Source organism: Dermacentor variabilis, chromosome 11, assembly GCF_050947875.1.
Source record: "Dermacentor variabilis isolate Ectoservices chromosome 11, ASM5094787v1, whole genome shotgun sequence".
In the NCBI taxonomy this organism is placed as follows: Eukaryota; Metazoa; Arthropoda; class Arachnida; order Ixodida; family Ixodidae; genus Dermacentor; species Dermacentor variabilis.
Window position 1 is genome coordinate 36186783 of NC_134578.1, and position 144179 is coordinate 36330961.

At 47.0% G+C, this 144179-nt stretch overlaps 2 pseudogenes; both read left to right on the forward strand.

The window, feature by feature from the left end:
- Positions 1-13833: 13833 nt before the first annotated feature.
- Positions 13834-72243, forward strand: LOC142563211 (ribosome biogenesis protein NSA2 homolog; annotated as a pseudogene).
- LOC142563212 (ubiquitin-ribosomal protein eS31 fusion protein-like) lies at positions 66977-108410 on the forward strand (annotated as a pseudogene).
- The last annotated feature ends 35769 nt before the right edge of the window (positions 108411-144179 follow it).

The following is a 144179-nucleotide window of genomic DNA, read 5'->3' on the forward strand; positions in this document are numbered from 1 at the left end:
AATTATTTTATTTTACGAGCTAAAACAATGATCTGATTATTAAGAGTAATGAGGGACTTCAAGATAATTTTGATCACCTGGAGTTCTTTAACGTGCACATAAATCTAAGTACACAAGCTTTCTTGCATTTCGCCCAGTTTGAAATTCGGCAGCCACGGCTGTGATCGCAGCCGCGACTTCGAGCTTGCTTTTCGACACTCGCATAGTTTGTGTCTGCTAATGTAAGACTGTTGCTAGTCACGTGCTCTTTATCATTCTTATCTTTCATCCGCACGATTTCTATCTCGATGAATGCAGCACCTTCAGTTGTTGATAACGCTGCCGTAATTATTCACCTTGTTTTGCCCTTGATTTTTTTGCGGCATTGCACAGCTAAGGTTTTATAGAGCAAAGATGCGCCATGTTTTTTGTTTGTTTTTTGAAGGACAACTTCTAAAACCGTTAGTGTACACCGTATGCGTCAACTCTGTGTTTGAAACGAATTTGCTAGCGGGTACGAAAGCGCGGTAAAAACCACCAGTCATCTGCTGGGCTCGAAACTTACTCTGGTATTGCTTTATGTACGAGCTGTATCTCCATTTTTAAGATGAGTTGTAGATATTTAGATACACATAATATCGGACAAACTACGAACATGTGAAATTTTGACACTGTCAGCGAGCGCAGAGCCAAGATTACCGCTATCCGTCATAGCGCGCCTTTACGGCTTCTGACACAACATGGCGGCGCAACTTGACTTGTCACTGCCCTATAGACCGTTTTTTTCGTAGGCGCCGCCATAGTGTGAACGCAGTGGCGCCGCCTATGAGCAGCGCCATACTGGCTTGGGTGAAAGCGGTCTTTTGCATGGCAGGTATACGCTCGGCGGTAGGTTCTGGCGTTTGTTTTCGCGGTCGTGTGGTCTGCTTAGTATGACGTGCGCCTTCTACGTGGTAAACGGTTCCGTGAGACGTGCTGAAGTGGTTTAAGGCGTCATGGCCGGAATTTCTGCTGGCGTTCAGGTGGACGGAACACGCTGCGCGATGTGTGCGCGCATATTTGAGCCTACAATCAGCCTCGGAGATCAATTGTGTATTTCTGAATGTTCCAATCACTAATGTGACCTTATTGCAGTATTATCCTCTATTTCTAAGCTGCGGTTTAGGAGCCATGAAACATACGCGACGATCCTAACAGCGTGGGTAGCGTTCTGCTACGATAGGAGCTATGCTGTTATACTTTGACAAGCGTTCAAACTGTTCGCTGCAGGTTACATTGCGTGACTACTAGGTTGGATGGATTAGGTTTCCACCCATGAATAAAATTTTTGGCTAGTAATGGCAGCATACCTTGCAGTCTGAATTAAGCTTGTCCAGCAAAGCGACCGTTTACGAACTGCGCGAGCGTCCTAAGCAGTAGTAGGTGCTGGATTACAGATATTTTTGTTCTATATAGCACATGGTCCAAGCATACGGCATCAGCGGTTATATATGTATAAACTTTGTGCGGCGTTAGCCCGTTTTCTCTTGCTTTTTAGAGAAAGAGGATAACCGAATTTTTTTTTTTTTCGGTTGTGTTCGTTCAGTTCTCTACGACGCACTCACACGTATTACGGAAATCTTGCGCTCAAAAATAGCCATCGCATTTTTTTATGCGAACCCTCTCATATATTATGGCTGTGTACAGGCCAAAAAGGCAATGCCGAAGCACACAGCTTATATATGTATCGTGCTGGCTCACCAACCGCAGTGATCGCTGTGTTGAGCAGCGCCATGGGCCTCATGCAGCAAGGCTAGCGTAGACATATGATAATTTCAAGCATACTAGACTTGAAATGCGTGAGAACGATGCCAGTATATCAGAAATATTTGATAGCGCCTGCCGCTCAGATGTTTCGTAGTTGCCTTAGGTTGGCCGTGCACGAGCATGCGCTCTTATGTTTTATGTTTTACTCCCTACGCCAATCGATCAGACAGTGAGCTGATTTACCATTTAATGCTCGTAGTACAGAGACGCCGGTTTTCTTTGTTGAATTAAAATCGATATAAGCAAGATAGTAAACAACACATACACGCACCGCGACTGACAATGCGCGTACACCGCGGCTGATTATGCGCGTCACATTTTTGCGCCCTCCAAGACATATTTCTGCCTACAGTAGTTACCGACGCACCGAAAGGCTTCCCTGACGACCTTATATGAACGGACATGGCGTAAATTTCACAAAGTAAGACCTAAAACATCTCGAAATCGTTCCGCAGCACGCGACAGCAATACTTTCAAGCAGCGCCGCGCCGGATCGCCCAAGCCAGAGAGGAGGAAAGGCTCTCCGCGCGCCCTATCCTCCTCGCCCGATGAAACGGTCTATACGGACAAGGGTGACATCGAGGCATCCTAGGGATGCGTGGAGGCGTGGAAGGAACCCAGCGACACGCCGGGAAAGACCATCAAAGCGCCCGAAAAGTCGGGGAGATGCAGCAAAGAAAGCTTCGCTTTAAAAGCGTGCCTTCCCGTTTTCTGTCTTCTTTTTTTAATAAATAATAAACATCGCATGCGAAGTTGTTTACAGCAATAAGGCTTCCTTGCTCCATTATATGCTACCTCAGCTCTCTGACCCTTTCTTTTTGTTTTTTTCTATGGCGCCTCTTTCTCGTGTGCCGCTAAGACTGTGTGCGTGCTTTCCATGATGGAACATTCTTCGAGGAAGCTTGAGGAGCGTCATCTCGGCAGAACTTCGGAAAAGAGAGTCTTGTCCACAATATTGCTCGCGCCCACTTCAGCATTACGTACTTCTGCAGGAAGCTTGGCGCCATCATAATGGGGGCGCCACTCGCCCGTAGCGCTTAAAGAACAGGAATGAGGTGTTTCCTCTTTATTTTTATTTTTTCTTTCGCAGCGACGCCGCCTGGCACTGAGCTGCGCGACATTCCAGATATAATCCTGCACAACGCGCACGGATTATACGGAGTGGCATAACACGGGGGCCTACTTCGGTGCTTCGCTTCGCCGCGAGATTGAGACTTCGAGCTATTTGGCACCTCCTGTCTTTTTTTTTCTTTTCTTTTTGCGCTTTTAGTCATGCGGGGAAACACGGAAATGCGCGTAATCAGCCCTTTCGCTCGGAGCAACGTTCTTGAAATATTTTTTTTTCGTGAGAAAATTGCGACTAACTGAACTGTATGATACACTTTATTTAAACACAGTATACTCGCAAGCTTTCAAATTCAGGGCACGTACTTACACATCCCTAACTCGGCCGCAAAAATAGAGGACTGAAATATTTATTTATTTATTTATTTATTTATTTATTTATTTATTTTACCTCAAGCACTCCGAATAAAAAAATTACATGAGGCGTTGGTACAGTTATTTGCGGAGGAATTTCGAATCAACTTCTTTCAGCGTTGTGCACAGCATTTCCTAATCGAACTGAAGACGCATATAAAACGGACAGCTCTCGGGCGTTCTGTACGCTTTAAGTTGCCTAAAACATCGGCTAACCATTGTGTTCATCGATGGTGTATATAGCTTTATTGCGAAGCTTTGACACGCGTGCACGACCCGCCTCAGACTCGCTATCAGTAGTACTTCACGGAATTAAACTGGGCTCTCCTACACGCCGCCTTTCAAGACGTGGCGTTCCCAGCAGGCCCAACGGAGTGGTCAATAAGAAAGCTTTACGCCTCCTTATCGCCTTTCTCAGAGACACCCGTTGCCAACAACTGGACAGATGTGCTTGCGGAACAACTGCTGGCCAAGCACACCAGACTGATCGCGCCTGTCGCTAGTATATTAGCACCACTTTAGGTGTCTGTTTTACAGCGAAGCTATATATCGATAGGGTTCCAGGCATTTTCGTTCTCCGTGAACAGAACTATCATCATAAATGGCTCATACCCTCGTTAGCATTCATGCTCCCGTAAGCAAGCAAAAAATACACTGGCTCATAGCCCCATAAGGCAGAAGGCTACAAGCACTCACCAAAGTGAAGCGAACAGTGCTTAAATTCTTTCTAATCACGCATACAACATACAGAAGAGCATGCCGAAAACTGTCATCATCGATGGCTCATACCCCGGGGAGCAATGGCTCATACCCCCGTAAGCAAGCAAAAAATGCAGTGACTCATAGTCCCGTAAAGTTCATGGCTGCTCACTTTGCATGAATTAGCTGCGATTATGCTACTCCTGTTGCCATTGTTGGTGATTTTAATGTGGGTGTTTCAGTACCTAAAAGGGAGCGGCTTACGCGTTCCGTGTTGCAGACATATCCCTTGTGGTGCCACACTGATCCAGCCCAAATGACCACACAGCGGCGTAGGTGCATCGATTTGACATTACCAAAGAAATTGATTGCAGTTGCGAGTGAAATAATGACCAGTGATGAAGACAACTAATGAGTGCGCGTACCTTTCGTCACGACGAATTTTTTTATTGCTCTTTCGTCATCATTGTCGCTTTTGTCGATGATATCATTGTTCATGATGTTGTCATTGTTGTCGATGCTCTTCTTGTGGTTGTTGTTGAGTTAAGAGAAGCTTTAGCTGGGGGACTTCGTTCTACATACATAGGAAAGGAGAAATCGTTTTTCTCGACAACTAGGGCTGCAAATTTGATGTTTGTTGCAATTAGCAGAAGTGAAAATGTAGCGACTGTTGGTTGCGAATATGCGATTTAGGTCGCCACTTTTGTAGTAAGAACTGGCAAGATGAGCGCATCTTCGGAAAACGAAACCGTCATGCTTACAACTCCGTAACTCAACAGAAAAAATAGATATCATAATTATGTAAATTGCACTTAATGATACATATAAAGCAGCCAAAAATTGACATATTATACATGGCTCTAAAGTAAACAACTAACATGTGAATAGAACTAATGCGAAACTATTCTGAAACTATTGTGAAAGTCTTGTAAACGATGTAACGAACTCACGTAAGATATCAAATTACATATCAAATTTGTCCGGTTTGGATGCTCTAACGGATGCAGTTTACAAACCTTCGATATCTGTTCCTGGTGCACAGCTACGGATTTGTAAACTTCGTTCTTCTGTCTTTTTTCAAGCTTACGAATTTTTGAAAATTCCTTTTACGAAATTCAAGCCCTAAATTGAAATTCCGCTTCACACAGTCACAGAATTTAAGTGTCTGTCTCAATAGAAACTCATTGCATCACAAATTGGCCCAGTGGTTATCTCGACAAAAAATTCGTTTCTGCGTTTTACATGCATCTGAATAGGCGGCATCGCAGTTGGGCCCGAAGCATCCCCTTAGTAAAAATTGCTATGCTTGCTTACTTGAGGAACTTTCGCGACTCTCGTTGACATTTAGAAACTACCGCGTGGGCCCCGAATCAGTCCCATGAAACAGGCACTAGAGCTCGGTCTCAGTTCAGAACGTCCTCGTAGAGGTATTTCGGCGGGCCGCCTTACCAAATCCATCGCTACACACCTGCGTCGCACCCAGCGAGTGCCCGCCCTTAATCGCCCCCGTAATTATGCTAATTTCCCGTGCGCAATCGACGCTCGTATACGCAAGAGGCCACTTTCGAATAGTTTGCGTGGTCGCCCTTCCCGTATATCCGAGAGAGAGAACGAGATTGTGACGTATATAGGAAGGACTTATATACGTTACCCACTGTACGATCACGTATATCCGAAGTGCTAGAGAGAAGGTGTAGATACGTGTACGGACAGCACTTCAGTTAGAGTCGCTCGAGCAAACCAGAAGTTCTGAGAAAACACAAAAGTGCCTTCACTGCCTTCTGAGCCGATGATCGGTCGGGACGGTGCTCTAATATGGTCTGTTCACTCAGAGGACGATCATCTAGTTTCCTCAATGTGTTGGACAAAGATTGTCTTTGTGCTTGAAATTGAGGACAATGGCACAATAAGTGGTCAATGTTCTCCTCGCATCCGCAAACATCACATGCAGGAGTATTAGTCATTCCAATTAGTGCTGAGTAGGCATTCGTGAAGGCAACTGCAAGCCATAACCGGCACAGAAGAGACGCTTCATGTCGGTGTAGACCCGCTGGAGGTTTGAGTTGAAGTGACGGGTTTAGTCTTTGCAGTCTTGTGCGCCTTGTATGTGCAGTGTTCCACTCTGTCAAGGAGATCGTGCGTGCTAGAATGCCAAGTTGCCTCGCGGCGTCGGTCCTTGAGAGTGGAATGGGGACGCAGCGGTCTTCTTGGTTTGACGTCCGAGCTGCCTTATCGGCGTCATCATTTCCAATGATACCGCAATGACCTGGTATCCACTGAAAAGAGATATCATGGCCTTTTTCTATTAAGTGATGAACAAGTTCCGCGATTTCGCACGTGAGCTGATCGTGAGTTCTATGTCGGAGAAACGACTGCACACATTGCAAGGCCGGCCTTGAATCGCAGAAGACTGCCCATTTTCTAGGACTTTCAGCTAGAACGTGCTAATCCTGCAGCGGGCCGCACCTTAAGTGAACGCGCTCCTGCAAAGGCGCGTGGATTATCAATGGAGTGAGCAGATTGTAAATTCGTAGGTATTTTTAGGAAGTGCTTCTTTTTTAACGTACTGATGTCGCGGCCGTCTTGTCCTTATATACGCATACAGAAAAGGAGTTGGGGACACTGCCTTACTCCTGTGGGATGGATGGCCCTCCTGGACTGGACTGGGCTGACGGTGCACTTGCTGATTTAGACATTCCTTTGTGTCTGTCTCTGTGTGTGTGCGTAGTACTTGTTCATGTTATCTTCGCGTTTCTTTTTTGTTTTTATTCTTGCTTGAGCAACAAATTTCTGATTTTGGGATAGGTGGCTCTAAAGAGAGGTGGTTCTAGGTGGCTATGTCTTGCTTATGCAAGATGCAGTATTTGTAAATAAATAAATAAATAAATAAATAAATAAATAAAGGCCTACATCCTGGTCTTTCTACAACTAAAAAAGTTTGGCCGATGGAGGACAGATCTATTAAGATATTGATAGGGAGAAGCTTTCTTCGCGACGTGGACTTAAATTGCAATGATGTTGACAACAAGAACACCTGTAATTATTCTACAGCGGTTGTCTCTCTATCCTACCCTTATTTTTCTTAGCATTGTTTGTCACGTGGCCGTTAGCTCACTTTGCAGTCCTTTTATTAGCCTCCATTTTTCGGCCGCATATGTTGTTATCAGCAAGCAGAATCCCTACATATATTATTTTAAGTTATCAGTCACTAACCGTTCCTAACTCTGTAGTGCTTGCCCAAATGAAATTGAATTTATTTTTATTTCTCTTCAACAGCTCTTGACTATTTAAGTTCGTGGATGGAGATACACTGCCCAAGGAACAGCGTCGAAACCGAGCGCAAAGGAGGCCGGAAGTAGGAATTCGTCGTGATTGGGTGCCATAATTTGAGCATCTTTCGTAAATCATCTTATCGAAGGCGTCGTTCGCAGCGTGCTCAGTTATAAATGGAAACGCTTGTGCTATAGCCACGACGAAACGTCTCTTGAAGTTTCGAGAATTCAAAATATCCTCCCGAGGATGTGTAACCCTTTTGTTACCCGGCTTTTACGCGAACGCGCTAATGCTTCACGCCATAAGCGTTTTCACTGGACTCCCGGCAGAAGCGCGTCTTACCAAAGCAGTTTGGTAGAATGCCAAAGGGTATGTTTGTAAATAAGCCAGAGCTATGTGACAGAAAGTTCTTTGTAGCCCCTCGCACACCAATGTGTGCCGTTTATTTTTCGTCTTTTCCTTCATTATGTAGCGCTTTTTACTTGCAGTTTTTTCATGTTTGTACGTTTCCTTTAGCACTGGTCTATCACGCAGTTAAGAAACTTTTTATTTCTATAATTACTTATTCTCACTGTTATCGACAAGTTATTGCTGCATTACTATTATTTCTTGTTTGTGGTTTTTATGTTGCCATGCGAAAAGTGTTTCTGTTTCTTCTATTTTGTACTCCGGGGAGCTGGGAACTAGTCAAGCTGACTTGTCAGCTTTCTTCCCGCACTCCCTCACTTCATGAGTGTAAAAAAGATTAATATTATTATTATTATTATTATTATTATTATTATTATTATTATTATTATTATTATTATTATTATTATTATTATTATTATTAACGCGACAGCGTTAAGGAGCTCGTGTCGCAGAAAAGGCGGTGTCGTCGGTGTCGGCGTTGGCGGCGTTGGCCGTGAGCGATAAATCCCAGCAAGCACTTCGTCAATAAAAAACAACTTGCAAGATGGGCTGGGTGGGAATCGAACCAGGGTCTCCGGAGTGTGTTTTATTATTATTATTATTATTATTATTATTATTATTATTATTATTATTATTATTATTATTATCATCATCATCATCTACCTTCCTGGAGGCAACATTGTTCTTGGAAACCGGTTACTGGAGTTAAGCCCTCAGCCCTTTTAATATAGGGCGTCACGGGCGGCCAAATGCCTCTTTCGCTGGCAGATGGTAATTAGATCATTCATATTTAAAGCTGTTGGACAAAGCGACGAAGGGACTGAACTTAAGCGAGGAAATAAAGCACGACACCCAACTCGCGTTTGTTTTTTGGTTCAAGTCCGGTCCTTTCGTCGCTTTGCGCAACAGTTTTAATTATGCCCGCTGCAGCATTTTCCTTAGATCCTTCAGTTTTGTCGCCGTAAAGCTCATTATTAGTTATTTAACAGGACGCATCAAAGGGTAGAAACCTTAAGCAACTATAGACCTTCAGCTCGTGGAGAGACAGAAGCACAATTTCGGGGTATTGTTCGACTTTTCTAAATGGGAAAAAGAAGAAAAAAGTTACAAAGCCAGTAATCGTGCAAGTAATGTGGATCACATGAAAAAAAAAAGTTGTCACACACTAACAAGCGATCAATGAGCGAGATCTCTTCGTTTGTCAAGGAAACGGACGGCTGAATAATACAAATGTTCTTGTTCTTGACTACATTGTATGCCTCAGTGAGATCACGTGTGAGCTGCGCGTGATGTTTCACAATGATTGAGGTATCCTCAGAAGAAGGCGCGCGGCCACATTCACGACAACGGCTGGCAAGATGCTACGACACCACCCCCTTGAAGGAATTGGCGTGCCCACGTAGCCTCGTCTTTGCACATCGGCCATATCAGTCCTGTAGTGATCGGCCGCTCACCCCGCGACCACCTACGTTCACGGCTGACGCCATTATGAGGAACCGGCCGACGGCCTCGTCAAAGTGGATCTCAAAACAGATGCTTTATGGCCAACACGGGAGTACCTAGGTCAGGAGCGGTTCGGGCAATTAGCAAGGATACGGCCATCACTAAGCCGCACAAATTGGCACGTCCATGCCGGAGACGCGGTCAGTGCAATGATACGGTCCATACCAATTAGGGCACCTGTCAGGTGCCCTAATTATGCCCTAAGGTATGTCGACGCCGGGGACGCAGTCAGTGTAGGATCCCCATTCCCCTGTTTGTGCCCAGTGATATGTGCGTGCGTTTCCGACAAAGCTCCCTTCGGAGGGAAAGGGCAACAGATCTCCGGATTGATGGGGCCTGATGTCATCGGTCTCCTGACGCCGGATTGGGGGAAATAACTGAACAATGACCACGCAGGGCATAAAAAGAGGAACGGATGGCGGGAGGGATCGGCTGCTACAACTTCATCCTGAACTTTTTCTCTATTACTTTGAATTTTCTTCTAAATGTGTAAACATAAACGTGTTTGTCAAACGTCCTCATTAATGGACCCAGCCCCACGTTCCTTTACTCCTCCACGAGCAAATGGAATTGCACGTCTTCTGACCCCTAGTCGCAACATTGGATGGCCGAGGTGAGATTTTCTGCGCAGCGCTTCGACTTCGGCGTGGTAAGTGCACGACCGTTTCTCCTTGAGAGTTGCCAGGCTTAGCGTGGTTCTTCCTGGTAACAAGGGTGTAGGAAGCCTTATTAAAAGATACCTTTCTTCTACACTTCATTCCTTGAGAAACTTGTTGGCAAAAGAGAGGCAGCCATGGATTGGAGTAAGTTGCGCAGAACGGACCTAAACGCGATATGCGGGGAATGCGGGATGGATTGGGGGAAGCAGCTAAATAGGACGGAGGTGATCAGTGCGATAGATGCAAAAAGCCGAAATGACCAGGAGATTATGTAGGTTTCGGATGATCTTCAGGCGCAGAGGACTACGCGGTTCTACATCTCGATAATATTACGGTCTTCTCGGACAGTTGGGAAGGCCACATGGGCCACTTGCGAGACGTCTTAACGCGATTACGCGACGCTGGGCTCACTATAAGAGCCGATAAATGTCAGTTTGGCCAGTCAGAGGTGGAATACCTTGGGCATCTTATTGGGCAAGGATACCGGCGGTCTCATGAGATAAAGCTTGCCGCCATCGAAAGCTATCCCCGACCCACTACTAAAACCGATATACGAGCAGTTTTCGGAATCGCTGGATATTATCAGCATTATATTCCCAACTATTCCAATGTCGCCAGTCCCTTAACCGATAGCTTAAGGAAAGAAGAGCCGACTAAGGTACAGAAGAACGAGATGAAGGAGGGTTCTTTCCTGGCTTTAAAGAAAGCCCTAACCTACCGAGCCATTTTGAGAGCTCTGGATTATAACCTACCATTCTGCGATGCGAGTGATAGAGGTCTCGGGACGGAAGTCGAGAAGAGCAGCCGGTGCTTTTTGTTAGTCGAAAGCTTGCTGTACGCGAAGAAGCATATAACACTTCGGAGAAAGAGTGTGGGTGCCTTGTGTAGGCCATTCAGAAGCCTCGATGCTACTTAGCCGGCTCCCGCTTTGTTGTCCAGACGGATCACTGTCCTTTGTCATGGCCCCGTAATATGTCACCCAAGAATGATCGCCTACTCCGATGGAGTTTTGCCATACAGGAACATAATTTCTAGGTTAAGTACAAGAAGGGAAGGGAAAACGGAAATGCGGACGCGTTCAGCCGTGGCTTTTCCTATTGATGGCAGGACGGACTCGTATTCCAAACTCAGACCATTGGTTGATTTTCTGTTTCTTTTAGTGTTATGCTAATGAGTAATTTTTGTGCGAGTTGAAGCCCCCTATGTAGGTACGCGAAGTGGCTTCTTTGACGTTTTAGTTATTGTTTGTGCATGCATGTTTTAAACTATCTCCCTTTGTTTGTCGATCGCCTCAGAGCTGCGTGAGTTACGCCTTCCTTGAAACGTGATTGAAACCAAATTGATCAATACGTTAGTCACGCTACCATTTGAACTTGTTTAGGGTCGTTTGCTTGGCGCTCCTCTATGGCTGCCTTTGTAGTGCTCGCTGGTTCTAACCTCGGGATTAATTATGGGAGAGGGTATGATTACCTCGCATATCTCGAAGGGTGTTTGTATGCTTGCCGCGTCGCTGCTCGGGCGCTGTGCAGATTTGATCGCTAAATGACAGTTTCGAGCTTGCGACCTGCAACCAAGCCTCCCTCCAAGATGGCCATTGGATGGGATCCTCCCGGCGAGCTTGTGACTTCGAGCCGGAGGTGAGCCTGCTGAGCGGCCAAGTCCTCTTCAAGGGGCACCGATGAGCTGCCCACTTGCGAAACCTCTTCCTGGCGGTGGACGGGCTGTTGTGATCGGCCGTTCACCCCACCGGTCACGGCTAGCCGGTCACGGCTAGCCGTGAGCCGGTCACGAGCCGGTCACGGCTAACGTGATTATGGGGAACGGGCCAACGGCCTCGTCAAAGAGGTTCTCAAAACGGACGGTTTATGGCAAACGCGGGAGTGTCTCGGTGAGGAGAGGTTTGGGCAATTAGCAAGGATACGGTCATCACCTGTCAGCTGCCCTAATCGGTATGTCCACGCCGGGAACGGAGTGAGTGTACGATATGAGACAGTGTACGATCGGAGATAATGGACAAGCGGACACAATGGACAAGTGGAGTCAGTGTACGACCCACTTCCTCTGTTTGTGCCCAGTCACCTGCGTGCGTTTTCGTCAAAGCTCCCTTCGGAGAGGAAGGGCAACAGACCTCCGGATTGGTGGGATCTGAGGTCATCGGTCTCCTGACGCCGGATTGGGGGAATGACTGAACAATGACCACGTAGGCCATAAAAAGAGCGACGGATGGCGGAAGTGATCGGCTTTTACTTCAACCTGAACTTTTTCTTTATTAGTTCGAATTTTCTTGCAAATATGTAGATATAAACAAGTTTGTGAAACGTCCTGATTATCGGGTCCAGGCTCATATTCTCTTGCTCCTCACCGAGCAAAGTGAATTCCTCATCTTCGGACCCTCAGACGCAACACTCCCATTTTCACGTTTTCATTATATTCATTTCCATTACATTTATCATTTCTTTAATTCAATTAGTAAGTACAAAGAATTAAGTACAAAGAAAATGGTGGTGGTGGTGGTGGTGGTGGTGGTGGTGGTGGTGGTGGTGGTGGTGGTGAAAACTTATTTTCCTTTTGAAGGAAAAGGGCAGCAGGATAGAGGGGGGAGCATGTTACGCATGGTAGTCCCTCGCAACCCTCTCAGCCCACCTAAGGATGGCATCCTGGATATCGGGCTTCGAGCTGCGCCAGGCAGCCTCCCACTGCTCCTCGCTACCTATTAATTTACGGAGGGATGGGTAAGCACCCTCACATGATGTGATTAAGATTGGCTTTGGTTGTGGAGAAAAAATTACAGTTAGAGGAGAGGTAGAGAGAGGGGAGGTTGAGGGGAAGGAGAGGGAACGGTGCGAGTCTGCAGTTGTCGCCACAGCACCTCGCACCTGCGCCGGGATTTGTTTATTAGCTGCGGGAAGGTTAAACGGCCTAGGTGGTAGTGCCTACGGATGTCGTGGAAAGTTAGAAGGCAATCCAGCGCAGCTAATTTAGCCTTTTGCCGCAACGGAGTCGGGTTCAGCTAATGCCTGCGCCCAGACCATGAATCCTCGGGCGCTGGCGTGAGCCGCTTCGTCTCCGGCAATACCCACGTGCGCGGGAGTCCATATTAAAGTGGTATATTGTTCGGGCGGGACGAGTATTGAGAGGGCTGGTTCGCGCACCCTACCCGTTCCAAAGTTGTAGACGGCAGTTTTAGAATCGTTGACAACACTGAATAATTTGGAATGGTAAGAGCCAAAGCTATGGCCGCCTCCTCCGCCTCCTCAGAAGAGAAAGCGGGAATGGAGGCAGCAGTAGCTATCTGTCCTTGAGAATTGATAACGGGATAGCCCCCCCCCCAAAGTAAGGACCAGTACTATATTCTGCAGCAACGGCGTAGAGCCCTTGCTTAGATTTAGAGAATTGTTTCTCAAGAGCCTTTGCACGCTGCCGTCACCGCTTCTCGTGGGGGACGGAGTGCATGTTTTTTGGGAGTGGGGGAATGTGTAGATTTTCGTGTATGTGGTGAGGAATAGTGTGCTTGGTTTTAGCGATGGAGGTTGGCATTATACTGAGAGAGCTGAGTATGCGTCTTCACGTTTGTGTATTGGAAAGCCGGGTATAAAGTGACGTTAGATATGCTTCAGTGAGTTCGTTTAGGGTGTTTAGGGTGCCTGTCTGCATGAAACGTTCGGTGGATGTCCGGACGGGAACTTTGAGAGCGAATTTGTAGATTTTGCGTAAGAGGGTATCGATTTCGTTCTCTTCCCTTTTGAGGAGGTAGAGGTAAGGGAGCGCATAACTAACCGTACTGAGGACAAAGGTATGGACTAAGCAGAAGGGTTCCGCCTCTCTTAGTCCACCATGCTTATGAGATGTCCTGCCAATGAGCACTAGAGTACGGTCCGCTGTTGTATGAAGTGTTTTGATGGTGTGTGTGTGTGTTGAGTCGATTACGTTGCATGTGTAGTCCAAGCACCTTGAGCCTGTCGACTTCAGATACGGGTGTCCTGTTCTGTGTTATTTGTATATCGGAGATATGCTCTTCAGAACCGCGATGGGCAGGGAGGAGGAGCGATTCGGACTTAGCAGGGCAGCAGACAAGACTCATGAGTCCAGTACAGGCTACCACCTTGTCGGTGGCAGTCTGCAGGGCCTCCTGATTGTGCCCGTCGGAGCTTCCCATCATGCAGAGGGTGATATTGTCAGCATAGAGGGAAAACTTGAGATCACGGATGGATCTCAGGGCTCAAGCCAGCGGGATCATGGTGATATTGAAAAGGAGAGGAGATAACAATGATACTTGAGCTGTTCCGTAATTCCCCAAGGACTAAGAGGGAGAATGCTCAGCACAATGTGAATGGTGGCCGTGCAGTCGGAAATTAAGATGGCGATGTAATTATGAATTTTTTCTTCAACTCCTATAACGCTGAGTTCCGTCAGGATGGAGACTTGGCTGATGTTAAAAGCTCCATGAAGGTCGAGGCCCAGAACTGTCTGAGTGTCCATGCTAGTGTTAGGTGTAATGATGTCGTGTTTCAGGCAAAGCATAACATCTTGATTGGAGAAGGATTTACAGAAACCTACCATTTCGTTGGGGTATAGGTTGTGATCTTCGATGTAATTGTTGACTCGGTTGAGAATTAGGTGTTCGAGTGCCTTGCCTATGCCTGAAGTGAGAGATATCGGGTGTAGATTGCCTGTGTTTATGGGCTTGCCAGGTTTGGGTATGAAGGTAACTTTGGCGTCCTTCCACGCGGCCGGTAGGGTACTGGTATCAAGGTAGTGGTTAACATACTTATTGAGGGCTGTAAAAATAGAGTTGTCGTCTAGGTTGCGGAGAAGCTTGTTGCTGATGAAGTCCGGGCCCGGTACGAATGTGGTGCAACAATTGGCAATTGCGTGTCTAACCTGTCTCCGTTATGGGAGTATTCAGAGCGCTGTTTTGTACGCCGTTATATTCAGGTGCCTTGTATAGATATACGGGAGTTAGGTGTTTGTCGCTGAGATCCTGAAAGAGGATGCTTAAGTTATCCTTGTGTGAGCGTAGGAGTTTGTTGATATGATGATTATGAGTGGTACACCATGTGGTGGGGTCCAATATGTGCCGCAGGAGTTGCCGCGTTCTCCTGCTGCCTAAGCGGCCGTGGGGCCAGAAATGCGAAAGCATTTCTGGCCCCACTGTTGGCAGGCTAGCTGTGTGGCATACTCCTGAATTTTGAAGTCCAGTGTGGCAATTCTAAGCCTAAGTCTGCGATTGCAAGCCTGTTTTTCCACCGTTTGAGGAGAGACCGCTTAGCCTCACACATGTGAAGAATTTTGACGTCAACCGTGCTGAGCGGCGTGTCAGGGTGTCAGCTGGCGGTACGTATTTGTGTGTCATCTTGAAGTTGTTGTACCCAATGCGAGATTCCGAGATGTCCTGAATCTCGATGGGCGCCGAGGATTGATGGACCTCTCGCAACTTGTCCCAGTAAACTTCAGGGACTTGAGAGCGAGGGGTTTGTGCCGAAAGCGGATGGTGGTTTGAAGAATATAGTGCTCACTGCTGAGGTTTATTTCGAGATTAGTCCAAATGAACCGTTGTATGCTATGGGTGAGGCGGAGGTCAAAGAACGTGTCTTCAGTTACACTATTACCTAATCTAGTGGGCATACCTATATAGCTGTGTAGGGGGTAGGGGGAGGCGGTGTCCTGAATATGAACCCATAAGGCCCTTGGGTGTGGATACAGAGCGGCTCCATACATGATTTGGTGCATTGAAGTCGCCAATTATTGGAAGAGGATGATGTCCTGAAGCGGCAATGGCACGTGCAAAGAGAGTGTTGAAGCGATGATGTTTCTCCTGGGGCCGACGATAGACGTTTAATACGTGTAAAGGTGACGCTTGAATTTTGGAAGGAAGAATTTCTAAAAATTCGTGTTCCAGATCGATGCCATCGATCTGGAAATGAGTCACCGTCAAGTGTTTTGAGTGAGGATAGCGCTGCCGGCTGAATTTTCGGATTTAGTTTGGTGTACATTATACCCTAGGAAGCGTGTGGGCCCATGGGTTTCCTGTAGTGGAATGGCCACAGGGGGATTGGAGTAGGAGGCCAGATATTGTTGGAGATTTGCTTTCTTTTTTCGGAACCCCTGCAGTTCCATTGCCGCACCACAATGTTAGTGCGATTAGTGTTTGTAGCCATCATAGGGAGAGTCTGGTGTTGTGCAGGGGGTGGGCATGCCTATGTTTGGTTTGTTCGCGGTGACGCCGACCGTCCATCCCGTAATCTGTTGAATGTGCGCTTGAACAAAATGAATAAATTTATCAAGTTTTACATTAATTGCTATGTGGCCGTTCTCCAGAGCAGCGATTCTGCTTGTTCACAATGCCAGTGAGTCTCTCATGTGTTTTTTTTTTCGAGAGCGTTTATCCTGTCGTAAAGAGTTATTATCGAGGCGCCCAGGGATTCTTCCTGGCGCGGTATGGCAGCATCTTTGTGTGTGTTTGGGGATGGGAGAGGGGTATCTCGACAAATGGAGGTGTACTGTCCATAGCAAGGGCGGGGGAGGTGCGGGTGCACAGTGTTCGGAGGAGTTCGGAGGTGATTAGCAGGAGTGGAGGGGGTTGGTAGGGGCTGCTGTGAAATGGTGCTAGGGGATATTCGGGATTCAAGCTTGAGTTTGAGCCTGTTATTTCCCGCCTTTTGAGTGGCGTTTTCAGCTAGGAGGCGTTTTTCTAAGCTACTGTTCTGAGATGAGGAGCAGTTAGAGAAAGATGCCTCTGCGCAGCTTACCTGGGGTAGGTTGCGCGCAGTACTGGCGGGAGGGGGGTTTGTGGACAGGGCTGACCAAGCATCTTCTTTGGGAGTTGAGCTTGGTCCCCGTTTCGTGCTCTTGCTCCGACTCCGTTGCTGACCAGGGTCTTCCCGTCGATGGAGGGCTTGAGAGGTGTCCTGGATTTAGGCGGAGTGTTTTGAAGCGTTGTTTGCACAGCGATGAACCAGTGAGATAAGCACCGCCGCACACGACACAGACAGGGTCGCACTCATGGTCCATTGGAGGGTCCTTGAGCCCACAGTTGTGACAGATGGCAGCGGTAGTGGAAGGACAGACGTGGCTGTCGATGTCCAATTTGGCGGCATTGGGTGCCCGCCTCCGCCTTTTGACGGAAGGGAAGGCAGAGAAGCGCACAGCCTTCGTCGTAAAATGTGACGCTGGAGCCCAGGAATATCACCAAGATGGCTTCGGTGGCGCGCAGTCGAGGCGCAGCCCCGATGGCCATGGTTGGATTGCATCTTTCGAGGGTACGGAGGATTTCGTTTCCGGGATAGTCAAGAGGGAAACGAAAGGTACCGCAACAGGGGTTTGTAGGGTCAGCGACATGGGTGGCGTCGTCGTAGAGGATTCCGTCGAATTTTAGGGTGCGTGTGTAGTAGTAGAGCTCAGCTCGATCCATGCTTGATGTACTCACGAGCACTGTGTGCTTGGTAGGGTTGACCCTGATCTGGTCGGGGCTAGTGATGGGCAGTCCAGCCGCCTTGAGAACGATTTGTCGTAGGACGCGATGGTGTAGCCGGACGCAGTTGAGACTCCCCACGTATCCGTCGAGAGGAGGAGAGGAGAGGAGACAAAGGAGAGGAAAGACAGGGAGGTTAGCCAGTGTAAGTACCGATTACCTTGTAGTCTGCATGGGGCAGTGGTGAGGGCTGCGGTTCCCACGTGGGTGGTTTCTTTAGAGCCGACGCGCGCATGCCAGCCGGTGAGACACGGTTGGAGGAAAGAAGGCCAGCGAGCACTGCATGCCGTCGCCAGCTGCCACGCTTGCCGAGTCGCGGTCGGCTCCGCTCATGCTAGGCCGCCGGTTAGGCCTAGCGCTGAGGCTGTCCAGCTGGGGGACTAAACGGGCGGCGCCCTCGTCAGCAGGGAGTGGTTATGCCCGAAAGAGTTGTGTTGCACGGGTGCCTGGTCTGCTCACAGATGGCGTGACGTGATCAAGTGTCCAAGGTACTGTAGGGGCGGCCATAAGATGGAAAGTCCTAGAAGCCGATGGAATCCACGTCTCAAAGTGCTGGAAATATCGGCCGTGCAGTCATGGACAGTGCAGAATATGGGCCCTGCAGGCAGTAAAGTCTAACAGGTGTCAAATCTCTAGTCGTCATGAGGGAGAGGGAGAGAAACAACATTTATGAGTTCCGGAAGAACGCGATAAACGGGCCCCTGAAACCCGCACCAAACGTCTCTAAGAGCTAGTTGCTTTTCACATGAGCAAAGTATGTGTGTGAGCGCGATGCAAGCAATAAAAAAGAAGAAAAAGAGATCGTGGCTTAATATATAGATCACCCATCTGCTGTGAGAGAAGCCACAGAATCGATCCCACTGTCAGCCACGCATTTCTTTTTTTTTTATTGAAGAGTTCCGAAACGAGTAGAAAAGGGACGCTACGTATGCCTGCCGACCGCAGTGTTTTTTGGACTGAGGCAAATGATGCTACGCGTTTGAAGGCGAATTCCACATGGCGCTATTGAAATAGGTCATGTGGCGTTACATAGGACGGTCTTTCTTGAGTGTTCTTCACACCACTGTAGGCCAAAGATGATCACACCCACACTGCTCTAATTCCACGTGGCGCTATTGAAATAGGTCATGTGGCGTTACATAGGACGGTCTTTCTTGAGTGTTCTTCACACCTCTATAGGCCAAAGATGATCACACCCACACTGTTCTCGTGCCGTCGTCGAGTACCTCCTTCGTACTGGCCGGCGAGTGCGTCGAGTTGAAAAGGACGTTTACGCACGTCAGTGTCCGTTCGGCCACAGACGCTGTAAAGAAACGGGTGAATAATACCGAACGTTGGATGGATACAACTTTCTTGTACGTCCGGCAAGGTTTGACGCGACCCGGGCTCAGGTCTCCCACGGGGGAACGTCAAGGCCCTGCCTCAACGCCGCCTCACGGGCTTGCTGGACTGCCCACGTCTGGATTCCGAGGTCTGAGCTGCGCAGAGCGGCGGCCCACCTCGACGACAGGGTCCCCGGAGTAACTGCCATCCCTCCTATAACTACATTGCACTCCCACAGCATGTGTGTGAGTGTTGCTGGTCCTTCCTGGCACAATTTGCACGTGTCGTCCTGATGCCTATCTGGGAAGATACGCTTCAGGCGGAATGGATTAGGGAAGGTGTTCGTCTGGAGTTGTCGCCAGGCGACGGCCTGCCTCCTGTTCAATTTGGGACTCGGTCGTTACCACTTTTCTTTTTCCGCCTTTCCGCCGCACCGTATACTTCTCAGGTTCACATCTCCTCACGTTTCTTCCATCAAGAAACAGTGAAACATTGCCATCGTCCTCGAGGCACGACTACGTCGACTTCTCGAAGTGCCCATTTGCGTGAACTGCGTGTCTGCTTTTCGGCGCAGCTCGCAAGCGGTGTTTGTCCGCAGACATAAAATATTGCACGACATTCATGTCGACGCATGTACAGCGCATAAACGTGAACGCCCATCGAGATAACACGTGGCATACAGGGACGATAAAGACGCAATGAAGGCGTCGCGCCTAGTTTTATGACAATCCACTAACCGCGCGTGTCATTCTGGAAATTCATTCCGAGGGGATACGCCTTACAAAGCTCACCGGCTAAAAGTCGTAAATTGCAGTGTGTGCCCTGAAGTAATCATTTAAGAAGTTACTAAGTTAATTTTTGTTCATTAGTTGAAAATGTGTTTCAATTTCTCTTGCAAGCAAAGTCCGCCTATCTAAATAATCCTGCTCAACTGCTTGAAATATGTTATCTGCAACAGGAAATTTTAAAAAATTCCGTAAGATGTAAAAATGCTCATCCTTTGCATCCATATATATATATATATATATATATATATATATATATATATATGTATATATATATATCAGACAGAGAGAAGGACGAGCGCCAAACCCAGGGTAAAAACAACAGAAAGCATCGCTGACAAAAAAAGTGTTTAAATTATCAGCCACGTCCTCGCATTTTTGTTTTCGTATTCGTGCGCTTCCAGAAAGCTTCAACACATTTCGTATCGAACTGAGCGTACAAGCAGAAACAATATCCTGCCTTCTGTATTTAAGCCAAGTGAGATGTTAATCCAACTAACACTTCCGAGATGACTGCGTATATACTTTACTTTGAACGCACGTTTTGAAAACTTTGAAAGCTTTAAAGCCCCCGCTTAAGAAGCAGATTCGCAGAAGGGCTTCCCAAGTCATGCTTGAAAACTACGTCCCGGAGTGAAAAAGTTTTTCGCTTCTTGCTCCTTTGATGTCTGCTATTAGTCTCCGGGAATATTCATCGGTCCCTGCTTTCCGGGGCCTCATCTCGAAAGCAGCTAAATCTCAACATAGAAGGACAAACTCGACGGCACCGCGCAGCACATTGTGAATAACCAAGAGGCGCTGTTCAATAAACTAGTCATTTGCGATCTAGTTAGAGTGAACTCTGTTTGATTGCACTTATTTCGTTCCGTCTGCTTTACGCTGCTGTTCGCCGTCCCTCATCATACGCGGCATGCGAAGGTTTACGAGAGGGACCCAACAGCCAAACTAACTCCTCCTTATTTCCGCGTAAGCCTCGACACTCCCCCTGCTTTATTCATCATCCGAATTCGTTCAGTCGGTTTGTCTCCGTAACGAAGCACCTGCACGCGGCTTCTGTCCGCGTATATTGGGGCAGTCATGAACGCTGTGTTCTAGATTTTAAGCAGTTGGAAGAGTTCTTCATTTGAAGCGAGTCGTCGGCAAGGCGCAGAAATGTCTGCACGCTGCTTGGAAACTAGCAGTTGTGTTTGCAGCTGCGTTAAGTAGAATCGGAAGCTTTCCTAAACCCATTTACTACTGGATTTTCTGCTTGTTCCTATTTGTTGAATAGACTTGTTAGTTGCACTGTGGCAGCGAAATTTCTTAAGTATTGCAGTTGTATATGCATAGTACGTTTCTAAAATGATTTACTTTCATGGAAATTCCTGCCTTCTTACGTGGCGGCTTGAATGGAAATAATTCTGTTCGCAGTTTCTTCCGCGCTTAGCTGCCTAACCACTAAAATCATTTCATCTTTGCAGCCAGGTTTCTCGCCAGGTTAATTCAACGTCTGTGAATAACCGCTCATTACCGCACGAAGTTGTATAGAAGACTAGTTTATTCAGCCCAGTGGCCACAATGCTCTCCGGCTGCTGGAAAACTACAGGTCTCTGCGGCTTCGGACTGTCCAGAAAAAGAAAGTGCGTTTATTTCTGCGCGTGATAACAAAGAGGGTACTTTCGACGTGCTGAAGTGTAAAAGACAGGCATTATTTTTCCACGTGGCTTCTGTATGGCGAGCCAATTCACATAGCCTGTGACCGGCATAGTCCATAAGCGTAAGCAATATACGACATTTAGAGTTACGACCGGCGTGCCGCATAAACATGAACATTGTGTGAAATTAGTGGAGTTGGGCGTATATCAAGTTAATTACGAATCGACTACAAATCGTAAGGGTCAAAAACTGAATCGAATATCGAATACTGAGGCGCAGACTCACATATTTGCAGCAGAAATATTTATTTTGGCATAATTAGTTATGCTTGTACTGACGAATGAAGAAAAGAGAGCCAACTATCACGGACAATAAAGATCAGTTTTAAAGGCAATATCGCTTATTGTCATGAAAACAACTGCTCGAATAACCTCTCACCATGTTTATAACCTTGTTGCCAACAAGGTTTACAAGAAAGAATCGCTGCTGTTTAACTAGCGTTCCAAAAACGATAATTGAATGGTTGGTGAAAAAAGAAAGCTCGAAAGGTTGTCGAAATTTATCAAAGCTGCTGAAGGGCTTGTGTGGCGTAAACAGACGTAAAACGGCCATTTGCATGAAAACATCACAGGTTGTATCGTAAAGTACAAAACTGCCGCATGACTAAACTGCCAAAAACACTAAATCGCAAACTATAAGCAAAAATACCAGGATTATATGTAAGCTTCTGCCACGAAACCGTAAACAAAGCTTGCTTGTTTACGGTTGTTTTTGCATGTTATTTATGTATTGTGTCGAAAACCCATGTAGTTGTTTCACTTCTGATAACTTGCAGTACTTTGCTTACCCGATGGAGAACAGTGACCGGGCTTAACAGTTAGTAGTTGTGAAATATTTCGTTAGTTTCGATATACGAAAATGCCGAATAGCTGAGTTTCGAATAAGAATATGAATAATTAGTCTGTAATGTTCGACTAGTATTGAAAACTGAATATTCGCCCACCCCTAGATATCACGCGTTGTGTAGGACGATAACAAAGAGCATTTGTATGTACGCATCGCATTCAGTTTCATAGCATTTATTCACACTTCACACAAGCTTCGCTTGACATAGATTTCAACATGTGCGTTGTACATTCATAACTTTTTTTTTCTTATTAGTGTAATTTCAATGCTACCATCTGTCTAACAGACGGTGATCACTTTCTTGCGGCCCAGCAATGTCCATTCTACAGATTGGTTTGGCCGCGACGAAGTCGATGCTCGTGTAACATTACACATAAGTGTTCAGATTTCTTCAATTATTATTATTATGTTGAAAAATTCTTGCCAATTCGAACACTTCATCTGAAATAGCAACGCCTGCATACATCAGTGCTGGCATCTTTGATTGGACTCTCTCTCTCTTGCTATCTATCATTATTAAAACGTGCAAGGAAGTTTTGATAAATACGTGATACCCTTCCAAGCTGACAAGCTGACAATAATCTGTTGACTGCAAGGATACTGCAAATGTTATTTTTTGTAAAAGAACTGACACAAATAAAAGATTTTTTTTCATTTGTAAAATAACAAATTTTCCTCTAACTGCGTCCTTCATCCCTCGTAAGTGTAGCTATAGATTAACGTCGAGCAAGGCCTGCTAATATTTATTAGTTCTGTCAGTTTGTCTGCTCTCAAGTTGTCACAAGTTTGGTAAGACACAATTATTCAGAGGGCATAGGCATTTGCTTATCTCCTTGTGTACTTTTTGTGACTATCCTCAACGTGCTGCGCTACAGTATTCCTTAAAAGCAAGCTTTGCCTCTGGGCTCGTCACGATTTCACTATTCACACACTATGCGCGAAACTGTTATCGTTCGAAAACCGCTGAACCGATTTGAGTGAAATTTCTTGTACTTAAGCGCGACGTCCTAAATGTATTGGCTGAAAAAGCACAATTTTTATTTAGGCCCACTATTTTATTGATAAGATTGCCGAAAACTGACGAGGTAAAAAATAGAGCATAACGGTTCCGAATCCATAGGCCTGCACAAAGCACGGATATCACAGTTCTGCTATACCGCTTCTAGTGGAGCATGTGAAGCGGACAAATTGCATACACAAATTTCCAACTTGGGCGAAATCCTTACAATGTTTGTGCAAAATCAGTGGTAAAATTCACATTCGCACATAACAAATAGCTTTTTTTCGTTACTGAGCTTCCTATTAGGTGAAGTATGTGGATTAGTTATGCATTTCTTTTATTGCTGAGCTCGAATTGCTTCTTGATGTGCTACTTACCTGAAATTTAAAAATTTCAAGAATTTTTTTTTCTGAAAAATATTTCGGCAGGGCACATCTCACGGTGACTGTCGAATGTAATGCGATTAGCATCGAGGCAAAATAGCGACACAGTATTGCCAATACCGTGTACTGTAGCCTGGCAGCTTTCTCGCGCTTCTCTCTCCCCACGCTGCTCCATCTAGCGGTGCTCCCAAGAAGTCTGTACGTGGCCTCCGAGATGAATGGCGTGCCGGTGCGCGCCGGCGTTGAGAATTGTACCCTCGCTGGCCGCCTACCCTGTGACACATAACCCGCGACCCAAGTCGGCGTCAAAGAACTTCATTGAAGAGCGGCACGTGGCCAGTGCATTCGTAGTGCAGCTCGCTAAAGCGTCGATCGAGCTGCTGCGCTTACTCTATGCTCGTAGGCCCGTGATACGGGGAGCGTCGCACGCGGCAACGCGGAAGCTGCCGGCGGCGGCGCTGACCACAGCCTGACATTCATCATCACCAGCTGCTTGGCTACGCCCACTGCAGGGCAAAGGCCTCTCCCTCACTTCTCAAACTACCCCGGTCATGTGCTAATTGTGGCCGTGTTGTCCCTGCGAACTTCTTAATCTCATCCGCCCACCTAAGTTTCTGCCGCCCCCTGCTGCGCTTCCCTTCTCTTGGAATCCAGTCCGTAACCATTAATGAACATCGGTTATCTTCCCTCCTCATTACATGTCCTGCCCATGCCCCCCACCATTTCTTTTTCTTGATTTCAGCTAAGATGTCATTAATTCGCGTTTGTTCGCTCACCCACTCTGCTCTTTTCGTATCCCTTTACGTTACATGCACCCATCATTCTTCTTCCCATAGCTCGTTGCGTCGTCCTCAATTTAAGTAGAACCCTCTTCGTAAGCCTCCAGGTTTCTGCCCCGTACGTGAGTACTGGTAAGACACAGCCGTTATACACTTTTCTCTTGAGGGATAATGGCAACCTGCTGTTCATGATCTGAGAATGCCTGCCAATTCTTATTATTTTGATAATTTCAGTCTCTCTATACCTGCCCTAAGTATTGGATTGGATTGGATAAGAGACAACATTATTTATGCCTGCCCTAAGTATATATGTGTTCCCTTACCAATTCCAGTGCCTTTTTGCCTATCGTAAACTGCTGTTCTCTTCCGAGACTGTTCAACATTAGTTTTCTGCAGATTTCTGCAAGTTCTGCCTGATGTTAGTGTGTTTTTATATGATTCATAAAGGGAGCTTTGCGAGCATAATGGAACCCTGCACATGTAAGCTCACGCCCCACGTACGCGCGGAAGCTCGCTTCCGACGACGCATGCGCAGACAGTGCGGCACAGCTCGTACGCGTCGAAACGCGGCGCGATCGCGGTGAGCAGTTGCTCCCTGTTATCGCGCGCTTGGGCTGCCTCGCGTCGGCGCGCCCGGCTACGCAGCTACGGCGCGGTGCATTCCATTCTCAGCAAAGCGAATGTATATCATCCAAGGAATTGCTTAACCTTTATTTTTGCGCTGATCTAACAGCTCTAAAGATATAACAATTACTTTTATAGATATTGAAGCGTTTTGAAACACTGTAAGTAACGAAGGGCGAAGTGGCGTCTTCGAAGGCGTCTTTGAATGAGCCCAGTGAGCGCGTGCGTATTTGTGGATGCAAACCACCATTCCTCGTGAGACGCGGCAGGCGCAAGGCGCGTAGACGCGAGCTTGAGCGCATCCGCGAGCTTAGTTGTGATCTCCGCTTAACTCCAGCTCCGACGAGGGCGCCTCTAGCGGTGGCACGAGCGTAACTTCAAATTAGCAGCAGTCGCAGCAGCCATATAGAGTTAATATACTTGCAGCAGCGGTAGGCGTCATTATAGAGTCCGGCTGCGCTTTTCACCTTGTGCAGAATCTTGCACACCAAAGTTCTTAACGTTAACTGCGATAAGTTCGCGTCCAAACTGCAAAACCTGCTGTTCTGTGGTTACAGCAATGCTGCAGGTACGAAGCTCTTTTGCAGAACTGATAGTTGGGCGAGTTGGTACGAATTCCTTGTATCCTTGTCGATTGTGCGAGCTAAATATTTCACTACGAAGCTCTTTGCCGGCATGGATGTCAGATAAGCAACGGCCCTAACTCCGTACCCATTTGGTTCGTCGAAGGAAGTCAGCTACATGCTCAGTACTTTCGTTCAACTTGTTATGATGAAAGACGGGCGTTTTATGATGTTACCACCGGTATGTTTCTTTCCCACTCGGTAGCGTGTGTTTTGTACGGGAGACCGGGCGCAATGTGCTTGAAGTTGAAAGTAAATTAGAATTTCAACGGCTCCTGAGTGACACAAGGAGCTAGAAACTAGATATACCCCCGCTACATTACTAGGACTGTAGTTAACAGGCGCTAATAATTTTATAACCTTTTCTAACAAGCAAGCAGATGGATGTGACCTGTCTGTACATGCAACATGACCCGACGCTGCAGCCGCCTAGCAAAGCACGGTGTGCCTGTAGAGCATCGTGCGGGGAGTTCTAACGCAACACTAAACCTTGGTATCGCTGTGAAGGAGCTCCGCCCTTTGGGCGAAGCTGTCAAATTTACCCCCTCCTTTCTAGGCCAACAAAGCCTTCACTATACGACAGGCTTTGCTTCAGTATAGTAATGAATAAATGAATAAAAAAATTATGAGCAAATAAAAAGTAAATAAATAAGCTTTCGAACAGCTTATTGAAGTAGAAAGCCCTGCTATTTAGTGGGGCTGACATTTCAGCTTTCATTAAGCTTTCTCGATCTTTATATTTTTTTTACGTACGAATGCCGTTTCATAGCAACGAGGCTAAGACGGGAGGGAGCCCATCTCCTTACATTGACCTTGCACAGCGACTGCTCCGACGACGAATGTAACTATGACAACCACGTCGATGCGCAATAAGCCGCGGCTTTTCCAGCCCTTTCCTTATCCGCTATTTATTTGAGGCCATGCACGTGCCCGTGACATATGCAATCAATTACCCTTACACGTGTCGGCGCATATGTGCTCCTACGGGCGCCGCGGCGCCCATATATTGCCTATTTGTTAGCACCCAGCTTACCTGAGATCTCTCTTTTCGCCGTGCATTCCATTTCACACGTCCTCGACGGCAGAATAAAAGGAACGTGCGCTGGAAGGATTATCGACCGTCATTACTTACTACAGCTCCCGTTGTCGGCGACCTTCAAGTGACTTTGGGGGAGAAGCCGGAGCCGTTACCCGGGCAAGTTGCGGGAACAGTGTTTAGAAAAAGTTTACGGGACGACTCCACCAGGACGATAACACAGACATAACATAACACGAAGCATTGCATACACGGCACGAGAACAGAACGAGATCATTCGGGCAACCAGTCAAAACTTATGGAAATGGGGTCTATAGACCTCAGACTCTGCCCAGGCGGGGCTGCGGAAAAACCCGTCACCAGCGCCCCCATCGGAGCCTTGGCGCGAACTGAGAAGTCCAAGGAGAGCTGTCCGCAAGCGAAGGTGCATAGGCCACAATGGACCCTTCTCTTTCGTTTGTTTTGAGGCACGGTTTCCTAAATATCAAGGACCTGGAATGCTTCTTCCGCCCATCCACGCTTCGGAAAGGAAGCTCAGCAGGGCGAAGTACGTGTACAATATAAAATAAAGTCTCAAGTGTTATTTCGGCGTGCTGCAACTCGCAAGTACAGAGAGCATCATGTTTGTCTGTATGCATATCAGCATAAAAATCTAAGCATTTCAAATTGGTTCATATTGAATATTTCTTGAACACAAGACTTAATTAAATATCTCCTATATGTTTATGTACTTTACCGTAATGTTTTGTCTCGCAATTATTTACAGAGAGTAAATCCTTTGATAGCCTTTTCCAGGGCAACAAACAGAAAACGTTTTCCAAGGCAGCAAATAGCGTGCGATCATAACGAAAGTAAGCTTCCTACAGTGCCTACACTCTGTATCTTTCTTTCTCGCAGGAGCTACAGCATCGCTCAGTACCTTAGCTTGAACTTTTTGCAGACGCTTCGAGCAACAAGCGCGCACAAATAAATGTAAATAAACGCGACATTTTTTTTTTCTTTACAGACGTGCGTTATTTCGCAATTACTCATCCAGTGCTTCTACAGCAACTTTATTGCTCGCATTTGAAAAACGCAGTCGAGCAGGCTCAGCACATTGCGAAGCGTGCTTCTTGTATCGGCGCAGGACATACAAAATACCGAAAGTAGAAATGAGCTCGCGATACAACGATGCTCTAGAACACGATTTTGAATTCATAAACGAACCAAAATGTTTGGTTAAACTGACCTGCCAAATCTCTCGGTTCCACTTGTTGAGTTAAGCGGAGGCGGACGTCTGTTAAAAGGCGGAGGTATCCATGGCACATAAGCAGAATGGTTCGCAACGTTGTTTTTTCTGTTACCAACGAAGTGGCGGCTGCAGATTCTTGAGTTTTCGCTTGGTTACCACGGTCCTCCGTCAGGGCTACGCAACACAATTACAGAAGAACAAAATTGTCGCACTTTCTCATGCGAGCCGCTGTGTTGTGGGGAATGCAAGTAATTCGATTACCCAACAGGTTGAACGGCCCGTATCCAGCGCTCTCGCCTTTCCGCTTCATACGGTCGCGATGGAAATGGGTAAAACTGAAAGTTGTTATTCCGTCCTTCACGTTCATGGCAATTTACAACACAACAGTAGCGTCTATTGCGACGTTTCTTCGTAGCGCGCGGAGCTATCGCGGTTGCCGTCGTTCCCGCCATCAGTCTGATGAGTGAGCCAGCAGGCGCTTTATGGCAGTTCGGCGGCGCGTCCGACTAGCGTAGAAATTCATAGCTCTCTGTCTGGGTGTTAAATGCGCAAAACACTCGCCATATGGACCAAAATCTAGTTAACTTGTCGTTTCGCAGTCGCTAGCTGCATAGGCAACTTAGCAAGGGAGTCGGGCTTCGCACTACTCAATTACTGCCTCTTCGCACCGGCAGGTGGCGCTACGCGTCTTGCAAAACTCCAGAGACTGACTTCCATGGCCCCGAACCCTTCGCACAGGACCACATTACATGCGCTAGTTACTGCCCAAACAGGTTACAAAAAATGTTGCTTCTTAATCCTTCCTATGTTTGCTCACAATATCACTCAAGCTGGAAGTTCTAGTAGGCTGAAGTTTTGTTATTTCGAATAGCGACGTTCAAAAGACAGATACAGGGCACCATACAGTCCATTGTCCTTTTTTTAGCCCTGAGCGCTCGTTTTGCGTCGCCTCGATAGATGGCGCCACGCTGCGTGGTGCCTCCTGCAGGCGCGTCTACGCGCAGCGGTGGCTACGCGGTTTTGGTGTTGCGCTGCTAAGCACGAGGTACCGGGATGAAATCCCAAATCCCGGCCGCATTTCGATGGAGACGACATGCAGAAACGCCCATGTTCCGTGCATTGGGGCCACGACCAAGATCCCCGGGTGGTAAAAATTAATCCGGAGTCTCCCCCACTACGGCGTGCCTCATAAGCATATCATGGTTTTGGAAAACCCCAGAATTCATTCTTCTTCTAGCTGGGCAGTGCGCTCTCTCTCGACCCGGCGTCTTTCGTTACCTGCATGACCTTCAGCCGGCCTTCTTCTTCTAGCTGGGCAGCGTCCATATGAACCAGTGCGCAGTATGTCGTGGTTCAGTGTGGTGCGGTGTGGTGTGGTGGTGTGCCGTTGCGAACATACACTACACCCATTTTAAGATTGCGGCTATTATCATCTCCAACCAATATACATCGCCGGTTGCCATTTCATGCTTACATCTACTCTCGATTACTGTAGAGCCAATTATTCGCTTCCTTTTTTCAATGGTAGTTGATAACGACATGGCAGTACGACTGTAGTATGCGGGGAAGGAAAGCGGAGAGCGAAATTACTGCAAGGGGAGTGCAGTGCCCGATTGAACTGGCAAGTACTACAGTGTCATTTCATAAATACGTCGGTTCGCTCGCGTTCTAGTGTGCGTGTGTCTTTGTGCGTTATGTGCTTGCTGCGTGCGTGCGTGTCTGCGTGTGCATGCACATAGGTGCGTTTGTGCGCCACGTATTTTAATATCTAGTAGAAGTATGTGTGGGTAAATGAGTGGTGCTTATTCAACAAAGCGTAGTCGTTATCTGTGCTTCAATACTGACAACCGTAAGGTGTTAGTGACGTTGCTGCCTCATGCGGTGAACCGACCAAGTAACTACACCATCATGCTAACGGGAATAAAAGAGATCGCTATGGCCAGCCCAGGCTGCCATCAAAAGAACGTTGGAGAATGCTAGCTCAGCGTTTGCTCACTCGCAAAGCCTGGAAACATGTACCGCAGTAAATCTCATAATACCTACTCAATCATGTGTCATTTCTTTCTTTGCATTCTTCCTTCAGCTGCGCTTGACAGAGCCGACCCAAGTTTCTGTTATCTTTCTCTTCTTTAGTCGTGAAGCATTTTCTTTAGCCACTTTTCTCAACTCCCGCTAATCATTAGTCATCTTCGCGTTGTTTGCGATAGTAATGATATGGACACTCCAAGCGCATTTTTTCCGTCGCTGTGGCCGTCGCCGCGATGTTCCGAATAAAGTCCGAGGGCGATAATACCGTCGCTTGAAGTAGTAAAGGCAAGGCGCAGAAGACCAGGACTCAGGAAGAACAACACAAACGACAGGACCGGCGCCCAAGCAAGAGTTTTACTTGAGCATATTTCTTCTACATTGGGCCATTTCTTTCAACAAAAAAAAGGCGCCGGTCCTGTCGTTTGTGTTCTTCTTCGTGAGTCCTGGTCTTCTGCGCCTTGCCTTTACTACTTCAAGCATGAACCAACTAGCCCAAGCAAGAGTTTTACTTGAGCATATTTCTTCTACATTGGGCCATTTCTTTCAACAAAAAAAGGCGCCGGTCCTGTCGTTTGTGTTCTTCTTCGTGAGTCCTGGTCTTCTGCGCCTTGCCTTTACTACTTCAAGCATGAACCAACTAGCCCAAGCAAGAGTTTTACTTGAGCATATTTCTTCTACATTGGGCCATTTCTTTCAACAAAAAAAGGCGCCGGTCCTGTCGTTTGTGTTCTTCTTCGTGAGTCCTGGTCTTCTGTGCCTTGCCTTTACTACTTCAAGCATGAACCAACTAGCCCAAGCAAGAGTTTAACTTGAGCATATTTCTTCTACATTGGGCCATTTCTTTCAACAAAAAAAAGGCGCCGGTCCTGTCGTTTGTGTTCTTCTTCGTGAGTCCTGGTCTTCTGCGCCTTGCCTTTACTACTTCAAGCATGAACCAACTAGCCCAAGCAAGAGTTTTACTTGAGCATATTTCTTCTACATTGGGCCATTTCTTTCAACAAAAAAAAGGCGCCGGTCCTGTCGTTTGTGTTCTTCTTCGTGAGTCCTGGTCTTCTGTGCCTTGCCTTTACTACTTCAAGCATGAACCAACTAGCCCAAGCAAGAGTTTAACTTGAGCATATTTCTTCTACATTGGGCCATTTCTTTCAACAAAAAAAGGCGCCGGTCCTGTTCTTCGTGAGTCCTGGTCTTCTGTGCCTTGCCTTTACTACTTCAAGCATGAACCAACTAGCCCAAGCAAGAGTTTAACTTGAGCATATTTCTTCTACATTGGGCCATTTCTTTCAACAAAAAAAAAGGCGCCGGTCCTGTCGTTTGTGTTCTTCTTCGTGAGTCCTGGTCTTCTGTGCCTTGCCTTTGCTACTTCAAGCATGAACCAACTAGCCCAAGCAAGAGTTTAACTTGAGCATATTTCTTCTACATTGGGCCATTTTTTTTAAAAAAAGGCGCCGGTCCTGTCGCTTGTGTTCTTCTTCCTGAGTCCTGGTCTTCTGCGCCTTGCCTTTACTACTTCAAGCATGAACCAACTAGCCCAAGCAAGAGTTTTACTTGAGCATATTTCTTCTACATTGGGCCATTTCTTTCAACAAAAAAAGGCGCCGGTCCTCTCGTTTGTGTTCTTCTTCCTGAGTCCTGGTCTTCTGCGCCTTGCCTTTACTACTTCAAGCATGAACCAACTAGCCCAAGCAAGAGTTTTACTTGAGCATATTTCTTCTACATTGGGCCATTTCTTTCAAAAAAAAAGGCGCCGCTCCTGTCGTTTGTGTTCTTCTTCCTGAGTCCTGGTCTTCTGCGCCTTGCTTTTACTACTTCAAGCATGAACCAACTAGCCCAAGCAAGAGTTTTACTTGAGAATATCGTCGCCGCGCGTCGTATGCTGTCTGTGCGAGTTTACACGACCGACGAAGCTACTATCCTTCCTTCGTATAGCTAAGCACTAATTTTCTATCGCAATCGATGCTTGGCCTTGCGGGCGAAACTGCGAACTTTTTTCTATAGCGCACTCGTGAGCTTCAGCTTTTGATTCTGTGCTTGAGTATACTTTACTGGACTCCTGTCATTAGGAAGACAGCCTTTCACTTTTCTCCAGTAGGTTTCCTAAGACTAATTTTCCCGGCTTCTCGAAGTCATTAAGGCGAGCTCATGCTCGGATAGCGCGCTGTAATTTGATAAATTGCACGGCCGGTGACACACCGCCGTCATGATCACCTGCTTCATAATTTTTGTCAACTTCTGCAGTTTTCCTCTAGGCGAGCTCGTTATGCCAGGTTGTCATTTACCTATTCCCATTCATTTATCACGAACGCAAAGCAGTAAAGCTGAACTTCTTATTAACCTCTTTCTCTGCATAAAAAGGCATCTCACTAAGTGCACAATTTTTTTTCCCTGAGCGCGAACGAGTAAGGACTGACTCAGCGACACGTCTTTCCTAATTGTATATTCAAGTAATGTGGCTTAGAGCGTTCTTTGTAGCGGAACTTATAGCTACTTTGAATCTAATCAACCATGCCTGGACGTTGTTAGGCAACGTGGAATACGGGAACAACTTGTAGAGACGACTGTGCCTAGGCGGATAGTAAAAGCACACGTTGTCTGCTAGGCCACTTCCAGATCGAGGCTACAGCTCTTTACTGCTCCAAGATAGCTGCTGCTCGGTATTATTGGAGAGCAAACGCGCACGCTTCTGGAGACATGGTTAATACCGACAGCGGCTTCCCACCGATCGCGTGCTTCAATTATTGCCTGAGTGGAAAAGAAAAGAAGTTCTCATTCCAGGAAGCAAAGCTCTAGAACTCAGGTTAAACTGCGCGAATAAAACAAGGACACAAGGAAACGCATACCACAGACAAGCGTTGACTGCCAACTGGAAGTATATTTGAAATTCAACAGCCATTTATACCTTATTCGGCATAGGCATGCGCACACCGAGTCGCAAGAACGTCTGCAAATCACCAGCATCATAGTCGTTCATCCAAAAATGCTATTTCTTTTTCCCGACAACGCAAGAGGGAGATTGCTTACACATTGTCTGTGGTATTTGTTTCCGTGTGTCTTTGTTTTATTCGCGCTGTTTAAACTCAGTTCTAAATTTGAACCAACTAGTCCTCATCAAGATCTTACTAAAGCAAAGCTCGCACGCATAACTGGCCGATCGCTTTCAATGAACGACGGAGAACGTTCAGATGCGTGCATCGAGCGTAGCAGGCATTATATGTAAAGGCTACATTTTCCCACACGCAAGCCTTTTGACGAATAGATTTGTTTTAGTGTTTTTCGGAGGTGCCAACAGTGCAAAGTTTAGCGCAAACTTTCACCATGGATCAATTGCAGCTAGGCCGAGTCGCAGTGACACCAACGGTGGCTGCCTGATCGTCGCTTATACGTACTAACATGTGCCAATTGTCATCGAACCAACATTCACGAACAATGATGCCATAATCATCATCATAATCATCATCATCATCAGCCTATTTTATGTCCACTGCAGGACGAAGGCATCTCCCTTCTTTCTCCAATTGCCCTTGTCCTGCGCCAACCGATTCCAACTAGCCATTGCGAATTTCCGAATTTCATCGCTTCTGCCGTCCTCGACTGCGTTTCCCTTCTCGTGGTACCCACTCTGTAACCCTAATGGTCCGACGGTTATCTAACCGGCGCATTACATCACCTGCCCAGCTCCATTTTTTTCTCTTGATGTCCATTAGAATATAGTCTATACCCGTTTGCGTTCTCATCCAAACCGCTCTCTTTCGGTCTCTCAACGTTATGCCTAGCAATCTTCGTTCCATCGCTCTTTGCGTGGTCCTTAAATTGTTCTCAAACTTCTTTGTCAGTCTGCAAGTCTCTGCCCCATATGTAAGCACTGGTAAAATGCACTGGTTGTACACCTTCCTTTTCAATGATAATGGTAAACTTCCAGTCAGGAGGTGACAGTGCCTGCCGTATGCGATCGAACCAATTTTTATTCTTCTATAAATTTCCTTGTCATGATCAGGGTTCCCTGTGATTAGTTGACCTAGGTAAATGTACTCCTTCACAGACTCTAAAGGCTGACTGGCTATCCTGAACTCTTCTCCCCTTGCCCGGCTATTCCCCATTATCTTTGCCTTCTGCATATTAATCTTCAGCCGCACTCTTACACTCTCGGTTAAGGTCCTCAATCATTTGTTGTAACTCGTCCCCAGTGTTGCTGAAGAGGGCAATGTCATCTGCAAACTGAAAGTTGCTGAGATATTCACCGTAAGCCTTCTAAGCCTTCCAACTTTAATTGCTTGAATACTTCTTCCAAGCATGCATTGAATAACATTGGAAAGATTGTGTCTCCTTGTCTGATCCCTTTCCTTATAGGTATCTTCCTACTTTTCTTGTGGAGAATCAAGGCAGCTATGGAATCTCTGTAGATATTTTCCAAGACATTTGCGTAAGCGTCCTGTACTCCTTGATTACGTAACGCTTTTATGACTGCTGGTATCTCTACTGAATCAACTGCCTTTTCGTAACCCATGAAAGCCTTATAGAAAGGACCATTGTACTCTGCGGATTTCCGGATAACCTGATTGATGACATGGATGTGATGCATTGTAGAGTATCCCTTCCTGAAGCCAGCCTGTTCCATTCGTTGACGGAAGTCCAGTGTTGTCTTTATTCTCTTGGAAATAGCAAGTTTCCCATGGCAAGTTTCGTTCTCTCTGATTTCATGCTGCATCCATTTTTAATGCTTCCAGAGTCTTTCTTACGTTATAAATAATTATGTGAGCGCCCGATAACACTATAGGTCCTCTGGTTGATCAACGCCACAGTGGCACTGGTTGACTGTGACACAGCATGGCGTCTCTCTCTGCTGTACCCCAGACATTTAAGCGTAAACTGCTGATGTCTTTGCATAAAACACGGAAGGAAAATGTGCGTTGTGTGTGCAGTTTTGGCGGCAGCGGACAATAATTAAGTTTGAGTGGTCGCAAGGGAACCAACACTCAGGTAAATCAATCAGAGGCGCAGGAGCAGGAGGAGGAATAAATGTTTATTTTCTAAACAGTAGCCCGGGGCAAGCCCCGGTTCTACTCGTTGGGAGGTCTCCACATTACAGGAACCCTCTGGCCTACACTGCCTCCTTGGGCCTGGCGGTGAGGCGTAAAAAAAGAAAGAAAAGGAAGGACCAGGCGTTCAGATCCACAATCAGAAATATTATGCTCGCGCCATTTACCTGCACCAGGACATTTCTTTAGGGTATAAGACGGGTGCCTAATACAAAGGTAAACGAATTGTTTTGCGAGTTCTAAACGTGAAACAAGACTGATTTACATGCATTTAATTGGACGCCGTGATACCAACATGGTGGTTCGAAGTGCGAAAAATATTTATACAGCAGGGAACACGTGTCTGAAATCAACCCTCCTCTGCGAGAAGGCATGCAGCATTCCGGACACAATGAAGGAATGACGTAGCACACCTTCCGGAACTGTCCAGCGGTGATGACATTGGTTATTCAGCTCAGCTGTCCAGCACTCGCTACGCAATAAAGTATAAACCCCATGCAAGCGATCTTGTGCGCGACAAGCGACGCGACGGAGATGGCTGTCGCGTTCGCTCGTCGCCAACAAGTCGTACTCCATGCGAGCGATGACTTCGAGTGACGTCTCCCCAGTGTTTCCGGTATGAGGGCACCAATTAGGCGCCGAAAGTAGCGTGACGCGTGCTTTATTAACTTAAGTTGATGTTTTTTACTGTAAAAAGCAGCATAAAATATTTCTGAAGGTCTTCCAGTAGGTTTTTATCCTTGCACTATAAAAAATTCAATCGTTTACTCATTCCGGGCCACAACCGGTAGTACTTGAGTGATGTACACCCAGTTCCGGCTTCGCGCTATTGGCTGGTCGCTCATAGCACTTCCGGCCGAAGAGCGATGAATTCTAGATTTGCAGCACCGAGCGATCGCGCGACATGACCGAGCGATCTGTTCTAGCGACGGCCCGATCCGTCGCTCGAAGCCGTCGCTTGTCGCTGTCGCGTACAAAATCGCTCTCGTGGGGCTTAGCCTTAAGCTTGCGAGTGAATCACTCGCGAGTGCTGATGGTCAACGGAGGAAGTGACGGTTCAGGCAGTGTGCGGTGGCCCGGCGTCTCGAACCGGAAGTGACCGCACAAGACGCCTTATATAACGCACAATCCTTCGCGAGAATCTGCTTTTGCTTTTTGGTATATCGGTGCAAAAGGACACATGGTATACAGCGCCATCTTCCTGCAGCGCGCCGATGACGTGCATTCAGGGATGACACGGCGCTCTCCACGCAGTTTGGCTGCTGAAGCTCGATTGAAGCCAAGTGCGGATGCCCTCTTGGACGTTTGTGTGAGTGCCTTCGAAACAAGGAAAAAAAACTTGGTAACTGCGAAGTGACCGGTCCTGGGCAAACTGCGAAAACGGAACACTTTACAAACGTCGTATACTTTCCACATGAAGCAATCCAGAGGCGCTGTGTGTGGCCGTCGCTATGGAGACCTCCGAGCTCGCTTTTTAGAAGCTATGAATACCCGCCGTGGTTTCTCAGTGGCTATGGTTTTGGGCTGCTGAGCAGGAGGTCACGGTATCGAATCCCGGCCACGGCGGCCGCATTTCGATGGCGGCGAAATGCGAAAGCACCCGTGTACTTAGATTCAGGTGCACGTTAAAGAACCGCAGGTGGTCGAAATTTCCGGAACCCTCCACTACGGCGTGCCTCATAATCACTAAGTGTTTTCGGCATGTAAAACCCCATAATTATATATATAGAAGCTATGAAATGTGCTCGCTATCTATAAAACAGCAGTCAATGTAGTCTCCGTGCTGCGATCGCAACAGATTCTCAACGAGTGGTTGCACGTGCGCAGATACACTATCACGCAATATATTCGTTTATCGCCGTGAAAAATGCCACATATGTGTTTCGTTTTATTTGTTTTTTATATTATTGTTACGGACTTTTGTCTAACGACGCCAGTGATGATTTATATATTACAACTCTAATTATTCTGTTACTGAAATAAATTATCAAAGCGCGATATATTTCAAACGCCCTTGAATTTAAGCTTGGTTTACGATTGAAAGCCGGAAAACGGGACAATAAAAGGCGGACAGGACAAGTCATTGCTCCTGTCCCTCTTAAGGCACTTTTTTTCATCACGTAAAATAGGTATTTGCACCGTGCGGTGAGCTTTAGGTCGCAGCATATTGGTATTTCACAGGACAAAAAATCATTAACGATCGTTGTGGGAATGCTTCCGTAATTGTTCGAAAAGTTTTTCGCCCTGCAGGCATTCGTCACCCACGTGAACATGCGACAGCTGTTCGCAATGACTAAATTCTTTTTCTCTGAATTTTTTGGTGTTTCGCTATTTATCATAACTGAGATGAGATTCAAGGCGCGGCTAACATTTTTTGGTCATTGCTAAAGAGTTCGTACTCAGCCCGATCATCTGCTTTCGACGCAGCCGGCGCCTGCCCACGTGATCCCTCATGCTACGTCACGCTGACTATAGCGCCAACATTCTCAGTGGTGGCACTCCTCCCCATTATGAATGAGCGCAGGAAACCATGCACTGGGCCCGTATAAGAGCTATGGAAGACACTGGACCTATATAACATGTCTGGGACCTGAAGGACTGAAAACGATTTCCTATGCTGGAGTGTTTTGCTAGTTGTGTTGTCAATTTAAAGCATAGAGCATCTTACAATAATTACTAGAGGGAACTCTGACGCTGGCGTCTACGGGAGCTGCAATAGGGGCTGTTCAGTCCGCATGGGAATTATGGAAAGTACGCAGAGTTGCCTAAACTTCGTCCTTCTGGCTTCAAACGGTCCGCGACTTTGTAAATTTGTCATTTTCAACAAAGCCCTGTGCAATAAATAATTAAATAAACATTAATACTATTTTCCGACAGCAGGATTCGAAGACTGGACTGCTAGCGTAGAGGCCCGATATTGAAACCGTTACGCCACGGACGCATGTATCGACAAGTGACATAGAACGCCTTTCTGAATTTCTTTCGGGCAAGCGCGTGTGTTGAGACGCTTGGCGCGTTTCAATTTGGATGCCTCGCCAGGTTGAGCCTCCATTAGTGGCGATTGTGCATGTTCCCGGAGTATTCTGCCCTTGGAAAAGTATAGATCGCTTTGAAATTTAGGGCAATGAAGACAGATAAAGCCTAATAAACAAAGCCAGAAGAACGTCTGAATCCAGAAGTACAAAGATCAGACATATCTATGTACTTACCATCATTCTCATGGAGGCTGAACGATTGCATGAAACATCGTGATAAAAATCAATTTATTGTTTCGCGTGGAGGACATGGTGATACCACAAAAAGACTCAACCGCGAGGCCATGCCCTGTTCTTTATCTGCCCTAAAATATCAATGTGTAGATCGTAGGGGTGTGCGTATACTCGAAAGTGTCTAATAGCGGGTCGAATACTGTCCTAATCGATTTGCTGCTCGACTCGAACAGTCGCTGCATGAAAATGCGAATATTATTTTCTTAGTATTCTACCTCCCGTCATCGACTGCATGCGATCAAACATGAAAATTAAGCAAAATATTCTGCATCTTTCGTCCCATCCACAGTGGACACAACACATTATGAGCGCGCTGCGTCGCTCGGTCAGCCAGACCTATCCGGATATATGCACTCACTCGCAATAAGATGTTGTTTATACACGGCATTCGGCAGTGAGTATTCCTTGGTACTATTTACAGATACAGCACGTGTGCCTTCTCATCAGATTAAATGAGAATATGTTTCATCGCAAAATTGTACAATAGTGTCGCCCACTGCCGCTATTCTTCGAACAAGAAAAAGGGTTCGTTCCGCTCTGCCAGCCACCGTTTTTTGTTTCTTTGTTTTTTCCATCTGTCCCGGTCACCGCCAATGCCACGCTTGTCTTCACGGGGCGTTACACACACACGCACACACACGCACACACACACACACACACACACACACACACACACACACACACATACATATATATATATATTATTTGGTCCACAGATTGCGTTTAGGAACTTTATATGATAATTCATGACAGCGCATTGTGCTAACAGTCCGGAGTTCGCTGTTCCTAATGCTCCCTTTGTATCGCAATAAGGCATGCAAGCGACAGCAACGTATGCGACAGCAGCGGACGACCGGATTTCCTTAGTCTACTCCCGAATAAAGCGACGAGCAAACCCAATAAGCCAGCGCCGTCTCTAAGCCGATTTCCGCGCATTTACAAATGGCGGACGTGGGTGGACACGAGCCGCAACATTCTCATTTACGCCTGCCGTTTCCGATTGAAGAAGCTCCGCCTGGATCTAGATTACGTAAACAAACACCGCTCCCTGTTTCAGTTTTCTTTTCTCGTGCACGTGCATTAGGTTCTCCGACGTGAACAAGTCTTATCGCCGGTCGGTTGCACACTTGTAAAGCCAGCAAAAAAAAAAAAGAAGGAAAGCAGACGACACCTCTTTCTTTTCTCTCTCTCTCTCGCCCCCTTTTTTTGGTTCTTTGCTATGACATGTCAACATCACGCAACTGTGTAAGAGGAAAGGCTAAGTGAATCCTGCTTTATCGGAAGGAAACACGCCGCATTATTCTATGTCATTATAGTTTCTTCGCTATTTTCTTATCTCGGAGGGCCGGCTTACAGTTGGGCCCCTGGCCACGCTTCCAGCATTCCGTACTTGATCAAAAACAGAAAGCAGCGCGAAAGAAGACGAGTACGAAAAGAAGACAGCTACAACGGACGGGCATTCCTTGAATAAGCACTGCGGACAAGCCTTCTTCGAGACAACTTTCTTAAGCGCAGAGGATTGCGCACCGTCGTAGAGTCGCTGCAAAAGCAACAAAGGCAAATTCTGGAGCAGTGACTATAAGGCGGCTTTACGATAACGCTTCCCAAGAACGGTAGTTATGCGCGGCACTAAAAACTGTGCAAGAAATTACTTACAACATGGACAGGAACTTTCTTCGAGCGGCACATTTTAACCGGCCGAGAGTCGCCTGCGCGGCAAAAACAATCAAAGTGATTACGACAGCGATTACGAGCAGTTTCGTAAGAAAAATTAACCAGAAACTGTTTCGCCGTGAAATCGGTTCGTTTTGCAAATGTCACCGTTAAATACCTGCGACACATTTTACATTGCTTAAGCGAGCGCTCCTCCTCTCTCTCTCTCCCTGTTATCTTTGTTCCCCCTTCCCCATTCCCCCTGTGTAGGGTAGCCAACCGGACGTTATTCTGGTTAACCTCCCTGCCTTCTAATCTCTTTCCCTTTCCTAAGCGAGCGCAGCTAAAGCGAGTGCTTCAAGATTTCTATAGTCCGAAGTAAGTGTTGTATTTGTGAGCGATGTGTAATGGTTCCCGTAGACGAGGTTTAATTTAAAAAATACGTTTTTTAAATATTATTTCTAAGTTATTCTGCTTTTTTTACGATTTCCGTAAAGGTACCCGTGGCCGAAATAAAAAACCTGCTCCAAACAGTCCTATACATCTCCTATGTGCTCCTATAAACTCCTATACATGCGTTTCCTGGATGTCGAACAGTAAGGTTAATCTTTTTCCGCGTAATTTCATAGAAGGTTTTGTTGATTTATATCTGAGGGGACAGTTCCGTGCATCTCATTATTGCGCAATCTATTGGTGCGTTATATGCCGAGTATGTCGCAACATTTGTGAACGTATACGCGTGAAATACAATATCGCAGGAATCTTTAGATATCCTTATAGATGTTTCGGCTGATTACATTAAGTAACCAAATTATTTCAATTTTCTGCGTTCATGGCTAGAAATGGCACGACACCATACACACGGACACGAAGTGTGCACGAGGTCGCGGGATCGAATCCCTGCCATGGCGGCCGCATTTCAATGAAGGCGAAATTGCGAAAACACCCGTGCACTTAGATTTAGGTGCACGTTAAAGATCCCCAGGTGGTCGAAATTTCCGGAGTCCTTCACTACGGCGCGCCTCATAATCAGAAAGTGGTTTTCGCTCAGCTCAAGGCTGTCCAGAGGGCCCGGGCCGTCGCCGAAGGAGTCTGTCTACCGGCCCCGACCTGGGTGGAGCCGCCGGATTGATTTCCCCTCAGGACCTAAATAAAGTTCTAACTCACTCACTGGCACGTAAAATCCCATAATTTAATTTAATTTTAACATGAAGTGTCGAGACAAGTGCCAGCTTCCAACTCATTTATTCGGGAAAGCTGACGCCGATGAAAACATCAGGCGCATGCGTATACAGACAAGCTGCAACAAATAAGGACCAATATCATTTCCATAGCCGCATCTGAAAACTGCTGCTCATTGCCATTGAGTGACAACGAAAGAACGCTAAAGCCTTGCGCACCCTTTCGCTTTATATGAAACGCCTCTATCAATTCCCGGACGACTTGGTCGCGGCTTTTGCCAAATAATCTAGTGTTCCGCAAACCGTGGAGCATACGTGCCTGAACTGCATGAACCACAGTGGAGTGGCAAATGTGAGACTGATCAAATCTTTATAGATATGAACATCATGGGTAGCATCGCGTTACTGTGTGAATTTTTCTCCTTTCTTTCTCTCTTCTTTCTCCTTTTATTCCCTTTGCCCCTTTCCCCAGCACAGGGTAGCGAGCCGGTACTTACACTGGCTAACCTCCTTGTGTTCCCTCCCTTCCTTTTTCTCTCTCTCTCTCTATGACCATCATGTTCCCTTAATCGGTCCTTAATTCGTCTACCTGCTTGATCGACGTAGATGCTGCCGCAACTGAGGAGTATTTCGCATACCACATCTAACAGTACACTGTAAAATAATTTACACCCTTAAAAGTGAAACGGGTGTACATGTGTCTATAAATCACACCATAAGGGTGTGACTTATATAACTGACACCCTAAGTGTGCGAGTTATTGACACATTTACACCCTTTTCCCTTTTAAGGGTGTAAATTATTTTACAGAGTGCGCGTCAGAAAGGGCTTGTCGTGCCTTTGCTCGCACGGTCGCTTCCTTTTCTGCTCATAGATAAGCGCGCAAAGCGTGGACAACTTAGAAGGCGCCGAAAGTACCACAGGTACATCGCACCTACTCACATTTTCTTTTTTTTTCAAATTATGGGCATCCTTGCGCAAGTATGGTACTACCTCTGCCCTTTTTTCTTTTTGCGCTGTCTTAATTCGGTCTTTGTGTGTGATCCCTTCAGTTTCTGGAGCAAAGTCTCAGAAACACTGGTCAGGACCAAGCAAGGGAATCAAGCCGATTCCAATAGAGAAACCTGTGACCCATAACCCTCTTCCACTGTGTGCTCGCATGACCTCGCGCAGCGCAGATTATAGAGGCACATTGTTGCCGTGCCCCCTCGTGACCGTTTCCGAGTGTGCGGAGTCAAAAGGGAGGAATTCAGTCTTCTCTAGCACGAAAGCGGTACGACCAGCACGTTTGTCTGTCGTAGGAGATTACGTTAATATCTAAAAACTGCAGCTCATTTTAGGCAGGTTGCTCGAAGGTAAAAGCTATGCGCTTGCCATACTTTTTTTAAAAAACAGATAAAACAAATTCCACAGTGTCTCGTCATGTCAGGGGTTATGCACAATTTATACTCACGAAACAGCCGTCAGCATACCTAAATATCTTAAGAATCTTCGCATCCATAGCATCGTTCAAGTCACGGTTAATAGACGACAGAAACAGCACCGGAGCGACAGATTTTTTATAATGCACTTTTTGTAATGGAGTACCCTGTACAATAATTTCTTGTCATGATTGAGTCTCAGGATCTTCAGGTTCATGCGGACTAAAACGAAACATAAGAAGAAAAAAGTCAGTTTTGACCATGAACTGATGTTTGGCAAATGAAGTATATCGCGTCTTTCCGCACTTCTGATTATTCGCGTCAGGACTTTTTTGACATCACTGAAGATATGCAAAGATATGTTTCTTTTGAGAAAGCAATTTAGTTGCTTCTGATGAATGTGTACAGTTGCTAAACATCACGTATGCATGCAGAGATGATCGAAGACGATTTATAAGTTGCCCGAAGTTTGGACCCTCCACAACATCGGATAGCGCAAGAGGAACGAAAGATGCTTTACGAAGTTGTGGATCCGAGCAAACTAGCCCTATCGCAGTGCTTGCTAAGACCTTCTCCGAGTCTCACCTAACCACAACGGACTATTCACTTTTTTATGTTACGCAAATATGTGAAGACTAGCTCAAACTGAGCGGATAGGTTTAGCACAGTAGGCGTGGTAATGTAGTGATGATTACATGCAACTTAGGAGCGGCGATGAAACATTGCATTGTCACGTCTGGCTAAGCTGGACATTCACGTTTTCTCAGTCATTTTTTATTGAACTGACTGTTACATCTATGTATGCTTTGCGTGGGTGCGAGAAGGCAGTGTGAAGCCTCCTGTGTCTTTATCATTGTTACGTTGTCCAGGGAGACCTTCTCTAGACTTTGTTACACAGGACTGATTCCAGAACAGTTTAAGAGAACGAGATTTGCATATCGTATATAGCTTTATGAGTCGTACAATCACATAGCGATTTTCCAGCCTTTCTACAGTTAGAGCGACCAGCTGGTAGCTCGAGCTAATAACAAATTTGATGTACGGGAGATAACGCTGGGAAACCAAGTTTGGTCGTTCACAAGGTTTTATCGAATTCAGCGGCGCCATTTTCAACTCGCAAGCCGCGCGTCTCGGCGCTAAAAATTTCTACTTCCAACGTTTTTTTTTATTATTGCAATAGCAATCATATGGACACTCCTGACGCATTTCTGCCGTCAGCGTCGCCGTAAGGTTCCGTGTAAAGTCCAAGGGTGATAAAACCGTCGCCGCGCGCCGTATGCTGTATGTGCGAATGAAAGCGTGTGAACGCGGGCCGGCGATCGCAGCTCAATCTCGCACACGCAACGGAGAAAAGCAGGGAGGACGCGCGCCGTCTTCCGTCGCGCGCAATCCTCCAGGTAGAGGGTATGGGAGGGATGGGGAGTAGGGAGTAGTAGGGAGGCGGTAGGGAAGGGTGCGCATTCTACTCCGTGCAGCCGCGCGCCGCCGCCCCGGCCGCGTGTTTCTATTTACGCTCAAGCCCAGTGCTCGACCGCTGCGCCGCCATGCGCCGCCCGCACGTACCAGGTTTCTAGGTACTTTTTCGCCCAAGCGTCACGGCACGCGCCCTAGATCCTTCTATGCATTTGGTTTTGCGTCCCTGGATGTGCCTGGGCGCGCAGTCTGCTCAGGCCAGCCCGCATTCGCGGAGTTTAGGCGGTGTAGTTAGGTAATAATTTTAAATGCGGAAGCATTTGTAAGCCTACCCTACGGGATAACCTTCCCTTCGTCCGTCCCGTAATAAGACGACCGCTTTCGAAATAGCGCGCGCAGCAGCGAGCGAATTTACCTTTGCGCATGCCTCCCGCTTCAACGCCAACGAAGTGGCGAAAACACATCGCTGACGGGGCTCTCGGCAAACGCCTCACTCTGCCACATTCGCAGATCGCTTTCAAGTTACCGGCGCGCGCGTATCTTCAACACGTAAGCGGTGAAAACACAGTGCGCGAAGCTATCAGCAGTCGGCACTCTTTGTAGGCATTGCAGATCACTTTCAAGCTGCGACCCGCGCGGCGGGGCCATAAGAAGCCGCCGCCTGAGTACGCTCACGATTCAAAATGGCTCGACGTGGATGGATAAGGCGCTAAGAGCGAAAACGGCTTATAATGATCGGAACGTGATCAGCGCACATGGTGCGTCTATTTGCAGTACTTTGCTTGCGTCACCAATACGCCTTGCGCCGCCGTCGGCACCAGTTCGTGTCGCCACTCAGCCGTCGTTAGTATGGGCCTAATCAAGTTTCATAATATTGGTAATGACACCGGGCTGCGTGGAGATGAGCAAGGTGCATAATGCTTACGCATACTTAGTCTAACTCCCAGAAGAATCTATGCGTCTTATTTTTTATTGCGAAAGCAATACTGCTCGCACTTCCGGCCCATCGGTGGTCGTGGCGCCTCCTTACACAGCTGCGCGTCACGTGACCGTGTGACGTCACGCCAGACCGAGAGACGGGGCCCCAGCTCGCGGCATCGATGGTGGCGGCGAAGCCTTGCGCGCCGCTGCTGCGGCGCTACCGAGAGAGGGCGCTCGCTGGTGTGACGTCACGCTAGGAGGATAAATGGGGCTACAGCTCGGCTCCTCGCAGTGGTTGGCGCGCTGCCTTTTGCTATGTCAGATGATGTATAGCCATAAGTTTAACAAAGGGCAACCATGTCCACACCATCAGCCGAACCAAGGCGCAGCCAAGGGTATTGCATTCGCAATCTTCCAGGCTTAACCAAGCTAAGCCTTCAGCCATTTTTTTTATTTTCTTTTTGTTCTGGACGTAGCACGATAGTTTGTTTAATATGTGTCGTGTGTGGCGGCAGCGTCTTCCTATTTCAGCTGGAAGAGAGATTGTGATGTCAAGAAGGAAAGGGCGCTTGAGCGCAGCGATGATGTAGTAATCACGCTGAGTAACTGAGTAATCAACATCGTATCACGAAATTAACAGTTGTGCTTTCAAAAAACAATCCATTATCAGTGTACAGAGATTTAGTTCTTTTAACATGCGCGGTTCATGTAAGCAACCAAATCATTCAATATGAAAAAAAAATTGCCCTGAAGAGTCATGCTTTTTCATAAATGTCATTGCGCACCGCATACAGGCCAAGAGTTGTACTTTCCACTGCCAATTAATTACTATGTCTGCTAACTTGACCCAAGAGCTCCAATGTGCAAGTGGAAAACGAAACCTCTCGTGCGTCCACTTAGCTTTAATGTACACTGAACGAAGATATCATGTGATGTTCGAACTGACGCATCACACTTCTTGGTGAAAGCGATGAATTTTCTTCTCAGATAGGCAATTCCACAACTCTTACTGAGGCGAGAACTTTCGTGTGCCAAAAGACAAACAAGCATCGGCCTTCAACAAAGAACGCGAAAGTGAACCGTGCTACCTTCACGTGAGTAGTGATAACTGTCCTCGACATCGGCGTTGAGAGACGGAGAATATCACCGTTCTTAACCAAATCTTCAATCTCCTATTGCGGCATTCAGAAATGACGCTACAAAACATAAGCGCAACGAATAATAGCCAATTACGTTAAGTAACGCCATGTACAAAAATCCATTCGCCAATGATCGTAGATGCAATCTGGCTGCCAAACAAGCCGTGTTGAAGGCGCTGAGTATACGAAATTCCAGGTTACAGCGTAAGTAGACAGACAGATGCAATATATCCCCAGCGAAGCAATAACAGTGTATTGCTCGAACTCGATCGTAGGTGCCGTATTACTTGGCGCGTCAGGCCGGAAGCGTTGCGAACGCGCCCAGACGAGCGATAAGTGCAATCTAGCTGTCGAACGATCCGTTTCCTGGATACTGCAAAACGTAGAGAGACAGGCGCGATACATCCCCGGGGGAAATGGAACAGCCCGTAAACACTAACGCAACTGGATATCACAATATCACAACTGGCACAATATCACCTGCCGCGTCACGCCGGAAGCATCGTGAATGCACCCGGAAGGGATATAACGCCATTTTCTTGGGTTGACGACGCACGGGAGTAACGAGAGAGCCGATGGAAAAAGGACAAGTGGTCGCGTCGGTGCGAACCCAGTGTAGCTATAGACCTCTCCGACAAAATAATACTGTGAAGGATAAATGGGAAATAGAGCGCAATATCCGTCTGCAAACGTAAGCCGAACGGAAGCATAGACGTTTCTGGCACCAAGTGGCGAAATGTTTCTCAAATAGGATGTGCGAAGATGAAGGAAATTCTGATGTTGAATCAGGCAACTAGTAGAGGCAGTGATGAACACGCCTTTCATTCCCATTCAAGGCACATGGCCATGGCAATGCTGGGACTAGTATCGGCAGCACGAAGTTGAAGTTGAAGTTTATTCATATGCGAAACATAGGTACATAAATGTAATATACAGACGAGGGTCCCAAAGTAATGATAACGAAAACGGGACCCTCGGTTAGTAACTACAACAGAATTGTAAAATTGTTGGCAGCATAACAGTGGATAGCATAATAATATATTAGTTGCAAGAAAAGCAAATGATAACGAAAGAAAAAAAGAAGAAAAACCCAAAAAACTATGTTCTGATCGATGTAGTTTAACAGAAATAACAACGGAAGCGACAAAAATTATACAATTGTTAAAAGCAAAAAGGAAAAAAAAGAACGAACAAAGAGAAAAAATGCCGCGCAATGTGAACACTGAAAAAGAAAGAACGGGTGATACTTAGGTGACTATGAAAATACAAATATTTATTAGGAAAAGTTATCAGAGGTTAGTAGAAAATCTTTTAGCGAAGCTTTAAAACGCTGAAATGTCGGTAGTATTTTGAACGAAGCAGGAAAATGGTTCCAAAGTGTAATGGTAGCGAATGTAGATGTTTTTTTTTACCATATATAGTTCGTGCGAACTGATGGCAACAAAAAATTATAATTAGAAGTGAACCTAGTAGGGTTTGTATTTCTAAGGGAGCTGCTTTGAATATATTGAAAGGTCAGCCATCAAGCAATTTATAAAACATCATTGCTAAATTGTAGTTGAATAATCTTTTTATACATAAAATTTTGTGCTGCTCAAGAAGGCCGATAGCATTAGAGCGCGGTGAACTGTGGGTGATGATACGGATTGCTCGATTTTGTACATGCTGGACTGAAGACAAATAACATAGATATGTATTATCCCAAACAATTAATACCTAGTTAAGGTGAATGAATGAACGCAAAGTAGAGTGAAAGCAAAGCAGAACGAGAAAAATAATGTCGTGCCTTGATAAGCGCACGGATACCAAAAGCACACTTCAGCTTGACATGATTGATGAGCAGATGAAACTTCAGATGGCTGTCTGGGATAACCCCTAGAAATGAAACGGAGTCGCTAATGGGAATATAATGATTGCCTAAGATTAACGAAGGAGGAAGAATTAGTGACTTTTGGTGCGAATGGAATACTAAAAATTTCGTTTTAGATGGATTAATGACTAGATCGTTGTCATTGCACCAATTCATTAAGTGGTCAAGAGTCTTATTTAGTTTGATTACTAGAGAAGAAATACACTTTTCAGCTAAAGATATAGTTGTATCGTCAGCATATAGAACGTAATGACTTAAGTCAGTCACGTCTGGCATATCATTAATGTAAAGAGAAGAAAGCAAAGGCCCCAGCATTGAGCCTTGTGGGACCCCTTGGTAAGTTTTTTAGAACTGGAAAATCTTTCAGACGCATAAACAATACATGTTTGCGCGCGGATAGTAATTATTATTATTATTATTATTATTATTATTATTATTATTATTATTATTATTATTATTATTATTATTATTACTATTACTATTATTATTATTATTATTATTATTATTATTATTATTATTATTATTATTATTATTATTATTATTATCATTATTATTATTATTATTATTATTATTATTATTATTATTATTATTATTATTATTATTATTATTATTATTATTTATTTCTATGTAGCTTCTTGTTTGTTTGTTTGCTTGTTTGTTTGTTTGTTTGTTCTACGTTGCCGACTTTACGTGCCGAAAGGCGACTCATAGTCATATCCTAGCTTTGGCACGTAAAACACCAGAGTATAAATTCTGCGTGCTGAAACAAGTCGGCAGAAGGCTGTGCGCGGGATAGAACTGGTAGACAGCAAAACACACGTGGTTGAATCTGCATGGCAAATTGCCAAATATTTTCTGTCATCCGGCTTACACTGCCTTTCTTTTTCAGTTACGTCAGCTGGCAGAGATGGTCGGACTTCACTGGACGCCATGAGTGCGGAAGAAATATCTCGGATTCTGCAATACTGGTCCGAGTTTCCGTGGGATGATAATCGCCTCCCATCAAGAAAACGCCGTCTCGAGTTTTCACGGATGAGGCTGAATAACATAATTTCTTCAGCTCTCCTGCCATAAGCAGCAGCACCTTTGGTGAATTATCCGTGATGATGTCGCAGTTAGGCGACGGTTGAAATTAAGTAATTCGGTCAGCTCGTCTTTGGCTGCCTTTCGGAAGGTTTTGCCCACCAGAGGACGACGCTGGCACAACCTATACGCGCGACAGCTAACGCATGGCGTTCTAATGCGCTTGCATAAGAAAGACAACGCCCCTTGGTCACGAGCAACAAACGCTACACGTAACAGACGACTGCGCATGCCAAGTGTCTGCCCAGTCGAGAAAGTTGTATTTTTGTCGACGAGACAACTTTGTTGAAGAGAGTTTACAAGACTTAGAAAAAAGAACTGAATAAACTTATCTTGCATTGATTTTCTTTTTCTTTTATTGCGAAAGCAATACTGCTCGCACTTTCGGCTCATCGGTGGTCGTGGCGCCTCCTTACACAGCTGCGCGTCACGTGACCGTGTGACGTCACGCCAGACCGAGAGACGGGGCCCCAGCTCGCGGCATCGATGGTGGAGGCGAAGCCTTGCGCGCCGCTGCTGCGGCGCTACCGAGAGAGGGCGCTCGCTGGTGTGACGTCACGCTAGGAGGATAAATGGGGCTACAGCTCGGCTCCTCGCAGTGGTCGGCGCGCTGCCTTGTGCTATGTCGGATGATGTATAGCCAAAAGTTTAACAAAGGGCAACCATGTCCACACCATCAGCCGAACCCAGGCGCAGCCAAGGGTATTGCTTTCGCAATCTGCCAGGCTTAACCAAGCCTGCATGATTAGCCAAGCCTTCAGCCAATTTTTTTGCCTGGAGTCAGAAAAGCAAACTTGTCAAGCTGTGTCTGCGAATGTGGCCGTCTGCAGTGGAAAACCAGAACTGCGTTACTGTGCCACTGCCGCTGACATCTGTGCCGTGTATACTGACGCAGCAGCACCAAGCTTACGCGCTTAAACCTCACTGCCATCGAAGTGCGCCGAGAAGGGGCCAATTTCGTTTTACGACATGGCCCTGACGCTCGTGTGCTGAAAGCACAGTACACGAACGTTTTGGCATCCCGCCTCCATCAGGATGCGGCCGCTGGGCAGGGAGACGATCCGGCGATCTCGTGCTCAGATAGCTACCGCGACAGGTAGTCTATAAAAGTAAGCGCAGAAGTATCAATATAAACCTAGTGGCGAAACGAAGGGCTGCTTCTCTGCGCAGCTAACTTTTTTCGGTGATTTCTTTTTTTTTTCAGCGTGTCTCACAAGGCCAACAGGCGTTCAACTTTGCCGTGACGCTCAAGTGAAACCCTGAGGCCTTCCGCGAAGTAATAAAACCTCCTCTCGGTGAGGCTGGCCTGGCGGGCAAGCAAACATAGCTGCTGCTTAAGGTGAACTGCGACCAACTGCTGGCAGTTGGTCGCAGCTTAGCGAAAGCAAAACAAATGTGCGATGCATAACGTGACTGCCAAACTGGCAGTGAGACAAGCAATGTGCAAGTCGCTGGGTGCGAGCTCCTGGGCTTAGCGGTGAAGCAGAAAGGGGGCGCCGATACACTTCCAGGAAGGCCCGAATACCGTGCTAAGCCTGTCGAAACTCAACGATCGGCGCAATATCACCAGAAGCGTCAGGCCGGAATTTTCATGGGCGTACCTATAAGAAATACAACGCCTGTTTGCAGAGTTTGCAGGATTTGCAGGCACGTCGGAAACGGTTGTGCGGAATCGGGCAGGTGGTAGGGGACGTGATGGGTATATAGTACGTTTCCCAGAACGCGTTGCTCTTGCCGCAGTGTGCTGAAACGGCATCGCGCTGGAAAATTGAGAAGGAAGGGTTAGTGAGCGGTAGGTTGATTGGCTGTTTTGCTTCCGTTTCCATTGTTACCTACGAGCTCGTCTGAATCGATCCCCCTGTGTTGATCCCTGTCTGCTTCACATTATTGCTTGTAGAGTACCTTTTTTTTTTTTTTCCGGCCATGTTTCTCCGTACTCTCTCAGTCCCCTTTCTGACGTGCAGACAGGCCTTGCCGTAGTTTGAAGTGGTAGTTCGAAGACTATTTTTTCCTGTTTTATTCTGGTTGTCTGTTTGCTGTATCATTGTGACGCTTACAAATCATAGAACTGCGCTTATCCTGTGTTTCTCGCAAACCTTCTGGCCTTTTTTTCTTTTCTGCGATGGAAAATAAACGAAAGCTCCAGGCAATTTTTTGCCGTCGCCATGGTGTTTCGTATAGCGTCCAAGATCGATAACGCTCGTATGCTGTAGGTGTGTGATGATACAGATTAGTTTTACGGGGTTTTCTTGTTTTTGTTTTTTCAGCGGACCATTGACGCACAGCCTCAAAGTACCCAACTAAGGACAAAACCGTTCGTTAAAACTGACACACACAACATTTCATGCGCACACAAGAGGCTAGAAATAGCAAAGAGACGCTTATCAACACAGTTTTTGCATCAACGCGCACATTTTTGTACGTCCTGCACCTCGTGCTATGAACATTGTATTCTAACCTTCATTATTACCCTTATTTTTAGTTTTTTTACAGTGAAACTGTATATGGCTAGGGTTCCGTGCATTTTTGCTCTCAATGAACAGAAAGTATCATCAACAGTGGCTCATACCCCCGTAAGCAAGCAAAAATGCAATGGCTCATAGACTCGTAAGGCAGAGGCCACAAGCACTCAGCAAAGTGAAGCGAACCGTGTTTAAATTCTTTCTAGTTGCGCATACAACGTACAGAACAGAAAAATTGAAAACTGTCATCATCGATGGCTCATATCCCCGTAAGCAAGCAAAAAATGCTATGACTCGCAGTCCCGTGAGATTCATGGCTACTCACTCTGCGTGAATGAGCTGTGATGGCACTACCCTGTTGTCGTTGTCATTGATCTCAATGTGGATGCGTCGGTACCGAAAAAGGGAGCGGTTTACGTGTTCCGTGTTGCAGACACATCCCTTGCGATGCCACACCAATCCGGCCCAACCGACCGCCCAGCTGCGAGCGTGCACCGATTTGACATTATCAAAAAATGTGATTGCAGCTGCGAGTGAAATAATGACCACCGATCAAGACAGTAAATGAGTCAGGCACGTGCCCAAGGGGGAGCACGGGAGGGGGGGGGGCGCCCCCCCTCACCCCAAATTAAGCGGCACCCCACCCTCTATCAACCCACGCCACCACTCCTCACACACATTCCTAAAGCGCCGACAAATCAATCTATACTTGGCGGTCAACATTTTGCCGCCTTTTACAGCGAAAGCAGTGAATGACTAACGTCTGTAGTTTTTTTTCGGCGTCCGTTAACAGAAAAAATCATCATGTGGACCGATCCTGGTGATAGTGAAGAAAGGGTCCAAGATCAATGGCACACCCTTTGGACTCGGGAACCTACAATGCGCCCTTCGGAGTCTTCGGGACGGGCCTACGTATGGGGAGCTCTTAACGCCTGCTTCACCTCCGCCGCGGGTGGGCCTGGTGTTGCAATATCTTTGGAATGGCCTACGTACGGGGAGTTCTTAATGCCTGCTTCACCTCCGCCGGGGGTTGGCCCCCATGGCACTACCTTCGGGATCGACCCGCGTATGGCGACCGCTTAACGCCTGCTTCACCTCCGCCGCGGGTGGGCCTAGTAGTGCAATATCGTTGGAATCGGCCTACGTTTGGGGAGTTCTTATTGCCTGCTTCACCTCCGCCGGAGGTCGGCCCGGTGTTGCACTGTCTTTGGTGTCGGCCCACGTAAGAGGAGTGCTTAACGCTTGCTTCACCTCCGCCGCGGGTGGGCCTGGTATTGCAATATCTTTGCAATCGGCCTACGTATCGGGAGTTCTTAATGCCTGCTTCACCTCCGCCGGTGGTCGGCCCGGTGTTGCACTACCTTCGGGATCGGCCCACGTATGAGGAGTGCTTACCGCATGATTCACCTCCGCCGCGGGTGGGCCTGGTATTGCAATATCTTTGGAATGGCCTACGTATGGGGAGTTTTTAATGCGTGCTTCACCTCCACCGGGGGTCGGCCCGGTGTTGCGCTATCTTCGGGATTGGCCCACGTATGCGGGGTGCTTAACGCCTGCTTCACTGTCTTCACGCCTGTCTTGTGTGTTCCTTCTTTGTCCCTTGTTTTTGTGTGGTTACATGATGCATTCACTTCCGCCGCGGGTCGGCCCGATATTGCATTATCTTCAAGCCGACCGGCAGCGGAGGTGAAACACTTTGCTTTTCGTTTGAGAGCTTTGACTGTCGTCAGCTTTCGCTGCCATTCCAATCTTCACAGAGTGGAATGGTTGTCAATTTTTGCACTCCTTTTGGATCGCGGTAGTTATCAGCATCTCCTGGGGTGTGGATACCAGTTTTCTCATCGATTCAGTGCCCGCGCTACTAACTGAAGATGAATTCAGTTGTCACCATCTGTTGCGCCAGGCAGGGCGTAGGTTAGTGTTTTTATTATAATATTTTATTTTCTTCATAATGCCCAACAAAATTTTTATCTGACCATCTATTCAACGATCACGCGCTTCGCTGTTTCTTCGTTAGTTCAACCTTCCTTATTTACACTGATCCAGGGGCCAGGAAATGGACTCGGTTCATAGTCAGCTGGTCTGTATGCTCGTGGAACGAGTTGTTGCCGGAGAAACTGTCAGTTGCGTTTAACTTTTCCTTTTGCTTCATCATTTCCTCGAGTAACGGCTCGCCGCGACGCTGACAGATATTCCGAACTATATATCCGCGATATGGGCGAGATAAGGTGGAAAATTAGATATTGCGAACCAGCGTCCATCATCAGACCCTGCAATAACCGTCAAACCCATAATCAATATGACTGTCACCCGTTACCTCGTCTGGTTTTTCCCTAATTGTACAGCACTTTTCGTGCAAAATTGGCAACTGGAAACAAGAGTCGCAAGGAGATGAGAAATTAAGCGATCTGCTAAGGGAGAAAGCCACGGCAACAGCCAAACAGGGAAGAAAAGTGAAAATTGTTCGTGAAAATATTTATGGATCAATATATTTTTTATTTAAAAAGGAAGTAGAGAAAACGCCACCGGAAGTTGAGAATAATTCCGTCTGTTGAATGATGCTTCTACAGTTATGAATCGAGCCGCTTGACGTATCCACTTCCCTGCTGTGCTAATGGGGGTGTTTTTCTAACCTTCCGCGGTGGCCTCACTACGTCTAGAACCCCACAGCATCCTGCGCTCTACGCGATTGCACGGGACTGGGGACTACGAATCGTTACGCAACTTCCCAAATAACAACACGAATCGGTTTTGGCACTTGGTAGAGCAGTAAACGAGGGATGCAAAAGGACTGTGATTGTTCCGCAAATATAGATTTCTCTATAATTCTTGCAGAGCTAATTCAAAAAACGCTAGTAGAAATCTTTATTTGGCACTTTCGCTTGTTAACTTGTTCTTGGAAAGGTTGTTCCCGCGCATCTATCATGCGCGAGTCCATTTGATGTGGTTCTTTGTTTGCCAAGTAAAGAAGAGGTATATCTCACAGGTGTACCTGTGAGATACACGTTATTTCAATTCTCTTTTGCGGGTTTACGCGTCTTTATGGCGAAAGTGGTCATTATTCACATTTGTACTAGTAAAAGTACCCTCCCCCTCATTTGCATACAAATGTTACCTTGGGTTGCCCCCCCCCCCCAAAGAAAATCCTGCGTACGTGCGTGAAATGAGTTCATACCTTTGTTTAAAATTATGCGTCACCTCCGTGTCGTGTGCTGAACCGCTTCGCTGGTCAACCACTTTCACAGTGTGGAATGGCTCATTTATTTTCTATATTCAGATCAAACTTTTATTTGTCATTGCTTGCATATTTCTATATGGGTTTCTTACTTATTGTGCTGGAAAATAATCACTATTTTGTATGCCTATTGTTAATGCATACGTACTGCAAATGTGTAACTTATTTAGTTGGACCACGCTATTCTTGCTGTGGAAAAACTTGCGGCCCTTTACAAGTATACACAATGCCTCACGACTTCAAGTGTAACAGGTAGCTGAAAAAATGCAAACATTACTCTCATCTATAAGAAGGAAGAGATGAAAGAAGTGAAGAATTAGGGGCCGATGAGCTTGCTTTCCGTATCGTGTAAGATATTCGCCAAGCTAATATCCAAAAGAATCAGGGCAACACTTGACTTCAACCAACCAAGAGAACAGGCTGGATTCAGGAGAGAATATTCTACGAGGGCGAATCAGAAACTCTTTGCCCCTGTATTCTAGCCAAATTACGGCTGTAAATGCGAAGTCGATGCATCCATTCTCAGCGGTGGACCTTTCTCGCCCTGCCAAGTACGCACTTGTTGGCGGAGTCGAAGCCGCCGCACCCCGCCTCCTTTCTCCCTCTCTACCTCCCCGCCTCGGTCCAGATATGGCGCGCGAGATTGAGCAGCGAACATCGATTCCCCTGGCGCCCCGTCGTGAAATGCGCAGTTGCCGCCGGACACGCTACCGCAGCACAACGTCGCCACTCTCCCTCCTCCATGGCCCCATGGCCTTTCCCCATGCCTAACCTAACCTAACCCCCATGGCCTTTCGCGCGACAGAAAGGGGGCGCGTTTGCTCTCCGCTTTCTTCGTTCGCGCACGCCAGATTGAGCCGCGATCGCCGGCTTCCATCTCGTGCTTTAACTCGAACGTATAGAGACGACTGGGTAACTTTTCGTGAAGTAGTTACTGATAACGACGCTAACCTTCTTCAGTCAGACCTGTCTTTTATATCTAACTGATGCAATACTTGGCCAATGGAATTCAATATTAACAAGTGTAAAGTGATGCATGTCTCTTGTACATCTAGTAGTCATATTCTGTATTATCTGGACAACTCTCCATTAGCCACGGTTTCCTCCTATAAATATTTAGGTGTTCATATCACATCTAGTCTAAGTTTGTCTTTGCATGTTGTGAGGATAATTAAAAAGGCTCATCGAATGTTAGGTTCCACACCGTAACTTTTCAGCAGCACTTTCACCTTTAAAGTTCTTGTTATGTAAAACACTTATTCGATCTACGTTAGGATACGCCACTCCAGTCTGGGATCAAAGCACTAACAATTTGGTTACTTCACAGATGGAAACACCCGTATTTATGTAGTATGTATTTTGTTGTATTTTATGGTTTCTTTACAGTGATCTTGATGATAGTACTGCTTGCTCGGTTCCCTTCTGAGCGTTGTTTCCTTTTCTATTCTTCGTCTATCTTTTCTTCCTCTTTTCCCTCTTTAGCGTGATGAAGAGTTCCTCATACTTTGTTTGCCCCCGCCTTATGTAATGCCTCCGGGCCTTTAAGGCTTCAATAAATGAAATGAAATGAAATGGTACCCGGTACAAAATCGTTCTGCTCACTTCATCCGGTCCTGTTATAACCGCACTGCCAATATAAGTTCCATGAAATCGATTATCTCTCTTGCGTCATAAGCATCCTGTCGAAAAAAATTCCCTTGAACGGGACTAACCCTGAAGGCAAAGGTCGTAAACTCAAACTCGTGAAGTGGAACACGTTCCGTAAAAAACTAGAAGGGGGGGGGGGCGGAGGCGGTGAGCCGTTTACGGACATAGACGAATGGACCGAGACGCTCAGAAGGGACGTAGACGGGGCAACTAGCGACGTTCCGCCCGAGGCGAAGCTCGAAATAATCGACAGCAGGCTCCTACACATGTGGGAAGCAAAGCGAGCACTCCTAAAGAGATGGAAATGCCAAAGACATACTAAGGCGTTGCGCAAACGCATAGCACAATTGGACAGAGACATCGAAGAACACGCACTCCAGGTATTTGGGCACAGTGGGAAGGCACGCGCAACGGCCTCGAGGGGAAGATGACCGAGGCGAGCGCTTGGCCGGCGCCTCTTTCGACACCTATTAGATCCGGAGGAGACTCGGGCCGCTCAAGGCCACAAGACTCGTAGGCTAGTAGGAGATTATAAAGGCGATAACTACCTCGACGCAATACGTGACCGTTACTTTGAGAAGGCCGAAAGCATGCAGCACGCCGCATACGACGGCGTCGCAAACGAGAAACTTAACGCGGAATTGAGCGAAGCAGAAATTCGGATAGTCCTGTCCGAACTAAACACCCGATCGGCGCCCGGCCCGGACTGGGTTACCAGCAAGACTCTCCGCAACCTATAGACGACGAGTCAATCTCCCGACTCGCGACCTACGTCAACCAAGTGCTGGGGAGGGGGCTCCCTTCCCGAAGCGTGGAAACGGGCCCGCGTTATCATGATTCCTAAACCGGACAAGCAAGTTACGCTCGATAATCTAAGACCTATTTCGCTCACGTCTTGCGTCGGCAAAGCCATGGAACACGCAGTTCTCACGCGCGTGACCGACTTTCTAGAGGACCGCGACGCGTTCCCGCACACCATGCTAGGATTCCGCCGCGATCTCTCCGCACAGGACGTATTGCTTCAGCTGAAACGCCAGATCGTAGACGACACTACCAGCTCCACTAAGGCAATTCTCGGCTTAGATATTAAACAGGCCTTTGACAACGTTAAACACGAAGCGATTTTAAAAACAGTAAAAACATTAGGTCTAGGTCAAAGAACGTACAGTTACGTCAGAGATTTCCTACCGGGCAGGCCCGCACGCGTCGTTGTTGGCGACGAGGAATCTCCGGAACTTGAGACGGGTCCGGCCTGCACGCCACAAGGCTCTGTCATATCACGATTACTCTTAAATTTAGTTCTACTCGGTTCACCCGAGAAATTAACACAAGTAGAAGGATTGTATCACAGTCTCTACGCAGATGACATCACCCTCTGAGTTCCCGGGGGAGGATGTGACGGTCACGTTGAGCGAACACTACAGGCGGGAGTAGATGCGGCCCAGGATTACTTGCGAGGAACGAGCCTCGAGTGTTCGGCTACCAAGTTCGAGCTCTTAATCTACAAACGCACAAGCAAAGGTAGTAAAACCCCGCGCGACGAGGAACGGGAATACTCCAAAATACGCGTTATATTGGCAGACGGTACTATACCGTACCGCACATAGACAAAATTAGAATCCTAGGATTACACCTGCACGCAGATGACCGTAACGGAGAGACAGTGCGAAGACTTCGTCGTTCGGTGGATGACACGATCCGACTCTCGCGTCGCATCACGAATAGACGCAATGGTATGCGCTAACAGTGCGCGATCCGTCTCGCGCAGGTGTGCGCGATAAGCCGTACAACGTATGTTGCCTCCTACCTGAAGTTGATATATAAGGTCCGAAAAAAACAAGGTCGAGTGTATGATACGAAAGGCTTTGAGAGGCCGATCGGCGTTCCACTCAACGCAAGCACCGATAAGTTTCTAAAGCTCGGACTTCACAACTCACTTGAGTTAATCGAGGCGCACGACGTTGCGCATTACGAACGACTATCGAAGACAAAGACAGGTCGATGCATCCTAGAGTCGCTCGGCATCACATACCACATTCAGCATGGAAAAAAGTCGGCGGTTCCGGCCTCGGTCTGCGACTGCCTGATCATCCCGCCGCTTCCCAAGAACATGCAACCGACGCACCACGTGGGGAGACGCAACAAACAAGCAAGCGACCTTCAAAAGAAGTTTGGCTTCAAAAGACGCCGCGCGATATGGAGAAGGGAGAAGCGAACACGCGATCGCGGTTGTAAACCGCACGGGTAAGTGCCTCGCAAGTGCCACGGTGACCACGGGACACGCGGAGGCGGCCGAAGAAGCCGCGATAGCCCTATCACTCGCCGCGGTGCCGAACGCTGCATTCGTGATCAGCGACTCGCAGGCCGGCGATCCGCGGCTTCGCGCTCGGGCACGCCTCGCGGGAAGCGGCCCGGATACTCCATATTTGTGACGACGGCGATTCGACGTCGCCCTCGCAAGCCCAAAGTTCTACGGTATTCCTCCTCTGGACCCCGGCGCACACCGATGTCCCGCTCGCGGGCAACGAGGCGGCCCACGCCACAACTCGATATCTCACACGCCGAGACGCCGCAGATTGTGCATACCCTACGCGCTGCCCCCGAGAGTGGGACATCGTATCTTCAGGATCGGGACACTACGACAGAAATGCAGCAACAAGAATCACAATGGGCGTATGGCGATCGCCTGACCACGTTCAGAGACCTCATCCAACACTACAGATTCGAAAGAAGCACATTTCTGCCACCACACGATAAATTAAACAGGGATGAGGCCGTAACCTTATACGCTTGCTCCAAACACACACCTCCCCTAGCCCCGCCGCCTTACATCACCGCTACCCAGGTTTATAACCAACTGACTAGTGTAAAGCTTGAAGACAGAGAGCAACGCTGCGACGCACATGCTCTGGGAATGTGCCGGCAACAAGCGTACTGAAACTACCTCCGTTTGCGGCGCGTCCATAACCGCGGCCGTCATCAGAGTACGAAGCCTCGAGCTCGCTTCTTCCTGACGCCGCCCCAACTGCGGGGGCCACCAGAGACCTCCATCGACGTCGCCGCCGTTGGGAGGCAGCTCTCAAAAGTTCGGAGTTGGAAGACCAGCTCTGGGCCATGTGGCAAGCCGAAGATGCCGCCCGAGTGCAAGGACTTCGAGCTGCCACCTGAGGCCACCACAACAAAAACTGCTTGACCATTCTTTAACACAGTTTCTTCAACTTTTTTTCATAGACTCTACTATCACCAGTGGCGTAGCTAGGTCGTCAGGCACCCGGGGCCCATAGGTCTTCTGTCACTCCCCCCCCCCCTCCCCCGGCTGTAGTCGAGGAAGGCGAGGATATCGACAATTTCCGGGTTTCAGCACTAGTACAGCCGCCTTGGATACCGCGCACGTTCCCCGGGTCCCCCTCTCCTTCGCTTTCTTTCCCAGAGATCGCGAATGCAGCAGGTATTGGCGGCGAGGAGTTACGGAGTTGCCATCTATCGGAAGCGCCTAGCTGGCGTAGTATGAGGGATCACGCGGCGCGTTCCTCATAGGTTTTACTGTCAGCGCTCACTGAAAACACCACGCGGGAGCTCTCCCGGAAATTTCTGTAAGTACTTTCGAAACGAGAGAAGTTTTTTACTGTCTAAATAATAGTCTTGGGCAAACTGGAAGCTCAGAATCGTTTACAGACGCTATATCTTTACCGAACACGTACAGTGAACGCCACTGTGCGCGGTTGCAGCGATGTATATAGTCTCCCGGACCGGCTTCTTGCGTGAAACGTAGGCAAACGCTGAGACCAAACAATGTGAAATATGTTCTTATAGTGTTTGTATATCTAAATGGAGCGTAATAGAATGAAGCCTCAATGCAGCGATCGCACAGCTTCGCAGCGACCGACTGCGCGTCTGCATGCTTGTTCGCGCACTGTTTCGCTTTCTCCGCGCGCGCGTTCTCGCACCGTGCCATGAGCTTTAGGCCGCAGAATATGAGCATTTGACAGTATACAAGCAACCATTGTTGCGTGGGCGCTATCAGAGCTCTTCAAAAATAATTTCATTGTAGAGACTTCGATGCCTACGGGGACTGTGATGTGCCGGACGTCGCGACGATTCAATCTTCTTTTTTTTCGAAATTCTTGGACGTTTCAATATTATTTCTCGAGTTGCGTCGCACTATATGTTTATCGGTGTTCTCAGCGTGCGATTTCCCGCTGCTTCTTTTTTTGTAATCCAGTGCATTAATTCATAACACAAACATGACCATATGCCATGCCTTTTTTTTAATGTGCTTCTTATCACTCCCGGTCCACTCCAGTGAACTTAGCAGTATCTATAGCATCGACAAGTTCATAGACCAAACCGTCATGACATTAGTCGGGCAGCGGACTCGGACGAGCGTCACAGTGGGCGTTTTTCGAACATTGCAGACCCGGCGCCGTAGCAGAAATCTTCCTCGCGACTGTGCTTGCTGCATACCCGAGTTGTAGCCGATGACTGTTTGCCGGTTTTATGTTTCGCGAGCCAAGGTTCACGCAGCTTCTTGTCCTGCGGCTACGTATTAATAAGGCTGACACCGGGCTCCGTTGCTTACGTCCGGCACTGCGGCACCGAGCAGTAGCCTACCATGTTGCGCACCTTCAAAGGCAGCCACTACCTATTCTAGTGCTTTCAATCGTTGTAAAGGAGACACTCGAAACGGGAAACTCTCGCCACTAAATGAGGACCGCAGCGTACGAGGGAACTTAAACATGCTTAAACTTTCCTTTCCAGCTCGCTTCGGCGCTCCCGAAGCAGCCGACGCGGCCGCTATGTCCACGTGATCGCTAATTGCACGTCACGCCGACGGTGGCGCCAGCATTTCCAGTGGTGGAGCTCAAGGCCAATACACGCTGTTTTTTCTGCGCTAAATAACACAGTGTGCTGCACTGATAACTTTTGATAAGCGCATGTGCACATCTTCTGTCAGACTGTAAGGCTTGGTAACCAATACAAATGCGGCATCGTGGCAAATACAGCTCACGTCACAAGTAAAAAAAATTTTTGTAAAGTTTTATTTACCAATTTTAGCGGCAACAATGCATTTGCAAAATTGAAGGCCGACATTCATATCTTGTCCAACAACAACTTCACAAAAATCGTCCTATGGCCCGCAGTATTTTGGCTGTGGGCAGCCCTGAACGAAAACGAAAATTGAATTGTGTCTCAGCGACGCTGATCTCCCCACCATATTAGAAAAACGGAAAACGCCACCTGCCTCCCTGCTGCACGGGCGCCAATGTTATGACAATTACGACTTCTCTTCATTGTGATCAATGAAGCCTTGTTTTCATTTGCTGCTATACGGACAAACGTGATTATCCTAGCTGCGGTACCCCCGAAAGATTGGGAACAGATTAGAGCACGCTTCGCGTCGATTCTTGGCGTCACCATAAAAAAAAGAAAAAGGACCGCGATGAAGCCCGTGCCAGCGAAACCTGTTGGTCTGCACTCGCAATGGAGAGGGTTGAGGGATCAACCTCACTGGTCCACTATTTCATATTTCTTTCGCTAATGCCATACTGGGCGCCGCCCGCAGTGCCAAAGTACGGTAGGTTGTATCACCCAAAACGATATTGTTTAAGAAGTTTTTGTTGAGTTAATAATATGACTTTGAGTCCTCAATTCTGGAATTGAAGTGCTTCCTCTATACGTACTAACTAGGGGATTATTAAGGATATTGTTATTACTTACCTGCCATATTTTTCACGCTACCGAGTTCCTAGTAATCACAGACACATAACTTCATAGAATATCGGGAAATATCCTTACAAACTTCACTTTTTTTTTTAGTTCTGTGCAGCTGACACACACAGTGTACTTGTGACATGAAGTCACACAATAACAACAGTTTTCTGAATTGGATTGGATTGGAGAAACTTTATTTATGCCTGCAGTTGGGCGCTCGTGCGCCCCGACGAGGGCCTACGTCATCCTCGAAGGTGCCGTTACTCGGCGCGGGTCTCCGCTCGCCGTTGCCGGCTCGCTGGGTCCGTGCCTTTCGAGCGCCTCGAGGACCTGCTGGACGGCCCAGAGCTGATCGTCTCGGTCGTAGCTCTTCGCGGCTGCCTCGAGCCGCGGTGGGAGTGTTCTTGAGTTAGCGTCTTCTGGATATTTAATGCAGTCCCACAAGATGTGCGTGTAGTCTGCGGTCTCCCTCCGGCAGACTCTGCACATATCTGTCGGATATGTCTCGGGGTACATGCGATTCAACAGTTTCGGGCTCGGTAGCGATCCGGTCTGGAGCTGTCTCAGTACTACCGCCTCCGCTCGACTCAGTCTCGGGTGCGGGGGTGGAAGAGTCCTGCGAGCCAAGCGGTAGGCCTTCGTGATTTCATTGTAATCCGTCATGCGGTCCTTGGTTTCGCAGCGGCTTCTCGGAGCGAGCGGGAGAGGGGAAGTAAAAGCGAGCTGAACATCGCGGCGCCCGCGACTATATACAGCCTGTCGAGTCACACGCCGCCAAACGCTTCGGCTGCACCGAGTCTGAAGACGATCCAGAGAATCCCATTCGCGACTTTTGACGGCCGCACTTATGCAACGTCACTCTCAACGAACGCTTCGCCGTAAACGAGAACGCCGGGCGCGCTCGCTGAACGCCCTCTTGGTGCGGTCTTTGTTCGTCTTCGCTGCGCGTTATGGACGGGAGAGAGACCCAAGAGCCTCAACGCCTTACAACGCCTCACTGTATGTTTAGCGACTCCTGCTCCCAGCATGAACGCACAGCACGAGCGCACCCCACATGAAACGTTCCGCTAAGGCGAGTAGTTTAGCGACCATTTTGCGAATTAAGTGTTTTAGCCCGCACATTCGTGAAATTATTTCATGGTGTGTTGATAGAGCTGCAGCCGACAATTCCGCGGCGCAACACATCGGGTACATGAGCTCGGGCTACTGGATACCGGAGCATTCTTAGCTATTTGCGCCCAGTCAAGCCAGCGGAAAAAGGGATGTCTTAAGGCGTATGACACCCCCCCCCCCTCCCACTGGCCCCTTGCACCCGGGGCCCACGGCCCCCCGGCCCCCCCTGTTGCTACGCCACTGACTATCACGCAACCCTCCGTGACGAATTCATTCTTCAGCCACATGTTATATCGGCCCTTTTAGCGTTTCGTTCACATTCCAGCAACTGTATTTTCTAGTCTCGCTCGCGTAGTTCTATCTGCTTCCTTGTCGCTTCTCTTTCCGCCGCCCGCTCCTCACGTGCTCGCGCTTCTTGCTTGTTCCGCGTACCACGCTTTAACTCCACTCCCCTCAAGTCCATGCGTTCTGTATATGACGGTAGCTTTCGCACATTCATCCTTCCTAGTATTTAGAAAAATCACAGCGTAACAAACGACTTTGTCCTGTCACTACGGATGCCAATTTGTGGTGGTGCAAGATGCGAGGGAAAGCATGTGAGAGTGAGTCGACAAGAAACGTGGCTTGATGCGCGCTGTGTTCTGGCGCGCCCAAAGTTGAGCAGAAACGTGATCAAGCGCTCGTTATGGGAGGAGAGCACAAGTCTTCTCATCTAGCCCGGTTATGGCTGCGCAGGCTTCCCGCGCGGCTGAGTGCACACGCGACCCGCACGCCATTTCTTGGAGGTAATGTGCGCCGGTGCAAAGACTAAGGGAGAGCCAAGATGGTTGGTGGGGTGATCGGGCTGCGTTTGCGTGCGCCTAGGGTTGGAGGTCGTTTAATGTTGTTTCGGCAACACGGTGAATCCAGAGGCAGTACGAAGCGTTCGCTCCCCGATGCCGGCGCTTTCCTCACGCCTGCGTTGCGACAGCTAGTGCTCACGGAAAAAGAGTGAGATCGGTTCATGCTTGCCTGTATTCGCTTGACATTATGACAAGTAATTTAGATAGTAAGTGAATGTTTATTGCAATTTATACGGCCGATGAGCCTTACTTCGTGTAGTTGTTTAGCCCTTTCCTATCTCTATGAATGCTTGGCCTCTCGGACGAAATGGCGACTTTTGTTGTGCCGCATCTCTGATGGTGGATATCCACCAACTACGTTAACGTAAGAAATTGTTCACGCTCTGTGGCAGCAAAAGTGATACTGCGAACGCAGACACAGGCTGAAGACCAACACGAGCGTTAAATTTGAGCCTACTTTTTGCTTTCTTTTTTCGGAAAAGCCAATCTGCACATATTCGTTCATTCATCGCGTGAATCAGCGTCACCAGTTGAATTAGCATGGGGATTAATGTATCCGTCAAACCATCGCTTTCCGGAAAAGCGAGTGAACATGGATGCACTGACATTGTAATGGGCTATAGGCTTACCTTCTCACAGCGAAGCTGTATACCTCTACCGTCCAAGGAAATTTTCGTGTCGTAAGCAAAAAAAAAAAAAAAATCTCAGTGCCCTTCCACTCTGTGAAGGAGGATGACCAGCGAAGCCGTGTGTGTGGGCCCCTTAATGGCGAACTGCACCTCCGCCGCGGGTCGGTTCGGCATTTCACCATCTTCGGGATCGGCCCACGTATGGGAGTGCTTAACGCCTGCTTCCCCTCTGCCGCGGATCGGGCCGGTATTTCACTGTCTTCGGGATCGGCCCACGTATTGGGAGTGCTTAGAGCCTGCTTCACCTCCGCCGCGGGTCGGGCCGGTATTGTACTATCTTCGGGAACGGCCCACGTATGGGGATTGCTTTACGCCAACACGTAGCAAAGGCAAGTGTACGCCGAACTACTGCGTCAAACACTTGCCTTTGCTTCGTGTTGTCCTTCACTCTGCCATTGGACTTCACCCTGCATTCTGCGGGCCGCCTGGTTAGCTCAGATGGTAGAGCGGCAGCCCCGGTAAAGGCGGTGGTTCCGGGTTCGAGTCCCGGACCAGGACGAATTTTTCTTCAGCTGTGAGGCTTTTCTTTCGAGGAACCCGTTGGGGTTTCCTTTGTAGCAATTGCTACGAACGGGTGGATGTCTGATTTTCCCTTTATTACTTCTCTCCACCTTGCGGGTTTTCGCAGGACTACTACGTCAAATCTTTACACGAGCTCCATGTTTATGTATTGCTTGCTTAGCTCCACAAAGCTCAACATAATTCTACATCGTGGAAAATTAGGATCCCTTGTTCTCCTTTTTTTTGGCCATGGACAGTACCGTCATGCAAAAAAGAGAATGGAACGTTATTTAACGGGAACATAACTAATGTAGTAATCAATTAATTAGACATTGGTTTTCGTATGCTTGAATGTATGTTTTTTCTGGTTATAAAAGCACAACAAAGTGCGTTTTGTCAGAAGGCTAAGGGTAACTTGCTTCACCAAAATATAGCTTTTATTGATACAATAAATGTGTGTGTGTGTGTGCGTGCGTGTGTGTCTGTTGTGACGTAAAATATTGATTTTGCAGGTGCACAGCTAGGTTCCTCAACTGTACCCACAAGAGACAGAAAGAAAAATTTACGAGGCACACTGCATTACACGAGAATGCAATAACTGTGTAAGTGCAGCATCTGTATCCTTGTACCACATGCGCAAAGTACTATCGGCAGCATGTTTTGACTGGTGTAGAAGTGCATGCACTGCATTTATTGCTTGCTTTCATGTATTTACATCATTCTTGGAAGTCAAGCACTGGTCGGTAGTCTAGTGTTAGTTCTGTCGTATTCTGTTCCTGTTTATACCTTTAGTCCTTCTGCTAAAAGAATGCAGTCGAGCAATCTTACATTTACTTGGCCAGCTAGATTTCCAGTATTGTAATAATTACGTAAGCTGGATTCAATGTTTTCGCGGTTTCTGGCTGCCATTCATTCCTTCTGTTGGTTGTGTTGTAATGCACGCAAGATGTGCCACTATCTAGATCTCTTATTAAACAACTAAAAACGCGTTTGTCTTTTGTGGCCTGTGATGCCCAGTTAAACATGGGTGAGGTGAGATTATGTTAGCATGCTTTGGTTCCATGTTCGGTGAAGCAGTTCAGTTGCCTCTGTCAAGCCAGTCTTGGACTTGTTGATGTTAGCCTCTGTCTAGGGGGTGTTCCCCCAGAAACTGTTCCAGCTTGCTCTTACCGATAAAGAAACTGGGCATGGCCTCTGCGCGACAGCAGTTTGCAGTTTAGAAGTGTAAGCTGCCCAGGATCGATACAATGTCTTGAATTGAATCCTGGGGTTTTACGTGCCGAAACTACGATTTGATTGTCGAGGCATATGCCGTAGCGGGGGACTCTGGATTGATTTTGACCACCAATGAACTTTTAATGGGCCCCCAATACAGGGGCCTTTTGCATTTCGCCAAGATCGAAAGGCGGCCGCTGCGGTCGGGATTTTTACCCGCGACCTCATGAGTCGACATCTTGAGCACGTTTATATCGTTAGCAACTCATCAACACGATACAAAGGCTCCTTCAAGAATGAACTGCAGTACAGTTGCGTGCTGGACGTGATTGTTAAAATTTTAATCGATGGTAACCTAGGATGCAGTGTAAAATACACTATTGTTCAACTTAAAGTGAATCTGTATATATGCACTAGCTATTGCGTGGGAAGGTGAAGGGGGCGTGACCTCAAGTGGTTCAATTTTATTTAATTCAGATAAGAATCGCCGGAACAGGTGTCATTGTAATCATTCCATGTTAGATCACATAACACATGTAAGCCATTCAAAACGCCGCTACGCACGATAGTGTGTGGCAATTTTTCTTTATCTTCAACGGGATTTTATTAACACCAAAAGCGCAAAAGCGCTGAGCAACTTCACGATACAGGGAATTGCATCCCAAGTTTCGCTTTGGGTCGCCGTTGAGACAGCGAACGTCGATCCAGCGGCCCTGCGCGGCTGTGCCAACTTGCCAAAAGAGCAGGCCAGAAAAAAATTTGGATAAAGTTTAGGCTCATAAACTTGCAAAAATAATCGCAAATAAAGGCTGAACTATTAAAATTTAGTTTCTCACGCCTTGATAATATTTTTAATTATCAAATGTTAGCAATGTCATTTCATTTCGCCTTTTCTTTTAGCTGTTTCTGCGATCACGTTTCCTTTTCTCTACGACCTGCTCCATGCTGCCACACTCATTCGGCGGACCGGCAAGTTTCTCCTTGTGTTCTCTCAAAATGTGTAGTTTTTCTGAACTTCAACCCTTGCGAGCACTTGTGATTGTATAGCTTTTTTAAAGCTAATTGCGCCGCTCTTAGCCTGCGTTGTTGTTAATTTTGTGACGCTCGTTAAAACTATGCGGAACGCTTGGACTAGCGCCGTGGAAAACTCTCCGTGTTTTTCACTGGCTATCCCGTTTGAACATTTCTAATAGTAAATGTAAGTTTACACAGATGGTTAGGCAATTCATGCGCGTTGACAAACGCGTGTTAGTTGAAGTTAATAAATATGTGTGTGTGCGAAAGCGCGAAGTGTCAACGTGGTCTTGTGCTTTTGAACTGTGTGCGCGATCGTCGCATGTGAACATTTACTAGGTTGGGTGCCACTTGAGTGTTCTCGTGTGTTCCATGTTATTTCCGCGTGTACTTAGCCTTGGCTGGATCGTTAAATGGTAGGTAGGGCGCGCCGCTCTGCTGCCAAGTTTTAACACTCCGTTGTTCAGACCTTGACGTGCGGTCTGATAATCCTGGGAATTTAATGTCGCGCTTCTTAAATACTCGGCGCGTGTTACTCCTAGACGAGATTAACTGATCGAATTTTTCGACTGTTTGTCGGCGATCGCTGCGGCACAGTTGTCAGGTTGGCATTGCGAAGGACTCGGTTGCACTTGAAATGCAAACAGATCGCAAAACGATTGCATCGTCTAACCCGCTGTCTTGTTGGAAATTCACCGAAACGTGGCATTACGTAGAGGTAGCCCCAGTTTGTTTCGTCGACAAGCCTAAGTGCGTCTTGGGCTTGCGCTAAGTTTAACGTGTGCAGGATTGGCTGGATGGATGGATGTTATAAGCGTCCCCTTTGGAACGGGGCGGTGGGTTGGGTCATGAAGCTCTTGCTATTATACTGCCTAATGTCCTACCTAGGTTAAAAAGAGGGGGGGGGGGACTCTCGATGAATTCCCATAACCGACTTTTCTGACCCCCTATTGTGAACTTTGTTTTTGTATGTCTCCATTTTTTGTCGTTTCCATACTTTTGTTCCACCAATCTTCCAATCGCCTCTTACTAATCTCTGTTGCGGACGTGTCTACTTTCCCCGTACTTAGCACTTGTCTGTACGCCATCTGTCATTAGCGTCAGGCCATTTTGACCTGAAGCAATCCTTGTGACGTAAGTGATAAGGTTACCTGTGATATTCTCCTTCAATATCCAGTTTCGGTATCCTCACAGAGGGGCTACCTTACATTTCTTGCAGTGTAAATGTGCAGTACACACATCATGTTGACTATGGTAATGACCATCATACAAATTAGTCTTTTTATGCCAATAGTCTTTTCTATGTTACTCAGGGCTTATTTTTTCCTCACAGGGGGGATTCCTTGCATTCTTGCAGTGTAAGCATGCGCTACACACATTCTTCAATCCTTGACGGCCACAGAGCTGTCTTGACTCGAGCTCAGAGCGAATGAGCTACCCATCCGTGTTATCCAAGGGGGTACATGGATGTTTGCATTGTCTGTTCCCTTCGTGCCCCGGCTATTAGGCCTCCTGCCATAGGTCTCTCGTCTGGCCGCCCCGTCAAAGCAATACCACACTACTGCTTATTTTCTTCACCTCTTCAGCCTTTTCCGTCGGATCCACCTTCGGGCAGCGGCATATTTCTATCAGATTTGTTTAAAGCCTCATAAATAGTGCAAGTGGTCGTAATCAGGCACGATCTTGTGATGAAAATAATCCCCCGCCTAATGCCACCTGTGTACTTAGTTTGGATAAAGCGAGTGACTGGTTTAGGCAACAGACGCGTTCATGTCTGTCCTCGAGAGTTGTGAGCACGGCCGGTTTCGAACGCATAGTAATAGGGGGTACGTGCTGTCCAAACGTTATACAAGTCCCCCTCTTTACTGACCCCAGCCAAGAGGACAGCGAAAGGAACTGGTCACTAGATGTGCAAGCTAGAGTACAGGAAGCGGAGACGTCACTGTGGCAAGCCGCTATGGACCAAAAATCTAGCGTGGCCCTGTATAGAGTCCACAAAACAACCATCCCTGTGGCGTGGCTGTACAACAACAGTGTCGGCAGTGCCCTTTTGTTTGAGACCCGTGCGGGAGCACTGCACACTAATGGCGAATTCCATTGGGAGAACAGGAGCACTCAAAAGCACGCTGAAAGTGCTCTTTCCAGGCGCGGCGTTTCATTGGTCGAACAGGAGTGGGAGCGCCGTCATCCAGTGGTAGAACAAGAGCAGTTTCGCTGCGCCGAGAGCAGCCGGGAGCAGTCCGCACTGCTCTCGCCTGAAAAGCGGAGTACCGAGGAAGTCACGTGATCCAAACGTCATATCCTCCTCATTTTGCTTCAGCCGGCGAGCGCGGCGGCAATAGCGGCAATCAAGCGTAGGCACTGTTTTGGCCCCAGTGACTTTGACGTCGTTAATATGAACGGGCTTAACGATTCAGCGAGAGATACCAACATTTCTAGTACACCTTGCTTCTCTTCGGATGCGCGGGAAACAGTGGCAGCAAAGCGTCTTCGCCTTGCTGATGTGCTCGAGACGCTCGACGGTGACAGCAGCGACAGCATCTGGAGCTCAACTTCGGATTCGAGTTGTAGTTCTACGGACGACACTAGTAGCAATGACGACTACGAAATGCACGCGGCGATCTCTCAAGAGCTATTTTCGTTGCCGGAGGAAAGACTAAAAGTGGACTCGTACATTGGAAAGACTGTCTCTTCATACTCCGACGAGGAGGTGCGTTGTTCAGCTTCCGAGGGAAGTCAGATCGTTAAAGTGCCCGTTTTTCTTTCTAGTTCAAAAGAAATTTCCGCATCACGCGGCGACTTCCCCTGAATAATAGAAAGCAGGATGCGCTGAGCTTCAGAATCCATTTCGGATAATCTTGCAGGCGGAAACGTTGCGGGATGCGTCGGCGTTGCACAAATGCACGTTGTACGCTGCGGCGAAACGGTGAACGTCCGACGACCACAACTTATACACGTGTTTTGCCGCTCTCCCGCAGAGAATGCTGGGACGTCGATTGCTTGTGTCACGTGGTACATTTCTCCTCACACGTCCCCCTCCCACCTGCTCTCCGGATCAACGCCGCATTCCAGTGGCGGGTCGAGTGTTCCTGCTCTCACTGCGCTGCCACCCGACTCCGCACTGCTCGGCTCTCTACTCCTGTTCTCCCAATGGAATTCACCATAAGGTGTATAGACGCTGCTTCGACCAGTCGGTGGATGACGGTGCAGTGCAGGGCATGCGAGGATGACGAGGACAGCATTGAAAACATTGGGCTCTCGTCAACCGGATGGCACCACACTTCCCAAGGCACTTGGTTTTGTGGAAGCACGTTATGGCTATGACACAAACATGCACCCCCTGGCAGCGACTTCAATCACGAAGGCAAGACTTCTAAAGTGCTGGTCAGGGGGGCAGTGAACACGGTGCATACATATTGTTCGAAAAACTGATGTAGAGTTGATCTTATGGGGGGGGGGAGGGGTCAGAGCACCATGACGTGTCCACCCGATGCAAAGGGAAAGGCCACGACGATCATCATTTAGTTTAGCAATGTACTACAAAGGAGTCCAAGGGAACACCTGTTGTCCCTTTGCAGGTGACTCAGGATTTTGGAATCTCAGAGTACATCGCAGCCAGCCACAACCCAAAAATTGGCAGCAAAAGAGGGATCATGCATGCAACAAAAGAGGATCAGTTAGCATGCGTGTCGCTGCTGCGTTGAGCAGACGACGCCAACAGCGTGCTGCAGAACGAGCACATCGAGCTTCACTGGAAGCGGTACGGCTATAGGCTCGCCCACCATGACGGCTTCACAAGTGGCTTGGGTGGAAGCCACGCGGTGATGCTGTTAAGGCCAAGGCCACTCTGGGCCTCAAGGCCAAGATGCTCACTGAGAAGTGCTACTTGGAGGAAGTGCAGATAAAGAAGATGCTGAACATACATGAGGAGAAGCTGACCAAGCAGCGAGGACCTGAGGCAGCGGCACAGGGTGCAGTTACGGTCAACCTGCTGGACCGTGAGAACCAATCGAGGGCTAAGGTCCTGTCAAACATGATCAAGCAGAAAAGCAAAGAGAAGGCCGGCAAGTGGGACATGCCCATTCCGAAATTTTGTGGCATAGGAGACTGAGGCGTTCTTGGTGATCAAGACAGGCAAAAGAAAAAAGAAGGCACGGAAGTGCATGGTGACCAGACATTCATCTGAGAAGGGATTCATGCGCAAGCCTCTGAAGTTTGAGCGGTTCACCAGACCAATGGCACTGCGTTTCAAGAAGGCTCACGTGATGCACCTGGAGCTGAAAGCCACTTTCTGCCTGCCAATCATCGATGTGAAAAACCCGAGCTCACCGCTCTACCCACAGCTGAGGGTGATTACACAGGGAACTGTGTTCAAAGTTAATGTCAGTGAACTGGGTCTCGTTATGTAGGGTGACAAAGCGGTCTGGAGAAAGTATGTGCAGGTGAGCAACAACAGCAAGAATGATGGTTTTAGGAGCACATCAATGCTGCGCTTGTGTGAATAAAATGAAGTTTTGTTTTTTATTATTATTGTTTCCCTTTCATAGCTTGAAGCCATCCAATTGTACCTGTTGTAGGACTTCCATTGTTTGTGGTAACACAACCAGCTTCAATGTTTCAAGGCCACTGTGTACATGACCAGAGCTCATTCAAGGCTGTGCAGAAAGGCTGCTTGAGTGCCCTGCCAGCCAAGGATGCTTGTCCTCCAAAGCATTGCAGCATTGCCAATTTTAACTGGTCCCCCACCATGTGACAGCAGCTCCGTAATATGCAGTCACCTGATAACACTAAAGGTTGCTATTAGACCTTTTGTGTTGACTTTGCACTGTCCTAGCATTATTCTTTTTTCCTTGTCGCAGGTTGCCATGCAGATCTTTGTGAAAATTCTCACTGGCAAGACCATCACCTTAGAGGTGCGTGTACCTACCGTTGCTTCCTGCAAAAGTTCTAATCTTCTTGTCTGTGATGAATCATGTACCACTCATACGCACTTACCTGGTGATAAATGCAAAACACCGAATCACTATATGCAACTTCTGATCGCTTGATGGCAGTGTTCTGTGATCTATAAAAGACTGCGTAGTCTTATGACCCCCTGTGGTTTTTCCCCCCACCTCATTCCTAGGTCGAACCAAGTGATCCCATCGAAAATGTAACGGCGAAAATCCAGGACAAGAAAGGTGAGCTCTGCATGTAAAGAAGTTGACATGCTACTTTCACAATAAGGCTGTTAATGAGACTAGAGGTGCTCCCAAACATTATGACATTTCTCACTGTTTTCTGATAAGACTATGTCATCGACCATGGGCACATTAAGGAAATGTGGGATACGTTAGGGACAATACACAGACAAATTTTGAACTATGTAAGTTTCAGTTACGCCTTCAGTGAAAATTGCTGCCGTAGCCTTTGGTCTGTATTTAAAGGAGTTATGAGAAACAGTTAAGTATGTGCTCTATATTCTTGAGAGCGTCATAAACTCAAACATTCAGTATTTTCAACAAATGGCTACTCTATATGTGATATTTGCTAAAAGTTTGAAGTGTTATGTGTGTTTCAAAATAATTGCTAAATACTGGTATTCAATAATTAAAAGCATTGCAGACATTTACCGAATCCTTGGTTTTCCCCTATTTTCATGTGGCATAAGGTTCATAGGTGGTTCCTCCGATGTCCTCGGTGAATTAAACAAGGCAGCTTGTTTGTTTGCTTAATCTAATGATCAGCTAATGGGTGATGTGTAGGCAAATTTGTGCCCTTTGCAATTAAGTACATATGCAAGTGCTCTGCTTTGTTACGAGTCCGTCTCACAAGCGGCACAGAACTTAGCTGGTTCCCCTGGCAGAATGACAAATGCCACCAAGATCATGTCTTGAGAAAATGGGGCAGAACTCTATTGTAGATCACTGCACGAAGTTAGATGCATGGGGGTCAAGTGCAGCTTCTGCAGGAAAAAAAGAAATCTGATCAAGTGTTTGAAAGTGTTATACAGCCATTTTCAGCTAGGCTTGCCAATGTCCCCTCTTTTACTCCAAGTTTATGTTAGTTAATTCGGGTTTAATGGCGCAAGAGCGACTAAGGCCATGCTGCACCAGTCACAGGACGGTAATACGGTAATAATATGGACGGTAATATTTTAGTATTGTCGAGTTTATATTTCATGAAAATAGGGCATTGTTAAGTGCATTGTGTGATGAAACTTCAGCATTCCTAGCCCAATTACGAGCATTGCAAGTGATTACTGAAGGCTGTTATTTTTTTTCCTTGTCTTAATGCATTATACAACATCCGTAGTAGGTTTCCGTGGTGTCTTTGGTGAACTAAACAAAGCACCATTTTTAAGATTTTTTAGTTAGACAGCTTTTGCGGTAATGTGCAGGCCAGGTTCAATATGAGTTCACTAATTATGACTTAAGCAGTAAAATATTGCGTGCAAACAATGCAGTGTTACAGCTGTGTTTTACAAATAAGAAGGAGCCGACCTGTTACAGCGTCCAGCAAAACTCTTATTCATTGATAGATATAGGAATTGGCTGTCCTTCTATTATGCCTCACCTGGAATGGAATGTCGTCAATGAACTTTGTGGAAGTGAACACGGTCCTGTAACTTATCAACACGGTATACAACCTTTCCAATATTCCTCGATGGAAATTAGCATCGGCTTACAGGGAGCATTTTAAAGAATTAACTTACTTAACACGCAATTTTGAAACAATTTTAGTGTAGATGATGCTGTCGCATATTTTACCGCTTCTATTATTGATGGAGCCAAACGTTTATACCAAAAAAGGAATGGTGGTTCACTTAAAAGACGTGTTCCCTGGTGGAATGTTGGCTGTAGAGATGGGCAAAAGAGGCAGAAGGAGGCATGGGGCTTATTGCGTAGATGGCCAAATGCAGAAAATCTCATTCAATTTAAATACAATATTTCTGCGAAGGCGGACGCACGTCAGGCAAGGAGAGGAAGCTATCTGAGGTTGCTCTTGGGCATAATGCACACAGGAGACGAAAGTGTGGAATGGCCTAAGCCTAAAGGGTCAGCAAATCCATCTGTTCCCTTTGTTGAACGACCAAGGGAATTATTAAAAAAGCAGGCAGACTCCCTAGGGGAGCACTTTGAGCATGTGTCAAGGTCAGTCTACTACTCACAGTCCTTCATGAAGTACAGACAAATAGAAGAATGTAAGGCATTTGTGCGTAAATCACCACAACATGCACCACATAACCGTCCTTTCAGTATTGCCTAGCTTAAAGCTGCCTTGATCACATGCAAGCACTCTGTGCTGGGACCTCATAGAATAATTTATGACATGATTAAGAATGTTCACACTGTTACACAACTAACGCTACTCACACTTTTCAACACTATTTGGGCTGCTGGATCTCTTCCATCCGCATAGAAAGAAGCAATTGTGGTCTCCATTTTGAAGCAAGGTAATGATCCTTCGTCGGCAGCAAGTTACTGCCTAATAGTTCTCACAAGTTTGCGTCGTAAGCTCCTTGAGAAAACTATTAATTGGTGACTCGTACTTTTCCTTGAACTGAACAAAATGCTTGATCCCTATTGGTGTAGGTTTTAGAGAAGGGTAGTCTACAACCGATCATCATATCCGTGACGCATTTGTATGCAAGCAGTTTTTATTATCCATATTCCTCGATATGGAGAAGGCGTACCACACAACGTGGCGCTACGGAATCTTGAGAGACTTGTCGGAAAGGGGCATCCGTGTCAATATGCTAAATCTAATAGGAAGCTGCTTGTCCAATGGTAATTTCCATGTCAAAATCGGCAATGTATTGTCACATCCATTTACACAGGAAACTTGTGTACTCCAGGGAGGCGTGCTCAGCTGCGCTCTCTTTATCTTTAAGATGAACACACTCTGTGCTTCCTTAACACTGACCATTTTTTATTCTGTCTACTTGGACAACATTCAAATAGGCTTCAAATCCTGTAACCTCGCAGTGTCTAAAACACAGGTACAGCACTGCTTGAACAAGGTGTCTAAGTGGGCAAACAAAAATGGATTTAAAGTAAACCTCCACAAGAGTTCTTGTGCTCTTTGTACAAGAGAGTCCTGGTTCCAGATCCTTTTGTAAAACTGTGTGGAGAACAAATACCTGTCAACAAAGAGCAGAAATTTCTAGGCATCATACTTAACTTTAAGCTTACTTCCATTCCACGCAATATATCTCAAAAAGTGAAATGTCTAAAAACAATGAACTTACTGAAGATATTATCTTCCACATCCTGGGGCATCAACAGGAAGTGTTTAATGAATCTTTATAAGAGCCTCATTCGATCTCGATTAGACTATGGCGCTGTAGCATACAACTCTGCCTCCCTCCCTGATCGCACTAAAAATGCTGGATCCCATCCACCGTCTAAGTATCTGCCTGGCCACCGGCGCTTTCAGAACAAGCCCTATTGAAAGCTTACATGTAGAATCGAAAGAGTGGTCACTCCATCTGCAGAGATGATCGATCAGCATCACACATTTTCTCAAGGTGCACCCTCTGATGTGGAATAGCCACGTTCTAAAACTGTTACCAATTTTCAATAATCAACCCTCTGTGAGACAGCCTTTTGCACTGCGTGTGAGGGAGCTTAGCATGGAAATAGATGTCCCACTCTTCAAGCATCGCTATGGGCCACGCCGCACGCCAATAACAACACAGGTCAAAATAGCAACATCGCTCGTGTACTTCAGTTGGCTACTGACGCAGTTAATAGTGGCTGTGATACTTACTTTTCTAGATAGCATTAGCTATGCACCATATTTGTCATTTTCAATTACAGTTGCCGACCGTTTATTCGGACCTCACGGGGACTGCAAAAATGTCCGAATAAACAGGTGTCCGAAAAAGCAGATTAAGAAAAAAAAAATGCAATCCTTTATTTCCACGCACTTATTCAGGCTCGGCAGTAGGCTTGAAGAAATTGTGAATGCGCCATTGCACGCTGTTCCATTTACGCGCGATCATATAAGTCTGAATCTCGGAGAGGGTTGTACGGTCACTATAGGCGGCTGAAAGCACAGTCACTGCTTGTACACGCTCCGCATGTGACAGCAGCACAGCACATGGTGCGTCATCTTCCGACTCGAGAGTCATCGTCTGGCAGTGAAGCAGAAATCTGTCGAATGATCTCGCCGCCGTCGCGTTCTGCGCATGTCAGTACAGCAGCGTGAGCACCTGTGAAACTGTCATTTGAGACGGTGTCCGGAACCACTGCACAGGGCTCGGCAGAACATTTTCGGCGTCAGTAGCGTGCACATCGGAAGGCGACAAATCCTAGCCTCCCGGCACCCGCTTGCCGGCATTCCCCAGCGCAGTCTGCGCGGGCACTGTTGGCGCCATTAGAGACTTGACGCGGTGTTTCCGTGTGGCGCATTGGATCCACGGAACCTCGACACAGCACACAAAGCAAACACCACCACAAATCAGCTGCTGGATTGTCTCGACATGGCTTACTAAGCTGAACCCGGAACTGCTGTAGAGCCACTCTATCAAACCAGGCAGAAATGACGATGATGAGTGGGGATTTGCAGCAGTGCCACTTCTTGGGTCAGCAAGGAGGCTCCGTTCAAAACAAAAATGGCGTTCAGCAAGTCAAACCACGCACCGGCCAGAGTTGGTGCACCTGGCGCCGACCCTGGAGTTCGGTGTATGATCATATGGAAAAAAAATATCTGTTTGCCTAGAGTCGAATAAATACGGTAATTGATTGTTTCACTTCGAACTCATTACCACTGACCTGGCGCTCTTTGGTCATATTTGGCCCTTATTCATCATCATCAACATTGAAGTTTGCTATTGGATCTTTTGTTTTGACTTTCCACTGTCTTAGCATTATTATTCTGTTTTTTCCCTTGTCGCAGGTTGCCATGCAGATCTTTGTGAAAACTCTTACTGGCAAGACGATCACGCTAAAGGTGCATGTACCTGCCGTTGCTTCCTGCAAAAGTTCTAATCGTCTTGTCTGTGATGAATCATGTACCACTCATACACACTTACCTGGTGATAAGCGAAAAACACCGAATCACTATATGAAACTTCTGATCGCTTGTCAGCAGTGTTCCATAACCTGTAAAAGACTGTGTAGTCTTGTGACCCTTGTGGTTTTTTTTCCCCACCTCATTCCTAGGTCGAGCCAAGTAATACCATCTAAAATGTAAAGGTGAAAATCCAGGACAAGAAGGGTGAGTTCTGCATGTAAAGAAGTTGACATGCTACTTTCACAGCGAGGCTGTTAATGAGACTAGGGGGGCTCAAAAACGTTACATTTCTTGCTATTTTCTGATAAGAGTATGCCATCGACCATGGTCACATAATAAGGGAATGTGAGGTATGTTAGGGACAATACGCAGACAAATTTTGTATGGTGTATGTCTGAATTACGGGTTTAGTGAAGATTGTTAAGCCGTAGCCTTTGGCCTGCTTAAAGGATTTAGGAGAGACCCTTAACCCTTTGAGGGTCGAATTATATTGAAAAAAACTTTCCCAGGTGGTCAAATTACTTTATTGCGTATCTTGAATGTGCAAGATGTATAAAGTCGGGAATAAATAGTAAAAAAAAAATTAGGAACAGTATTTTGATGTCGGCATCACTCAGAACTGCAAAATGTTGAATAGTATTTCAGAGTTTGGTACTCCTTGAAACACGGGTCTCCACACAGCGCCTTATCGCAGTCTGCACACCTAAAATGCGTGCATTTTCTTCTCTTGGAGCGACGAGTTGTGTTGGCGCACACATGACATCTCCTCTGCGTGCGGCTACCTTGGGCAGAGGTCCGAGGCACCCTCTCGCGTAAGCGCGTTGCCGCAGAGAGCGAGAATACCTTGTGAGCGGCGGTGATAAACAAGCTAAGGGCAGCACCAATCAAGATAGAAATCAACTTCCGTCGCCCCTGCGATAGCGTGCCGACAAAGAAAAGAAATCGCGTTTCGCGTGCCTCCATTGCGATCACACGGCAAAACCGAAACTGCAAAAGGGGTGTTGCCACAGTCTGCGCGACACGCTGAAGCTAGAAATCAGTTCTGTTTATCTCCCCAAGAAGGCAGCACAAATTTCAAATGCTTCTTGTAAGTCCTAAGAGGTGGCAGCACCTACCAGTAAACACGCATTGTCATTATGGCGCGAAATTTCGAACGGAGGGTCGAAACCATACCCGTACGCCAAAGACTTTGCGGGACAGAAAACCGCTGCTGTACATGTACGGCAAAAACCTTCAAAGGGTTAAGAATGTGCCCCATATTCTTGGGAGGGTCATAAGCTCAAACATTTAGTATTTACATCAAATGGTTACTCTATATGTGACATTCGCTGAAAGTTTGAAGTGTGCTATGTGTGTTTCAAAATAATTTCTAATACTAGTCCACTAATTGGAAGCTTTGCACACATTTACCGAACCCTTGGTTTTCCCCCTGTTTTCATAAAGGGTTCATAGGTGGTTACTCCGATGTCCTCAGCGAATTAAACAAGGCACCTTGTTTATCTTTGCTGAATGTAATGATCAGGTAATGGATAATGTATAGGCGAAATTTGGAGTGTGTTGGTTAACTTGCAATGAATTGCATATGCAAGTGGTCTGGTTTCTGACGAGTGTCTCACAAGTGGCACAGAATTTAGCTGGTTCAATGCCACCGAGATCATCTTTTGCAAAAATAGGGGGGAACTCTGCTGCAGATATCTGGAAAAAGTTAGATATGCGTGTGGATCAAGTGCAGCTTCTGCAGGAAAAAAAAAATATCTGACCAGATGTTCGAAAATGTCATACAGCCATGTTCAGCTAGGCTTGCCAATGTGTCCCCTCTTTTATTCTAAGTTTAGATTTGATAAAAATGGGAGCATTATAAAGTGCATTGTGTGTTGAAACTTCAGCGTTTCTGGCCAAGTTACGAGCATTGCAAATAATTACTGAACGCTCTTGTTTTTATTTTCTTGTCATAATGCATTATATGGTATCTGTAGTAGGTTTCCGTGGTGCCTTTGGTGAACTAAACGAAGCACCATTTTTAAAATTTTTTAGTTAGAGACAGATTTTGAGTAATGTGCAGGCCAGGTTCAATATGGTTCCACTAATTATGACATACGCAGTAAATTATTGCATGCAAGTGATGCAGTGTTGCAGCGATGTTTACGAATAAGAAGGAGCCAACCTGTTACAGCATCCAGCACAACTCATATTTAATGATAGATCTAGCAATCGGCTGTGCTTCTCTTCTGCCTCACCTGGAATGGAATGTCATCAATGAACTTTGTGGAAGTGAACTCGTCACTGTAACTTATTAACAAGGTGTACAACCCTCTATATATTCCTCGATGAAAATGAGCATCGGCTTACAGGGAGCATTTTGAAGAATTAACTTACTTAACACGAAATTTTATTAACAATTTTAGCATAGATGATGCGGTTGCATAATCTACCGCTTTTATTATTGATGCAGCCGAAAAGTTTATCCCAAAAAGGAATGGTGGTTCACTTAAAAGACGTGTTCCCTGGTGGAACGTAGACTTTAAAGAGGGGCGAGAGAGGAAGAATAAGGCATGGGGCTTATTGTGTAAATCGCCAAATGTAAAAATATGTCATTTAATTTAAATACATAAAATTTCTACGAAAGCGGACCCACGTCAGGCAAGGAGAGGAAGCTATCTGAGGTTGCTCTTGGATATACTAATGCACACAGGAGATGAATGTGTGGAATGGCCTAAGCCTAAAGGGTCAGCAAATCCATCCATTCCCTTTGTTGAACGACCAAGGGAATTATTAGAAAAGCAGGCAGACTCCCTAGGGGAGCACTTTGAGCATGTGTCAAGGTCAGTCTACTACTCACAGTCCTTCATGAAGTACAGACAAATAGAAGAATGTAAGGCATTTGTGCGTAAATCACCACAACATGCACCATATAACTGTCCTTTCAGTATTGTCAAGCTGAAAACGGCCTTGATCACATACAAGAGCTTTGCACTGGGACCTGATAAAATAATGTATGACATGATTAAGAAAGTACACACTGATACACAATAGATGCTACTCACACTTTTCAACACTATTTGGGCTGCTGGATATCTTCCATCTGCATGGAAAGAAGAGATTGTGGTCTCCGTTTTGAAGCAAGGTAAAGATCCTTCGGTGGCAGCAAGTTCCCGCGCAATAGCTCTCACAAGTTGTCGTTGTAAGCTCTTTGAGAAAACTATTAATCGGCAACGCGTACATTTCTTTGGGACTGAACAAAATGCTTGATCCCTATTGGTGTAGGTTCAAAGGGCGCTCTACAACCGATTGTCTTGGTGCGCATTGAAGAAAATATCCCTGACGCATTTGTACACAAACAATTTTTCTTATCCGTATTCCTCAATATGGAGAAGGTGTAGGACACAACGTGGCGCTGCGGAATCTTGAGAGACTTGTCGGGAATGGGCATCAGTGTCAATATGCTAAACCTAGTAGAAATCAGTTTGTCGAACTGTACCTTCCACGTCAAAATCGGCAATGTATTGTTAAGTCTATTTATACAGGAAACTGGTGTACCCCAGGGAGGCGTGCTCAGCTGCACACTCTTTATCATTAAGATGAACACACTCTGTGCTTCCTTAACACTGACCATTTCTTATTCCGTCTACTTGGACAACATTCAGATAGGCTTCAAATCCTGTAACCTCGGAGTGTGTGAGACACAAGTACAGCAGTGCTTCAACAAGGTGTCTAAGTGGGCAAACAAAAATGGATTTAAAGTAAACCTCCACAAGAGTTCTTGTGCTCTTTGTACTAGAGAGTCCTGGTTCCAGATCCTTTTGTAAAACTGTGTGGAGAACAAATGCCTGTCAACAAAGAGAACAAATTTCTAGGTATCATACTTAACTTTAAGCTTACTTCCATTCCACGCAATATATCTCAAAAAGTGAAATGTCTAAAAACAATGAACTTACTGAAGATATTATCTTCCACATCCTGGGGCATCAACAGGAAGCGCTTAATGAATCTTTATAAGAGCCTCATTCGATCACGATTAGACTATGGCGCTGTAGCATACAACTCTGCCTCCCTCCCTGATCGCACTAAAGATGCTGGATCCCGTCCACCATCTAGGCATCTGCCTGGCCACCGGCGCTTTCAGAGCAAGCCCTATTGAAAGCTTACATGTAGAATCGAATTAATGGTCACTCCATCTCCAGAGATGATCGATCAGCATCACATATTTTCTCAAGGTGCACCCTCTGATATTGAATATCTATGTTCTAAAACAGTTAACAATCTGACGTGAGTCGTGAGTGTACTTTTCGAAATCGACCCTCTGTGAGACAGCCTTTTTCACTGTGTGTGAGGGAGTTTAGCATGGAAATACATGCCCCACTCTTCGAGCCACGGTATGGGCCATGCCACATGTCAATAACGACACAGGTCAAAATAGCAACATTGCTCGTGTACTTCATTTGGCTACTGGCGCAGCTAACAGTAGCTGCGATATTGACTTTTCTAGATAGCACTAGCTATGCACCATATTTGTCATTTTCAATTGCAAACTGGCACATTTTTTAATATCCTCGAATCTAAGCCGACCTGGAGTTCGGTGTATGATTAGATGGAAAAAAAAATCTATTGGCCTAGAGTCGAATAAGTACGGTAATTCATTGTTTCACTTAGAACTCATTACCACTGGCCTGGCGCTGTTTGGTTATAGTACTTGGCCCTTGCACCACAAAACACTATCATCATCATCAACATTGAAGGTTGCTATTGGATCTGTTGTTTTGACTTTGCACTGTCTTAGCATTATCATTCTTTTTTTTCCTTGTCGCAGGTTGCCAAGCGGATCTTTGTGAAAACTCTCACTGGCAAGACTATCACCCTAGAGGTGCGTGTATCTGCCGTTGCTCCCTGCAAAAGTTCTAATCATCTTGTCTGTGATGAATCATGTACCACACATACGCACTTAGCTGGTGATAAATGCAACACACCGAATCACTATATGCAACTTCTGAGCGCTTGTCGGCAGTGTTCTATAACCTGTAAAAAACTGCATAGTCTGTGACCCCTGTGCTTTTTTTCTCCCCACCACATTCCTAGGTCGAGCCAAGTGATACCATCGAAAATGTAAAGGCGAAAATCCAGAACAAGGAAGGTGAGTTCTGCATGTAAAGAAGTGGACATGCTACCTTCACAGTGAGGCGGTTAATTATACTAGGGGGGCTCACAAATGTTACATTTCTCGCTATTTTCTGGTAAGAGTATGCCATCGACCATAGCCACATAATTAGTGAATGTGGGGTATGTTCGGGACAATACGCAGACAAATTTTTAATGGTGTATGTCTCAATTACGGTTTCAGTGAAAATTGCTAAGCCATAGCATTTGGCCTGTTTAAAGATGTTAGAAGAAACCCTTAAAAGTGTGCTCTATATTCTTGAGAGGCTCATAACTCTCAAGAATACAGAACATTTATTATTTTCAAGAAATGGTTACTGTATATATGACATTTAGTGAAAGCTTGAAGTGTGGTATGTGTGTTTCAAAATAATTGCTAAATACTGGTCTTCACTAATTAGAAGCATTGCAAACGTTTACCGAATCCTTGGTTTTCCCCTATTATCATATGGCTTAAAGGGTTCATAGGTGGTTTCTCCGATGCCCTTAGTGAATTAAACAAGGCACCTTGTTTATGTTTGCTCAATGTAATGATCAGGTAACGGATGATGTGTAGGCAAAATTTGAAGTGTGTGGGTTAATTTGCGGCATTTGCAATGAATTGCACATGCAGGTGGTCTGGTTTCTTATGGGTGTGTCTTACAAGCGGAGAAGAATTTAGCTGGTTCCCCTGGCAGAACGACAAGATCATTTCTTGCGAAAATGGGGGGAAGGCTACTGCCGATCTCTGCACAAAGTTAGATGCGTGTGAGTAAAGGGCGGGTTTTGTGGGAAAAAAAATCTGATCAAGTGTTCGAAAGTGTCATACAGCATACAACCGCTTTCACATAGGCTTGCCAGTGTCCCCCCCCTTTTTTTTTACTCTCAGTTTATATATTGTGAATATGGGGGCATTGTTAAGTGCATTGTGTGATGAAACTTGAGTGTTCCTGGCCTAATTAGGAGTATTGCAAGTAACTACTGCACCCTCTCTTTTTTTTTCTTGTCCTAAAAGGGGTATGACACCCAATTTTCAATCATAATCTACATTGTGTGAGGCAATCCTTGTGTGTCCCAAGAACATGTTGCCGAAATTTTAGTGCATTCAAGCTAGCATGTAATTAGTAGTTGAATTTTTTTAAATATTACACTCTAACTGCATAACAGTCAAGCAACACTGGCACGCTCGCGAGCCTTGATGTCACAGGCTGCATGCTTGCCGAGCGAGCATGTATGTTCCTGTGAAGAATCGGCGTTTCAGCTGTGCGTCTATGCAGGAAACTTCTGCTTCGTTCTGCTTGCCATTGGAATTTTTCTACTTGCAGCGACTGAAACAATGCCACTGCAGCACCTATGCAGCGCTGCGGCGGCATTGTTTCAAAAAGCAAACGAAGCAGGGAGTGCTCCGTATTGTTGTTCAGTTTCCCCAAGGAGCCCGCCAAGCGTAAAACTTGGAAGATGAATGTGGGCAGGAAGGACTGGCGCTCATCTGACGCTTTTTTGTTCTCGTAACACTTTACGCTAGACAGCTACAGCGATGATTTGCAACTGCTCGCTGAGTTTGGGATACCCGTGAAAAAGCTGAGGTTGCAGCCAGGCGCGCTGCCGACCGTGTTTGCGCACCGACCCATCCGGCAGGAAGTGCCCCGGATTATTTTATCGATATTGGGTGCAGTAAAGGAAGTTCAAATAATGTTCATCAAAGCATACATTGCGCTAAATCCTTGCGCTGCACAAACATGTGTGCTGGATTTTGTTTACATATGCTGCACAGAACTACAGAGGGGAAAAAAAGAACTGGTTGGAACATACGGCAGCTTAACAAAATCGTAGTTTTGTTGAATACAGATAGGAGAGACATGATTGCATGGAATTTGGGCTAGCAAACAATCTACATGCGTAACAATTTGCATTGTGCGAAGTAGCACCAGACTTCGTCTTCCGTGAACGGCTGGCTAAGCAGTGCTGCACGCATGAAGTAACAACAGTGCGGAAAGGCGTCGGCAGCATTTCGCGCAACACCAATGTCGCCATCTTACGTTGACCACGTTTACTACACTGTCTTCGTCCATGGCCTCCAAGATAAAGGCACGCCAGCTGGCGCGTGCACATCTCCGAGGCCGTGTTTCGACACTGAGCTGGTAGCAATGAGGTCGAAGTCAGAATGCCTAGCACCATCGCTGCTTCTGCTGCTCAGTGATTAGTCGCTTGCTTCATTACGCAAAGTTGGCGTTGTAGGAGACATTGCACATGATATCTCGAGCAAATACAGCAACAAACGGCAATTATACTCCGACCTCACTTGGTGCGGTGGCCAATTTTGTAGCAGGCGATGGCTCGGTTGCATGCAGCGCATGACATTACACATGGCTTCGCAATATGGAGGTGGGTGCCGGAGGGCGGGGCTTAGAGCTGGCAAGTTCTAGTTCATATACCAGCTCACATGTGTGGCCATAATAGACTCCCTACTACAATTTCTCGCAAAAAATCACAAAATGGTGGGTGACCGTGTCATACCCCCTTGCATCATACAAAGTTCGTAGTGGGTTTCCGTGGTGCCCTTGGTGAACTAAACTAAGCACCATTTAAAAAAAAAATTTTAATTAGAGACTGATTTTGGGTAATGTGCAGGCCAAGTTCAAAATGCTTTCACTAAGTACAGCATAAACAGTAACTTGATCCTGCTGCCCTGGTTGAACTGCAACAGGAACCACGTATGGCAAGAAAAACAAGGGGCAGGTGTGTACACTGTGGCCAGTTTTCTGGTGTATGGACAAAGTACTGCTTTTCTAAGCATTAATTTATGAATTTCTCGTGCCATTCATATAATGGCATCATTTTAATATATGTGATTTAATTACATGCAACTTAATTTCTTATTGCAACTGCACAAAAGAAACATCTTTGCTGGAAATACGGTGATTCGGCAAGGTCGCAAAAGCCTTGTTTTGTGAGACATTGCCAGTGCACTGGATGTGAACAGAGTTGTTGGGCAGTGGTCGACTAAAGCAAAGGCAAATGAGCTCCCTGCATCCTACCAGTAATTTGGAATGCTGAGAATACAATATAGGTCCATTTCGTCTACATTCTGCTCTGATCACAGTACTCTGGCCTTGCGAACGCATGGACACTTAACAAATGCAGTTAGTTGTGCAAAGGACGAAAGAGCCCTGATTTAATGTTGTACTCAACTGAAACGAATAATGTAAAATATGTGCTTGGAAGGCAACCAGTATGTATGCAATGCTGTTATACAGTTCTTGAGGCTCAGCCACATTTCGAGGCCTTTGCCAGCACTGCATTAACAATTAATGTTAGATCGTATGGACTGTGAATTGCACCTTGTACAGGTAAGTGTGCTGGTTCATGCATGACCACCACTTTAGGGCCTTTCATCTTATGTTTGAGGTGTGATAAAACGGTACAGGACGGACATTGGTGTTTCACTGGTGGCATGTTAGCTTTGTGTCGAAACCTTCCAGTAGGTCCACCGAGGTTAAAAGCAGTCCTTGTAGAAGGAACTTCAGCCATCGGCTTTCGACTGTTCCTTTGTAGTTCCTTTTTTCACACAGCAGCAGGGATAATGCCCGAATTGTGACGCATGGAGCTTGAGATGTGAAGTCTGCGGCCCATCCGATTTCGCGCAGGCATCCCACCCAACCAGCAGCGTCTGATCTTCGCTGGCAAGCAGCTTGAGGATGGCCGCATGCTGTCTGACTACAATGTCCAGAAAGAGTAGACACTGCACTTGGTGCTGTTGCTGTGCGGTGGAGCCAAGCAAAGCACAAGAACAAGAAGCACGTGACGAAAGTCTAGTTGGCTGTGCTGAAATTCTGCGAGGTGAGCACGTCGCAGCATCTTGCATGAATGCTTCATTTGTCTTAGGAGTACAAGTCTTCTGGAGTGCCTATCAAACTATTTGAGAGGGAGAAACCATTCACGAATTCCTGTGTGGCTTGCCGACCTTTAAAGGAAAACCTAAAATCTGCCAACTGTTGGGATGAGCTGCTTGATATGTGTTCCGGTGTGTTCCAAAACTTGGAAAAGCCAAGAAGGAGAGAAGGCATAGAAATGCCAGAATCCTGACAGGAACCATATTCTGGGCAAACTACTTTCAGCAGACACTTGTGGCTGAGCCCAGTTGGCAAAACACTGGTCGCTCCAGATGCCACGTGGTGCAAAAGGTGAAAGCATCCCATGAGGTGATCAGCCAGGAACGAAACCTCCGGGTGGCACAGTACTACAAACTGCATTAACTCCTTCCATCAATCTTGAATTCCAACCAAACCAAAATTAGCCAAATTTCTTTTACCACGGTATTACGAAGAAAGTTTCTCTCGCCATCTGTTCGTGACGGCAAAACAGCATCTGCACTTGGTCAAGATTGTGGGCAGATGTTGCTAGATACCATAGATTTTCTCACTATATTATTGCCCAGAGGGAAATCTGGCGCCACCGTCTACGGGAGTTGTCTAACGGGCGCTGTGCCGTCATGGGAATGGTGGTATGTGGGTGTGCAAGGCTTGTGTTCGCTGGTGTTTTATGAGGCTTCGTCTAGAATGTGGATATGGCTACACTGATTACGCATCATTGTAATAAAATCTTCACAAAAGGTTTTCATTCACCCGTATTACCTCTTTCTGCGGCATTTACTCACCTGCAGTACATAATCAAGTGAAGAAAAATAAGAATAGACAAACTGTTACAGAACGAGCGCGAATCTTGTTTGTTCTCCAACTTTAGTGGCCTGCTGATACCTCTTACGTTTGATATAATTTTACATGCACTTGCATGTCTTCATAATTAAACGAAATGTTTTTTATAATAATTTAAAACCCCTTTTTTACATACTGTTTTGGTTGGAAACAAATCATTGTGACATGCAGAACACTGCTAGCCAGGCACTACAAGACGTCCTGCTCTCCTAAAACGATACCAATCTGAAGTCACAATATGCCAGCATTCCCATGCATACCAAGGAGCAGCAACGTCAGATTTCCCTCTAGGTAATACAGCGAGAAGCTCTATGCTAGGTATGATTGGGTTGCTGTCTTTAGGTTGTTTGCGTGCTCTGTAAGACACTCATTTGCACGTCTCGTCGTCTGGGCAACGTAGGCGTGTCCGCAGGTGTAGAGAATCCTGTACACCACCACACACGTGTGTGGCAAATACTTGGTCTGGCTGTACAGGCCACACGTGCACTGTTGCCACCTTATAGGCATCTGTCTATGTTCGCACACACCTGTTCTAACTTGTTCTTTCTCTGGAAAAAAAAAAGGTTTTTAAATAAGACAACTTTGCTGTCGTACTACCTTTGGTATCTTGAATCGACAGGTTTGGGCTGCCTCCTTTTTTATTCTACTTTCCTGTCTTTTGAAAGGTTCTGTGAGTTCACTATTACCCACCGGGGATACCCTGCTTGCTTGAGCCTCGTACCTGTTCTGCCATGCTTGAATTAATCTGGTGCACCCACAACTTGGTCAAAGCAGCTAGAAGGCACAAGCTAGCTGTGCCGTTCTTCACGAAGTTTGTGTGCGCAGAATGGTGGGTTGACAATGTTTTCTTAGATCTGGGAATTGCAGCTGGCCATCATGGAAATTTTGTGGGGGAACTTCAGGACCATGGGGTCCTTGCTTGCTGAAATCTTCGCAGACTTATCGCGTAGCAGCTGCTGTGTGTTTTTCGTCAGTGACCACTGGGCAGTCATTGGTGCACCTGAATATTTTTTTGACGACTCCATTGAGAGAGCTTCCAATGCCTCAGTCTACTCCGGCTCACCAAATGCTGCTAAAGACAGGGGTGACTGTAGAGACTATGCAGACTCCTGACTGCTGTATACAATGTTTGGTCCCATCCTGTACTTGTTGATTGAAGACAGCACTCTAGAAGTTCTACAAAAGCCTCCATTGGAATACGAAATTTGCTTGCAAAGGTAGATTCATCGTCTTTCACTCTTTGCGTGAGCTGGGTGTGAGGGAGGGAGGGAGTAGTAAAGGTCCTCAACATTGTTGCTAAAAGCCAGGCACTCCTTATCCTCCTTGAACCGAAGCCCGTAACTTGGTCATTAATGTTCAAGTATTCAAGATTTTTACGCAAATAATTTATCATGATCCTTTGCCACGTTCTGTCCTGTGAAACTATTGTATGAAGAGGCATAGATGTGTTGGGACGCGAGTACACGCGGAGGTGAGAGACGTTTGGCGGCATGAATTCCAACTGTCAACTGGTTTTATTTTTATTTTGCTTCAGCCTGCCTTGGTACTGCTCACCTTTCCCTCTCATTATTGGTGGAGCGTGGGGGGGGGGGGGGCGAAAGAAACTGGTTTAGAGGTGCGCTCACAGCTCGCTCTTGCCTGCACGTTGTGACATGCTCGTGCCTGCTACAACACTCCTCCCCTAGTGAGTTGCTGCCTAACGGAGTGATAAAAGGTCCAGGCATGTAGGAGCTCTTGAGCACCATCCACTGTGCATATGTCACGTGAGCACCTTGGAGCTGGCTCTGCAGCTGCAGACCCTGGCGAAGGCGGGGGCTCCGTTGGTGGAGACACTGCAGTTCCATCACTGTCCATGTGTGCTGGCTTGATGCGGTCAAGTGACACAAGCTCTTGGGGGCCGCATCTATTGATGGTGACATGCTTGTCCCCAAGGCAGAGGACCTTAAACAGCCCATCATGTGGTGGATGAAGAGGCCGCTGAACGGTGCCATGCCGCACAAACACATAATGGGCATGATGTGAGTCGCAAGGGCACAGCGCGAAGTTTGCTCATCATATCACGTGAAAGAAGTAAGTAATCACTGGAAGTCAGGGGTGTCATGTCTGATGTTGAATTCCAATGGCGGAGTAGGAGCGAGTTTTTCTGCTCGTTTCGGAGCAAGTTTGTTCCAATGAGAGTGAGGGCGGGAGTAAGGTGTTCCAGTGAGAGAGTCGGAGGGGATTCAGAGCGGCAGTCACTCCGTGGAGCAGAAAAAGATGCTCCGCCAAAATCGGCGGAGTGGACCGGAACTCTGCGTGGCATATTTTCTTTACCACGTTTGTCTGCTGGGAGGCGCCACCGGTCACGACTAGCGAGAAAGCAAAAGCTGCTGCACGCTTGGCAAGATATCCATTCGGCACTTTTAAAAAACGACAGGTGAACAGCGCTGAAGAGACAAGTGGCAGGTGCGGCGGTGCTGGGAGCAAACAGCGGAAGGAAATGACAACACGCAAGGTATCCTGGGTAACTTGGCGATAGAAGTTCCGCTTCCGCCTTGCTCCGGCGGCGCAGGTTGTGTTCCACTCGCGGATTTGGAGGCGTTGCTCTACGCCAGAGTCGAGTGCTCGTTCGCGGAGTTCGTCGGCCGCTTTGCCTCCGCCATTGGAATTCAACATGAGCCATGCACAAAGAACTTCCCCTGGCAGCCTGAGTGTCGTGCCATAGACCAACTCGGTGGCGCTGCAGCCAATGATTTCTTTTAGGTGGACCGTATGTCCAAAAGGATGAGTGGTAGTGCCTCCACCCAGTTGTGTTCTTTGGTTGTTGTGAGCGTTGCCTTAAGCTGACGGTGAAAGCGCTACACCTTGCCATCGCTTATGGGATGGTATGCCGTTTTACATATGCGAGAGGCACCGATGAGCTGAGTGATGCCACTGAAGAGGGTGAATTCGATCTGCTGGATGCGGTCCATTTCAGTGCAAATTTTGGTGCAAATTTCAATGCAAATTTTAGTGCAGTGTCCTTACTACATGTTCATGGTTATAGGAAATCGTAATTTGGCAAGCATTGGAGCAAAATAAATAGCATCACCTGCTAGATCTGTTCAATATGAACACAACTGCATGAAACTTGTCACCAAGACTAAAAACCAACATCCTAAAAAGCTCCATATGGCAATGTGTTATTCCAATAAAATGAAACAAATGTGCATCTAAAGTTTCACTTTGCCATATATTTGTTTAGTGTGGCACTATAGCAATGTAGATAGCTTCATCATGTAGCTCTGTTCTTCAGCCCATATGCTCATGCCCCATATGCTGGCACAGCTCAAAAAGAACAATGAAAAATTTGATCTAGTGTCATGCATGCTAGTCCTTGAAAACAGTGAAAAAGCCACTACAACCCACTTCAGATTTCTTTTTCAATTTTTAGATGAACAGCAGTCTCTCATATAGTACCTTCATGCATTCTACCCCTACACTAGTAAAAGTTGTGTCGAGTGTTCGTGATCACAAAGCAAGAAGGGGCGGGGGGTGCCCAAGCAAAAAATATGAGTGCTTTGAAACCCTTACAGCACTGCATATGTTTTGGCTCACAACACCTAGACCCCACAGCTGACCGGGACTGTAGCTAGTCTGTTGCTGGCTTGTGCCCTTGGCAAGCTTACCTTCAGAGCGCAGCTCTTGAATGCCCGTTCCTTGGTTGAGCGTCGGCATAACAGCACAAATGTGTGTTTGCCATTGCTCGCACGTTTGTTGTCTTCCACAACTGGCTCCGATGCCACTCATCATGATAATGTTGCCATACTGCCCCTCCTGCAAAGGCACAGACTGCACTGATCCACTGCCAATAGGTGCACTGATTTCGGTCTGAAATTCTTTGCCTCAATAAATGGCTTCCACCTCCATTGTTGTTGTCTTCCATAGCTGGCTCTGATGCCACTCATCATGCCAGCATTCCTATACTGCCCCTCCCTCTACGAAGGCACTGACGGCACTGGCCCACTGCCAGTCGGTGGAGTGATTTCAGTCTGAAATTCTTTGCCTCAATATACAGTGAAACCTCGTTAAACCGTAGTTGGCCGGAGCTTGGAAAAAGTACGTACTAAACGGTCGTACTGTTTAACCGAATTAGTATGAGATCGCCCACTTACCTGTTGAAAACGGAACTCAGGGAGAGTGCGATGAAAGGGGAAAAAAACATCCAGTATTTATTCACTATGCACAACAAAAGTGTTATTTTCCTTTGATGCCACGCCGGTGACATCAAATGTGATGCCGAAGCACGACGACAGCGGCCTCAAACTTACTGAAGCTGCATGCCAGCTTTTCAACCAGCCCCCTCTTCTCAGCAAACACTGGCATGGCAGATTCCTCGTTGGCATTACGTATTCTCCGTGCATGCATGCAGTAGTGCTGCAGAAGTCCCAGGGCGCCTTTTTCATTGCCGGGTGCTGTTCTCGTCGCGACCATTGCATTCATGAGGCTGACGTAATGTGCAGCTTCTGCCGCTGTCGGGCCTAAATCACCCGTGCTGTCGCTTTCCGTGCCGTCCTCATCACTGTCGCTAGTCGACACTTTGGCAACAACAGAGACAACGATGGCGAAAAGTCGAACCTCGTAGCCGACATCTCTTCGCAGTCGCAGCAGCGCTGCCGAGCAACTTCTTCACATTCGAAATGCCACACACCATAGTCAACAGCAGATCCCTGTCACGTGCCAGCGCCGACTTCTCCATGTCACGTTCGATAGCACAGACGATGTCTAATTTTTCTTCTATGCTGAGCACTCTGCGTCTTTTTTTATCTGACCTTCGGCATGACGTGAGTCCTCACTTGCACGACACCACAACGCTCTCTGGCGTCTCTCTGAAATGATGGTGTGGCTTCACACGCAAACGCGCAGGGTGCTTGAAGGCCATTCCGATCTCTGAGGGTCGTTCTGCCGGGCTGCTCGATGGAGGCGACGCATGCCATGTTTGCGCGACAAAAAGTGGGAACGCTACATTTTAACCGATGCGTACAAATAAGCTTGTGCGGTTTATGCAGATACAAAACACATCATGTTCAATGGCCGCTGAGCCGGGGATTTGACTTTACTACTTTTAAAACGAAACTACTGTTTATGCGGGTACGGTTCAACGAGGTTTTATTGTATTGCGAAATGAAAGCATGTATAAAGCTGTGCTCAAATTTTGCATTAGTGAGTATCGTAATCGTCTGGCTTTTTTTTTGCACACAATATTTCTGTCTGTCTGGTCCTAGTTATTAAACATGTGAAGCCTTCAGCGATTCTTTTCAGGGCCCCGGCTCACCAAACAGGTGCTCGCACAGTAGCCTAGCTTCTCTGCCGTTGCTGTGTTGCTCCTGGTTCAACCGGTCAATAGCTTCTGCCACTGCCCAGGACAAAAACTGTTACAATATTGTCAACATTTGGCAGCTTGTGACATTGCCGTTCAAGTGCCTCACTGAGCACTTGTGGCTCGAATATTTGCATTCTACAATTTTTTCTTTGTTGCAACAAGCATTCTTGGCCATTGAGCTGGCTCTTTATCATGGACGCTGTTTTCTGCAGGATCACTGCTGTGATTTCTGCTTGTGGCTTCATGCTGACAGGCACTACGTCTAGGTTAGTCGTCAAGTGAACTTGTGCTGGGAGGGCTCCCAGAGTGAATCCATAAAAGATATGGGTGGTTCTCCACTGTGACAAGCTCAGCTCTCTGCTGGTATTTTATCACTTACTGTCGCAAGGTTGTGGTCGGTGATTATTTGATCCAATTCTTAGTTCCGTTTTTGGGATCGGAGGAGGGAGGTCATGATTAATCACTACACTTTTTACAGAACATTGTCGTTTTTCTGTTGCGACTTCTAGTTGAGGGTCTTGTGACAGTGGCATTCTTGTTTCAGTCAGTGAGGCAGATTAGCATGACATTGGCATACAAACTGTAGTGCTGCAGTAAAACAAATTACCATATTTACTCATATAATGATGACACTTTTTTTTTCAACAGGAATTGACGCAAATTTAGGGGTGCGATCATTACGCAGGGTAAATTTTCCAGAAAAAAAAATTTCATCCCGCGTTTGCTGCGGGATGACAACACGTCAACAAACAGGCGGCTGCCACTGTAACAATGCGGGACATCAAAACAAAAATGGCAGCCAGCGGAGCAAGCCAAACACACCGAATGCAATTTTTTTTTCTTGTGAGTACATAACCTGCATCAAAAGTTTCTGCTGTATCAATAATGAATAATGTTGTTAATATCGGCAAGTTTGCGGCAATAACATAGCCATGTCGACTTTGACAGGACAGAAACAGAGATGGGCGCGCGCAGCTGTTCGTGACAGAAACACATGGCAGGCACGCTGCGAAAACTGTGGTATTTGTCTTCACTACAGTCCTAATATGGCACATTTCCACTAAGGTTGGGTGAATATCTTAGCTGTGTTACAAGCGCCGGCGTATGAATACGGTACACTTGTGACTTTACGCAAATGTAGCTACCGTCCTTGCCACTTGCAATTTGTTGTGTTCCCACGAGTGCAGACGAGAGGAATTAAAAGCAGATGAGAAGAATTGAAAGGTGCCTTTTTGTTGTTGTTGTTGTTGACTACAACCATTATAAAGCCTAGAAATAATAAAACCAAGGCAAGTTTGGTTGTAGATTCTTCTTTTTTTTTCTTGGAAGTGCAGAAAGTGATGAAAGGAATGAAATGGGGTATCTGCTTAAGAATCTGTTTTGTGTGTGCAGGCCACTTGGTTTGTCTTGAAGAGTCGTTCGCGCAGCATTCGACAGATGGTAAGCACAATCATCATCAGCTAGACTTGGCACACGACATATCGCTATGCCATAATTTGGGGTGTGATCATTACGCAGGAAAGGAAAAATAAAACGAAAATCGAAATGCAGCCGCTGTGGCCAGGATTCGATCCTGCAACCTTGTGCTTAGCCATGCAACACCATAGCCAAGAGAACCACGGCGGGTACTGTATTTACCTGCATAATGATCGCCAGCAATTACACTAGAACCTTCGATGAGTCGTATATAAAAGCTGACTCTGCTACTTGTCTCTCTCAAATTCTTTGCCTCAGTATATCGCAAAATGAAAACGTATAGAGCTGCACTTAAATTTTGCGTTACGTAGTATCGTAATTGTCAGTGAATTTTTTAATTTAGTAAAACAAATTGCCAAGAAAAAAAACTTCATCTGAAAAGTAGCCTGTGTTTCTCGATTCGAATATATATATGTATATATATATATATTCTATGCTTCACATGAGAAGCCTCCAGTGATCCTTTTCAAGGTTTTGGCACACCACACAGATGCTCGCACTAGCTCAGCTGTTGCAGTGTTGCTCCTGGTTAAATCTGTTGATGGCTTCCGCCACTGCTCTGGACACTGGGCAGTGAGGCCCATTAATTCTTCGGGACATGATCCCAGATTGTGGCCAGTCTGTGTACTCCTATGCGCATGCACCATCATGCGCATATAGCCCTGCTAGATTTTGTGGGGTAAGCCGCAGTGTCAAATGGTCGTCGTTGCAAAGAAGCCGGAAAAGGATGTTGCCGCCTCACCTATGCTTAGAAATGGCCTTCATTGCTGATACATCTGCCTCGAATGGCATCATTGAGGTATGAATTGTCAACCTCGGCAAAAGCAATTTGCTCTTAGTACATGCTGCAGGTCGAACATGTGAACGGAAGCTCGGCACAGAGCACATACTCGGGGAGCCTTGGTCCATAGCATCACTGCCCAGCAGATTGAGCTTGTGTTTTGTTGTTCGCTGCGATGCCAAGCACTTCTTCACATTGCTGGGCACATGCTGTGTGGTCACTACCTCCCCAGCTGAAAACGGCTGGTATGATGCAGTGATTCCATGTTGCTTGATTTTATGCCCTCATCATCCACTGCTCATGGCGGGCTGGTCCCATTGCTAACACAGGCGGAACGTCACTCTGACCGCTGACGAATCTTGAAAAGGAACAGCATCAGACGTATCACTACAAAATCCTAACCCAGTATTGATGCAGTTTGGCCAGCACTCGAGAGATGGGTCGACGGGTTGTCCTTCCTGATGTGCTAGGTTGCAAGTCCATACCCGGATCTAGTAGAAGCAACTGGCATTGCTGGGAGTATAGCATGCCTTGCCACCCTATGCATTCCATGGTCGCCTTCGTTGCTTGTCAAATGCAGGAGCCTTGTTGAGACAATCTCCAGGGATTTGGGCAGCAAAAGGAAGTCAGTCAGTCAAACAAAGTAGTCATGAAGCGAGCGGCTGGATGAACATGAAACAGCGTAGCAATCAAAAAGACGCCAAGAAGCTCAGCTGGCAATGTGAATGTCAAGAGAAACAAAGGTGCTGGGCCACTATGAGGCGAGTATGCGCCCTTGTTGATCACCTGCTTGAAAATGACCTTCAGAAAAGGCATGACAGTGTCCGTTCATCTCCACGGCAAAGTGCACGCAATGAAAACAGCATCAAAACAAGCCCAAGATGGTGCCTGCCATTCACAGCGTTTGTACCGTATTTACATGATTGTAAGTCGACTCGTATGTAAGTCGCCCCCCCATATCGCGTGACAGGAAAAAAAAAGAGAGAGAGCATACCCGAGGGCGCATTCGATATCGAAAATTTATTAGTAGCTGACATGGTCACTGGACTACTCGTCTTCACTAGTGCTGCCATCGTCATCGTTGCTACGGTCCCACAGCGGGTCGTCGTCCAGCAAAATTTCACATTTGGCAAACGACCGCACCACGACACCTTGTGGAACAGCAGCCCACGCCGTATGCACCCAACCACACGCAGCCGTTAGGGAGGCTCTTTTGACAGGTTAGGTTGGCGTAATTTCGCAGTCTTCTGCCGCCAGCCACTCGCTGTACTCACGGCGGAGCAGGTCCTTAAAAGGCGAAGATCTGGGCTTGTTTCGTGACCCTGTCACACTTCAGTGGCAGGGACCAATTGCACATTTCAGCGACGTACCCCACAAGCTTAGCCTACAGCTCCGGAAAGCGTCCAGACTTAGGCATGTGGGAAATTCCTCACTTGCCGTCATAGGTGAAAATTTCGCTTCGATGCAGTTGCCACTCTCGCACCACCCGTTCAGAAACATCGAACTTGCGGCCCGCTGCTGTGAACGAGTGCCGAATGATTAGTGGGTCTGGAGCACTCATGATGACTGAGGAAGCATAGAAGTAGCACGTAGCCAGCAGTCAAGTGGAACGCGTCAAACCAATGTCTCTCGTCAAACTATAGAGGAAGCTAAGCACAACAGGAAAGGAGAAACCCTGCGAGCAGCGTCTGCTCTTCCATGAACTACCGATACTCCCCGCAAGCGCCGCCGTTCAGAGGGTGCTGCCGCGAATGGAACAGCTGCGCTTCCATCAACTATTGACACCCCCCATGAGTGTTGAGTGCACTGTAAAACTCTCAAAAATGCTGAAAAACCCTTCCAAATAGCGAACAAATGCGCGGGATAGCGAAAAGCTACGGGTAGGGCCATAGAGTAAACATAAAATTGTAACTACGTTGTAGCTCCTGTTGGTCTCTCTTTTTTTGGCGGTGCCACATTTCGGTTTCGATTGTAAGTCGACCCCCCCCTCCCCACTTAAGATTTTCAAATTTAAAAAAAAAGTGGTCGACTTGCAATCGTGTAAATACGGTATGTGCTTGAAAGGCAACCAGCATGTATGCAATGCTGTTGTACAATTCTTGAGGTTCAGCCACATTTCTAGGCCTTTGCCAGCATTACGTTAACAATTTTAAATGTTTCCAAAAACTGCTTACATGCCTTCTTCGCACAATGTTGAATCATATGGACTCTGATTTGCACCTTGTGCACGTAGTGTACTGGTTCACGCATGACCACCACCTTAGGGCCTTTCTTGTGTTTGAGGTATGATAAAACGGTACAGAATGGACATTTCTGTTTCACTGGTGGCATATTAGCTCTGTGTTGAAACCTTTTAATAGGTCCACCGAGGTTAAAAGCAGTCCTTGTAGAAGGAACTTCAGCCATCGGCTTTCGACTGTTCCTTTGTAGTTCCTTTTTTCACACAGCAGCAGGGATAATGCCCGAATTGTGACGCATGGAGCTTGAGATGTGAAGTCTGCGGCCCATCCGATTTCGCGCAGGCATCCCACCCAACCAGCAGCGTCTGATCTTCGCTGGCAAGCAGCTTGAGGATGGCCGCATGCTGTCTGACTACAATGTCCAGAAAGAGTAGACACTGCACTTGGTGCTGTTGCTGTGCGGTGGAGCCAAGCAGAGCACAAGAACAAGAAGCATGTGACGAAAGTCTGGTTGGCTGTTCTGAAATTCTGCAAGGTGAGCACGTCACAGCATCTTGCATGAATGCTTCGTTTGTGCTAGGAGCACAAGTCTTCTGGAGTGCCCATCGAAGTATGTCGAGAGGGAGAAACCATTAATAAATTCCTGTGTGGCTTGCTGACTTTTAAAGGAGAACCTAAAATCTGCCAACTGTTGGGATGAGCTGTTTGATATGTGTTCAGGTGTGTTCCAAAACTTGGAAAAGCCAAAAAGGAGAGAGGGCATAGAAATGCCAGAATCCTGACAGGAACCAAATTCTCGGTAAACATCTTTCATCAGACACTGATTGGCTGAGCCCAGTTGGCAAAACACTGGTCGCTCCAGATGCCACGTGGTTCAAAAGGTGAAAGCATGCCTTGAGGTGATCAGCTAGGAACAAAACCTCCAGGTGGCACGGTGCTACAAACCCCATTAACTCCTTACATCAATCTTGAATTCAAACCAAGCTTATCCAAATTTCTTTTACCACAGTATTACGAAGAAAGTTTCGCACGCCATTTGTTCACAGTGGCGAAACAGCACTGTGCTTGGTCAAGATTGTGGGCAGATGTTGCTAGATACCATAGATTTTTTTCACTATATTATTGCCTAGAGGGAAATCTGGCGCAACAGTCTACGGGAGTTTTCTAGGGGACACTGTGCCGTCATGGGAAGGATGGTACATGGGTGTGCGAGGCTTGTGTTGGCTGGTGTTGTATGAGGCTTCGTCCAAAACGTGGATATGGCTACACTGATAATGCATTCTTGTAATAAAATCTTCACAAAAGGTTTTCGTGCACCCGTATTACCTCTTTCAGTGACCTTTACTCACCTGCAGTATGTAATCAAGTGAAGAAAAATAAGAACAGACAACAAACTGTTACAAAGGAAGCACAAATCTTGTCTGTTCTCCAACTTTAGTGGCCTGCTGATACTTCTTACATATGATAAAATTTTACATGCACTCGCAAGTCTTCATAACTAAACAAAACATTTTTTATAATAAATTTAAAACCCTTTTTTTTACATGCTGTTTTAGTTGGAAACAAATCATTGTGACAGGCAGAAAGGTGCTAGCCAGGCACTTCAGGACGTCCTGATCACCAAAAATGATGTCAATCCGAAGTCACAAAATGCCAGCATTACCATGCATACCACAGAGCAACAACGCCAGATTTCCCTCTAGCTAATAGAACGAGGCGCTCTATGCTAGATATGATTGGCTTGCTGTCTTCAGGCTGCTTGCATGCTCCGTAAGGCACTCATTCACACCGTCTCCTCATTTGGGCAACATAGATGCGTCCACAGGTGTAGGGAATCCTGTACACTACCACACAGGTGTGTAGAAAATACTTGGTGTGGCCGTGCAGGCCACATGTATACTGTTGCCACCTTGTAGACACCTGTCTATGTTTGCACACACCTGGTCTAGCTTGTTCTTTCTCTGTAAAAAATAGCTATAAATAAGACAACTTCGCTGTCGTACTACCTTTAGTATCTTGAATCCACAGGTCTGGGCTGCCTCCTTTTTCATTCTACTTTCATGTCTTCTAGAAGCTTCTTAGAGTTCACTATTACCCACTATGGATACCCTGCTTGCTCGAGCCTCGGTACCTGTTCTGCCATGCTTGAATTCATCTGTTGCACGCACGACTTGGTCAAAGCAGCTAGAAGGCACAGGCTAGCTGTGCCGTTCTTCACGAGGTTCGTGTGCGCAGAACGGCGGGTTAATAGTGTTTTCTTAGATCTGGGAATTGCAGCTGGCCATCATGGAAATTTTGTGGGGGAACTTCAGGACCATGGGGTCCTTGCTTGCTGAAATCTTCGCAGACTTATCGCGTAGCAGCTGCTGTGTGTTTTTCGTCAGTGACCACTGGGCAGTCATTGGTGCACCTGAATATTTTTTTGACGACTCCATTGAGAGAGCTTCCAATGCCTCAGTCTACTCCGGCTCACCAAATGCTGCTAAAGACAGGGGTGACTGTAGAGACTATGCAGACTCCTGACTGCTGTATACAATGTTTGGTCCCATCCTGTACTTGTTGATTGAAGACAGCACTCTAGAAGTTCTACAAAAGCCTCCATTGGAATACGAAATTTGCTTGCAAAGGTAGATTCATCGTCTTTCACTCTTTGCGTGAGCTGGGTGTGAGGGAGGGAGGGAGTAGTAAAGGTCCTCAACATTGTTGCTGAAAGCCAGGCACTCCTTATCCTCCTTGAACCGAAGCCATTGACTTGGTCATTAATGTTCAAATATTCAAGGTGCTTTCGCAAATAATTTATCATGATCCTTTGCCACGTCCTGTCCTGCGAAACTATTGTATGAAGAGGCGTAGATGTGTTGGGAGGTGAGTACGCGCGGAGGAGAGAGACATTTGGCGGCATGAATCCCAACTGTCAACTGGTTTTATTTTTATTTTGCTTCAGCCCGCCTTGGCTCTGCTCACCGTTCCCTCCCCTCTTTTTCGGTTGAGCGTGGCGGGGTGTAAGGGAAAGAGAAAAACTTTCGTAGGTGCGCTCGCGGCTCACTCTTGCCTGCACATTGTGGCCTGCTCGCGGCTGCTACAGCACTCCCCCCTAGTGAGCTGCCAAACGAAGGGATAAAAAGTCCAGGCATGTAGGGGCTGTTGCGCATTGTCCGCTTTGCGTACTGTAAAAACCCGCGTATAATACAAACCCACATATAGTACGAGGTGAAATTTCTGGGACGCGACGTGGAAAAAAAAAGTTTTATCCGCATATAACACAAGTTAGGAAAACGCGAGGAAAACATTTATTTAAAATTGCACTCTGAACTTCAATCGCTGTCTTCCTCAGCTGCACTCTCTTCGGATAGTTCCTTGCCGGACATATCTTCCCAGAGGTAGTCATCCTCTGCGCCATCGAGCGCGTTCGAGATGCCGCACTTCTTGAATGTGCAACGCACATGGTCTGCTGGTATACTGGCCCATGCATCCAAAATCCACTTGCATAGCGTGGCTGGCAAAGCCTGCTTCAGCCGCCTGGTCAGTGTCACTGCAGGCCCACCTGAGCGCACTCAATCTGCATGACACCGCTTGACCGCATCCTTGCACGGCTTGTTCACGCAAACACCTAAAGGCTGCGGCTGAGATGTCATCCCACCCGGGATAACGACGAGTTCAGTGCCGGATTCGCGCAACAGCTTCTTCACTAAGTCGGCCAAATGGCAACGAAATGCGTCCACCACGAGGATGGACGGGAACGACAACAGTGCACCGGGCCGCCTACACCAGACGGACTTTATCCAGTGAAGCACAAGATTCTCGTTCATCCAGCCTTTCTCATGGCATCTCACGACCACATTTTTTGGCAGCTCCTCATCTTTAGGCACTGTCTTGCGCTTGAAGATGACATAGGGCGGGAGCTTGCGTCCGTCTGTCGTGCACGGCAACATCACGGTAACTGGCGTTTTCTCGTTGCCGGTGGACCGTGCATAAACTTCTTTTGAGCCCTTTTCGTTCACGGTGAGGGGCAATGGCAGGTCCAGATAAACCGGCGTTTGGTCAGCATTGCCAGTTTGCCCTAGCTGGAAGTTCTTGGACTTGTGCAGTGAAATGAACGTGGCACTGGAAAGCCACGAGCAGCCATTTGAACGATTCGGGCAGCTTTTGCGAAATCAAAGTTTGACGACGTAAGGAAAATGCAGCACGACACATGTAGCAATAAATCCAATGCTTGCTTGCTTTGAAGGCGGAGCTCGATAGCCCTTTTTATCTTGCAAGCTCCTTAGCTTTTGCCTGCATAAGCTCCACGTTCACAGCTAGATGCGCGGCTCGCTATGTTTTGTTCGGATCTGCATATAGTAAGAGGTTAAAATTCGGGACGCTAATTACAGGAGAAAACCTTGTATTATACGCGGGCTTTTACGGTATGTTGCGTGAGCACCTCTGGAGCTGACTCTGCAGCTGGAGACTCTGGTGAAGGCGGGGGCTTCTTTGGTGGAGACACCGCAGTGTAGTCACTGTCCATGTGTGCTGGCTTGATGCGGTGAAGTGACACATCATCTTGGGGGTGCATCTATCAATGGTGACATGCCTGTCCCCACGACGGAGGACCTTAAATGGCCCATATGTGGGGGTTGCAAAGGCCGCTAAATGGCATCATGTCGCGCGGTGTCATGTTGCACAAACACGTATATGCATGATGTGAGCCGGTAGGGCGCAGCTCAAAGTTTGCTCATCATATCGCGCAAACATAGTGCGTAACCACTGGAAGTCATGAGTGTCTCGTCTGAGCCATGCACAAATAACTTCCCTGGCAGCCTGAGTGTCGTGCAATAGACCAACTCGTCGGCGGGGCAGCCAATTATTTCTTTTACATGGACCGTATGCCCAAAGAGATGAGTGGTAGTGCCTCCGCCCAGTTGTGTTCTTCGGTTACTGTGAGCATTGCCTTAAATTGACGGTGAGAGTGATCCCCCATGCCATTGCTCATGGGGTGGTATGCTGTTTTACATATGGGAGAGACACCAATGTGCTGAGCGGTGCCAGTGAAGAGGGTGGATTCGAACTGCCAGCCGCCATCCATTGTGATCCGGAAAGGCACCCCGAAGCAGGCAACCCAATGGTACAGAAGGCACTGGCAACCATTTCAGCTGTGATGTCCGCCATAGGGATGGTCTCCACCCAACGGGTGAATCTATCCACGCATGTCAGCAGATAAGTCTGTCAGTAACAGGGTCGTGGTGTACCAACAATGTTACCTAGACGAACATGATCGAATTGAGAACAATTTTAAGTACACTTAAGCACTTCCGGTACACAGCAAGCGTCGTCTGCTTGTGTTACAACGTACTCCATTTTCACGAGAGCTCCGCGGTCAGAGTCGCTCTCAGAGTCCGGGGTTGGGAGTGCTGCCAGTGGTGTCAAGGTGCGTCACTGTATTTTGGAATGCTGGCAAGCCACACATTTACGTGCTGAGCACCAGACGTCGCGATTAGTGCACGACCAGACAAACCTTGCTGTCACCAGCCTCTGTGTGGCTCTAATCCCTAGATGAGAGAGCCTGTGCAGAGATTCAGAAACATGGCAACGGAGGCTGGAAAGCTTAAATGGGCGAGGTTTGCCACTACTTGTGTCACAGCACATTCTGTTTTGGGATCAGACAACTGACAGCCACTGCAGCTTCGGGGCAGTGTTTGCGATCAACAAGTTCTTCGGCTCGTCGTCTTCACGTGGAGCTGCTGCCAAAGTGGCGAAATCAACCTGCTGTGTGGGCACAATGGCATTTATAGGGTTTCGGAAAAGGGTGTCTGCCACCCCCTTGACGTGGCAGATGCATGTTGTGAATTTAGATATATTTGACATTTGGTGCGATTCCCGCACTGTGTGCATACACCGTCCAACCTTAGCAAGCGCAGGGTGTAGGTAAGTGGCTTGTGGATTGGATTTCAAGTGCATTTCTCAATGCACTTGAAATGCAAAATAAACAGGTGCAACTTTTAGTGCAGTATCCTTGCTACATGTTTATGGTTATAGGAAATTGTAATTTGGCAAACATTGGAGCAAACTATATAGCATCACCTGCTAGATATATTAAATATGAACACAACTGTATAAAACTTGTTGCCGAGACTAAAAACCAACATTGGAAAAAGCTCCATAAGGCAATATGTTATTCCAATAACGTGAAACAAATATGCATCTAAAGTTTCAAATTCGTTTGGTGTTGCACTATAGCAATGTAGATAGCTTCAGCGTGTAGCCCAGTTCTTCAGCAACAAGTTCATGCCGCATATGCTGGCACAACTCGAAAAGAACAAATAAAAATTTGATCTAGTGTCTTGCATGCTAGTCCTTGAAAACAGTGAAAAAGCGACTACCACCCGCTTCAGATTTCTTTTTCAATTTTTAGACGAAGAGCACAGTCTCCCATATAGTACCTTCATGCATTCTACCCCTCCACTAGTAAAATTTGCGTTGAGTGTTCATGACCACAAAGCAAGAGGGGGATGGGGGTGGGACGACTGAACAAAACCCTAGTGCTTTGAACCCTTACAGGCTCACAACACCTAGACCCCACAACTGACCGGGACTGTAGCTAGTCTGTTGCTGGCTTGTGCCCCTTGGCAAGCTTACCTTTGGAGCGCAGCTCTTGGACGCCCGTTCCTGGGTTGAGCGCTGGCATAACCGCACGAACGTGCATTTGCCACTGCTCGCATGTTTGTTGTCGTCTTCCACAACTGGCTCCGCTCCGATGCCACTCATCATGATAATGTTGCCATACTGCCCTTCCCGCAAAGGTGCGGACTGCACTGATCCAATGCCAATAGGTGCGGTGATTTCGGTCTGAAATTCTTTGCCTCAGTATATTGCTCGCACGTTCATAGTTGCCATCTTCCACAGCTGGCTCTGATGCCGCTCATCATGCCAGCATTCCCGTACCACCCCTCCCTCTACGAAAGCACTGATGGCACTGGCCAACTGCCAGTCCGTGGAGTGATTTCAGTCTGAAATTATTTGCCTCAATATATAGCGAAATGAAAGCACGTGTAAAGCTGTGTTCAAATTTTGCATTAGTGAGTATCGTAATCATCTGGCTTTTTTTGCACACAATATTTCTGTCGGCAGGTCCTTGTTAAACATGTGAAGCTTTCAGCGATCCTTTTCAGGGCCCCGGCTCACCAAACAGGCGCTCGCACTGTAGCTTAGCTTTTCTGCTGTTGCTGTGTTGCTCTTGGTTCGACTGGTCAATAGCTTCTGCCACTGCCCAGGACAAAATCGGGTGCAGTATTGTCAACGTTTGGCAGTTGGTGACGTTGCCGTTCAAGTGCCTCACTGAGCCCTTGTGGTTGAATATTCGCATTCGACAGTTTTTTCTTTGTTGCAACAAGCATTCTTCTTTGCCACTCAGTTGACTCTTATGCTTATCACAGTAGCTGTTTTCTGCAGGATCACCGCTGTGATTTCTACCTGTGGCTTCATGCTGACAGGCACTATATCTGGGTTAGTTGCCAAGCAAACTTGTGCTGGGAGGGCTCCCAGAGTGAAAATCCATAAAAGATACGGATGTTTCTCCACTGTAACAAGTTCAGATTTCTGCTGATATCTTATCACTTACTGTTGCAAGGTTGTGGTCAGTGATTATTTGATCCAATTCTTAGTTCAGTTGTTGTGATCGGAGGAGTGAGGTCATGATTAACAATTTTTGCAGAACACTGTCGTTTTTCTGTTGCGGCTTCTAGTTGAGGTTCTTGTGACAGTGGCATCCTTGTTTCAGTCAGTGAGGCAGATTAGAATGACATTGGCATACAAAATATAGTGCTGCAGTAAAACAAATTACTGTATTTACTCGCATAATGATGCCACTTTTTTTTTTCAGAAGAAATTGATGTAAATTTAGGGGTACAAATATTACGCAGGGTAAATTTTCCGGAAAAAAAAAAATTTCATCCCGCGTTTGCCACAGGATGACAACACGTAAACAAACAGGCGGCTGCCGCTGTAACAATGCGGGACATCAAAACAAAAATGGCAGCTAGCAGAGCAAGCCAAACACACTGAATGCAACTTTTTTTTTTCTTGTGAGTACGCAACCTGCATTGAAACAGTTTCTGCTGTCTCAATAATGAATAATGTTGTTAATATTGGCAAGTTTGCGGCAATAACATAGCCATGTTGACTTTGAAAGGACAGAAACGGAGACCGGCGCGCGCAGCTGTTCAAGACAGAAACACATGGCAGGCATGCTGCGAAAACTGCAGCATTTGTCTTCACTACAATCCTAATATGGCATGTTTCTGCTAAGGTCGGGTGAATATCTTGGCTGTGTTACAAGCTCCGGCGTATGAATAGGGTACACTTCTAACTTTATGCAAATGTGGCTACCATCCTTGCCACTTGCAATTTGTTGCACTCCCATGAGTGCAGACGAGAGGAATTGAAAGGCACTTTTGGTTGTTGATCACAACCATTCTAAAGCCTACAAATAACAAAGCCAAGGCAAATGTAGATTCTGTTTTTTTTTCTTCTTGGGAGTGCAGAAATTGATGAAAGGAATGAAATGAGGCTTCTGCTTAAGAATCTGTTTGGTGCGTGCAGACCGCTTGGTAAGTCCTGGAAGAGTCGTTCGCGTAGCATTCGACAGATGGTAAGCACGATCATCATCAGCAAGACTTGGCACACGACATATCGCTATGCCAAGTTTGGGGTGCGATCATTATGCAGGAAAGGAAAAATAAAGCGAAAATCGAAATGCAGCCGCCGTGACCAGGATTCGAACTCGCAGCCTTGTGCTTAGCCATGCCAAGAGAACCACGATGGGTACTGTATTTACTTGCATAATGTTCGCCAGCAATTACACTAGAGCCTTCGACGAGTCACGTGTAAAACCTGACTCTGCTACTTGTCTCTCTCAAATTCTTTGCCTCAGTATATTGCAAAATGAAAATATGTGTAGAGCTGCCCTCAAATTTTGCCTTAGGTAGTATCGTAATTGTCGGTGAATGTTTAAATTTAGTAAAACAAATTACCAAGAAAAAAGACGTAATCTGAAAAGTAGCCTGTGTTTGTCTATTCGAATATATGTATACATATGTATATATTCCATGCTTCACTAGTGAAGCCTCCTGTCGATCGTTTTCAAGGTTTTGGCACACCACACAGATGCTCGCACTAGCTCAGCTGTTGCAGTGTTGCTCCTGGTTAAGTCTGTCGATGGCTTCCGCCACTGTGCTGGACACTGGGCAGTGAGGCCCGTTTATTCTTCGGGACACGATCCCAGGTTGTGGCCAGTCTGCGTACTCCTATGCGCTTGCACCGTCGTGCTCATATGGCCCTGGTAGGTTCTGTGGTGTAAGCCGCAGTGTCAAACGGTCGTCGTTGCAAAAAAGTCGGAAAGGGATGTTGCTGCCTCACCTATGCTTAGAAATGGCCTTCATTGCTGAGACATCTGCCTCGAATGGCGTCATTGAGGTATCGCTAGTCACCCCCGGGAAAACAAATTCGCTCTTAGTGCATGCCGCGTGCGAACATGTGAACGGAAGCTTGGCACAGGGCACATACTCCCTACGCTGCCTTGGTCCATCACTTCACTTCGATGCCCAGCACTTCTTCACATTGCTTGGCACATGCTGTGTGGTCACTACCTCCTCAGCTGAAAAGAAAACATGGCTGGTATGATGCAGTAATTCTTGTTGGTTTATTTTATGCCCTCATTATCATTTACTGCTCGTGGCTGGCTCATCCGATTGCATACACAGGCAGAACTGCCACTCTGACCGCTGACGAAGCTTGGAACAGCATCAGACGTGGTATCACTACAACATCTTAACCCATTATTGATGCAGTCTGGCCAGCACTCAAGAGATGAGTCGGCGGGGTGTTCTTCCTGATATGACAGGTTGCAGGTCCATACCCAGATCTAGTAGAAGCAACTGGCAGTGCTAGGAGTATAGCATGCCTTGCCACCTTATGCATTCCATGGTCGCCTTCGTTGCTTGTCAAATGCAGGAGCCTTGTTGAGACAATCTCCAGAGATTTGGGCAGTAAAAGGAAGTTGGTCAGTCAAACAACGTAGTCATGAAGCAGGGGTCTGGATTAACATGAAACAGCGTAGCAATCAAGCAGATGCCAAGAAGCTCAGCTGGCAATGTGAGTGCCAAGAAAAACAAAGGTGCCAGGCAGGCATGGTGCAGTCTGGTCAATCACCTGCTTGAAAATGACCTTCAGAAAAGGCATGACAGCATCTATTCATCTCCACGGCGAAGTACACACAAACAGCATCAAAACAAGCCTAATATGGTGCCTGCCATTCACAGCATTTGTATGTTCTGAGTGTGCGAATATCAAAAATATTGGCCTATTTTCAATCGTTTTGCATCCACCCAGGCATGCATAATGGCAGTTTCAAAAATGTTTTTTTCGTGGAAATTCTTCTATGTATAAGTTTTCAGCTGTAAACATGCCCTAGACTATCCCTTAAGCTCTTGCAATGTCTCCTGTGTTTATTCATTTATTCAAATACCCTAAAGGCCCCTACGGGCATTACATATGGTTGTTACAATAAATCAAGATTACAGTTCACATTCAAACAGATAATGCATGGTAACATAAAACAGAAACCAAAAATCTGAAGAGCAGCACATTGAACACTGTGCTAGCGTAAAACAAACCCATGTGCACAAAGAACATCATAATAAGGTACCACCTGGACCAGTTCACGAGCTGCTGCACCTTGTCATTGGTTTGAGCTGCGCAACAATGGCGCCCTCGGACCCATGTCATCGTTTCAAAAGGTGCAGGGTTGGTTCACACGTTTTCTGCACCCTATCAGCTGTTGGTTTTAACTTGGTGCAGATGCACTGTCGAGAGCAAAGGTCTTGAGACCACAGCATCAGCAAAAAAATGTAATTTCATCTAGGACAGCCATGCAGTGTGAAATTTTCTTAATGCATGACGTTGGTCAATTGGGCGCACGTAGGCAGTACCACTTGATTTCAGCCTTTATGCCAAGGTTGCAAAAAAAAAATTTTTTTAGTGGCACCTCTGGTCTTCAAACTTTTGCTCTCGGCTGTACAGGATTGTATCTGCAGGCACAGCACACGTGTGCAAGTGCCGGTGAAGTATGCTTGCTGCGCCTAAGTAAGAGCGGGGTAATTTTGCCGCAGAAGCCAGTCATAGCTGCGGTTTGGGAACTATCAAGCTTGCGCACTTTACTTGCACAAAACTGAAGAGCTGCACCACGTCTGTTCTTCGGCATTTCTTTTAGACTGTCTTATTGTATCGGCACCTCTAAATTAAGCTGCACAATTTAACTTCTCGTGCACCGTTGTGAACTGGCTCAGAGGGCGCAGGTGAATTGATTGTACCTAGTCTGGCAAAAAAAAAAACTGAAAACACAGCACACTGGTTTCACATATAGAAGAAAAAGAAATTGTAGGTGTGCACATTAAAAGCAATGTGAAAAATGATTAGTGCAGATTGAGTGAGGTAATCTACGTATTTCAGTGCTCTATTGCTTTGCCTATTGGAGTGGGTAACCAATGGTTTTTATTGACAATTTTGCAGGTGAATGAGAATGGCAAGATCACTCGCCTGAGGCGAGTGTCCCAACGAGGACTGTGGAGCAGGTGTCATCATGGTCGTGCACTTTGGCAGGCAGTACTGTGGAAAGTTCTGCTTGACCTATGTCTACAACAAGCCCAGTGAGGAGTAGACAACGTTGGGGCCACCCATTGCTGCTTCGTGTAAAATAAAAACCCACGCCAAAAATCTTGTGTCGACTTTTTCTGTGCAGTGGCATTCCGTAAGCCATTGTACAGGGGATCTGCAATGAGTGAGCTTTCTGTAACCCACTCAGTCGCTTAATGCTTCATTGGGGCTAATTCTAATAGCATAGTTAGAATACATCACAGCAGAGGTAAGACCAATGATAGAGCTCATGATTGGCATAGTTCACATTCTCTTGGCAGTCATACTTTAGTGTATGAGCTGTTGTGTATTTTATTTGCCCATCTTTCATTTACAGTGCATAGTTGCTTGTGCACTGCTTCACTTACCTTGTGTTGTAATAAATTGGGTGGAAGCAGTTTGTCTCTGCTGTGCTGTATTCTACCAGTTGCACGTACTGTGCCATACCTGCAAGAATAGCTTAAGTGCAAAGTGTGGTGCTCTGTTAAAGCACTGTTCCTTGTCCACACTTTGCCTTCACCTTGTCCTGTTGGACCCCCTGCAACGTGCACCATGTGAATGCGGTAAGTATACGCAACTGAGCTTGTGGCTGTACCCTTTGTGAGTGGTGAGTATTATGTTCGAATTGAAGGGGAATTTCTTCTTTTTAATACAGAAAAAGAAAAATCTAAAGCGGTCCACCACTCGGAAAGATATCCTCCCATCACCATAGTTTCCAGCAGATCAGTCATCAGCAAACGACTTTGAGGGGCTTGTCTTCGTGGCCCACATTAGGAACAGCAGCCACCCGACCCACCGTGGCATTGATCAGAACATGCGCGTTGTTGATCGTGCAAGGTGGATGTATAAACCAGTCGATAGTCGAGATAAGCAAGAGGCGTTTAGGATATAGGCAGCGAAAAAAAAAGGAGGGGGGTGGAGAGACTGATAGGACGGCATCCGTCACAAGCATAGGTAACTGTACAGTGAAGGTAGATCGGAAGTGTAGAAGAAACGAAAAGATTAACGATACGTAAGTAAAATGCCAGACTGAAAGCACGTGTGACATGCCTGATTAGCTCGAGCGAGCTAGGTGCACGAATATTTGTCGCCGCCCTGTTCCAAACGGGATCCGAATAAATGATCGCATCAGTAACAGCTTTATCCGCTCTTTGCTCATGCTTTATAAGTAGTTGGTAAGAGATAAAACGCCCCAAATCCTCAGTACATTCGATTCGCTGCGCTTGCTTGCTGACCAGGTGCATGGCGCCGTACAGACGAGGCTCGTGGCTCTTGCTGATGTTTGCCGACATAGCGGGTGTTGTCCGTGAACCTAACCTCTTCGACGATGTTTCAGCACAGCCGGAATAGGGCGTCACATTCTTTCACATCTCGTGTCGCATGTGCTTCGTTATCCTCACTGCCAAGCGTGACCTTCGTTTATCTTTCAAAAGCGTTCAGTGAAATAGCAAAATAAGAACTTGCGGAGTCGGTCGGCCCCCCGCCTGGGATTCAATCATGGTATTTCTGGCAGAGAACGCACATGAGCCCATTGCGAGAGGAACGGCGGAGTCCGTGAAATGGGCACCGGCAGGTTGAAACTTCGATTGCATCGACAACGGTGCATATATACCACTCCTTCCTGTAGTTGCCGCTCGATCGCCATGCTTGGCCCAGTGCGTTGTTGACTACTTGAGGTATACTGAAAGTTCAGCTGCAAGCTTCATCATTGATGAAATTACGACCTTGTGTTCGGCAAACAAAACCGTACCCAGGAATTTTGTAACATTGCCCCTGCGGTTATTTTTCTGACTTCACCGCATGGCTCCGGCGCATCGCAGTGCACCAGCATAACTCAAATGTCAGCATTTCGAAATGTGATATTTCAAAAGTCCGCCCGCATTTCAACAACTTTCAGTTAGCAACGTCGAATGGTTACGCACTTCTAATAATGTGCATACTTACTGCACTTATTCGAAACGTTCCTGTTGCGTTATAGCAGTGTTTTAATCCTGACCAAAACACTGCTATAACGCAGCAAAGACGTTGCGCCTAAGTGCCGTATATACGCTTGTTAATAAAAGGGGCGCACCCCCTCGACCTTGCTAACTGAAAGTTGTTGAAATTCGGGAGGCCTTCCGAAATATCATGCTTTGAAATGCTGCCCAATGAGTTACGCTGCTGCACTGTGGTGCTTTAATGCATTGTGGCAAAATTCGATTGATGGCCGCAGGGGCAATGTCCAAAATTCATGCACATGTGTTCTTGTCAGGGGCTTAACTGGAGATGGGGGGGGAGGGGGAGGGAGTCCTTCACAGGGACCACCAGTTGCCAAAATTTTGCATACGCTGTATCTTTCCTGATATTGCTTATCTCGTCTTCCTTTGCTCAAGCCTTCCCTTCTACAAGACCACCTAGAGCTCAGCTATCCCTGTGCAGGCCGTCCGCTTTGTCGGTCGCAAGATCTTGTGAACGGTTGAAAATAACACGTTTACGATCGAACGCTTGCATCCCGTCCTCCAGCAATCCCTCAATAATCCGCGCCATCCTTACCAGGTGAATCCGCGGCGCGTATCAGCTATGACGCTCAAAGATTTGCAGAGGGCATGAGCGATCGCTACTCTGAAGGTTCGAAAGAGTATTACAAGCTACAGTGCCGCCAACGTGCGTGCTTGCCAATCTCCTAAGTACGCGCAAAGGATGGCAGATTGGCGCTGGTGCTATTATGTCTCTCGGGCCTCGAAGTCGACAGAAATACGCGCGGCCGATCATCGAGTCGGAACTGCGTATACATGGAAAATGAAATCAGTTTTTCTTTTTTTAGCACTCGTTCGCGAAGCAGGAACGCGGTAACACGCTTCACTCATGCTGAAACAAGAGCATATATAGTGTGCTTACGTTGAGTAAATTATTTTTAGTCTTTCAGATTAGTGTCTGATCACGATCGAGTAACATTTCATCGTGCCTTATGTGGTCCGTTCACGAAGTGAGGAACTTGTCGCGAACCGAGTTGCACTAATAGTAGTAATTTAGAGGCGCACGCATTGAGGACGGTTGCGCTCGCTTCGAAATGACATTTGCGAGATATGACTGCATGTCCGAGCGAAATAGACGACAAAGCGAGCCAGCGAACGAGCGGGGCGACCGCACGTTTTCTTTGCGAGTGCTCCACTGCCTCATCTAAGGTCTAAACCTTCGCACTTTTAAAGCTCACGCGAATTAGCACGTACGCCTCAAAGACCCATGGTGCTGTCGTTCGCCTAAAAACGTGCCCCGTAACTCGCTTTAGCGAGAGTAAGCACGTTTGTTATCGGTGACTTTGTATCGCAAATCCTCCGGCCGTCCGTCAACGACGAACGCGAACGAAAGAGGCAGACGAAGCTATCCGCTCTAAAGAAGGCTATAGCAAGTAACCGCAAAAGGCAGAGAGCTGCTTTAAGGCCCGTTATCAAGAGCAAGCGCTCCAAACCGCGTGGCAGTGCCCCGCCATTCTTTTTCGTTCGTGATTCCTGTCCAGGAACGCGCCGAGTGGTATCATTATGCAAAAAGGTGAGGCGTGCAGACAGGACACAAGAGAAGTGGACAACACGAGCGTTCGCGTTGTCCACTTCTCTTGTGTCCTGTCTGCACGCCTCACTTTTTTGCATAATGAATCCTTACCAACTAGCTCAGCTTTCTGTCGTTCTAAGAGTGTTATCAGCCTGATTTTCTTTCGATTTTGTCAATCCGCGCTTTGCGAATCATCCTGGAGCGTTTTCGCGTTGTAAAGGAAGGGAACCTATAACCACGAGCACGCACGGAAGCCATATAACGTGTCTCTCAGCTAACGTTGGCCACGCCGTTAAAATAAAAGAAAATAGTTAAAAAAAAAAACGAAGCGAAGGCGGAATTCGCAGAGAGAGCGCTTGGAGGAGCCCGAGAGGGCGCGTGGGTGGGGACCACGGTACGGAGACGCCGACCTAACAGGGACTCCTTAGCCATCTTGATGACGTTTCGTCCTCATAGGGACGCTGGATCGTCGGTTCGTTTGCCTTACTACCGGCGCGCCTAATGCGTTTAGATAGCAGAGCAGGGTGTTCTGGGAAATCCAAGAATCACGCCACCTTGTCTTGTCGGCTCCGACAACGGCCTGTCTAGGGACAACCGGGGCGGCCGTTTGAAATTCGACGAGGCTGGCTGCCGGCCTCCTCGGGTGCCATTTTGAAACCGTTGGCATGTTTGCGAATAAATGCGCGTAGTCGCGCAGTACTTCGCGCGGCACTGGATCGTGCGCGCCTCGCTCGAAATTGTTCGAACGGTGCGTTTGAAGACGTTTAGGCGGCGAGGTCGCGCGCAGTGCTCGCGGAGAAATTGGGTGCGATCTTCGGCGCGCCTGAGACTCCTCGCTTGAAATTAATTGAATGGAGTCCGCTCGCTGTCAGCGTCTCGAGAAGGGCTCGGCTGCTGCGGAGCGCGCGAAATTTACTGACGATGGGCCATCATAACCTTGCCAGATCGAGGGCGGACATTGTGAGGGTGAGATCGGTGCCGTGACCGAGTGACAGACACCCGAAATCGCAAGAAAAAGACGGACAGCATTTTTGACGGGAAAAAGCAGGCCGGCCGAGCAACGGAATTCGACACTGTGAGATCTTGCGCGTCGTCTGGAATTTGAGTGGCCTCTTCGGGTCGTTTTTTTTTTTTTTTTACGATGAGCTTGGACTCACGAACAAGGACAGACGCGGAGACGTGGGCCCAACTGTACGAGCGAGGAGTTTCAACGCAGCCTAACGCAGGTGAGAGTTAGTTGCGTTCAAACTTGACGCACCTGGCATTTTACCTGGTATCGCGAAGACGCTTGCTCGCACGCTGCACGTGCCTACTGTATGCGTCGAGTTAATTACGTGCAAAAGCGGCATTTCGCGGTGCGTGTAAAAAAAAAAAAAACTGTGCGCAAGGCCTGGCCTGTGACAAAAGCGATGCGAGTCGCAAGAATATATATTATTATTAACGGTTCAGTGGTTCGATCGCGGGTTTGGATGAGCGCGCTATGCTAGCTGTTTGTCGTTATCAGCTGTTGTGTACAGTCGCGATCAAAAGCTTGGGAACCAAAGTTGCTGCGATTGTCTTTTTTTTTCTTCGCAGCCTGGGCATTGCGGAGGGAATCAAGAGCGCACGCGTACGTGTTTGTTGAACGAATTCGAGGCCACGGAGCTGGCTTGAATATATTAACATTTTCTTGCTGGTGCCGCGATCCGCAACGTTTTTATCGCTACTGTAAGCTCGTTACGTATTAATTGGTGTCTCCGCTAGTGTATAGTTTGTTTGCCGCCTGTTTTGCGTCGGCGCTTCGTGAAATCTGCTGCATTGTGCGTTGCCGGCCAAGATGGCGGACCTTCGCCGACGGTCGCTTGCACAATGGCGTCCGCCTTGTCCGCGGCGGCGGTTTTCCGGGCATGGCGCGCCTTCGTGCCTAGCACGTTCGGACATGGCCGTGCCGGAACTCGTTCGCTGTGGTTCGAACAACACTTGTCGTTGAGTAAAGCTGTGCGCATCGGTCTCGTCGTCAGTAACGTCTGAACATTTCGAGCTGTTTCACAGTTACGTTTACCGCGATTTCAAATAATGGCGGTTGGCCGCTTCGGCTCTGTCGGCTTTCGCCATCTTCGTTTATCTGCCGAGGATTCTGCTTCTTCATGGTTAACGTAACCTTGCTGCGTCTGACCGTGTGAAATGCAATCGGTTGCGGGCGTATAATTTGCGCTGCAGCTTTGGGTCCGAATATATGCGGGAAAAATTTGGAAGTGCACATGCTTCCTCTGTGATCAATCACGACTGCTTGTCGTTTATTAACGAACGATCATGTCTTTTCACCCGTAATAACTGCAAGTCTGCATCATTCTCGTGAAAGCTTGCCATCGTACAAGCTCCGGGAGAAAGTTTATTTCGTTTGATTGCTCGGAAAAAAATTTCGCTGCCCGGCAAGACACGAATGGGCGCGCTTATCGCCCTAGGGATTTGTCTGGCGTCAAAAGCTCCTGGCCCGGGCACAAACGTGCCCCAGGCCCTACGATTCGAATCCGCGCCCAGGCTTGGCAGTTCAAATCTGTGGTACCTATAACGGTCTGACCTAGGGGAGACCTGGCTAAAACCGGGGCGCGTAGACGTCGGACCGGTAGTTGACCGTTGGCTTCCGAGGTGTGCAGACGTCGAGATCGCAGGACCGACCGAACTCTCTGGTGGTGCGAGCCGGCCCCGGTCAACGGTCTTTGTTCGGGACACCGTGATCGTGCGCGTGGTTTGGAACTGTGCCGGCCCGTTCGCTGCCCAGGTGGGGGAGACTTGGGACCTGCAGACAAGGACCGACTAGGAGCGGCTTCGACGCAGCGTAACGCAGGTGAGTGGGCGATTCGCTGAACCTTGCGGCGGACGCCGACTTGCGTTCCGGGAAGCCCTTTGTTTAAACTCGCCGCAGTTGGGTGGCCATTATATTCGATATATTCTAAGGCACTCGTTAGCGTGCTTGCATATTTCTCGGCGCGAGCACGATGTTTTTCTGAGATCTTTATTTCGGTTGATAGGTGACCGAAGCGATGAGGGGTTGCGGCGCGTGTTAAAGTCGGTCTGCGGCGGGTTTAACGAGAGCGGGCGGACTGAGATGGCCGGTGGCTTCGTCGGGGCTTTGTTCTCCCGGTGTAGCGAGGGGCGGCGCGACTCGTTGGCGTTGCGCTGGCCGGCCATCTTGTCACGCCGACGTTGTGAGATCGAGGAGTCATCGAGTGAGATGTTCGTGGAGATTGCGGTGCGGGCGCGCGACACCGTGCTTGTTTAATTTAATTGTTTAGTTAAAGGTTTATTTGAATGCTTATTGTTTATTTAAATGGTTTATTTAAATTAAATGCTTGTTTAATTTTATTAGTAATAGCGAATTTTTACTGCAATTTAACGTTTGCAAAAGAAGTTTGTGAATACTTAATGAAATTATGCGAACCTATACTTGCCTATCTGTCTACTTGGCTAACGTTATAGCGATGCTTCGCCTTTCCTGCTTTTAAAGTGCGAAACATTCACCGAGTGAACACAGCTATCGTATTTTTTTTCATTTGTCGAAATTATTTAGTGATTTTATTTAAATTATTTTAGTTCTTATTTTTTTTATTTTATTTAATTTTTTGCGGTGCAGCTCGCGCCTTGACGTTGCCGTTAGAGAGCTTCGGGTGCTTGTGGATCGACTAGAAAAAAAAAATCTTGACGCGACTACTCATAACTGATGTTTAATGCACGCGTGAAAAAAATTACATTTATAGAAGATAGATGCATCGCGCATTTCAAGACGAGGTACATCCAAGGCACTTGTTAGCGTCGATTATTGAAACGGAATTGTTTGTCGTGCAGTAATAAGCTTGGCCGACTTGCACACAGTGCGGCGTTTTCAGTGATATGATAGGCTTCCGAGATTTCCCCTGGGGTTTGGTTAGGGTGACGGAAAAAAATGATCGCGTTTTCGAATATTGGTTTACACGGACACGGTTTACAATGTGAGGCAAGATGGAGAGGATTGCGCGCCGTCTAATGAATTACTGCGCTCCCTGAGGCGCACGTTGAGAGATCGGCTTGTTTGGCCAATGTACATGTGACCACAGCTTAGGGGAATTTTGCGTACTGCTCTTGAGACAAAATGGACAAAACGATTAACACGGTTCTGGCTGCATTTTCTCAAGCAAGAAAAAAAAATGCGGGCGTCGTCTTTTTGCTGCTCAAGATGAAGCAAACAAAAAAATTGCCAGTTATTCCCTTCGTACGCGTCACGGAGCGCAGGAATTCATTGAAGCCGCGCCATCCTCTCATCTTGCCTCACATCGTAAATCGCGGCCGTGCGAACCCACCTTCGCAAACACGGTCATTTTGTTCCGTCACCTTAACCAAACCACACGAGAGCTCTCGGAAGCTTATCGTATCACCAAGAAGGCCGCACTGTGTGCAAGTCAGCCATCCCTATTACTGCACGACAATTCAGTTTTATTAATCGATGTTAACACGTGCCTTGGGTGCATGCTTGAGTTTTTTGTACCTTGTCGTGGCGTGCGCGATGGGTCTATTTTTCCGGTACGTGCATTTAACATTAGTTGTGCGAGCGAGCGCGTATGGTGTATGTTGCTTCTCTACGTCCTGTGTCTTTATAGCGCTCTAAGATTTTATTATAATGCTACACCAACCAGCCCACCTGTCCATCCTTTTGTTTGTATGTGGGTCGATGAATATTCATAATTGCGTAACGAATCCCGATATACTGGGATAGCCGGCTGGCTCCGTTGCCCAGACTCGCCGACGCGCAATACACCTCGCTGGCGTCTGCCCTCGGCGGACGTGGTCCGCGACGCCCTATACTCCGACGGGCCATCCCTCTTGTCTCTCCGATACGTGGTCCGATTTCTTCGTTCAAGTCGACGGCTACGCCGGCGTCGCGCGCGCGCGCCCGCCGACTCGACTCGGGAGCTGGCGGAGTCGCCGTGTGCGTGAGGAGCGACGTAGCCGCCGCCACAATCGGGCCGTACGACTTTTCGTCCACCACCGAAACGAAGAACGAGATTTCATCTTGCTTACTAGGCGCGAACACAAAGCAAGAAAGGAGATGGGACAGAGCGCCACTTACAACTGCTTTAATTGACGCAGTTGTAAGTGGCGCTCTGTCCCGTCTCCTTTCTTGTTTCTGTGTGTGTTCGCGCCTAGTAACCAAGATGGATTGTGACGAACTCGCCCAACAAGACGTCCTTTTAAAAAGAAAGGAAAAGAGGGGAGTTTTCTGCCGACGCGTGTGTCGCTATGACCGCCGACGAGACGGTCGTTGCACGCCGTGTACGTTCGACCTGCCTCTTCCAAGCGCGACGCGTAGAGGACACTGTGAACGACCACTTCGAATGGCTGCTCTACCACCCGGCCGATTGACAATCAAACTCCAGTCCTCGTCGTTGGCGTCTTCAACGTGGACGCGTCGCGACCAGACGGCAATTGCCTTCCTCGTCCATGCTCGAACGGTTTGGACGCTAGTGTTACACGGATCCCAAGGTGCCAACGAACACGAGGCGCTCGCGTTTGGACTTGTACCTTCGCCAAGAACCTACCTGTCCGTCTTCGTCGCCGAGCCCTTGGCCGTCTACGACAGCGACCACAAAGCTGTAGTTACTTGCGTGAAATAATAAACACCAAAATATTTGTGTCTGTTGTACATTATAACATGTATACAGCTTGACTGGTCCTCCGCATAGTAGAATGGCTGCCGAACTTTGTCTCTTTTTTTTCAGTACATCAATTTACGCCCTGTGTTTGTAGCTTCCTGCAGCTCCAGCGTAACAGCTTCACCCTATTGCGCTTTTGTAGAGTGTGCCGTGATTTTAGGACTCGCTGATGGCCCGGCCCGACTGCTCCAACACGCCCGCGTTCGCCGCCACGTAGGTGGTGGTGGCAGCATACCTCATTGCTCTGGCGGTACTCGTGCGAAATTTTCCTGTGCCATCGCTCTCAAAGGCTGATTTTGCTTTCTTTGTTCTGTCTGTTGTAGCCCGCCGTGGTGTGGCCGTTTTGTTCTCGCCCGTACTTGTTCGGTACCTGTCGCTGTCCTCTGACCTTCAATGTTCCGCATGGCTTTCTTTGAGTCGATGCACGGCGTGGCTTTCGTTCCAATCTTGCCATTACTGTAATAAGCACATTTTTTTTGCCTAATTTAGCCGTTTTGAGCCCCCCCCCCCCTCTTCTGTGTGTTGTGATTAATTTCTGTGCCCAATTAACCGGTTCTCTGCCTCGCTCTTCTGTATATTACTGTGATTAATTCATTTGCCTAATTAAGCAGTTCTGTGCCTCCCTCTTCGGTCTATTATTATGATTTATCTTTTTTTTTCGGAATTAGCGTCAACATTCTTCAGCGTCGACATTCCAGGCGGGCCGATGCCACATATAGTGCAGGCTATGGTGCAGTGTTGCTAACTTTCGAATATATTGGCACTAATGATTACCGTAAGATCAATCTGATCTGCTTAGCAACTAATTTTCTTTTCTGATGGGCGCCTGTGAAGCCGCGTCTTAGACGCGTAGCGGCGAACCCTGCGTACTCCCAAATGAACTTGCTCAATTTCCCAAACGTGTGCCGTAAGGCGGCTTTGCCTCATTGTGCCTTTATCCGCGGCGGTGCACCCTTTACAGGCACCTTGTGCCACACGTTTAAGGGAAACCGAGTCCTTGGTACAAAATATCGTTTTTTTTTTCTTTTACATTTTTTGATACTGCATCTTTTTGGGTTGAGTATGAGTATGCGCCACGTTCAAAATACTTATTCCATTTTATTAGTCGCGTAGACAGGAAAGTACGCATGGCCCTTTAAGCCTTCATTTGGCTATGTAACTGTCATCAAAGTAACTTCAGTTAGATGGAAGTTTTCGTTTTGATTTTGCAACTTTCTGCATGCAGGGCATCATACATTCATCGTTGAGGCCTCTGTAGCTCTCGTGCTCTTTCGTTTGTTTCTGGTGGAACGTGCTCTTCAGAAATAACTCGCGATATTGAGATAACAGATATCGTCGCTGGTTTTAAAGCGATTAGCATTCTTTGCATACTTCAGGCAGTTTTTAGTCTGTCTGTCTGTCTGTCTGTCTGTCTGTCTGTCTGTCTGTCTGTCTGTCTGTCTGTCTGTCTGTCTGTCTGTCTGTCTGTCTGTCTGGTCTGCCAACTTTTGCCGTTATGTATGCACTCGTGGTCGCGATTGCCGTCATGGTATTTCCATCGCCGCCATTCAAGCTTCGTGATCTGACACGTCTTGCCGTCGTCGTCGCTCCTACGCCGACACAACGTCCCAAGTTGCTTAACATCATGGGACACTAGTTAGACGCTTGAGGACGTGCTGCCGTCGTGGCCGTTGCGTTGTCGTCATTAAAGCTTTCCATCCGATTCTCATCAAGCTGTCGTCTTCACGCCATCGTCATCACAGCGTCGTTGTCATGCAGTTGTCACACGTTCATTGGGACAACACCAACGTCATCCGTCGTTGTCCCGCTATCGTGACAAACGTTTCACGGCCGAGTCATCGTCACGCCTTTCTCGGCATACACTCGTCATTATCCCATTGTCCGCACACACCGCAATGTAAGCGTCGACACCACGTCATCATGCAGCTGTCGTCGTGCATTCGTCGTAGTACCGTCGTCGTGATGCCGTTGTCGTTCTGACGTTATTCTAACTTCGACTTCCAAGTTGCGTCATGCCATCGTCCTAACGCTATCGTCACATTATTGTCGTAAAACCACTGTCTTCACACTCGTTTAGCGTCATCACTTGTGTACTATCATTCTGTTGTCCTCATGCCGTCATCGTCGCAGCGCCTTTGTTGTTCAATATAGAAGGCGAGCCACACGAGACAAGTGTAGTGATTATGTTCTGCATAGCTAGAATTTTTCCCCCACAGCGGTTAGAAATCGAAAACTGGAAGTCTAAGGGAACGACGGACGTATTGACTCGCTTTTCGAGATGAAAACAGTCACTGTGATAAAACTTATGCGGTTATCGTAATTAATAGGCAGTAATCGTTATTCTTTCGCGTTGTCTTGGTACTGCATCTCTAGGTTTTTAGTTATAGTTATTATTATTTAGTTATCTCGTTTTAGTAGTCGCTTCGACCGCGACGGAATGCCCCTTTCGTTAACTCGATTTGGTCATGAAGCGGTCATCATGAACAGCACGCTTCAGCGTAACAAAAGCTGTCGTTTTGAATTTGCGACTTTCAGGAAGCAGCGCATATTACATTCATTATAGGGAGGTCTCTGTAGCTCTGGTACGCTGCTTCTTTGTTTCTGGAGGCATGTGCCCTTCATGCAATCTCTCGCTATCGAGATAATCGTTATTGTCACTATTTTTAAAGGGATTCGCATTTTTTGCATACTTCAGGCCATTTCGAGTGATCCCCATGAGTGCGCCCGTCCGCCAGTCCACGCCATCGTCCGTCTTTCCATCTGTTCACCACTGTGCCCGTCTTTGTCTTTGTCTGTCCGTCTTTTCCGTCATTCTTCCTGTCTGTACGCATGTCCGTCCCTCCGTGCCTCTGTCCGTCTGTTTATGCGTCTCTTTGTCCACGTGTCTGTCCTGTCTGACCGTCTATCCGCCCGTGCGTCCGTCCGTCTATATTCCTGTCTAGTTTGTCCGTCATTCTGTCCGTCTCTCCGTATGTTCGCCTGCCCATCTTTCTGTCCATCTCTCCGTATGTCCGACTTTCCGTCCATCTGTCCTGCCGATCTGTTAGTGTGTCTTGTCCGTCTGTATGCCATTCAGTCTCTTCTGTCGGCTTGTTTGTATTTGTCTGTATGGCTGTCTGGCCCTCAGTTCATGTCTGTCTTTCAGTCTATCTGTTCGTCCGCCCATCACTTTTTCTGTTTCTTTGCCTTGTCTGTCTGTATGTCTGACGGACTGTCTGTCGGTGTCCTTCGTCTGTCTGTCCATCTGTGTGTTTGTTTGTCTATGTTTATCCGTTCCTCGTCCGCCCGTTTGTCTGTATTTTCCGTCCATCTGTTTGTCGGTTCTTCTGTCTGTCCACATGTATGTACGTGTGTTCATGTCTGTCCGTATGCCAGTATAGTACAGCTGTATGTATGTTTGTCTTGTCCCTCTGTCCCCGTCCGTCTGTCTTTTGGTCCTATAAATGTGTTTTTGTTTGTCCGTATGTCTGTCGTTCCTGACCGTCTTTGTTTGTCGCTCTGTCTGTCTGTCTGTCTGTCTGTCTGTCTGTCTGTCTGTCTGTCTGTCTGTCTGTCTGTCTGTCTGTCTGTCTGTCTGTCTGTCTGTGTCTGTCTGTCTGTCTGTCTTTTCCGTCCGTCCGTCCGTTTGTATGTGTCTTTTCCATCCATCTGTCTGTACTACTGTCTGTCTGTATGAACGTACGTCTATTCGGTCTGTCAGTCGTTTGTGTCTGTCTTGTCCGTCTGTATATCTGTCCTGTCCGTCAATTTGTGTCCGTCCTTTCTCATTCTGTACACATGTCCGTCTGCCCGTGTCTGACCGTCTGTTTGTATATCCGCCTGTCTGTCCGTATGTCCGCTTTTCCGTAAATCTGTCCTGTCGATCTGTTTGTGTATCTTGTTCATATGAATGTCATTCAGTCTGTTTTGTCGGTTTGTTTGTCTTTGTCTGTATGGCTGCCTGGCCCTCAGTCCGTCTTCTGTCTTTGTCTATCTGTCAGTCTGTTCATCCGCCCATCACTTTTTCTGTTTGTTTGTCTTGTCTGTTTGTATGTCTGACTGACTGTCAGCGTCCTTCGTCCGTCTGTCCATCTGTGTATTTGTTTGTCTATGTTTATCCGTTCCTGGTCCGCCCGTTTGTATTTTTCGTCCATCTGTTTGTCGGTTCTTCTGTCTGTCCGCATGTATGTACGTCTGTTCATGTCTGTCCATTTGTCAGTCTAGTACAGCTGTATATCTGTTTGTCTTGTCCCTCTGTCCGTCTCCGTCCGTCTGTCTTTTGGTCCTATGAATGTGTTTTTTTTTGTCCGTATGTCTGTCTGTCCTGTCCATCTTTGTCTGTCAATGTGTCTGTCTTGTCCGTCCGTTTGTATGCGTCTTTTCCATCCATCTGTCTGTACTTCTGTCTGTCCGTGTGTATGTACGCCTATTCGGTCTGTCAGTCCTTTGTGTCTGTCTTGTCCGTCAGTCTGTGTCCGTCCTTTCTCATTCTGTACACATGTCCGTCTGCCCGTGTCTGACCGTCTGTTTGTATATCCGCCTGTCTGTCCGTATGTCCGCTTTTCCGTAAATCTGTCCTGTCGATCTGTTTGTGTATCTTGTTCATATGAATGTCATTAAGTCTGTTTTGTCGGCTTGTTTGTCTTTGTCTCTATGGCTGCCTGGCCCTCAGTCCGTCTTCTGTTTTTGTCTATCTGTCCGTCTGTTCGTCCGCCCATCACTGTTTCTGTTTGTTTGTCTTGTCTGTTTGTATGTCTGACTGTCTGTTTGTCAGTGTCCTTCTGGCCGTCTGTCCATCTGTGTGACTGTCTGTGTTTATCTGTTTCCTGTCCGTCCGTTTGTCTTTTCCGTCCATCTGTTTGACAGTACTTCTGTCTGTCCACATGTATGTACGTCTGTTCATGTCAGTCCGTTTGTCAGCCTAGTACAGCTGTATATCTGTTTGTCTTGTCCCTCTGTCCGTCTCCGTCCGTCTGTCTTTTGGTCCTATGAATGTGTTATTTTGTCCGTATGTCTGTCTGTCCTGTCCATCTTTGTCTGTCAATCTGTCTGTCTGTCTTGTCCGTCCGTTTGTATGTCTTGATGTCTGTGCTTCTGTCTGTCCGTATGTATGTATGTCTATTCGGTCTGTTAGTCATTTGTGTCTGTCTTGTCCGTCTGTATATCTGTCCTGTCCGTCAGTCTGTGTGTCCGTCCTGTCATTCTGTCCTGTCTGTACAGATGTCCGTCCCCCGTGTCTGACCGTCTGTCTGCACACCCGTCTGTGTCCTATCGGCCCGTGCGTCTCTCCGTATGTCCGCCTTTCCGTCCATCTGTCCTGTCGATCTGTTAGTGTATCTTGTCCATATGTATGTCATTCAGTCTTTTCTGTCACATTGTTTGTCTCTATGGCTGTCTGGCCCTCAGTTCATTTGTCTTTGTCTATCTGTCCCTCTGTTCGTCCGCCCATCACTTTTTCTGTTTGTCATGTCTGTCTGTATGTCTGAATGACTCTGTCAGTGTCCGTCCGTCTGTCTGTCTGTGTGACTGTGTTTATCTGTTTCCGGTCCGTCCGTTTCTTTCCCGTCCATCTGTTTGTCGGTACTTCTGTCTGTCCACATGTATGTACGTCTATTCGGTCTGTCAGTCCCTTTGTTAGTCTTGTCCATCTGTTTATGTTTGTCTCGTCCGTCTCCATCCGTCTGTCTGTATTTTCGTCCATGTGTTTGTGCGTCTATCTGTCGGTACATTTGTGAGTACGCATGTATGTATGTATGTATGTATGTATGTATGTATGTATGTATGTATGTATGTATGTATGTATGTATGTATGTATGTATGTATGTATCAGTCCGTCTGTCCTTATATCTGCCTGTTCTGTCCATGTCTGTCCGTGCATTACCATGCAACTTACTCGGTTGTCCTTATACATCTCCCTGCACATCTCAAAATCATCTATGCCACGTGCTGTGAGGATATCCCACAGCGATTCTCTGTCTACGTTGTCGTGGGCTGCGTTAACATCCACAAATTCTGTCTGCTAAGATCGGTTCTGGGCCATAAAATTTTTTTGCGCTTCATTAGTAGAAAAGTATTATAGTCGTGGTGTCTGCCTTGCCAGAACCCATTCTCTAGTGCCCCCAATACATTTTTTCTCACCCACTTCGACAACTCCAATTTTGCGGCTTGCAAATTGTTATTCGTTTTGCCACTGACGTCATTATAACTGGTATTTAGGCGCTCAATTTATTTTAACCGCATTTGCCGTCATAGATAAGTTTTATCTTTCACGCCACCCAATCGGAATTTTGTTTTTAGCCTCTGTAGTCTACGATACTAGTCAGCTGTACCTTGCTCTTTGGATCCAGCTCTTTAATTAGCTGTATCGGAATTCCATCCGCTACTGCTGCCTTGTTATTAAGGGCATCTCATTCTGTAGTTTCTTTTTTGTAATAAATGCTTTCTGGGTTGAATTTTGATCTGTCAGGCTTCACAGTCGCTGAATTTGGTTGAGTCAGCTTTTCTTTCCCTCTTGTTGGAGATATCTGCAATAATGTCATTCATGTACCGCAGCCCATCGTCTCCTTCGGATACATTGTCGTCTTCATCCCTTATGTTTGCAAATTTATCTTATCTGGGCCGTTATGTATGCACTCGTGGTCACGATTGCCGTCATGGTATTTTCCATCGCCGCCATTCAAGCTTTGTGATGTGACACGTCTTGCCGTCGTCGTCGCTCCTACGCCGACACAATGGCCCAAGTTGCTTAACATCATGGGACGCTTGCTAGGCGCTTGTCGTCGCGCTGCCGTCGCGGCCGCTGCGTCGTCGTCACTAAAGCTTTCTCATCCGATTTTCACCAAGTCGTCGTCTACACGCCAACGTAATCACACCGTCGTCGTCATACAGTTGTCATACGTTCATTGGGACAACACCATCGTCATCCGTCGTTGCCACGCTATCGTCGTCATACAGCTTTCACGGTAGAGTCATCGTCACGCCTTTCTCGTCACACACGCGACATCATCCCATTGTCTTCACACCACTGCCACGCCAGCGTCGATGTCACGTCATCATACAGTCGTCCTGCATTCGTCGTGCGCCGTCGTCCTGATGCCGTCGTGGTCGTGGTGTCGTCATTCTAACTTCGACTTCCAAGTTGCATAATACCATCGTCGTAACGCCGTCGTCACACATGTCGGGCCCCTGTCTTCACACAGTCGTTTTAGCGTCATCAGTTGTGTACTATCATTCTGTTGTCCTCATACCGTCCTCGTCGCAGCGACTTTGTTCGATATGGAAGGCAAGCCATACGAGACAAGTGCAGTGATTATGTTCTGCGTAGTTAGAATCCCCCCCCCCCCCCCCAACCGGTTAGAATACGAGCAATAGAAGCCTATGGCGACGACGATCGTATTGACTCGCTTTTCTAGACAAAAACAGTCACTGTGATAAAACTTATGCGGTTATCGTATTTATCAGGCGGTTATCGTTATTGCGTTTTCTTTGTACTGCTTCTCTAGGTTTTTAGGTATTAGTTATTATTATTTAGTTTTTTATCTCGTTTTAGTAGTCGCGTCGACCGCAAGCGGGATGCCCCTCTCGTTAACTCGGTTTGGTTATGCAGCGGCCATCATGAACAACCAACTTCAGAGTAACAAAAGTTGTGCTTTTGAATTTGCGACTTTCTCTGCAAGCAGCGCATATTACATTCATTATAGGGAGGTCTCTGTAGCTCTGGTACGCTGCTCCTTTGTTTCTGGAGGCACGGGCCCTTCATAAGATCTCTCTATCGAGATAATCGTTATTGTCACTGTTTTTAAAGTGATTCGCATTCTTTCCATACTTCAGGCCATGTTGAGCCAATCCGTCTTATGAGTGCGCTCGTCCGCCTGTCCGTGTGACCGTCCGTCTTTCCGTCTGTTCACCACTGTGCCCGGCTTTCTGTCTGTCCGTCTTTTCCGTCATTCTGTCCTGTCTGTACGAACGTCCGGCCCCCCGTGCCTGTCTGTCGGTTTGTGCGTGTGTCCATCTGTTTGTGCGTCTCTTTGTCCATGTGTCTGTCCTGTCTGACCGTCTATCCCTTCGTTCGTCCGTATATATTCCTGTCTAGTTTGTCCGTCTCTGTATGTCCGCCTCTCCATCTGTTAGTAACTGACTATCTTGTCTGCCTGTCTGTCCTTCAGTCTGTCTTTTCTGTCGATGTGTGTCGTTCTGTCTGTATCTGTCTGACCGTCAGTTCGTCTGTCTGTCTTTGAGTCTACCTGCCCGTATGTCCATTTCTTCGGTTGCCCATCTTTGTGTGTCTGCCCTTGTTTGTCATGTCCGTCTGTTTGTCTGGCGGTCTGTTTCATCTGCGGGTCTGCTTGTCCATATTTCCGTCCCATACAGTGTGCTGTATCTCTCTGTCTGTCTTGTCCGTCTGTTTTTCAGTCTGTTCTAACTTTAAGTCTATGTTACTCTGTCTATGTCTCTGTCCATCTGTCTCGATCCGTTCATTGGTATGTTTGTCTGTCCGTCATTTGGCTCTGTCCGCCTGTCAGTACCTCTATCTGTTCGCAATCCGTCTGTCTTTTCGTCTCAATGAATGTATGTTTTTTGTTTGTCCGTATGTCTGTCTGTCCTGTTCATCTTTGTTTGTGTGTCTTGTCCGTCCGTCCCTTTGTCTGTGTCTTTTCCATCCATCTGTCTGTACTTATGTCTGTCTGTCCTGTTCATCTTTGTTTTTGTCTGTCTGTCTGTCTGTCTTGTCCGTCCGTCCGTTCGTCTGTGTGTCTTTTCCTTCCATCTGTCTCTACTTCTGTCTATGTATGTACGTCTATTCAGTCTGTCAGTCGTTTGTGTCTGCGTCTTGTCCGTCTGTATATCTGTCCGTCAGTCTGTGTGTCTGTCTTTTCTGTCATCCTGTTTGTACACATGTCCGTCCGCCCGTGTCTGACCGTCTGTTTGTATATCCGTCTCTGCCCTATAGGCGCATCCGTCCATCTTTCTGTCCATGTGTCCTGTCCATCTGTCAATGTATCTGATCCGTCTGTATGTCATTCAGTCTGTTCTGTCGGTTTGTTTGTCTTTGTGTATATCACTATCTGACCCTCAGTTTGTCTATCTGTCTTTCAGTCTGTTCGTCCACCCATCCTTGTATGTATGTATGTATGTATGTATGTATGTATGTATGTATGTATGTATGTATGTATGTATGTATGTATGTATGTATGTATGTATGTATGTATGTATGTCAGTGTCCTTCCGTCCGTCTGTCCATCTGTAGTGCCTGTCTGTTTGTCGGTACTTGTCTGTGCGCATGTATGTACGTCTATTCGGTCTGTCAGTCCGTTTGTCAGTCTTGTACATCTGTATATTTGTTTGACTTGTCCCTCTGTCTGTCTTCGTCCGTCTGTCCTTTGGTCTTATGAATGTGTTTTTTTTGTTTGTCCGTATGTCTGTCCTGTCCATCTTTGTTTCTGTCTTTCTGTCTGTCTGTCTGTGTTGACCGTCCGTTTGTTTGCGTGTCTTTTCCATCCATCTGTCTGTACTTCTGTTTGTCCGTAAGTACGTACGTCTACTCGGTCTGTCAGTCGTTTGTGTCTGTCTTGTCCCTCTATATCTGTCCCGTCCGTCCCTCCGTCCGTTTGTGTCTTTTCCATCCAACTGTCTGTACTTCTGTCTGTACGTATGTATGTACGTCTATTCGGTCTGCCAGTCGTTTGTGTCTGTCTTGTCCGTCTGTCCCGCCCGTCTGCTTGTGTGTCCGTCTTCTCTGTCCTGTGTGTACGCATGTCCGTCCGCCCGTGTGTCTGACCGTCTGTTTGTATATCTGTCCGTTTGTACGCCTCTGTCCTGTCGGCCCGTCCGCCCATCTTTCTGTCTCTCCACCTTTCTGTCCATCTGTCACTATCTTGTCCATCTGTATGTCATTCAGTCTGTTCTGTTGGTATGTTTGTCTTTTTATCTGTATGTCTGTCCGTATGTATGTCTGTCTGACTGACTGTCTGTCAGTGTCCTTCCGTCCGTCTGTCCATCTGTTTGTCTGTGTTTATCTGTTTTGTCTGTTCGTCTGTCTTTTCCGTCCATCTGTTTGTCGGTAATTATGTCTGTCAACATGTATGTACGTCTATTCGGTACGTCAGTCTTGTCCACCTGTATCTGTTTGCCTTGTCCATCTGTCTGTATTTATTTTCGTCCATGTGCTTCCGTCTATCTGTGGGTACATCTGTGAGTAAACATGTATGTATGTATGTATGTATGTACGTATGTATGTATGTTTGTATGTATGTATGTATGTATGTATGTATGTATGTATGTATGTATGTATGTATGTATGTATGTATGTATGTATGTATGTATGTATGTATGTATGTATGTATGTATGTATGCATGTATGTATGTATGTATGTATGTATGTATGTATGTATGTATCATTCCGTCTATCCTTATACCTGTCTGTTCTGTCCATGTCTCTGTCCGTGCATTCCCATTCAACGTACACTCGGTTGTCCTGGTGTCTCCCTGCGCAGCTTCTCAAAATCGTCGTCTATGGCCTCGTGCTGTGAGAATATCCCACAGCAATTCTCTGTCTACGTTGTCGTAGGCTGCGTTAACATCTACAAATTCTATCTATGAAAATCTGTTTTTGGCTTTTAAAATATCTTTGCGCTTAATTAGTTCAAAAGTACTATAGCCGTGGTGTTCTGCCTTGCCGCAACCCTTTCTGTAGTGCCCCAAATACATAATTTTTCCCCACCCACTTCGACAACTCTAATTCTGCGGCTTCCATTGCTATTCGTTTTGCGACTGACGTCATTTAACTGCTATTTATGCGCTCATTTTATTTTTACCGCATTTGCCGTTATATATAAGTTCTATCTTTCATGCCACCCAATAGGAATTTCCTGTTTTAGCCTGTATAGTCAACAATATAGTCAGGTGTGCCTTGCTCTTTGGATCCAGCTGTTTAATTAGCTGTGCTGGAATTTCAACTGGTACTGCTGCCTTGTTAAAGGCCTTTTTTTCAGTACATTTTTTGTAGTAAATGCTTTCTAGGTGGAATTTTGATCTGTCAGGCTTCTCTGTTGCTGAATTTGGTTGAGTCTGAGCTTTTCTTTTCTTCTTGTCAAAGATATCTGCAATAACGTCACTCGTGTACCGCAGCCCATGATCTTCGAAGGAGACGATGTCGTCTTCATCCCTTACGTTTGCAAATTTAATTTGATTCCAGAATCTTTCTGGCGCGCCTATTTCTTCTCTTGCAAATGTGCACATGACAGCTAGCGCATTTTCAATTGACAGAGCGAGTTTTTGCCGTGTAACTAAAAGTACAGGGCCAATATAAAAAATGCAGTATGCAGAGAGGTCCTAGAAGACAAGCCACACGAGGCAAATGCGGGGATTATGCTCTGGGTAGCTAGAATTTTTTGCCCACAGTGGTTAAAAGTGTAACAATGGTAGCACCTATGGTAACGATGTATGTGCTGACTCGATTTTCGATATGAAATGGTCACTGATAAAACTAGCGCTGCTATCGTAATGGACGGTGTATAGTGTATAGACTGAAGACAGCTTTCGATTGATGCCTGTCTGTGTGAGCACTTGGAATAACAGTGTTCTCAAAAGTGATTTTTGAGAGGAAGTAGCACCAATTCACCGTGAATCTTGATAAGCCCAAGCCTATCATTGCTGAATGGTTGAAAGCAGTGCTCGAGTGGGTGAAGCGTACGCACCTATCGCTCGAATTCATGTAAGCAGAGTTTGAAATGTGCTCCATAATATTATTTTTCAGCAACATAGGCCTTAGTTGTGCACTCTCCCACCAGAGGACACAAAAAAAAAACCTTTACAAGCCTTTTGAAAATTCGCTTTTTCGAGTGACGTAGATATGCCCACATAATTTAATATATATTAACCACAGCAGACAGCAGTACGAAAAATGCCTGTTAATATTTTTCACAGGGATTTGTTTAATCATGCATTTCAATGAAAACGGTGTATCTGCTTTCTTGATACAAATAAATCAATTTGTGTGTGTGTGACTCAAGACATATGGAATTCTACTTCAGCACCAAACCTGTTTCTGGACATTGCTTTGAGCACTGGCATTTGATAAAGCGCCTTTCACGAGCGTAACTTGATGAGGGAAGAACTTTCGTTGTGAATTTGCTGGTACTGAAGAAAGCGGAAAGCAACCTGAACCAGAAATTATAGTGGCTGAACTGTCTGTTCTTGTTGTTCTGTGTTGTTGATGAGTTCCAAGAGTTCCTCTTTTGTGTCATCGGATGGGTCATCGACAATGCTGCAGGATGATCGGTTTATCGCTCGTTAGACTTTGCGAGGGACAAATTCGCCGCTACAGCCAACTTTTTTTGATCGCTGACAAAGAAGCCAGAAGTTACGGGCGAAAAAAAAAATTCATGTAGCCACGCCATCATTCATTCGCTTACTGGCAATTGAAGGTTCTGATTGTAGTTAAGATTGTCAAAGCACATGCTGTGTTTTTTTCTGCGAAAACGTTAGGCAAAAAATAAAATTCGGCAGCAGGTTACACTCCTGCTGCACATGAAGGGGAAAGCCTGTTGCACACTTAGTAGTGCGCCGTCTCGGATCGTCGCGTTGCTGCTTTCGCAGTTCGGCTTCTTCGGCTCGTTTTCGACGCTTAGCGGCGGCTTAGCGCGCATGTATGGTGGGGTCGGAATCGCGCCAGCGACGTTTCTCTTCGACTTTACGTTGAATCTTTTCTGCAGGGGAATAAAAGGTATGCTGTTCTGTGTGTTGTATGGGTGACTTTATTGAAGGTGTACAGCGTTCGCTTCACTTTGCTGAGCGCTAGTAACCTCAGCCTTACGGTGGTATGTCATTGAGGTCACGTTTTTTTTTTTGTTACCACACGACCGGACGCCGCGTTTATGCACGTTGTATGCGCGATTACAATGAATGTATGCGCTGTACGCTTTACTTAGATGAGTGCTGGTAGCCTATGCATTGCGAGAGGGATGATCCATTGCATTTCTTGTTTTCTTAAGGGAGTATGAGCCATTGCTGATAATGGTAATTTAAGTGCCATTTGGACCAGTGCCCTTGGTCTTTGGAGGGCGTGAGCCACTTAAGGATTTCGCCTTACAGGGCCCCTCACTAAACCACACAGCATATATCGGTTATACGCTGGAAGTTGCGCGCCATATAGGGAGCGTTCTGCCACAGGAAGTTTTCAAATTGGTTCAGTAATAGTCGATATAGTAATATTTCAGTGCCGCGATCCTATGATTTCGGGAGGCGAGGGCCACTGCCAAAGGAGAAACTCTCCACTGTCCCCGTCTAGCCTGAGAAAGGGAAATTCCTTCCCTGCGTTATAGCGGAGCTAGAGGATCGCAGCACGCACCAGTCACGGACCCCGCCTTCATTTTTTTAAAGCGAAGCTTCCTTTGCCTCTTCCTTCAAATTTCGCACAGCCGTTTCTGCTTCTGCTGTCTGGCACAGCGGTTCGGGGCTAGTTCAGAGCGCGTATATACGTAAAAGGAGCGCGGCAGCGAAGAAAGGGGACGCGAGAAACCCGCTTGGATCACACCGCATCGAAGGTGCACAATGCCCTCTTGAGCTCCCTGGTCGTCGCCACGTTAGCCTCTTCACTCGTGCAAACTATCCGTGACCCCTCCCCCCACCCCCCGCAAAAGCATTGCAGAAATTGCAGCACTTACCTTTCTATGAACGTGCAAGTTGAGAGAGAAGCTAGACAGAATTGTTGAGGAGAGGGGAGTGAGGGCAGAGAACGGGTAGAACCAACGCAGTCGCCAAACGAGTGAATAACAACCTTGCCGCTCTTCACTCGCAGTTCCCATACGAGGGGACAGGGGATAGGGTAGCGGTGATGAAAAGGGCAAGGAAACGCGACTACTGCAGACATGACAGCGGTTGCGCGCATGCTGAATAAATTTAAGTTCAAGTGCGGTACGGTACGTTTCTGCTATTTCTGAAAAAAAAAAGGAGCATGCCAATTCTCAAGCGTAAAACTTAACGAATGGCGTGCAGAAGCGGAGCCACATTAAAGCGCACCATGGGGTCAAGGCGACGCTAGGGAAGCGGTCACGCGTCAAATCAACACTTCTGTGCCCGCCGCGGTAGTTTTGCGGCTATGGCATTGCTCGAGGTCGCGGGTTTGATCCAGACCGTGGCAGCCGCATTTCGACGGGGGCGAAATAAAAAATGGACGCTCGTGAACTTAGATTTAGGGACACGTTAAGGAAAACCATAATGTCAAAATTAATCCGGAGTATGATGCGATCGCGGTTTTGGCATGCCCATGCTGTAATAATATCGGTGCATACAAGTGCACCAATATTAGGCGTAAAGCTGTCCTTGGGCACTTTAAGAAAGTAAATAAATAAATAAATAAATAAATAAATAAATACTTCAATAAAAGTTCAATACTTCTGACGCGATGCGATGTGGCATTTGAGGCAATGAATATGCTCAACCCTCACACGTTGTGAAGTACGGCGCAAAAGAAGGTTTGAGGCAAACACTCTCCCCCTGTGTGCTCTGTGTACCACGCAGACAAGCAGCAGTGGCGCACGCAAGGTAACGTTTATCATCGACTCGCACAACTCTCGTGTTATGCTAAGCGTTGAAGAAATTGCGCATTCGTCGTCAACATCACCGCTAATTATCGTCAGTCAAATCAAACTGCACGCAAAGCTTCGCTCACGTCGATTCTCAGTGTGTGGGATCTGCATTATTTTTTTTTCCTCCCTTTTTTTTTGCTGAGCGATGCACTTCCGCTGACGGCGTGGCGCGCGACATGTTGCGTTTGTCTCGTTTCGCGCGGCTCACGATTTTGCGCGAGACCACCTGGCTAGCGGTATACGTCAGTGCTACGCGAATATTGAGGCAGACAAAAGCTGTTCATAGAGCATCAGGGTGTTTACCAAGTTGACATGTTCGAATTCCCCGAGTTATCCAGGTTTTCCCTGAGTACCTCAGCAAAATTTTCTGAATGAGACAGAGCTTTGTCATATGTCAAGTCTGGCTGAAACCATGTTGACCGATGCTGTCACTCTATAGTAAGCATGCTGAACAAAATTGACTTCATCTATTTTTAATAGTAAGGTGTAATACTTATTTTATTCAAAAAGAAAACAGAAGCAAGGTCTTAGTCAAATGCACAACGAATAAAATATATTTGGAAAATAAAGGCAAGTCCCATTCCAAATCGAGTCATTCAAATGCCAATGAAGAGGAGATGCATACAGAAGCGAATATTTCCAAATATGAGCCATTTCTATCAACTGATAGAAAGCTCGTTGCTATGAGGCCTGAACTTTGTCACAATTAAGATTCTCTCTCAGCAGCTGGCTAACCAACCTAAACTGCCCTGACATACAGCCCGTACACAACACCCGAGTGTTAGGTTGCACTGCTTTAAAGTTCATTTGGGTTAGGATGAGGGACACCTGCATCTCGGCGTCAGCCAACACTTAGTTTTTTGTTTTTAGTTCAAGCTTCTTGAAAGAGGCGGCAGCACACTTCCTTTCCCGTTCATTCCTCAATGCATGGATCCTTTCAATTCTCGTCCTCTCACCACGGGTTCACCCCACGGACCATTTGAAGCATCCTCTTCGTCAGTTGTACAGTCAGCGTCCGATTTTTCGTACTTTTTTCCCCTTAAGGGCTCCAGTCACCACAGGCACGTCCGAAAAAGCTCTGGAGGTCTGCCAGAGAACTTACGAGGTATATCAATGCTCATAGTGCGACAGGAGACGGGGATGCACGCATGTCTCATTAAGGAAAACAAACTGTCCCGTGACAGTTGACCTTTCCCACGCTTGTTAAATTTCACTGCAAGTTTGCGTATGCTTCACCGCCTAACATTGCTGTACTGAGGCGAAGCTGGCTTCTGAGAACCGGCATTATGGAACGCGTTGTGTTTTCCGAGCTTCAAAGCCCCTGAGAACTCCCGGTTGGTAGATAGCCTGAGCTCCATGATGGCGCGCTCGAATACGGTAGAAAACACTACCTTCGATGTCGGCGCGCGCGACTCCACGACTCGCTCCCAGGTCTTGCCCTTTGACAACACTCGCTTGGAATTCTGGGTGAAAGTGCTGTTCCGGGAAGCGGCCGTACCCCCCAACAGGAAAGAATCTTGCAATCTGTAACTTCAGTGTATTATATTCTGCAATGACATTCTACCGCACCGATTTTACCAAGTGGGTTTCACCCCGGCTTTTACAGGCGGCCTCTTCCAGTAACTCAAAAATTTTCTGCTCGGAGCCCAAATTTGTCTGCGTCAATTTATTGCAAAATTGAACTCAATTTGATGCAAACGGATTAAATATTTAGTGAAACGCAATCAAATTCAAGCATCATGTACATAACACGAAACGGTTTTTGAAGCCCACTTTCGATATGACTATAATGATCTCACATGGAGTGATTAGTGATTCCTGTCACGAGACCCCATTCGCGCAGTGTATTTTTTTTTCTCCAAGGACATGACGCATATCAAAAGACTGGGGTCTGAAAGCCCTGCTTGGATATGAGCTCTACAAGTTCACATGACGAAGTCAGTGAATGTGGTCATCTGCCCAACTTCTGACATGTTGCCCTATTTTGTGCCCTGGCTTGATCATGCATATCAAACGAAATGGTTTTCCTAGCCTACTCTCTAAAACTAGTTTACGCCCTTTGGGCTGTATTTTGTTCGCAAACAATTATCGTAATCTGTCTTGCCCGCATTTCCTTTCTTTAACGCTGTGAGCCCGGTACTTCCTTGTAACGAACGGCTTGCGCGTTATCAGCTTGACACAGCATTCTCAATAGGAAAGTAGCGAGCGCAGAGTTTTCAATAGAGGAAACGCAAGCAAGGCAGATGACGATTATTGTTTAAGGACAAGATAAGGCCACCAAAGGGTGGGAACTTATTAGAGTAGTCTGGCTATCACTAAATGAGTTCACGTGGGATGATCACTAGTGATTATGGTCACGTGACCTAAGTTCTAGAGTGCACTGCTCTTCTACCCAAGGATGATGTATATCAAACGAAATGGTTTTTGAAGCCCTGCTCCGCTACCACCATGATGACGTCACAGGACCAAGTCACTGGTAGATAGTGACGCAGGACCATCATAAAGAGCGCTGGAAACTTCATATAGCCATGACGCATATCAAATGGCGCGAATGTAGCTCTCTTCAAATATCAGCGTCACGAGTTCACGCGGCCTAGAACAAGTGATTCAGGACACGGGACCACCTCCTGACATGCTACCCTATTTTGTACTCTGGCTTCATGCATGTCAAACGAAGTGGTTTTCGCGGCGCAGTCTAGCCATCACTAAACGAGTTCACATGGGATGATCACTAGTGATTATGGTCCCGTGACCAACCTTCAGTCGAGTGCACTGCTCTTCTACCCAGGGATGATGCATATCAAAGTGGTTTGAAGCCCTGCTCCGCTGCCACCATGAGGTCACATGACCAAGTCAATAGGACATAGTGACGAACGACCATCGTAAATAGCACTGGAAGCTTTACATAGACATGACGCATATCAAACGGCGCGGATGTAGAAGCTTTCTTCGAATATCAGGCGTGGCGTGTTAACAGCCTGGGCACAATCGATTCAGTTCACGTGACCACCTTCTGGGATGATCACTAGTGATTATGGTCACATGACCAAAGTTCAGTCGAGTGCACTGCCCGATTTTGTAGCCTGGCTTCATGCATATCAAACGGAACGGTTTTTGTAGCTTTCTGGGTATCGCTAAATGAGTTCGCATGGGACGATCACTAGCGATTATCGTCAAGTCACCAAAGTTCAGTCGAGTGCACTACTGTTCTCTCCAGGGATGATGCATATCAAACGAAATGATTTTTGACGAAGCCCTGCTCCGCTACCACCATGATGAGGCTACATGACCAAGTCACTAGTACACAGTGACACACGACCTTCGTAAAGAGCGCTGGAAATTTTATATAGGCATGATGCATATCAAACGACGCGGATGTAGAAGCTTTCTTCGTATATCAGGCGTGGCGAGTTAACACAGCTTAGGCGCAGTCAATTCAGGTCACGTGACCACCTTCTGACAAGCTGCCCTATTTTGTAGCCTGGCTTCATGCATATAAAATGATACGGTTTTTATAGCTTTCTGGCTATCGATAAATGAGTTCGCATGGAACGATCACTAGTGATTATGGTCACGTGGCCAAAGTTCAGTTGAGTGCGCTGCTCTTGTACCCAGGGATGATGCATGTCAAACGAAATGGTTTTTGAAGCCCTGCTCTGCTACCACCATGAGGTCACATGACCAAGTCACTAGGACATAGTGACACACGACTATCGTAAAGAGCGCTGGAAACGTATATAGGCATGACGCATATCAAACGACGTGGATGTAGAAGATTTCCAAATATCAGCGTGTCGAGTTCACACGGCCTAGGCACAAATGATTCAGAACATGTGACCACCTGCTGGCAAGCTACCCTATTTTGTACCCTGGCTTCATGCATATCAAACGAAATGGTTTTTGTAGCTCAGTCTGGCTTATAACTACAATGTGGCTACGTCATGTCACTAGTGACTTTATCAGGTGACCGTCTTAGGAAGCATTGCACTCGTTTGTATCCTGCATATGAAACGAAATTGTGTAGAGAGGCCGGTTCGGCTATCACTGTTATGACCTCAGATGAGGTAAAAACTAGTGACTGATAAAGTTGTCACATTGCAACTGAGGGCACCATTCTTTTACCCAATGCATAATGCATGTCAAACGAAGCTGCTTGTAAAGCCCTGGTCAGCTATTACTATATTGAGCTCACATGACGCAATCACTAGTGGTTAGTGTTATGTGACCATGACGGCATGATGCACTCCTTGTCTTTTCAGTCTTGATACACATTAATCTGAATGGTTTTTAAAGCCGTGTTCAATTAGCCCTCCAATGAGCTCACATGCGGAAACGTTGGCTACTGGAGTTATGCGATAGCATGTCTAAACGTAGTGCACTCTTCTATTAACGTATTAAGGATAGCAAACCAGGCGGTCCTTAATTCTCTTGGGCTATCATTACATAAAGCTCACTTTGTAAATTCCCAAGCCTTCGCCTGCTCACCTTACGTGGTTTAACATCTCGAACCCGACTCGAGATATGAGGGACACTGTAGAGGAGGGCTCCGGAATATATAGACCGCGTGGGATCCTTTGACATGCACTGACATCGCACTGTAAACGGGCCTCTAGCAGAACTGCAACCGCTGCCGTCGGGGTCGAACTTGCGTCTTTTCATGCCACCAGCCGAACACCGTAACCGTTGAGCCACAGCGGCGGCGCTGGTTCGCCAGCGATTCCAGTAGCGCGACCATGTTCGATGGTAGTGCATCCTTTTAGTGACTCCGAAATCCGTGACTGCGCCACTGGCCGCAGTCATGGATTTCGCAGGGGTTTGTCCGAAGCCGGAGCGGAGCACGGAGCTAGTGTTGCAGAAGGCTAGATAGTATTCAAGAGTGCGGCGCGTTTCGATGGAAGGCGCTCAGGCAAAAATGTGGTGGGCCGCGCCTTGCGCTGCCGTCGAATACCGGAGGAGAAATGGTGGCCGTCTGCTTCACCGCCTGGCTGCACTGAGCACGTTTAAGCCCTGCCGTTGAAAAAAAGGAGGCGATTTCAGCTCGTTGGAGTAGTGGGGGCTAAGAAAAGTAGAAAAAGTATGCCTGAGGAAATGCAAAAGTACACAAAATACGACAAAACTGGGAGCGTTCGCCTGTCACATGCGGACATTGTACAAATTGCCGGCCGCGAAGACGCAGCTTTAACTGGACATACCGAGGAAGCACAGAGAATGAAAACCCATCAACCGCAAGACAATTAAGGGAGCCCTATATCTGCCGTAGGCTACGTACCTCTAACGCCAAACTCCAGCCTTCGGGGGTTCTCGACTGCTACCAGGAGTTGCGGGGGGCCCACCTCGTGAACCAATACACGCGGCTCGTGGAGACGGCCCCCGGGCGCCGCCTGCTCAACCGTTTACACATCCAACACGATTGTACTCCAGAGAAGGTGAAGCGCATTCCGAATCTATGGCGTCGTATTCTAGGTCTCTCCGCTACCCCGTAACACCGACATGCACGAAAGCAGACAAGCGCGGATTTGGGGGGTGCCTGAAAGACAACATGGCTGCCGACCCGGTGCAGCATACGTAGCAGGGGCGTCACCCACGGGATTTTACACGGCCGCTGTCGTTCAGCTGGAAAAGCACGTTGATGGACTCTCCTTCCGAGCCCAAATTCAGCGCGAGCTGTGGAAGTAGTGATAGGGCTTGCTGTTGCGGACCCCAATTTGAGAATCATCATCATGGACTCCCGTAAAGCATGTGATAATTGCCTGGCGGGGAAGATCTCCCCTTTAGCCAGTCAAATTCTAAGACGGGCAGCCACTGATCCAACACCGAAAGGTATCATTTGTGCTCCTGCCCCACCAGGGCTTACGAGGTGATGAGGCCGTTGACGCGGCTGCCCGAGCGCATACCCACCGGGCTCCTCCTCACACCGTATCGCCTGGCTCGGAGGCAAACCAACCGCTGCTGCGGTTCAGGGAAATCATAACGCAGTGGCACCAACCGCTTTTTCCTGACTCCTACAAAGGGGCTGAGTAAGGCGTAGGAGCGAACATTAAGGCGCCTGCAGACATGCACGCTACTCTGTCTCGCAATCATCAAACATTTCGATCCTAACACGGATAGGTGGTGCCCGCACTGTGGGGAGACCTGTGATATCTTCCACATGGTGTGGGTATGTACTCAAAATTCCTACCTCTCCCCTTCACCTAACCCTTCCCGAGAGGCATGGAAGACTGCCCTACTCAACTGGCTCCTCGCTGGATTCCCAAAGGGCTCTGGTGAGAAGGCGCGTGACGGGGCCTCGACATGCGCGTCTTGATGGGAGGCGCGCAGGCAAACATGCGGTGTGCCGTGCTTTGCGCGGCCGTCGAATACCGGAGGAGAAATGCTGGCCGTCTGCTTCGGCGCCTTGCTGCATTGAGCACGTTTCGCAATTTGTCTTTGAAAATATTGGTTGTGCGCGCATCTATAATACGCACCTGTTCCTCGTTCAGCACCCGTAACATGTCGGCCGCACCGACACAAGCAACAGTAGACGTTTACCGAAGTGGTGTCATGTATTCCACGTCAGCAATAAGTGCCAATAAGTGCCACACGGCTGTTACAGACTTCCGCGTTACGCACCGACATCCGGCTCACATCATAGATATTTAAGTTTTTACATAATATGTATTTTTTTTTCTTTCTAAATGGCTGCGGCATAGCTCGGCTAGGCCCGGTTATGCAAGCGAAAGCTTGTTATACTTAGTTATGCTGTTTGCTAAGCCGGGTTAGGCTCATATATGTACAACCATATGTTTTGCATTGTTTACATCGTTTATTCACGGTTTGGTTTTGATGACGGCAAATACTGTTCGATGACTCGTGAAGTAGTTTGTCGCCGTTTCAACCTTGGCCACACTCTAAAAGATGTACGACATTTGGGGCTTATCTTGTCCCACAACGATAATAGTCATCTGCTTTGCTTGCGTTTCCTCTCTTTAAAACTCGGCGCTTGCTACTTTCCTGTCGAGAATACTGTGTCAAGCTGATAACGCGCAAGCCGCTCGTGACTGGGAAGTACCGGGCTCGCAGCGTTAAAGAAAGGAAATGCGGGCAAGAGAGATGACGATTATCGTTTGGGGACAAAATACAACTCGGTGTAAACTTTTTCAAAGTGCAAGTCGAGCCAAACGACTCTCTCTGGAACACCAGGGCCGCTATCTTGTACACGTTCGAAAAGCTGGCGAGCCGACGTTCAATTTCGCCTCGCGCGACTGTTGTGTTTATGTCTGGATAAATAGCACGCATTAGTATCGGGCTCTTGTAGGATTTGGTCTGTAGTTGTCGCCACTGGACAGCTTGCGATCTAGTGAGTTGTGGATGGGGTGGTGGATAAGTGCATCTTTGCATCTCGTAATGGTTTGTGATGTCGTTGAACCTGGTCATGATGTCTTCCCATTCCCATACTTCGGAGGGCCCTGACGAGGGGTCTACGTTCGTCGCACCTCGGAAAGTCGGTCCTCGAGTTTCGTTGTGTACCGCCGCGTTAGGGTTGCCCTCTCCCGTTGAGTCGGGTGTGTGGGCTGGTATCCGTAGGATTAGGACGCACCTGTCTTCCCTTGTTGGTTTGCCTTTTATGAGTATGTTTGGCGCCTCATCTGATATTCGGCCGTTCGCGAAGTTGCGTACTGCCGTCTGGGAATCGCTGATTATGTAGTATGGACCCGCCGTGGTTGCTCAGTGGCTATAATGTTCTGCTGCTGAGCACGAGGTCGCGGGATCGAATCCCGGCCACGGCGGCCGCATTTCGATGGGGGTGAAATGCGAAAACACCCGTGTACTTAGATTTAGGTGCACGTTAAAGAACCCTCCACTACGGCGTGCCTCATAATCAGAAAGTGGTTTTGGCACGTAAAACCTCATAATTTAATTTTTTAATTATGTAGTATGCGTTGGTTTGTGCTATGTCTAACCTTCCTCCGCCGTTTCGATGCGTGTGGTGTTTATAGTCAAGCTTGTGCAGCATTGTCTGTCATGGTTAAGTACTGCTGCGACAAAGCTGCGTTTGTGTTTGTAACGTGCAGCGTCTACAAAGACCGCGTCCTTGTTCCTTCCGTAGTTCTTTGCCCTGCTTTTTCTCCTGCCCTCGTGCTGCACAGAATGCATATTCTTGGGTAAGGGGGGCACCGTGACTTTGGCCCTTATTTCCTTGGTATGTCCCGTTTGTATCCGTGTTGTGTGTGGTAGCGGATTCCTAATTTATCTAGGATCTGTCTGCCCGCCGTCGTCTTGAAGAGGCGTTCGTATTGCGCTATACGCTGCGCTTCTATTAGCCCCTCTTAGCGTGCTGTGCAGTCCCAGCTCTAGGAGTATCGCCGTGCTCGGGCTTAGCATGAGTCCGATCGCTTGTTTATATATCTTCCTAATCAGGCCGTCTCGCTTCTTCTCTTGTGCGGTGCCCCACCTGTGGTATGCCGGTACATAAGTGATCTGACTTATGACGAACGCCTGGATGATTCTCATGACGCTTTCTTCTTTCATTCCCACGTGCCTTTTGGTGATTCTCTTGATCAATCGCATCGTCTGAGAAACTTTGGCGTCGACTTTGCGAGTAGTTGATCCGTTGGTGCCCTTGGCTTCTATGATCATTCCCAACGCCTTTATCTTCTCGACTTTGGGTATGGGTTGTCCATCTTGCGTCATGAGTTGTATGTCTTTGTAGGTTTGGGAGGTCTCCCCTTTAGCGTTGGTCTCTACAGCAACAGCTCAGATTTTTCGGCCGAGCGTGTTAGACCGGTGCCTTCTAGGTATTTCTAGACTGTTCCAACAGCTTCTTGTAGTCTCTGTTCAATCGATCCATCACTGCCATCGTTTATCCATAGCGTGATGTCGTCTGCATAGAGTGTGTGGTTAAGTCATTCGATTCTTTGTAATTTGCAAGGAAAACCAATCAGAGCCAGGTTAAAGAGCATAGGCGATATAGCCGATCGCTGCGGTGTGCCTGCACTGCCAATAGGCACTTCCTCGGACGTCAGGTCTCCTACCGTGATTTTTGCCCTCTCTATCCGTTGAGAAGTTTCGTATATAGTTGTACGTCCGCTCGCCCAAGCCAAGGTTGCTGATCTGGCGCAGTATGGTTCGGTGTGTCACATTGTCGAATACCTTCTTGAGATCTAGCCCGGGGATGGCTCGAGTCGATCTCCCAGGTTCGTCTATTACTTGGTGCTTCAGTTGCAGCATGGCGTCTTGCGTAGACAGGTTTCTTCGGAACCCTGTCACCGTGTTTGGGAGTAAGTCATTGTTTTCTATGTAGTTGGTGAGCCTCGCGAGGAAGGCATACTCCATTAGTTTGCCCACGCAGGAAGTTAAAGGTATGGTTCTTAGATTCTCGAATTGTAGTTGTTTGCCAGGCTTTGGTATTAGGATGGCTTGTGCCGTCTTGCACTGCTGCGGTATCTTTCCTTGTTTCCAGCACTCTGATATATTCTGTTAGTTTACCAATGGACGCGTCTTGTTTGTAACGGGGTCTGGGCCCGGTGCCGATTTGGTGTTGAGTTTGTGCTGGACTGCTGTTATTTCTGCTTTGCTAAACTTTTCATCGAGGTCGGAGTTCTGTTCCCCCTTGTATTCGGGATGAATACACAGCGATGCCTGTGATATGTATTTGAGTTCGGCCTCTTTCAAAAATTCTTGATCTGTTCCTTTATATGCGGATAGGACCTTGTGCATGTTTTGCCTGTGCACCGTTTTTGTTTCCTCTGGGTTAAGATATTTGAGTAACCTCCAGGTCTTGCTCGTGCTAAGTTACTGATCCATCTCTGTGCATAGTTCCTCCCATTGTCGTCTTTGGAGCTGTTGTGCATATTGTTCTATTTCTTTGTTTAGTAAGGCTATCTTCATCCTTAATCTGTTATTATGTTTCTGCGTTTTCCATCGTTTCTGCAGCCCTTGTTTGGCCCCCCACATGTGCGAGAGCCTGCTGTCGCTTTTAGCTGAGCCTCTTGCGGGATAACCTTCATTGATTTGGAGATGTCTTCCTTTAGGTTGGCTGTCCACTGGTCAATGTCTGTAATGGTTTCCATGTTCCTCTCTTCCCTTATTTTCCTGAATTTCACCCAATCAACTAATTTGAGGTGATTACCGGTGCGTTTGTTGGGGCCTCCATCAAGCTGGATTTCGATTATGGAGTGGTCGCTCCCCAGGTCTTCCTGTGTATTTAGCCATATTATGGATTGTATATTCTTCGCAAAGGTTAGGTCTGGTGTGGAGTCGTCACAGACGCTGTTGCCTTGCCTTGTGGGCGTTGCTGGGTCCGTGAAGAGGGCTAGACCTTCCTGTTGGGAGTCGAGTTATGGATTTTTGCCTTTGGTGTGGATGTACTTGTACCCTCATGTGGTGTGGGCGGCGTTAAAGTCTCCACCTATCATCACCTTCCGGTCACCTGCTATGCTGAGCGTGCGTTTGAATAGGGTTAAGAATCTGTGCCTCTTTTAATTTTGGACTGCTGTATACGCTTAGATATTCTATTATTTGGCTTCCTTGATGGTATAATTTCAATTGGTATGTTGTCTATGTCTGTGACTCATGTATCATGTACAACCGTATGGTCTCTTCTGACTAGGGTGGTAAGGGCCTTGGTTTCTCCTACGGCAATGCCTATAGATTGGTACCCTGGCGGTCTGGCGAGACCATTCGTTTCTTGTAGAATTATTACGTCTGGCTTGTCTTGTTTTTAGGCACTGATACAGATTCGATTTTTTATTTCGGTAACTTCTGTAATTCCATTGCCATATGGTGTATCTGCTTTTTCTTGGCCTGGCCATGATTATGCTGGGATATTAGAGGCCGCCGGGTCTAGTATCGACTGCCTGAGCAGTAAGGAAGACTTAGGAGTTGCCTGGACTGTTTCTATTTCCTTTGGCGGGGCTACAGCGTCCATTCTTTCTTCTAACCTCGTTACTCTTGCGTTTATATTCTCAAGATGTTACCGTACGGGTTGCAGTTGTGCGATTATGCTGACCGTGGCCGCCTTAATTGATTCTTCCACCTGACTCATGCGCTCTTCTTTTTCTCAAGTCTGGGTTCAATTTCTTCTAGACTTTCCTTTCTTATCGTTGCGGTTTGAGTTTTCTTTGGTCCCGTTGTTCTCAATAATCTCTGCGGTCTTGCGTTTAAGTTGTGGAGTATCGCTGTCTTCTTTCATGTTCACATTCTCGCTCTCCATTGTGTTTGTTGAACTTTCGCTCTGTTTTCGTTTTTAAACTTGGTGTTCTTTTAATCTCTTATTCTCCTCATTCAATACTGCCATTTGTTGTTTCATTGCTGCAACGACCCGTTTTAGCTGTGCCAGCTCTTCCTCTAATTTATGATTAGCTACAGCCTCTGGCTCCGCGCGCTTCCGCTTGACCGCGCTTGCCCAGCTCATCGTTGGCGTGGATCATCCAGAACTCAGCGGTTCCTTGGCTTTGGACCTGGCTCTGCTCCTGGGCCTGGATCTGCTCGACCTGGTTGTGGACCTCGACCTGCCTCTGCTCCTGGACCTGTATCTGCTACGCCCTTCTTTCGAAGGTTCCGAAGGAGGTTCCGGCCGATTCTTCAGGATGCTTAGGCCATGCGGCTCATTTTGCGTCGTGTAGTTTTCTTCTTTGTCTCTTTCTTGTTTCTTTCCCAGCAACGTTTCTTCACCAGGAAGGGGATCTTATCTTCTTGCTTTGCATTCTCGATCTGCTGTAAGGTGATCCATGTAGCATAGCTGAAACTTAGCATTGCATTCATGGTTTTCGGGAGGGTCCGCCAACCCGCATCTTCGGCAAATCTGTTGACATCGACATGTCCTGTTGTTTTTTGTATAGCGTGCACCGCAACAAGGCAGCACTGTATCTCACGTAGCTTGGGACCTTGTATTCGTCGAACAGTGCAATCACGTTTTTTGTGTTGCCCATTCTCTTGGCGGCAATTGCCGCAGGATTTCTTGGAGTTATTACTTTTCTCACTGTCTTGTGCGCTGTCTTCCAGTCCGTTGTCGCAGATCAGCCCTTTGGATGTATTGTCCGGGGCCGCTTCGTAAGCGCTGGCTTCATATTCCTGTGTATTCGTCCTGATGCAGACGATCTTCT